Genomic DNA, 144179 nt, shown 5'->3' with positions numbered 1-144179 from the left:
ACCAAATTAACCGAAGGGTTGGTGACTAAGGGAATAGATACTACCAGTCTGTAGTTAGTTAGTTCACTAGCACTCTTCTTTGGGTATGGGGGTAAGATGTTTCCTTTTTCCTTCGGGAAGAATCCATTTGTAACATGTAATTCAGGTGTTTCGTTATGTCGTTTATGAATTGTTGAGGGGCAGATGTCATCAGGTTGTTTGGGCATAGGTCTAGTTTGCAGTGAGATTTGGCAAATCTTTTGAGCGTTTGGGAGATGATGTTCTCCGATAGTATTTCGAAGTTGGTCCATGTCCTGTCCGTGGGTGAATGCCAGGGCTGGGTCTAGGCAATTGAGGAGTTCAGCATAGTCGGTGGTGCTGACGGGTATTTTAAGTTGTAGTTGTACTATTTTTTCGTTGAAGTATCTTGCGAGATTGTCTGCTCCCGGCGTGTCTTTGCTGTTGGTTGTGACTGGTGTGGTGTCTATTAGTTTGTTCACGAGTTAGAAAGTTTGTGTGTGTACTTGTAGTTTGGTCCAATTATGGTTTTGTAGTGTAATCTTTTGGTTTGTCTTATGGTGTATTTGTATTTTCTTTGAAGTTGTTTCCAGGCGTTTAGTGTGGTGTCGTCTTTCTTTTAGTCCAAGCTCGTTCTAACCTTCTGACTTGTGTTTTAAGTTTTTTTCAACTCTTCATTGAACCATGGTGTTGAATTCTTTCTGTGTGAAGATCTCGTTTGGGTTGGAGCAATGTTGCCTAGTATAGATCTACATCTGTTGTCCCATTCTGAGAGGAATTGGATTGTGTCTGTTTTGTCCATTCGTTATGGTAAATCTGTTGCCAAAATTCTATCGGGGCATATTTTTCCTCTCGTGGTTGTAAGTTTTCCGTTCTTGTTTAATCGGTGGTCCTTTTGTTCGCCATTGGAGGGAGATGTTTGCTTTGTAGTGGTCCGACCATGGTGCAGGTGTCCACTTTGTGTCTGTTAATGTAAGGTTTGCATCGTGGTCAAAATTGTGTGTGATGATGTCTACAGTGTGTCCTTGTCTGTGGGTAGGTTGTGTGTGTGTCCCATGAAGGTCCTATAATTGTAGGAACTCTACGCATTCTTGGGTACTGGTGAGTTGAGATCTTCAAGATGTAGGTTGATATCTCCTATTAAGATGAGATTTGAGCTGGAGACAAGTGTTCAAGATAAAGTCCATGAGGTAGGTTTGGGATTCATATGCCAGTTGCCTGGTGGTCTGTAGAGCAAGACTGCGGTAAGGTGTTCTTGCAGGTTTGCATGGTTTATTCTTACCGAAGCAATTTCAAGTTTTGGTAGGATGGATTTGGTTATTGTTTGTGATGATAAACTCGGATTTGTATATATTTGCTATTCCTCCTCCTCTTTTCCATTTTCTTGTCCAGTGGGTGATTTTGTATCCCGGTGGACATAGTTCTAAAATTATAGGGTCTTAAGGTCATGAATCCAGGTTTCAGTGATGAATAGGAGGTCTAGATTGTCTATGTGATCCAGTCCATTATGTTCACTGTTTATTTACCACTGATCTGGCGTTGTGTATCCCATTTGGATTTGTCTGTATGGTTCCGTTTGGGATTCGGTTGTGTTGATTCTTATTATTTTCTGGTTTCTTGGCATTTGGTTTTGTTGTGTCCCTTTCTTCTCTGTTGGCTGTTTCCGTGTGTATTTGTTTTTAATTTTAATTAGTTGTTATTCTTTTGGTTTGTTGGTGCTGTAATTGGGTTGTCTATGGTTTTTGTAAGTTGTGGGAAGATTGTTGGTTTATGTTGGAGTGGTCCATATGTGGTGAATAAAGGGGAGGAAGTAAATTAGCATGAGTAGTTTGTTTGTGTTCATGTTGGCTGTATTTAGTAATGGTTGGTATGTCTGGTGAATATTATTTGGTGAGGTTTTGTGTGAGCATCAATCAGCATTCGTCATATGTGAGCATATATGAGCAATTCTTGAACCTTTTGATATAGCGTCAGCAGTTTCAACATTAAGCATAGATAAGCATAAGCATAGTGTACATTAGCGTATATGAACATCGAGCATGATAAGCATTAAACATGAAGCCTTAAGCATTGGTGTGGACATCACCGGTGTCAACATTTAGCATAGTTAGGCATTAAGCATGGTATATATTTGCGTATATAAGCTTTAAGCATGCTTAACATTGAGCATAACTGAGACTTAAGTATAATGATGATTGATATTAATTATCAATAAGCGTGAACACACATTAAAGCAGTGTCAATAATAAGCAAATTTGAGCATTCAGCTTGGATGAACATTAGCATGAATGAGCAGTAATCATAGTGAGTAGTAAGCAAAAGTGTGTTTTCCTTCTTTGCACTGAGTGTCTGTGTATGGGATGATAGTTTTTTTTTTATCAGCACAGTGTTGTCTGGTTAAGAATACCTCTGGATCAGAGTTGCCTTGCTGATTTTCTTCAGTTGCTGCTCCTCTCTCTCAGCTTGGCCTCTCCAATCCTCGTTTGGCTTCAGTCCGGGATCTTCGATTGGGTCTCCCAGCGCTCCCGAGCCGTCTAGGGAGCCCCGTGGCTCGGCTCTCACGTTCTGGGTCTCCGTGCTCTGTGCCTCTCGCTTTCTGGACGCCGGCCTCGGCGGTGGACGCTCCTCCACCCTCCTGGGCATCTCGATGTCCTAGGCAGTCTGAGCAGGTCCAGCAGCGCACCGGACCCGATCCGAGGAAGTGCTAGTTCCCTCGGAGTTTCTCCGCGAAGGCTATCGGTCACAGGACCGGTCGATTTCGCCGTCGTCCAATCAGCTTAATTTGGGGCGCGTTAGGCGGATGGTCCCGGTCAGCCTCGGAATCTCCTGCCTACTCGCCTTGGTGCTCCGCAACTCTGCCTCGAATCGGCTCCGTTCCAGCTCACCTTGCTTCGGTTGGTCTGTCTGGGCTGATCTAGGCATATTTAACTATTAGTGAGGATTTAGCTAGGCTCGTGTGAGCTCGTCCGGCTAGGGATGCGTCGCGGCCACGCGGTTTGGGACACATTAGGCAGGTAATCCCGATCAGCTTCAGGTTCTCCCGCCCGCTCACCCTTGTGCACCGCGACTCCGCAGCGATTCAGCTCCGGTCTGGTCTCAGCTTGCCCCGGTTATTCTGGCTGGTCTAGTTGATCTAGGCAGGGTCGACTAGGCCCGGGTAAGCCCATCCGGCCAGAGATGTCAGCAGCAAGCAGATCACCTCGGCCAGTCTCGAGATTGCCCACCTGTTCTGGAACCCAATGAGGCCGCCGTAGTCCCACGGCTTCCCGATCGGCTTTGGTTCAGTTCCGGTTGGGGACGACGACAGATGGTTCAGGTAAGTCCGTTTTTTCTGGACTTCAGGAGCTCTTCACCTGAGCTCCTTACCTGTCGGCCATCTTGCTCAGCGGAGGGGATTATGCCCATAGGACACTCTTGCAGTATAATACTGCTAACATCCCTTGTAACATCATCGCACTTCCTCCCTACCTTCCACAGTGTATTTTATGCGCCCTATTATTACATACAAAAAGGTAATGTTGAAGATGTTACTTAGCTTGATTCAAGATGTTCATAGTCCTTCGATTATTCTGTGGGGATCCCCATCCGCACTGTGACTTTAAAAAGTATGTACCAGTAGTTTACACTATTCCCTAAAATCGGGATTAAAATCCAGCTATTGAGATGGCCGTAGCCAGAAGAATGCTAGGTTGCATCAAGAGAGGAGAAACCAGCAGAAGAAAGGAGGTGTTTATGCCCCTGTCGTTGGTGAAGCCCCACCTGGAATACTGCGTTGAGTTTTGGAGGACATATCTTACTAAAGATGTGGGAAAAAAAACCAAAACCCACTAGAAGTGGTCCAGAGGAAGGCGACAAAAATGATTTGGAGCCTGTGCAATAAGACATAATGAGAAGAGACTGGAAGACCTGAATATATATAGCCTAGAGAAAGAAGGGCCAAGGGAGATATGATACACACATTTAAATACTTGAAAGGTATTAATATGGTCCAAAACAAACTTTATTGAGGACCCAACACGGTCCGTGTTTCGGTTTTTAAAAACCGAAACACGGACCGTGTTGGGTCCTCAATAAAGTTTGTTTTGGAGCATCTCACCTCTTGTCCTGGATTGATCTTTGAAGTTGTGTTTCCACCTGTTTCTTTTGTGTTGGACTTTTGTGGAAATTTTTGGACCTTTTTTTACAGGTATTAATATGGAACATCTCTTCCAGAGGAGGGAAAAAGGTAAAACTAGAGGACATGAGCTGAGGTTGTGGGGTGGTAGACTTAGGAGTAATGTCTGGAAATTCTTTTTCATGGGCAGGGTGGTCAATGCCTGGAATGCCCTCCCAAGAGAAGTGGTAGAGACTGAATTCAAAAAGGCATGGAATGAACACAGAGGAACCCTTAAAATGGCAGCAGGGGGTGGATGTTTGAGCGACACTTGGACCGCTACTCTGGCTGTGAAGAACTTAGGCTGGTGCCAGGCAGACTGTATATAGCCATCCAGTTTAGGATGGGATGGAAAGGGCTTCAATGGCAGCTTCAGTAGCTGGAACAGAGGACAGTGCTGGGCAGACTTTTACGCTCTGGGTTCCACAAATGACAAGACAGATCTGGATAGGGTAGAGTTGGACAGCAACTCCAGTAGGTGTGACAGAGCTGGACAGATTTCTACGGTCTATATCCCAGAAACGCCAAAGAAAGACTCATGATAAAGTATATAATATCACATTCGTTGTTGATTTAATCATGAATTGATAATGAGTGACTGTTGAGCACACTGGATAGACCGTTCAGGTCGTCATCTGACGTCCTTCACTATATATGTTACGACGTTTTGCCTTTAAAAGAGGATGTGTGTTGATGGGCGGGGGGGGGGGGGGATTCACTTCTACTTATTTTACACCGCTCAAGATTTTATAGACCTCAATCATATCCCCCCTCAGCAATCTCTTTTCCAAGCTGAAGAGACCTAACCTATTTAGCCTTTCCTTATATGACGCGAGTTCCATCCCCTTGGTCGCTCTCCTTTGACCTTACCATTGCTTTCCTATTAATTCCTAGGATCCTGTTTGCTTCTTTGGCCACCACCACACATTGGGCAGAAGATTTCAGCATATTGTCTACAAAGGCACCTAGATCTTTTTCTTGGGTGCTGACTCCCAAGATGAGCCCCAGCATCAGAAAACTATGATTCAGATTATTCTTCCCAATATTCATCACTTTATATTTGTCCACATTAAATTTCACTTGCCGTTCGGATGCTCAGTCTTCCAATTTCCTAAGGTCTTCCTGCATTGTTTTCATAGTCAGCATATTTTTTTGTTTTTTTTTTAACTTTGAAGTTTGGTGTCACCTGCAAATTTAATCACCTCACTAGCCATTCTGATTTCCAGATCATTTACAAAAATGTTAAATAGTATCAGTCACAATCCCTGCAGCACTCCACTATTCACCCTCCTCCATTGAGAAAAATGGCCATTTAACTATATGTTTTCTGTCCAATAATCAATTCCTAATCCACAACAGAACATTGCCTCCTATCCCATGACTTTTTAATTTTCTCAGGAGTCTCTCATGAAGTACTTTGTCAATAGCTTTCTAAAAATCTACATCAAATGGCTCACCTTTATCCATGTGTATTCACACCTTTAAACAAATGAAGCACATTGGTGAGATAAGACTTCGCTTGACTGAATCCATGCCGATTGTCCCATTAAACTATAATTTACCTATATGCGTCGTAATTTTATTCCTCATAATATTTTCCACTATTTTGACTGGCACTGAAAGCAGTCTAATTTCCAGGATCACCCCTGGAACCCTTAAAAATCAGTATTAAATTGGCCACCCTTCAATATTCAGGTACTACAGGTGATTTTAACAGGTTACAGATCACTAAGAAAGGATCAGCAATTTCATGCATGCCAGCCGGTCCAGATGATTCACTACTCTTTAATTTGTCAATTTGACTCAGTACATCTTCCAGGTTCACAGAGATTTTTCAGTTCCTCCGCATCGTCACCCTTGAAAACCATTTGCGGAACAAGTAGATCTCTTACATCTTCTTCTGTAAAGACAGAAGCAAAGAATTCATTCAGTCTCTCCGCTATAGCCTTGTCCTCCCTGAATGCTCCTTCATGAGCAAACAGTCCCACAGATTCCCTCACACGATTTCTGCTTCTGATGTACCTGAAAAAGGTTGTTACTATCAGTTTGTCTCCACGGCAAGTTTTTCTTCATATTCTCTTTAGCTGTCTTAATCAGTCCTTTGCATCTAGCTTGACACTGCATATGTTGCTTCTTATTTTCTTCATTCGGATCCTTTTTCCATTCTTTGGAGGAAGCTCTTTTGGCTGTATTAGCCTCTCTCACTTCACCTTTTAACCATGCTTGCTGTCCTTTGCTCTTCTTTCCACCTTCATTAATACGTGGAATATATCTGGTCTGGGCTTCCATTATGGTATTTTTAAACAATGTCCACAACTTAGTCCTAACCTTTGCAGCCAACCATTCAGTTTGTTACCATTTTCCTCATTTTGTCAGTCACCCTTTCAAAAACTGAATGTTACTACAGTAATTTCTTTAGTGACTTCACTCCAGGTATCAGCTCAGATCTGATTATGTTTTGATCACTGTTTCCTAGCAGATCCAACATTGTTACCTCTCATACTATGCCATGCTTTCCACTCAGGACTGGATCTCAAATTGCTCCCTTCTTGTCAGTTCTTGGAACAGCTGCTCCAAGAAGCAGACATTTATTACATCTAAGAATTTTACCTAATAATTTTACATCTAAGAATTTTACCTTCCTCAAGTAGCATTTAGCCAGGTAAATGAAATCACCCATTATTAAACTGTTGCCCAATTTGCCAACTTCCCTAATTTCTATAAACATTTCTTCATATGTCTCTTCATTCTGTCCTGGTGGACAGTCCTAACTGTATACTCCATAAGGATTGCACGCTGCTATCTGTTTCATGTAGAATATTTACCTTTACTCAATTATCTAATTTGATCAACTTTATCAATGCAATATAATTTGTATCCTGTGAACAGTGTCCCATTGCCTTCCTTCCACTAGGTCTGTGAGATGCCCATTATATCTACCTCTTCATGGAGTGGAGGAGTAGCAGCCTAAAGGTTAGTGTCATGGGCTGAGAACCTGAGTTTGATTCCCACTGCAGCTCCTTGTGACCCTAGGCAAGTCACTTAACCTCCATTGCCCCAGGTACAAAAAAAAAAAAAGTTTAAAAAGCAAAAAAAAAAAAAAAAAAATCTTAGATTGTGAGCCCACTAGGGACAGAGAAAATACCTGCAAATAGTACACATAAACCGTTTGGTTGTACCCACCAAAAGGTGGTATATCAAATCCATGACTTTACTCTAACTCCCCCATCTTATTTTTTAGGCTTCTATCATTTGTACAGAGACACTTCAAATTGTGCTTTTTCCCTCCATCTACAGGCTGCTTAAAAGTTGACAAGGATAATTTGCATTGTTTACTTTACTCACCCCTTAAATACTGCTGACTTTTTTTCACCTTTGATGAAACCTCTCTGTTGAGATTCCCTAAATGTCCAGTTTCAATAGCATCCTTCAAGGATAGTCCACACCAAACCATTGGCTCCTGGGCAACCGTCGACTACCCCCCCCCCCCCCCCCCATTTTAGTTTAAAAGCTGCTCTCTTTTTAAACGTTAGTGGCAGCAGCCTGATTCCAAACCGGTTAAGGTGGAGTCCATCCCATCAGATTAGGCTTCCCCTTTCCCAGAATGCTGCCCAGTTCCTAACAAATCTAAATCCCTCATCCCTGCACCATCATCTCAAACACACATTGAGAATTTGGAGCTCTACCTGTCTCTTGGGTCCTGCAAGTGCAACAGGGAGCATTTCCAAAAATGCTACCCTGGAGGATCTGGATTTCAGCTTTCTACCCAAGAGTCTACATTTGACTTCCATAACCTCTCTCCCACATTTTTCTCTGTCACTTGTACCTATATGTACCAACTATATGTACCAAGACTGCAGGCTCCTACCCTGCACTATTGAAAATCCTATCTAGGTACTGTGTGAGGTCTGAAGTCTGCCACTTTCGTATCAGGTAAGCAAGTGACCCTCACATACAACAGCCACATAGCTATCTAAATTCTTAATGATAGGACCACCAACTACAACAGCTGTCCTAACCCTTCCCTCCTGGGCAGAAGCTCCTGGAGACACATCCTCTGTGAAAAGATATTGCATCTCCTGGTGGACAAGTCCTGGCTACATGATTAATTCCTACTTCACCAGAGTAATACTCTTTTTTGAGACCTCCCTTCTACAAGGCAGCTCAGGGGCTGCCAGATGGAAGGTGGCACTTCTCTACTATGTCCCTGTAGGTCTCTTCTATGTACCTTTGTATCTCTCGGCTCCTCCAAGGCTGCTACTCTAGCCTCAAGAGAACAGACTATCAAAGCTAGGAGCTCTTTGCATCAAGCACACACATATAATCTCTCCCCAACTGGGAGATGTAAATGCAAAAGACTGGACAGCACCCTTTCACTGCTGGACTGATGTCTGCATCTTACTATCACTGAGTTGTTTAATAAAAACTTGCAAAGGTATTCGGGATATTAGACTAATAAAGAGCCTTAAGATTATATGGTATATTTTTTTGATATATTTAGTGTTCACTTCTCAGAAAATAATAAAATGTAATTAAAATGCCATAATGAGAACTCCCCTCTTGTTATCCTAATTAGAATAACTATAAATTAAGAGTACAAATAAAGAGATATTCTATGGGTGGGCAGGTATGAAGACTGAACCTAGGCCCTGCTGTGCCTTCTAGAGTCTGTTAATACTGTAGGCTGTGAAAGTTATTTCTACCTGTCAGAAAGTTCCAAGTTTAAAACTATAGGGGAAAGGGTTTTACACTATGCAAACTAGCTAATAAAGTTTGCTTTTTTAAATTCAAACTGTCTCTCTCAATAAAGGTGAAACTAGGTCCTACCTGCTAGTTTGTTTTCCTTTAGTCCCTCCGGACCAGCCCATCTGAACCGATGGGCAATGCATGCCTTCCAGCAGGTGGAGACTGAGAAAAAAAGATTGAGAGAGCCAATAAGAGCCCAACTCAGCCCTATCAAGTCTCAGTATATCAGTAACAAAGCAGAAGAAAAGAGGAAACCACCATCTATGCCCCACTGGTGCCACAGCCACTCACACAAAGAGCAATAAGCATGCTGGCAATGGACCAACACCAAATAAGATTTAACTAACTTTGTAAATGAACAAATTTATTGCTCTGCTTTTTTTTTTTTTTAATTTTGATTCAAAACCTGACTACTGTGTTCCTCAAAGAACCATATCCCGAACCAAATCGAAGTAATTACAACTGACCAGGGAGGGCGATGGACTGGTCTGGAGGGACTAAAAGGAAAGCAAATTAGCAGGTAGGACCTAATTCCACCTTTCTTAGCGTCTATTACAGGAGGGACCCTAACAGCCCCGTCAGCACCCGCTGACCAAAAAAATCACATCTCGACACGCCTGCACACCTACTCTGTAATGGTTGACAAGAGAATGCAAAGAGGTCGCCTTGCAAATATCCACCAGAGACACCAAGGAAAAAACTCCACCCAAAACGCTACCTGTCCCCTCATAGAATGAGCTTTAATTACATCCAGAATGGGCCCATTCTTCAGAATATACGCCGAGAATCTCCTTGATTCATATGGCTAATGTAGCTTTAGATGCCGTCAAACCTCTACGATGGCCTCCAAGCAGCACAAAGAGGACTTCCAATGTTCCAACCACCTCTGTTCGCCTTGTATATGCTTTTAACACTCTGTGGACAGTTTGCTTACACAAAGATCTCTGCTGCTCCAATCCTCTGGAAGCCCATAGGGATGGCAGAACCAGAGATTGATTGACATAAAAATCCATCAAAACCTTTGGTAGAAACGACTACACGATCTGCCAAGAACTGCAAAAAAGATGCCCTACAGGACTAAGCCTGTAACTCCGACACACGCCTTGCAGAAAAAAAAAGCTACCAGAAACACCTCCTTCAAAGTAAGATCCTTGAGAGATATGGAGACTAACTGCTCAAATGGAGCACAGACAAGTGCTGAGAGCACAAGATTAAGATCCCATGAAGGAAAGGAAGGACACTGGGGTGGAACCAGAACTCCCCTGAGAAAACGAACGACATCCTGATGACTAGGGTTTACCCTTCACTTGTCCTCGAAAGGAAGCCAAAGCTGCTAGATGAATTTTAAGAGAAGCCAAGGCTAATTTTAAGAGAAGCCAAGGCTAAACCTTTATCCAGACACCATGTAGGAAATCTTGCACTTCCTGGACCAAAGACTGTAAAAGGAGAAACCCCCTGAACATCACACCAAGTCTCAAAAATCCACCAAACTCGGATGTAAGTTAGCAAGTAGACCGATGAAGAGAACATACAGTCCCTATGACGTCCTCTGAGTAGCCACGCTTCCTTAACCTAGCCTGCTCATGAACCAAGCCGTAAGACAAAATCGTTATGGATATGGCATGACTACCAGCCCTATCTCCTCTGGAAACCGAAGGCCAGGCTGTACAAGCAGACACCTTACATCTGCATACAAAGGACGTCTTGGCCAAACTGGAGCTACTAGGATCACCAGGCCTGTATGCCTCTCTATTAGCTGAATGATTCCACAGAGCAATTCGACCAAGCAATGGCAAGGCAGGAAACACATATAGAAGACCTGGCAGCCACAAACGGAGTAAGCCCTCGGAGGTCTGCTCTTTCCTGCAACTGAAGCAGTGCGGAACCTTGGCGTTCTGGCGAGTCACCATCAAATCCATCACCGGGCATTCCCATGTCTGAAATATAATGTTCAGAATGCCTTTGCGCCGAGACCCCATTCATCCTAATCTAGGGCTTGCCGACTGAGGAAATCCGCCTGAACATTGAGGACCTCCATTAAATGAGAGGTCGACAAATCAAGGAGGTGCTTCTCCACCCAGTGCATGATTTCCCGGGTCTCCTGCGATAGTATGGGACTCCTCGTACCTCCTTGTCTGTTGAGGTATGCCACTGCCGTAGCATTATCCAACAGTACTCGCACTGCCTTGGCCTCCAGGAGCTCCTGAAAGTGGATCAGTTCACATCGAAATCGCCCTGGTCTCCAACAGATTGATGGAACAAGTGGATTCCTCCACAGACCAGAGTCCTTGCGCTGGACGGCTTAAGCAGAGCTCCCCAACCTTTAAGACTTGGTCACTTCCATCCACTGAGGACAGTCTAGCAGTTGACCCACTGCCAAATTGCTTGACAACTGCCACCAGCGGAGATCTTGTCGAACCATCCATGGTAAAGGCAACCCATCTTCCAACGAATCTTTCTGGGGAGGCCATCTGGACAGTAGCAAATTTTGAAGGCTCCTCATGCGAGACCTGGCCCGCTGTACCACTTCGATAGTCGCTACCATCGACCCCAGAACCTGAAGATAAAGCTGCGCCAAAGGCTTCAGCTGCTTGCAGACAGACTGTACCTGCTGCTGGATCTTGAGAATGTATGCTCCGGAAGAAACACCCGACCCTGAAAGGTGTTGAACATCACTCCCAGGTAATCCAGTATTAGCGACAGCACTGAACGACTTGAGTGGATTGATCACCTAACTTAGAGATTCTAAGAATTGGACAACCTATGCTGTAATCTGACAACTTTTCTGATACAACTTTGCTTGGATCAAACAATCATCCATGCAGGGATGCACCAAGATGCCTTCTTGCGAAGAGCAGCCGCTACTACCACCATGACTTTGGTCTCGCCACTGCTCCATGGTCATTCACCAAAAGGCACTGCTGAAAACTGATAATGCCAGCCTAACACAGAGAAGAATAGGAAGCAATGATGCACCTGGCGAATAAGAATGTGGAGATTGAAGATTGAGCGCAGTGAGAAGCTCTCCTGAGCGGCCAGCCACTACGACTGACCTTAGCGTCTCCATTCAAAACACAGCCACGTGAAGAGCCCAGTTTACCTTTCTGAGATTCAAAAATTGGACAAAAAGAACCTTCCTTCTTCGGAACCACAAAATAGATGGAATATCTGCCCTTGTACTGCTCCTGAACTAGTACTGGGCAGACTGCTCACAAGGCTTCCATAAGATCGAGCACGGTGAGAAACTCTCCCGAGCGGACAGCCACTATGACTGACCTTAGGGTCTCCATTCAAAACACAGCCACATGAAGAGCCCCATTTACCTTTCAAAATTGTACGAAAAGAACCTTCCTTCTTCAAGACCACAAAATAGATGGAATATCTGGCCTTCCCCTGCTCCTGAACTGGTAATGGGCAGACTGCTTGCAACACAATTAATCTGGCCACAGTGTCTCTTACTGCTTGAGCCTTTACCCGAGACCAACTCTATAAAAACATCTGGCAGCACATAAGCAAACTCAAGGGCGTAACCATCACAAAAGATTTGAGAACCAATTGATCTGAAGTAATCTGGGCCCAACTCCAGTAAACTCCTTCAAGCTACCTCCAACTGGTACTGGAGGCTGGACCCGCAAATCTTCATTGTGCTGCACAACTGGGAAGAGTAGGGACCACCCCTACCTCTCCAGTTTCCCCCGCAAAAGGGCAGATTTTGTTGAAAATAAAAGAGACCTTTGAAAGGGAATCCCTCTACCTGTGCGGAAACACTGAGCATCACGCCCCCAGCCTTGTACCAAAGCAAACCCCAGCCAGCCGTCCTCGGACAATCCTCTGGAAGTCTAGTCACTTTGGAGATGATTTAGACAAGCTGGTCAAAAGTTTACAGGATACCAAACAAGAGACACCCCCTGAAAGGGAAACTTACTCAGTTTGGACTTTGAAGCTGTATCTGCAGACCAACCTCTAAGCCCGGGCCACCCGAACTGCCAAGGCCGAAACATCAAAGGCATGTTTCAAAAGTGTCTCTATCCACTGGTCCTGCAGGTCCTTAAGGGCCATATTCTTCTTGGTCACTGCTCATACTGAATCCACTAATGAAGGCTTGAGCCAATCCTTGTCCTGGTCAGGGACAGAATATAGGCGCACCATAGAACGAGCCAGCCGGAAAGGAGCATCAGCACTGTGCCTGCACTAAGTCCCTGATATCTTGATGCATAGGGAACGACCAACTGGATTTATGCACCCCTTTGATGAAAGGATCCACTATGCGGCGCACAGCCAGCTCCTGCTCCTTTTCAAAGTTTAAACAGTCTGCCATCAAAGCAGTTAATTCTTGTAAGTCTTATTTATAAAAGACCCTGGACGCCAAAGGATCCTCCCCTGGTGGCAGATCCCCTGCTGCAGCAAAGGAATCTTCTCCCCGCTCACTCCTCTGAATCCAGCACCAAATTATCTCCCTCACCAAGGGATTTTAAATCCATGTCTGCCTCTACTTCCTAATCCTCCCAGGAAACCAGAGGTCTCTTAGAGCAAGAAACAGAGACCTGTACCAGTTCAACAGGCAAGGAGGGCGCAACAAATGGGAAAATTAGGTTCTTACCTTGGTAATTTTCTTTCCTTTAGTCACAGCAGATGAATCCATTAACTGATAAGTTGTGTCCTCCTACCAGCAGGTAGAGATAGAGAACACTGAAAAACCATAGTTCTCTATGGACGGCTAGCTCCATCTGCCTTCAGTATTTGAAACTTCCAAAGCAGAGTGTATCCTCAAAGTAGAACAACATGAACTTTCCTCACAGCGAACGAATGCCCCAGAACAGGAGCAATAATCACACAAAGGAGGGACGATCTCAACCTCCTGTAACAGAACAGAAATCCTGAAGACTGTTTTCCAACTTCTCCCAATGAGGGAACATGTCTGCAGGAAACAACTGAACAAATAGACAGAGAGGGATCATGGATTCATCTGCTGTGACTGAAGGAAAGAAAATTACCAAGATAAGAAGCTAATTTTCCTATTTTTGTACATCCATTAACTGATGGGATGTACAAAAGCACTCCCTAGTTAGGGCAGAAACATGACACTCCCTGAGCAAGCACTTGCGCTCCAAACTGCGCGTCCCGTTTCACTGCAACATCCAGCCTGTAATGCCGGACAAAGGAGGGCTTAGAAGCCCAAGTAGCCACACTACAGATCTCCTGAAGAGAGTGCTCCTGTTTCAGCCCACGAAGAGGAAATCGCTCTCGTGGAATGCACTTTAAATGCGTCAGGCGGAGACCGCCCTGACCGCAGATAGGCAGAAAAAATGACTTCCTTGAGCCAACGGGCTATAGTGGCCTTAGACGCCGGAGACCCTCTTCGAGGACCTGACAAGACAAAAAAGGTGATCAGAGGTCCTGAAGTCATTTGGCATTTGCAGATACAGCAAGAGAGCCCTGTGGACATCCAGAAGATGTAACTGCCCAAAAGATTCCGGAAACTCCTCTCTAGTAAAGGAGGGCAGATAAATGGGCTGATTTAAGTGAAACGCTGAAACCACCTTAGGCAGGAAGGAAGGCACAGTACGCACCGTAACTCCGGACTCTGAGAACTGCAGAAAGGGGTCTCGACAGGACAGAGCCTGAAACTCAGACACACGTCTCACCGAGGTAATGGCCACCAAAAAGACTGTCTTTAGAGTCACATCCTTCTCTGAAGCTCGCCTCAGTGGCTCGAAGGGCGAACACTGGAGAGCCTTCAGCACCAGCCCCAGGTTCCAAGCCGGACACGGCAGCCGCACTGGCAGGCGGAGCCATAGCGCCCCTCTTAGAAATCGGGCAACGTCCGGATGAGCAGCCAGGGAAAGGCCAGAGACCTTCCCTCGAAAGCATGCCAATGCTGCCGCTTGCACTCGCAGGGAATTGTAGGCCAAGCCTTTTTGTAAACCATCCTGCAAAAACTCCAGTATCGGCGAGACTGTAGCCCTCGTGGGTGTGATCGCCTTTGAAACACACCACACCTCAAACTGGCGCCATATCCGAGAATAAGTAACGGAAGTGGACTGCCTGCAGGCCTGCAAGAGAGTGGAGATAACTATTAGAATAGTCTTTGTTTCTCAATTGCGCCCTCTCAAGAGCCATGCCGTAAGACCAAAGCGGCAGGGATCCTCCATGGTCACCGGACCCTGCATCAAAAGGTTCGGTACCAGAGGCAAAGGAAGAGGGGCCTCCACCAGCATCCACCGGAGATCCGCGTACCACAGCTGCCTGGGCCAATCTGGGGCAATGAGAATCACCACTCCTTGATGTAGCTGAATTCACAGGAGGACTTGCCCTATCAAGGGCCAAGGAGGGAACACATACAGGAGGCCCGGAGGCCAGGGTTGAGCCAAGGCATCCAACCCCGCCGAGCGAGGATCTCTCCATCTACTGAATAAGCACGGGGCTTTGCCATTTGCGCTTGACGCCATTCGATCCGCTACGGGCGTTCCCCATTTGGCACAGATCTGAAGAAACACCTCGTCTGCCAGTTCCCACTCTGCTGGGTCGATTGCACCGCCTTTGGTCGGGTAGGAAAGACAAACCCCGAGGCTGTGTCGAACCGGACCCCCAAATATTTGAGAGACTGAGAGGGGGGTCATTATTAGGAAAGGTATGGAAAACAGGTGTGAGGATGTTATAATGCCGTTGTATCGCTCCATGGTGCGACCACACCTTGATTATTGTGTTCAATTCTGCTCGCCGCATCTCAAGAAAGATATAGTAGAATTGGAAAAGGTGCAGCGAAGGGCGACTAAATGATAGCGGGGATGGGACGACTTCCCTATGAAGAAAGACTAAGGAGGCTAGGGCTATTCAGCTTGGAGAAGAGACGGCTGAGGGGAGACATGATAGAGGTATATAAAATAATGAGTGGAATGGAACAGGTGGATGTGAAGCATCTGTTCACGCTTTCCAAAAATACTAGGACTAGGGGGCATGCGATTAAACTACAGTGTAGTAAATTTAAAACAAATCGGAGAAAAATTTTCTTCACCCAACGTGTAATTAAACTCTGGAATTCATTGCCGGAAAATGTGGTGAAGGCGGTTAGCTTAGCAGAGTTTAAAAAGGGGTTGGATAGTTTCCTAAAGGACAAGTCCATAAACCGCTACTAAACGGACTTGGAAAAATCCAAAATCCCAGGAATAACACGTATAGAATGTTTGTACGTTTGGGAAGCTTGCCAGGTGCCCTTGGCCTGGATTGGCCGCTGTCGTGGACAAGATGCTGGGCTCGATAGACCCTTGGTCTTTTCCCAGTATGGCATTATGTACTTATGGGTATATAGACGACCCAGCCCAGAGATTGCAGTACCGAGACCATTCTGGCTGTGGCCAGACGACTTTCGTCTGCCGAATCCGCTCTGATGAGCCAGTCGTCAAGGTACGGGACTTTCGTCTGCCGAATCCGCTCTGATGAGCCAGTCGTCGAGGTACGGGTGAACCCGGATACCCTGTCGCCTGAGAAAGGCAGCTACTACCACCATAACCTTGGAAAAGGTGCGGGGAGCTGTGGTGAGGCCAAAAGGCAAGGCCCAAAACTGGAAATGTTTTCCCAACACCGTAAACCGGAGAAATCATTGATGCGGGGGCCAAATAGGAATGTGCAAGTAAGCTTCTTTTAGGTCCAGAGACGTGAGATATTCTCCTGGCTGTACAGCCACAATGACGGAGCGCAGGGTTTCCATGCGAAAATGTCGCACTCTTAGTGCCTCATTGACTGACATTAAGTCGAGGATCGGTCGGAAAGACCCGCCTTTCCAAGGCACCACAAAGTAAATGGAGTAGCGACCGCAGCCGCGTTCGGCGGGAGGCACAGGGATCACCGCCCCAAGGTGCAACAAGACTTGTAAGGTCTCTTCTACCGCTGCCCGTTTTGACGGCAGTACCGCATCAGGACTCCACAAACACGTCTCTCACCGGGGTGCTAAATTCCAATCAGTAACCTTCTCTGATCAGGTCCAGGACCCACTGATCTGAGGTAATCTTGGTCCATTCCTTGAGAAAGAGGGAAAGACGTCCTCCTACTGCAGGAATTGAGGAATGGACCGGCGCCCCGTCATTGAGGGGGCCGCCCCTGAACTCCAGGCCTTGAACCGGCCGCTGCAGAACGCTTGTCCGAGCGAAAGGAGTTCCTCTGCTGAAAACGGGCACGTTGAGAAACCACAGCAGAGCGCCCCGGGCGATACCTGCGAGCTTCACGGAAGCGAGGTCAGGAAGAGGAGAGCCACATAGAACCCTTGGAAGAAGGCCTCGGCCTATCCTCAGGTAAGCGCTGGGGCTTAGGGTCCCCCAGGTCTTTCACAATCTTCTCCAGCTCCTCTCCAAATAACAGGTGGCATCAAAAAGGGAAGCTTCATCAGCCTGTGCTTAGAGGCCATGTCAGCCGCCCAATGCCGTAGCCATAGAAGGCAGCGGGCCGCAACCGCCACAGACATCTGTTTAGCCGAAGCTCTGACCAGATCATAGAGGGTGTCAGCCAAAAGTGACGGGGCCAACGCCATCCGCGGAGCAACCTCGGCGAGGGACTCCGCGCCATCCGCAGAGCAACCTCGGCGAGGGACTCCGCGCCATCCGCAGAGCAACCTCGGCGAGGGACTCCGCGCCATCCGCAGAGCAACCTCGGCGAGGGACTCCGCGCCATCCGCAGAGCAACCTCGGCGAGGGACTCCGCGCCATCCGCAGAGCAACCTCGGCGAGGGACTCCGCGCCATCCGCAGAGCAACCTCGGCGAGGGACTCCGCGCCATCCGCAGAGCAACCTCGGCGAGGGACTCCGCGCCATCCGCAGAGCAACCTCGGCGAGGGACTCCGCGCCATCCGCAGAGCAACCTCGGCGAGGGACTCCGCGCCATCCGCAGAGCAACCTCGGCGAGGGACTCCGCGCCATCCGCAGAGCAACCTCGGCGAGGGACTCCGCGCCATCCGCAGAGCAACCTCGGCGAGGGACTCCGCGCCATCCGCGGGCTGTTCCACTGCATGTTGTAACTAAGAAAGGCAGGCCCGGGCAGCATAAGAACTGCAAATAGACGACCTTCAGGCAAGGCCCAAGATTTCAAAAGACCGTTTCAATGCGGATTCAAGCCACCAGTCCTGTATGTCTTTCAGGGCAACCTCTTCCTCTACGGAGAGGGTGGTCCTCTTAGTCACCGCCGTGACCAAGGCGTCCACTTTAGGCATCCCCAAAGGGGCCAAGTGCTCCTCACTTACAGGGTAAAGCTGACCCGTAGCCCTGGCCACTTTCAAAAGGCCCTTCGGGTTCAGATCATTGAGCTAAAATAACCTCTTGGATGGAGTCATGCACAGGAAAGGCTCGAGCAGGCTTCTTAGTACTCGCCATCCACGGATTACCAGAGGAGGCCTCACCCTTGACAGGATCATCAATCGAGAGGGCCTGCAAGGCATCAGAAATGAGCGCTGGCAGCTCATCACGGTGGAAAATGCTCACCGCACTGGGATCATCCAGATCCAGTGGCAAACCGGCACTTTCTTCTGGCTCTTCAGACCATGAGGCCCTGCCAGAACCCTCAGAATCCACACCGCCCGACCGCAGAGGGGAGGGGGGGGAGGGAAGTGTGCCACTCTCCGAAGGGGAATTTACCCGTCTATGTTTTGCGTCCTTCCAACGCTCGGAGGAATCAGCCAGCCCCGGGCCATCAACACCCGGGGGGGAAACCAGGTAGCAACACAGTATCAGACACGTGCGGCAGAGCTCTTTTCATCATGAAAGCTTTATGCATTAAAAGCACAAATTCCGGGGAGAAAAACTCACCCTGACCCTCCGTCTCCGAATCAGGAGAAACGGGAACAGGAGCTCCTCTGGTAACCTCTAACCGAGGCATCCCCCTGCACTCAGACTCCTCCGCAACAGCGAGGGTCGAGGCGTGCGGCGCTTCCAAAATGGCGCCTGCTGCCAGCTCCATTGAGAGGGAAGAATCATCGCTCGTCATTGTCGTACCAGCTCTAGCGCCTAAACAGCACGTCTTACAGAGCCCCGCTGCTGATCTACGTTTTCCACAACGGGAGCAGCGTTTAACTGCTTCAGAGCCATCGTCCGACCGGACGGAGTGGAGGAGTGGCCTAGTGGTTAGGGTGGTGGACTTTGGTCCTGGGGAACTGAGGAACTGAGTTCGATTCCCGGCACAGACAGCTCCTTGTGACTCTGGGCAAGTCACCTAACCCTCCATTGCCCCATGTAAGCCGCATTGAGCCTGCCATGAGTGGGAAAGCGCGGGGTACAAATGTAACAATCAATTATATAAGTAAAATGGCGGCTTCGCACCAAAAATTACCCCGATCGGAATGGCGTCCGCGGGACCTCCCCAGAGGAGCTGGGCACCTCAAAAGACTGAGTCAAACGAGCTCCAGTCAAGCTGCACATAGAAAATAGTCTCAGAATAGCTACGCAGAACCAATGCGTACTCCTTTTATTTATTTATTAACGCTGTGATGAAAGTTGGAGGCAGGCAGCAACAGAGGTACTCCGGTACGCAGGGGGACGGGTAAGGCAGGGAAAGGGCGAACCTATATGCCTTCAAAGTGGGCACCACAAGCCACAATACCCCAGCTTCAACTGGCAAAAGCCCAGGAGCCACCCCAGGCAGAATGTTTTCCAGGAGCTGATCAAGATACGTCCACACCTGCTGGGAGATAGAGAAATACTGAAGGCAGATGGAGCTAGCCGCCCATAGAGCACTATGGTTTTTTCAGTGTTCTCTATCTCCACCTGCTGGTAGGCCGACATAACCCATCAGTTAATGGATTCATCTGCTGCTGATGACAAGGAAAAGCATTATACATTGCTAAAACAAATCCGGAGGGAAACCCCCCTCTGGGGCCTTTCTCTGTGTTCCCAATGACAGCACCTGCAGCTAAGCCTGCTTTTCAGTTCGCAACGGAGACCATCTGATCCTGACTGGGAAACTATTATGGCGGATATTCCCGCTAAAACCGGAACCGGATACAAATCTAGCAGCCGACCCTGCAGCAGCAGACACCACCGGAATCTCCTTTTCCGACGCAGTACAAACTTTGAAGACTCCATCTGTGACATGGCCGCCAAGCTAACCGAACTCCAACCAAGGAAACCAACCAGCTAGAGAAGCAGGGATTGCAAGATAGATAAAAAGCAGTGGTAGTTTTGCGCTGTTAGCAATTTTTTGTTGTTTTTTTTTAAACTGCTGCAGTGCCCTTTAAAGAGAACTCTCCTATTTACTTTTTTTAAACTTAAAGTGGCTGTCCCGCGTGGTCCTAAAACACCCTTCCCTTGAAAGGGTGTAGACCAGCCTTTAAAATAAATTACAAATTGTGCCAGAGCAAGACACAGAAAGGTTTGGGGTGAGTACAAGGAGGAGGGACCTGGCCACCCGAGTGTGCACTCCTGAGGCAAAAGAAGACCCCCACGGGTCTCAACCTCGCCAGCAATTATTCTCCAGCAGAGCAGAGAGAAATACACTGAAAGGAAGATTTAAAAGTATATAAGGAATAACGTAAAGGCAAAGAGACTGAAGGGCTTCCCGTCTTTCACCTGTGGGGACTGAGAATGCCGAGGACTGAGCTGGGTTCTTATTGACTCTCTCAACAACCTGTTCTCAGTCTCCACAACCCATCAGCAGCTGGGCCGGTACAGAAGGACACTAAAGAAATCTAATCATCAATAGAAATAAAACAAAATAAAATGATACCTTTTTTTATTGGACATAACTTAATACATTTCTTGATTAGCTTTTGAAGGTTGCCCTTCTTCGTCAGATCGGAAATAAGCAAATGTTGGTAGATGACAGTATATATGAGCGAAACATCAAAGCATTTCTAACAGGATGGGGGTGGATAGGTGAGAGTCAGGGAGACAGGAAAGCAATACAATTTATAAAGCAATACAATTTTATGCTTTGTAATGGGCTAGAAAACCCAGATCTTTGTTAAGTCCTGTCTGGTGGGTGTCAAAATATTTAATCATTTTGACTTCAAAGGTCTTAAGTTCCTGTACTGTTTTAAAGTTCCCTTTAAGGATCCTTACCATGAAATCACTGGTACAGTGTTCTGGTTTTGTAAAGTGCTGTCCCACAGGCATGACATCTTTGTTTGTACTGGCATTTTTTATATGATGTCTATGTAAATAAATCTCTTCTTTAGCATCTGACTTGTTTCTCCAATGTAGCAGCCTTCATCACACTTTTACCACTGAATGATATATACCACATGTGGAAGATTCCTTAATGTAGAATATTTTCCTTTGTGAATGATCGTGGGGTCCTCTGAGATATTTTGGCATAGTTTGCAGCTGGATATATTGCAAGGATGTGTGCCATTCTTTTCTTTTTGAGGCTGTGTTGGGAGCTTACTTCTAATTAGCTTGTTTTAAGTTGGGTGGCTGTCGGAAAGCAAGCACTGGTAGGGAAGGGAATAAATTCATCCTCCCAGAGTACAGGCTGCAGATCTCTCATGATTTTTCTTAATTTTTCCAGCTCTGGGTTGTATGTCACTATAAGGGGGATTCTGTCTGTGGCTTTTTTTTTCTTTGTACTGTAGCAGATTTTCCCTGGGTGTTTTGAGGGAGGAGGCAATATTCTTGGAGATTATTTGGGGTTGTAGCCTTTCTGTTCGAATGATGCAGTCAGGGTTTCGAGGTGTCTGTCTCTCCCCTGGGTCAGAGCAGATACGGTGGTATCTTGTGGCTTGGCTGTAAATAATGGATCTTTTTGTATGTGAAGGGTGGAAGCTGGAGTTGTGGAGATAGCTGCATTTGTCTGTGGGTTTCTTGTATACGGATGTTTGTATATAGCCATTGCTGATTGAGACCGTGGTGTCCAAAAAATTAACTTTTTCTGGGGAGTAGTCAATTTTGAATCTGATTGTAGGATGGTATGTATTGAAGGAATTGTAAAATTGTTTCAGAGTTTCTTCCCCCCCCCCCCCAGTCCAAATCATAAAAATGTCATTGATGTACCGGTAGTATTTTAGGGGTTTGGTCTGGTATGTATCCAGAAATGTCTCTTCCAGCTCAGCCATAAAGAGGTTGGCCTATTGGGGTGCTGTCCTGGTGCCCATTATAGATAGATAAGATAGATAAGATAGATAAGATAGATAGATAGATAGATAGATAGATAGATAGATAGATAGATAGATAGATAGATAGATAGATAGATAGATAGATAGATAGATAGATAGATAGATATTGTTAAAGCGGAAATAGTTGTGAGTTAAAATAAATTTGATTCGTTTTGTAATGGTTTCTGGTGAGTATTGATGGTCCAGTGTGGATGTTTTTAGGAATTTCTCACATGCAGCTATGCCATCTGCATGGGGAATGTTGCTGTATAGTGATTCTACATCCATCGTGACCAGAAGGGTGCTTATTTCCGATCTGACAAAGGGCAACCTTTGAAAGCTAATCAAGAAATGTATTATGTCCAATAAAAAAGGTATCTTATTTTCTTTTCCATGTTTTATTTCTATTGATTACCTTTAAAAGTAGACTAACACGGCTACCATACCTGTCTACTAACGAAATCTACAATTTCTCTTATCCCTCATCTTTAAATCGGAGCAGCATGAGACAGTATAATAGCGCTGACAAGTTATCAAACTTCAACCACTTTGCTGCATAAAGAGAAACTCAAAACGAAGACTGAAAAAGGAAAGCACTGAGCTTACTTTTTGTTGAATTTGCCTATTCTGAACAGCTACATTGGCTACTTGTAATTCAATTAATTCAGTTTAAAGTGTTGGCTTTGGATTCATCAGACTCTTTTCTGATGCTCCTTTTTACCTTCAGCAAGAGTTCGAAGTCCAAGGAGGACTCAAATCAGAAAATGCTATGAAACTTCCTTTGGATTTGATAGTGTAGGCATGATATGCAGAAACAAGGGTGTCTACCTTTACAGCAGCAGGAACTTTATTATAGAATGCACTTGCAAAACATTTACATCTTTGTGCTGGGCCAATTTAAGAAACTTTTTAAAAAGTTATTTGTGGCAACATTTTTTTTGAAAGTTTTACTGTTTGACCTCCTAAGTGCCCATGCTTTTGTAATGAGGGTCTCTGATTGAAGAACTTCACTTTTATGTACAATTAGTTTTGTACTATGTATTAGGTATCTTTTCCTTGGCATTAGATGATATATTTTTTAAATAAATAAGGAAGACACATAAAAGCAACTTAACATGTTGTATACCGGATTTTTAAAGAGTGAGATGAAGTCAGGCTTGTATTTCTTCAGCACCATATCTAGAATGTGGACAGCTTCAGGTTGTCTTTTCCACACTGCATTCACTACTGTTTGCCAAACATCTTTGCATGGTCCCCAAAGGCTAGCAGCTAAAAAAAAAAACAGAAATGAGAAAAAGTCACATGGAAATATTCTCCTCCTCTATATTCAAATAGGATGGGTTGAATTTAAACCACTGGTCAGAAGCAGCATTCCCATTAAGGTGAGTGATCGGAAGAGTGGCTCACTTAAGATCACAATGTGGGCTCACTTCGGAGGGACGCGGGATCAAAACTTTTCACAGCCATGCGGGAACAGTAAAAAGTTGTTCCCAGAGTAAAGAAATCCTTTCCTACCTTCCTGTCTTCTTCCCCATAGGTCTCACTTACAGGATCCTGCAGCTGGCAGCGATTCACAGTGAGAGACTGTCTCTGAGGCTGTCCTCCTGCCACATCCCGCCCTCTACTGCAACTTCCTGTTTTTAGCATCAAAACAGTAAAATTAGGCCTTACCTGATAATTTTATTTCCTTTAGCCGCAGCAGATGAATCCAGGAACTGGTGGGTTATGTGCTTCTACCAGCAGGTGGAGATACAGAACTGAAGGCAGTGATACTAGACAATCAGCCCCTGCATCAGTTAGTGTGTGTGTTTGTGTGTATATATATATAAAGGTTAAGATGGCCACTACCTAGAGACCACGAGCAATTAGCTCCAGTAACCTAGGTTCCAGGACAGCCAAGAATGGGAATCGATCGTCCTGCACACAGCGAACCTACACTGCGAGGATGAAGTGGGTCACACGAGTGGGCCAGAACCTCCTGCGGGCGCTCTGCCGAGGAATATTCACCATCAGGAGCCGACCGAGGTTTCTACCTTGCCTGGGGTCGCGGCCGCCGCCGATCGAGTGGCTGCCGCTGCCCAGAGAGCCGACCAAAGCTCCACCTTACCCAGAGTTGCGACGCCCCCAGTGGCATCACCCAACCAACCGGAGTCACCACCAGACCGAGGCGGTGGGCCAAGGAGAACAGCAGGGAGCATCAACGTAGACGCGTTGCAGAAGAAAACGTGCACCAGATAACCCACAGGTTAGCTTGCTTTGATTCAAGTGTGTGGGAATGACGGCTGCGTGGGGGAGTGGAAATAGAGATCAACCAGAGACTAGCTGGAACAAACAGGAATTTTCTTTTTATTTTTTCTTACATTTGTACCCTGCGCTTTCCCACTCATAGCAGGTTCAATGCGGCTTACATATTATATACAGGTACTTATTTGTACCTGGGGCAATGGAGGGTTAAGTGACTTGCCCAGAGTCACAAGGAGCTGCCGGTGCCTGTAGTGGGAATCGAACCCAGTTCCCCAGGACCAAAGTCCACCACTCTAACCACTAGGCCACTCCTCCACTCACGATCTTAATAGACTAGACAGGCTCACCTCCACTCTAGTCCACGGAACCTCCTCGATACCTATGTGAGTGAATGGAAATGACGACCGCGCGGGGCATGGAAACAGAAACTGACTAATAAATCGCCAGACAGGCTCACTCCCACTCCAATCTATTAATTCTCCTTGCTAAGGAATTGATTGTATGACAATGACGATTGCGTGGGGCAGTGGAAACAGAGATTAACCAAAAGTCTTGCAACGGATTGGACAGCTGGACTCCCCCCCGCTCCCCCTCCCACTCAATGCAACAGGAGGCGACCGAGAACACACCTGAGACCATAGGCCGTGCAATCCCGACCAAGTGCCCGTAACTGCCAATTTCAACTCGTCAACCATTTCAAAAGGGCAGCGGGAGCAATGCCTCGGTTCCAGCAAGGCCGCATTGAGAAACAGATATAGGGAGGATGGCAAGGCGCTCCTGGGAGGCAGACGGAACCACCAAGAGCCACCGAACGCGGACTAATATGAGCCCAAACTGATCGGTCACCAAAATGAATACCTTCAAATTGCTCCTATTAATTTACTACCTATCATTGCTTCACCTAACACTAATTACCCCACTCATAGAAAACAACATCAGCCCCATAATACTCAATCCACAAAGACTGACCAGGCACCAAACCGATAAACAAAATAAAGAAAGAACATCAACAAGTGGGCAACCATATAAAAAGGGAAAGAACCCCCACAATAAACCCACAACAAAGAATCGACAACTAACAAAATCCACACAACCTCGAACCTAACCAACCCCTACCAAATAATTCAAGTGGGATATATAAACGCCTGATCAGTAATCAACAAAACAACAACAACAGACTGGATCACGGCAGATAACCTCGACCTGCTATTCATCAGTGAAACCTGGATCCATGATCATAAGGACCCCATAATCTTAGATTTATGCCCCCCAGGATACAAAATCACTCACTGGACAAGAAAAGGCAAAAGAGGAGGAGGCATAGCACTAATCCATAGATCTCAATTCACCGTAACAACAGCAGCCTAGTCCATAACATCCCAACTCGAAATTGCCTCAATTAGAATCCACCATACAACCTTCCTTGACCACATAAACATTGTCCTGTTTTATAGACCACCAGGTAACTGGCATGAATGCCAACCACAGTTCATGGATTTCATATCAAATACCTGTGTTTCCAACTCCAACCTATTTATAATAGGGGACATTAACTTACACCTAGAAGACCCTAACTCAACCAATGCACGTGAATACAAGGATTTCCTCCAACTATGGGACCTCAACTGGCCAAATATGCAAGCAACCTGTCACATCTGTGGCCGTGACCACCCTCAGACTTACCTTATTTCTGGGGGTCAGCTTCTAAGCTGGCTTCTGCCTATCCTTTCTGGAGTAGTTTTCCTTCTGTGTGCTGGCTGCTTCCAGCATGGCTCTAACTACTCCACTCTACTGCACCTGGGGGTGCTGCCTGAGTTAGCTCTACCTCTGTCTCCAGCCTGGCTCTGTTTGCTCCTCTGTGCTGCACCTAGGTATTCTAAGTCTCTCTACGTTCTGTGTGCGCTCTGCCTGCTCCTTGGTTTGTGCTCCTCTCAACGGCTGGTGGCCAGAGCCAGTAGCTGCCATAGTTTGTCTTGCTGTTCCTACACATTCCAGACTTTAGCCCAGTCCGGTCCGGTTCTTCCAGGCTGCCGGACTTGTCTCTCTTGTTTGTGCCTGGACAGCCTCCGTAGTTGCTGATGGCTGCAGCTGCTCCTCAGGTGTTGAAGGGCTTTATTAATCACTTAGAGACTGCAGCCTTGGCCTTTGCATCGTCTAAGGTCCCTGGTATGTTAGAGTGCTCTGTGCACTGCTACCTTGTAGTTCAGTGTGAGTTTCTAGCTTGTTATTAGTAGCTTGCGCATAGCTTTTCTTGTTGGCTTGTGTACAGCTTTACTAGTTCTCCTGTGTGTTGTGTGAGTTCCTAGCGTGTGACTAGTTAGCTTGGGCATAGCTTTGCTTGTTAGCTTATGTACAGCTTTACTAGTTCTCCTGTGTGTTGTGTGAGTTCCTAGCGTGTGACTAGTTAGCTTGGGCATAGCTTTGCTTGTTAGCTTATGTACAGCTTTACTAGTTCTCCTGTGTTTTGCTTACTGTGAGTTCCTAGCTTGTGACTAGTTAGCTTGGGCATAGCTTTCCTGTTAGCTTGTGTACAGCTTTACTAGTTTTCTTGTGTTTAGCTTTCTGGTTTTCCCATGTGTGTTTTCCTTTGCGTCTGGCGCTTCAGCCCTAGTCCTGTCCGCTGCCAGTACTCCTTGCTACTGGAGCTCCAGCCATAGCCTTGCTGCCTGACCCAACTACTGCCTGAACCCCGATACTTGCTGCCTGCTGCCTGACCCAACTACTGCCTGAACCTGGATATTCTCTGCCTGTGGCCAGACTTGACTATTGCCGGAACCCGGACATTCCCTGCCTGTCTGCCTTGCTTTCGCCTAGGTGCCTGGGGGCACTTCTGTATCCTGATTCCTGTTGTTCCTGCTTGCTTGCTAGTTCCAGTTCTCCTGTAAGCCCTGCCGGCTGCCCGAACCCAAGGGCTCAACCCTCGGAGAACGGTGGCTAAGCGTAGGTGAAGCCTAGGTCCCGTGTGTTCCAGTCCAGTGGGCTCCACTTCAGTGTGTACCAGTCCAGTGGATTCCAGTCCAGTGCGTTCCAGTCCTGTGTATTCCAGTGCAGAACTCCAGTCCGGGGTTCCAGTCCAGCCTTGCCTCGTCTCTGCTTTGAAGGTGACCTTGCCTGCCACTGCCGCTCCACGGTAGTGGTCCAAGGGCTCACAAACCCGGTGCTTCCAGGGAAGAAGCCTGACACAACCCTTGTCAAAGGACACACACTCGATCTTACACCTAGAAGACCCTAAGTCAACTGATGCACGTGAATGTAAGGATTTCCTCCAACTATGGGACCTCAACTGGCCAAATATGCAAGCAACCCTTGTCAAAGGACGCACACTTGATCTCATCACACACAAACTATTCTCAGACCTAAACATAAAACTAAGACACAAAATGGACAGGCACACCATGGTCAGACCACCACAAATTAAACCTATCCCTTAAATGGCGAAAAAAAGGTTAATACCACAAACAAGAACGCACAACTTACACCACGAGAGGCCAAATTAACCATGGAACATTGTGGCAACAGATCTACAAAAAAGAATGGATAGCACAAACGGACTCAAAACACCATCTCCTAGACTGGGACAATAGATGAAGTAGCATACTTGACAAAATAGCATCACTACAAAAAAGAACCTCACAAAGACACAACTCGACACCATGGTTTAACGAGGAACTGAAAAAACTAAAAACACAAGTTAGGAGGCTCGAACGAGCATGGAACAAAATTAAAGATGAGTACACACTTAACGCATGGAAACAACGCAAAGAAAATACAAATATGCAATAAGACAAACCAAAAGGTCATACTACAAAACCAAAATAGGGCCACACTACAAAGACACGCATAAACTCTTCCAACTCGTGAACAAACTACTAGATACCACACCGGTTACCACAACCAACATAGACACCCCATCAGCAGACAACCTTGCTAAATACTTCAACGAAAAAATTATAAAGCTACGAAGCACGCTACCACTTAATATTACTGACCATAAAAAATTGACTGTCTGGACCCAAACCACGATGAATACCCCCAGCAGACCGAATCTGGACTAACTTCGCTCTACTTACCGATGAAACCATTACCCAAGCGATCAAAAGGTTCACCAAATCCCACTGCAAATTGGACACATGTCCCAACAACCTAATAAAATCCACCCCTCAACGCTTCATAGCGGACCTCACATCATACCTAACTACATGCTACAACATGGACTCTTCCCTAAGGATAAAGGAAACATACTACTCACCCCAATACCTAAAGACTCAAAGAAAAAAGTAAACGACAACCAATTACCGCCCAGTAGCATCCATTCCTCTGGTAGTTAAACTAATGGAAAGTATAGTAACCAAGCAGCTTACCGACTACTAAAACAATTTCTCAATACTACATGAATCACAATCAGGATTTTGATCCAACCACAGCACCGAAACAGTACTAATCACTCTCCTAACCAAATTCAAACAAGCAATTGCAACTGGCAATAGCATACTTCTACTACAATTTGACATGGTTAACCATAAAATACTACTGAACATCTTAGAATACTTCGGGATTGGTAGACACGTACTTAATTGGATAAAGGGCTTCCTAACCGCAAGAACATACCGAGTAATATCAAATTCACATCATCACCATGGAAACCAGAATGTGGAGTACCCCAAGGCTCACAGCTTTCACCGACCGTTTTCAACCTAATGACTCCTCTAGCCAAATCGCTATCCAACCAAGGCCTTAATCCCTACATCTACGCGGACGATGTCACGATCTATATCCCGTTCAAACATGAACAGAAATCAAAAATGAAATCGAACACAGCCTCCAAATCATGAATTTATGGGTGGATGCATTCCAATTAAAATTCAACGCAGAAAAAACACATCTCATCCTCTCATCACAATATAACACGTATAAACCCACCACTATAAACACCCCAGACTACACCCTTCCTGTCTCAGATAGCCTGAAAATTTTGGGGGTCACATTCGACCGAAATCTCACACTAGAAAGCCATGCAAAAAATACTACAAAGAAAATGTTCCATTCAATGTGGAAACTCAAAATAGTAAAACCTTTCTTCTCAAGGGAAATATTCCGCAGCCTGATACAATCAATGACACTAAGACACATAGATTACTGCAATGCAATCTATGCCAGATGCAAAGAACAAATCATCAAGGAACTCCAAACCACTCAAAACACAGTGGCCAAACTAATATATGGAAAAACAAAATACGAAAGTGCCAAACCCTTAAGGGAAAAACTACACTAGCTCCCACTTAAACAATGTATTATGTTCAAAATTTGCACCTTGGTTCATAAAATTATTCACAATGAGGCCCCGGCCTACATGTCAGATTTCATAGACCTATCAACCAGGAACACAAAAAGATCAGCATGCACATTCTTGAATCTCCACTACCCCAGCTGCAAAGGTTTAAAATATAAATCAACATATGCATCCAGCTTTTCATACCTAAGCACCCAACTATGGAATACACTACCAAACGCAATAAAAATACATGACCTACCAAACTTCCGAAAATCACTAAAAACCAACCTGTACAAAAAGGCATACCACAATGACCCTACCTAAATACCAGACAACGAAACTACACCGGAACTGGACTAAACCGAACTCTCTACACTTGACTGCTACCCTTACTCTGACACCAAAGAACTTTAATGCAATTCTACTTTATTTCTCATTCCGGAATTGAACTCTTTATACTTGAATGCTTAGTCTACTCTGCCACTTATGAACTCTAAAGCAATATCACGTATTTCTCATCCCGGATATGAGGATCGCCATTACGGCATAATGTAAGCCACATTGAGCCTGCAAATAGGTGGGAAAATGTAGGATACAAATGTAACAAATAATATATACGTATATACGCATACAAATACATACACTCACACACACACATACACAGTGCACTCCATTTAAGTGCATGGTTTAAGAGCGCTCCTCTGCAGGAAACACTCCGCAAAAGCGCGCGCACGGAATATGGAAGCCGATTGGCACCTGACAACCAACGAGATTTCAAATTTACCGCCCCTTTAACTGCCACAAGCAGAAAAAGCAAAAGAATGTTCTTAAAGTGTACACTGGAGTCGTCGTCGCGGCAGAACTGTAAGACTAACACTGGCTGAATGAATAGAAGTTCTTAAAAAATTAGAAAACAAAGTCAAGCATCTATTGCTAAAGAATATGGTGTCAATCCCAGTCAAATTTCACGTGTCTTGAAGCAGAAAGATCAGCTTCTGGAAGATTGGCAAAACAATACAAATCCACACAGGAAACGTAAACGGGCGGAAAAAGCTGAGGAGGTAGAAGATGCTCTTCTTCAGTGGTTTTCTCAAGTCAGGAGCAGACAGTTTCCTGTCAGTGGTCCACTGCTTATGGAGAAAGCTAACCAGCTAGCTGAAAGTCTTGGACTAACTGAATTCAAAGGCACTGTTGGATGGTTGGAAAGATGGAAGGAGAGGAACAGCATAAAATTCAAGAAATAGCATGGTGAGAAACAAGACGCTGACGACTTTGGTGCTGAAAATGGGAAAATTAGGTTCTTACCGTGATAATTTTCTTTCCTTTAGTCATAGCAGATGCAATCATTACAGATGGGTTGTGTCCATCAACCAGCAGAGGGAGATAGAGAGCACACTTTTTTCAGTGCCTCATACCAGCTTGCTCCACTGCCTCTCTTCAGTATTTGAAGCTTCCAAAGCAGTATGGCAAACCGCAATGGGAATAACATGAGCTTTCCTCACAGCAAACGATGGCCCTACAACAAAGGGCATTAACTCAGAATGGAGGGAATGAAACATCCTCCCGGAGGGCATAAACTCATCCTCCACTGAGACATAACTGGAGGGAATTAAGTCATCCTCCCTTAATTGAACAAGAATCCTGAAGACTGTTTTCTGACTTTCTCCCAAGGACGGAATCGCCAGGAAACAAGAACAGAACCTGAAATAGATTTACAGCAGATAGCATCAGACAGGGAGGGATCATGGCTGCATCTGCTATGACTAAAGGAAAGAAAATTATCACGGTAAGAACCTAATTTTCCCTTCCTTGTCATCAAGCAGATGCAGCCATTACAGACGGGATGTATCAAAGCAATGCCTAGAAAGGGTGGGAACAAGCCACACCACGCGCCAGCACTAGCGCTCCAAAATGTGCGTCCCTCCTAGCAGCCACATCCAGCCTGTAATGTCGGGCAAAAGACCTTAGAAGCCCATGTTGCTGCACTACAAATCTCTTGAAGAGAGAGTGCTTCAGTTTCAGCCCAAGGCATCCAACCCCGCCGAGCGAGGATCTCTCCGTCTGCTGAAAAAGCACGGGACTTTGGCATTGATGCTTGTCGCCATTAGATCCATCACGGGCTTGCCCCACTTGGCACATATCTGCAGGAGTACTTCGTCTGCAAGTTCCCACTCCGTTGGATCGATCTGATGCCTGCTTAGATAATCGGCTTGCACGTTGCTCTGACCTGCAATGTGAGGTGCCGACAGAAACTGAAGATGCAGCTCGGACCAGTGGCAAATTTGTTCGACCTGCGCGGCTAGAGCTCTGCACTGAGTGCCGCCTTGTCGATTTATGTAGGCCACTGCTGTCGTGTTGTCCGACATCACTCTGACAGCCAATCCTTCCATGGTCACTTGAAAAGCCAGAAACACCGCTTTCAACTCTAGGCAGTTGATGGACCACTCCGACTCCTCGGGTGTCCATAGACCCTGCGTATGCTTCCCCTTGCAATGTGCGCCCCAGCCTTTCAGGCTGGCATCTGTCACCACAAGGCACCAATCGGGGAGCGCCAGCGGCATTCCTCGCCGCAGCATGCTGTCTGAGAGCCACCACTCCATACTGAGTCAGGCCGCAGGGAGCCAAGAGAGTCTGCATTGATAATCCTGAGATACTGGAGACCATCTTTGGAGTACAGCATACTGTAGAGATCTCAGGTGCGCTCTCGCCCAGGGCACCAGTTCCATGGTGGCTGTCATCGATCCAAGCAGCTGGACAATGTCCCAAGCTCGCGGGCGGGGCATCCTCAGGAGCAGACGGACCTGATTCTGAAGCTTGCACTGCCTTTGCTCGAGTAGGTACACATACCCCGAGGCTGTGTCGAACCTGGCCCCCAAATATTCTAGAGACTGCGAGGGGGTCAGGTGACTTTTGGCCAAATTGACGATCCAGCCCAGAGATTGAAGTACTGAGACCTACATGCTGACTCTCTGCAGCAGAGTTTGCTCGAATGAGCCAGTCGTCCAGGTACGGGTGAACCCGAATACCCTCTCGCCTTAGAAAGGCAGCTACGACCACCATAACCTTTGAAAAGGTGCGGGGAGCTTTGGCGAGGCCAAAAGGCAAGGCCCGGAACTGGAAATGCTTTCCCATCACCGCAAACCTCAGAAACTTCTGGTGCGGGGGCCAAATTGGTATGTGCAAGTAAGCTTCTTTCAGGTCCAGAGACGTGAGAAACTCTCCTGGCTGTACCGCCGCAATGACGGAGCGCAGGGTTTCCATGTGAAAATGCCGCACTCTCAGGGACTTGTTTAATTCTTTTAAGCCCAGAATAGGGCGAAAAGACCCTCCTTTTTGCGGCACCACAAAGTAGATGGAATAGCGGCCGCAGCCGTGTTCGGCAGGAGGTACCAGGGACACGGCCCCTAACTGAATCAGACCTTGCAAAGTCTCCTCTACCGCCGTCCGTTTGGCGGCAGAACCGCATCGGGACTCCACAAACACGTCTCTTACTGGGGCATCAAATTCTATTCTGAAACCGTCTCTGATCAGGTCCAAGACCCACTGATCTGAGGAAATGTTGACCCACTCCTCGGCAAAGAGGGAAAGACGTCCTCCAATGACAGGACTCGAGGAGAGGGCCAGCGCACCATCATTGAGAGGGTCACCCCTGAACTCCAGGCCTTGAGCCAGTGGCTGTGGAACGTTTGTCCGAGCGAAAGGAGTTCCTCTGCTGAAAACGGGCACGAGAAGTGAACCTAGCAGAACGCCCCGGGTGGTACCTTCAAGCTTCACGGAAGGGAGGTCTGTAAGAGGACCGCCGCACCCTTAGAGGAAGGCCGAGGCCTATCTTCGGGCAAGCGCTGGGGTTTAGCCTCACCCAGGCCCTTCACAATTTTCTCCAACTCCTCACCTAACAGGAGAAGGCCTTGAAAGGGCAACTTCACCAACCTTTGCTTAGAGGCCATGTCCGCCGCCCAATGCCGTAGCCAAAGAAGACGGCAAGCTGCCACTGCTACTGCCATGTGTTTAGCCGAAGCTCTGACAATATCATAAAGGGCATCAGCCAAAAAGGACAAGGCCGACTCCAGCCGCAGAGCCACATCCGAGAAGGGCTCCGCTCCATCTACGGGTTGTTCCACTGCCTGTTGCAACCAAGCCAGGCAGGCTCTAGCAGCATAACAACTGCATGCAGACGCCCGAACAGTAAGACCTGCAATTTCAAAGGACCGTTTAAGTGCTGCTTCCAGCCTACGGTCTTGTATATCCTTCAGGGCAACTCCTTCCACAGGGAGTGTAGTTCTCTGTCACCGCAGTGACCAGGGCATCTACTTTAGGCATTGCAAAGCGAGCCAAATGCTCCTCACGCAGAGGGTATAATTGCTTCATAGCCCTGGAAACTTTCAAAGGTCCCTCGGGGTCAGCCCACTGAGCAGAAATAAGCTCTTGGGTGGAGTCATGCAAAGGAAAGGCTCGAGCAGGCTTTTTTGGTACTAGCCATCCTAGGATTCACAGAGGAGGCCGTGCCACTGTCAGGCTCTTGAATAGAAAGGACCTGTAAGGCATCTGAAATAAGCGCTGGCAGCTCATCACGGTGGAAAATCCTCATCGCGGAGCGATCATCCAGATCCTGTGGTAATTCTGCACCTGACTCTGGCTCCTCAGACCACAAAGGCCTGCCAGAACTCTCCGAATCCTCACAGCCCGACCACGGGGGGGAAAAAGGAGGTGCACCACAATCTGAAGGGGAATTAGCCCTTCTACGCTTTTCTTTATGACAATTATCAGGGAAAATAGCCTCAGCGGGCAGTCCCAGGCCAGAATCCACCGGGGAAGGGGCCTCAGACGACCCTGGAGGGAGAGCTCTTTTCAGCATGTATGCTTTATGCAATAATATCACAAAATCAGGGGAGAAAAACTCGCCCTGGGCACCCAGATCCCGTCCGGGGCTAGCCGCTCCTTGAATAGCCTCAATTCGAAGTCCCCCCCCCCCCCGGCCTCAGGGCTCTCCGTCTCTACGGAGGCCGCGCCATGCGGAGAATTCAAAATTGCGTCCGCTGCCAGCTCTGAGCAGGAATAATCATCGCTCGCCATGCTCGTGCCGGCTCTTACACCTGTACAGCACGATTTACAGAGCCCCGCTGCTGATTTGCGCTTGCCACACCGGGAACAGCACTTTACATTCTCTGCAGCCATCGCCGAAAACAGCGGGAAAATTCAAAATGGCGGTTTCGCGCTAAAAACGCCCCGATCGCAGGCCCACCCCGGAGGAGTTAGAAAACACTCTTACCTCACCGGACCGAGTATCACAGCTCCGGTCCCATAGAAGAATCAAAGGAAAACCTCTGTTCCAACTTTTTTTTTTTTTTTTTAACGCTATGAAGAAAGCAGAGGTAATAAGAACTCCGGAGGCTCAGATGAGTGGGAAAGGCAGGGAAAGGCGAACCAATGTGCCTGCATCCACTGAGTGGGAAAGGACAGGGAAAAGCAAGCTGATATCTCCACATCCACGGGGGCATGGTTAAGGCAGGGAAAGGGCTAACCTATGTGCCTTCAAAGTGAAGCTACTGTAGCCTCTAACACCCCGGCTAACAACTGGCAAGCCAGGAGCCACCCCCAGGCAGATTTTTGATGGAGCTCGAAGAAGCTGCAGCCACCCTGCTTGGGGAGATAGAGAATACTGAAGAGGCAGTGGAGCTGGCTGGCCATGAGGCACTGTGAAAAGTTGAGTGCTCTCTATCTCCCCCTGCTGGTTGATGGACACAACCCATACGTAATGGCTTCATCTGCTTGATGACAAGGAAGTCCTCCTTACGAAAAGAAGGCAGAAAAACTGGCTGATTGATATGAAAAGTCGAAACAACCTTGGGCAGGAAAGAAGGCACAGTATGGACTGTAACGCCAGATTCCGAGAACTGCAGCAATGGATCCCGGCAGGAAAGAGCCTGAAGTTCCGACATTCTCCGTGCGGAAGCCATAGCTACCAAAAAAAAAAATATTTTAAGAGTCAAATCTTTCTCAGAAGCGTGCTTGAGAAGCTCGAAAGGAGGTTTCTGAAGCGCTTTCCACACAACCCCCAGGTTCCAAGACGGACACGGCGACCGCAAAGGAGGGCACAGATGTAAAGCCCCCCTCAGAAACCGGACAATATCCGGATGAGCAGCCAGGGACAAATCGGCCACTCTCCCACGGAAACAAGCCAATGCCGCCACTTGAACCCACAGGGAATTGTAAGCAAGACCCTTCTGTAAACCTTCCTGAAGAAATTCCAACAACTGGGAGATCGAAGCCACGATCAGCGAAGAAGATCTCGTACCACACCACACCTCAAAGGTGAGCCAAACACGCGCATAGGCCGAGGAAGTGGACCTCTTGAGAACCTGCCAGAGAGTAGCAATAACATTGTTAGAATATCCCTTTTCTCTCAACCTAGCCCTCTCAATAGCCAGGTCGTAAGACCAAAGCGGGAGAGATCTAGCATAACCACCGGACCCTGATGTAACAGGCTCGACAGGAGAGGTAAGCGAAATGGAGCTGTCACCAACATTCGCCTGAGATTCACGCACCACGGGCAACGCAGCCAATCTGGAGCCACCAGAATCACCAGCCCGCAGTGCCTGTGAATGCGCAGAAGAACCCACCCTATTAAGGGCCAAGGAGGAAACAAGTAAAGGAGACCCGAAGGCCACAGTTGAGAGAGGGCATCCATCCCTGCAGAACGAGAATCTCTCCTTCTGCTGAAAAAGTGGTTTACCTTGGCGTTTTGACCCTGACGCCATGAGATCTACTCACAGAGTGCCCCATTTGGCACAAACCTGAAGAAAAACCTGCCCTGCCAGTTCCTATTCTGCCGGGTCTACCTGATGCCTGCTGAGGAAAACGGCCTGCACGTTGTTTTGACCGGCAATATGAGCCGCAGACAACAGCACCAGGTCGAGATTGACAGCCGCCTCCTTTGCAAGTGCACTGCTCTGAGTGCCTCCCTGACGGTTGATGTAGGCCACCGCCATCGTGTTGTCTGAAAGAACCCGGACTGACTGACGCTCCAGAATCCTGCTGAAGGCCAGAAGGGCTTGGTAAATCGCTTTCAGTTCCAAGTGATTTATGGGCCACTTCGCTTCCGTGGTCGTCCACAGACCATCAGCATAGTGGTTGAGGCAGTGAGCCCCCCAACCTGCTAAGCTGGCATCTGTAATCACTAGCCGCCAAAGAGGGAGTGCCAGCAGCATCCCCCGACGAAACTTGTCGTTGGAAAGCCACCAAGCCATGCTGCGCTTGGCCGCAGGGAGCCACGCAACTCTGCAATGGTACTCCAGCGAGATCAGGGACCACCGAGTTAGCAGGGAAAGCTGTAGGGGTCGCATATGCGCTCTTGCCCAAGGAACCACTTCCAGGGTGGCAGTCATCAACCCAAGAAGCTGGACATAACCCCAAGCCCGAGGTTGAAACACCTGAAAAAAGCAGCCAAATCTGACTCTAGATCTTGAGTCGCCTGCTGTCGGGAAGAAAGACCAAACCCAACGCCGTGTCGAAACGAACCCCCAAATACTCGAGAGACTGTGAGGGGGTCAGATGACTTTTGGAGAAATTTACCACCCTGCCCAGAGCCTGAAGAAGAACAATAACTCTGGCCGTCGCAAGCCAGCTATCTACCTCCGAATCTGCCCGGATGAGTCAATCGTCGAGATAGGAATGAACTCTACACCTTCTCTCCGGAGGAAAGCGGCCACCACTACCATCACCATGGAAAAAGTGCGGGGAGCTGTGGCCAGACCAAACGGCAAAGCACGAAACTGAAAATGCTGGCCTAAAACTGCAAATCGCAGAAACCGCTGATGCGGAGGCCAAATCGGGATATGCAAATACGCCTCCTTGAGGTCGAGCAAGGTGAGGAACTCTCCTGGCTGCACCGCTGCAATGACCGAATGCAAGGTTTCCATGCGAAAATGTCACACCCTGAGAGCCTCGTTGACCCTGCGCAAGTTGAGGATCGGTCTGAATGTCCCGCCTTTCCGAGGCACCACCAAATAAATTGAGTAGCAACCGCAGAAGTGCTCGTTGAGAGGCACGGGAACCACCGCTCCGACATCCAGCAGAGACCGTAATGTGTGTTTGACTGCTGCCCGTTTGACGGCAGTGCCGCAGCGGGACTCCAAAAAGGCGTCTCCAACCGGAGTAGCAAACTGTAGCCGGTACCCGTCTCTGATCAAATCTAGAACCCATTGGTCTGACGTAACTTTGGCCCACTCTTCGAGAAAAAGGGGCAAACGACCCCCTACAGATGGAACCGGAGAGTGGACCGGTGCCCCATCATTGCGCCATATGTCCCTGCACCCCTTGCCACTAACCGGATGCTGTAGAACGTCTGTCAGAACGAAAGGAATTTTTCTGCTGAAAATGGGAACATTGCGAAAAACTTGAAGACCGCCCAGGGCGGTATCTCCGGGCCTCTGGAAAGCGAGGTCTAGAAGAGGCGGAGGAAGGGAAAAAGGCGCTTTTGGCAGAAGGCCTCGGCCTATCCTACGGAAGATGCTGGGATTTAGAATTCCCAAGATCTTTAACAACTAGTAAAAAAGCCCCGTTTCTGATGCAAATAAAACGGGGGCTAGCAATGTTTTCTTCTGTATGTATGTGGGAGTGTGTGTGTCCCTGCCCTCTGGCCTCTCTCCCCTCCCCCCTCCGAGTCCTTCACTGTTACAGAGCCAGCGATTTGATTTCGTGCTCTGCTGTTTTCCTTCACTGATTGTGTTACAGAGAAGGCGGGGCAGACACTCATAGGGAAACCGGATATCTCGCCCCCTTCACACTTCCGGCTGGAGGCTTCATAGAACGTTGGTGTTGCCTTTTATATAGAGAGATCTTCTCCAAATCCTCCCCAAATAAAAGATTGCCCCGAAAGGGCAACCTCACCAGACGCTGCTTCGAGGCCATATCAGCCGCCCAATGACGAAGCCAAAGGAGCCGTCAAGCTGCCACCGCCGAAGAGATCTGCTTAACAGATCCTCTAAATCATAAAGAGCATCAGCCAAGAAGGCCAAAGCCAACTTCATTCGAGGCACGACCTCAGAGAAAGGAACTGAACCCTCCGAGGGCTGCTCGACCGCCTGCTGAAGCCATGACAGAGAAGCCCGTGCTGCGTAAGAACTGCAAATAGCAGCTCGCAGAGCTAGGGCCGAGACCCCAAAAGAACATTTCAAGGACTCCAGATGCCGGTCTTGCATATCCCTAAAGGCGACCCCTCCCTCCACAGGGAGAGTAGTCTTCTTAGTAACCGCAGTGACCAGCGAATCCACCTTAGGCAGCCCAAAAAGAGACAAATGAGCCTCTCCAACTGGGTAAAGGTGAGACATTGTTCTGGCTACTTTTAAAATGCCATCCGGCTCAGACCACTGAGCCGAAATAAGCTCTTGTATGGAGTCATGCACCGGGAAAGCCCGAGACGGCTTTCTAGTACTGGCCATCTTAGGATAGAAAGAATAGCCACCTCAGGATCTTCAATACTGAGAGCCTGCAAAGCATCAGAAATGAGAGATGGGAGTTCATCGCAGTGGAAAATATGGACCACCTTAGAGTCATCTAATTCCTGTGGCAAAATACTAGCATCCTCCAGATCTTCAATCCACGAGGGCCTGCCAGACCCCTCAGACTCCCCAAAAAAGGAATGGGGAGGAGAATTAGGTGGCAGGGAGGCTACCTCAGACAGAGAAGGAGCGCGCCTATGCTTAGCATCAGCAGCGAGCCCCGGAGCAGAGGACATCAGGAGGTCAGCAGAAACTGGGGCCTCAGAACCCTAAGAACCCCCAGCCTGCAAAGAAATGTCAGAGGACTCAGGCAAGGCTCTCTTTAAAAGAAACGCCCTATGCAATAATAAAACAAACTCAGGGGAGAAGAACTCACCCTGACCATCAGTCCCTGAACCCGAGGCAGGAAAAGCACGAGCGTCCCTTGAAAGATCGGGAGCCACCCCAGGCGTCCCCCTGCACTCACTATTATCTGCCACGGTCAGGAGCGAATCACACGGTGCTTCCAAAATGGCGCCTGCGCCGAAATCCGCAGGACGGGAAGAGTCTCTACCAGGCGCGGCCGCCATGCTACCTGGACCTGAAGCGTCCAGGCAGTTCGCACTGCACAGTCCCGCCGTGGTCCTGCGTTTGCTGCAATGGGAGCAACATTTAACTGCTTCAGCCGCCATCTCCCCCGAAAACGAAATGGCAGCGCCACGCCAAAAAAAGGAAACCTACCCCGCTCTGCAGCAATAACAGCGGGAAGCCACCCAGGAGGAGCCGAGCACCACGCTCCACACAGTAACACATCCGGTCACACAGAGCTCGGGTCTGGCTGCAGCGTCTTAGAAAGAAAGCCTCAGAAAAGCTGCTTGCTCTTTTTTTTTTTTTAAACTGTGAGGAAAGTTGAAGGCAGACAGCAAACAGAACAGAAACTGGGAGGATGGGAGTAAGGAAGGGACCTGGAAACCAAGTATGCCCTCAAAGTGGGCACCACTAGCCTCACACCCCCTGCTCAACTGGCCAAAGCACAGGAGCCTTCCCAAGTCAGAAATCCAGGAGCTGGAAGGAATCCGTCCACAACCTGCTGGAGATAGAGATATACTGAAGATAGAAGGAGCTGGACATCCAGGGTCACTGCCTTTTTTCAGTATTCTCTATCTCCACCTGCTGGTAGGCGGACACAACCCATCAGCTTCTGGATTCATCTGCTGTTGATAAGTGCATGCTCCGGTTAACTGCATGTATTTCTTTGGTCCCAGACCCTTGCACTTAAGCGGATTGCACTGTTATATGTATATATATATATATATATACACACACATATACATATACAGTGCAATCCGCTTAAGTGCAAAGGTCTGGGACCAAAGAAATGCATACAGTTAACCGGAGCGTACACTTAACCGTTATGACCCAAAGAAGAAGAAGCCAATTTACATCCAAGAGCCTCCGGGACAAAAACTGTGCACCACAATCCTGCTACCGAAATGAGGGGAGGTCAACGACCTGGTTAATGTGAAATACCGAGACTACCTTAGGCAGAAAGGATATAACTACACACAACAAAACAACTGCCTCTGAAAACTGGAGAAAGGGATTCTGGCAAGATGGGCCTGAAGCTCCGTAACAAGATACCAAGGTAACAGCCACCATGAAAACCATCTTCAATGTTAGGTCCTTCAGGGGAGCTCTCTGCAGAAGGTTCCTTTTGCACCCTTGAAATGCTCAAAGAACTAAAGTTAAGGTTCCAGTCTGAGCAAACTGGATAGAAAGGAGGCCAAAGACAGCCTACCCCCTTCAAACACACAACGCCCGGGTGCAGTAGTAAAGAAGAACGGTACAACCTTGCCCCAGAAACAAGCCAAGGCCGCTACCTGCACCCTCAGTGACCCCAATGCCAAACCCTTCTCCAACCTCTCGAATGAAGAATGGTTAAGATATGACTCAACAAGGCAGAGAAGGAGGGAAATACCTCTGTCCACACACCAACTCAAAAAGTTCTCCAAACCGTAGCATAGGCCAAAGTAGAGCGCTTCCTAGCCTGCTGAAGCATTGTAATCAGAATCTACATAACCCTTGTGCCTCAAATGTGCCCTTTCAAGGGCCAATAAGACCAAATGGGAACGGATCCTCCATTAAAACCGGCCCCCGACACAGCAACTCTCAAACAGAAGGGGAAAAAAAAAATCACCAGTCCAGAAGCTGAATTAGATTCACATACCATGGGCACTTTGGCCAATCCGGAGCCACCAGAATAACCAGTCAAGAAGAGATGCAATCTTCCGGATAACACAGCCACCATCGGCCACAGCAAGAGAAGAGCATTGAGTCCCTGCAAATCTCTCTCCTACAGCTGAAGAAGTTGGCCACCTTGGCATAGCTCGCAGACCATGAGGTCGAGAGACAGGAGACCCAGCAACTCACAATAACCTGGAAGACTTCAGACAGCTCCCATTCTCCCAGATCCGAGGAGTTCCTGCAGAAAAAGTCCACCTGAACATTCAAAAACTGAGCAAATGTGCACAGGCAGATCAGGTGTTTTTCCGCCCAGCACATCAACAGCATAGCCTCCACCGCCAGCTACGAGTGCCTCCCTGCTTGTTGACATAAGCCACCGCCGTGATGTTGTCGGAAACACTCATATTGGGGATGATCTCACGGGGATGGGAAAGAGAGATGGAAGGATGGATGGAAGGGGAGGAACACTGGAATATAAACCCTCGGTTTATATTCAAGTTAACATGTTTACTCTAAAGGGGGGGGGGGGAGATTATCTGTTTATATGCGAATAGATTTACAAACAAGTATATACAGTACATGTTTTACTCCTGGAAAATTTTGTGCAAATTCTGTAATGCACAGTAGCACAGAATTCCCCTCCCTGTGCAGAATGTTGCACTGTGAACAGAAGAAAACACCATCTCACATGGGACTCTCTAGCCATCCCTCCCCCCCCCCCCCCCCCCCCCCCCAGCAAGTACTCATACATCCCCACCTCCACAGCATCCCCTTTCAACTTGCACTCTCGCTAGCCTCTTCCACCCCCCACCAAAACACTACCAACAAGCACGTACAAACCTTCAGCTGTGTGCATGCTTTTTGGTAGTGCGATACGCAAATTTGCTATCGTCATCCTCCTCCACTGCTACCCAATAAATGAAAGATTTGAAACACAGGGCTCTTCAATATCCTGGGCCATTCCAATTTTAGATTCAGCAATAACATGGCAGGGCACAACTGCTCACCACCTTCTCTGCTTATGGAGATCAGCACTTGGCCTGGGGTGCTGTGGGACGTGCACCGAGGTGGAAGTGATGGAAGTGACACCAGGGAAAGACCAGCAAGAGGCACACTAGATATCAGTATGCCTGGGATGGGTGGGGAGGAGCAGCCATCAACAGTGCATGTGCTACGGGCAGATACCATTGATAGGAAGAGCATTCACAAGCTATGGAAAGGCAGTTACTGAGAGTATGCACCCTATGGGAAGGGGAAGGCTGGCCAGAGTTTGGAAGAGAAAGTTGCACAGGGACAGAAATTTCACCCATCCTCAATGAAATCTAACCCATACCCACCAGTGCTTGCTAAAACCCATTCCATCCCCACAATTAATCTCCCCAATCCCCACCCGTACCTGCAGGAGTTGACACTATTACTTACTTGCTCCCAACCCCAACAGCCTCCCGTGGTTTTTCGTATGGTATTTTCTACTCATCAAGCCGCATTCTGGTGCCCCCTCTCAGTGCATTTCAAGCATCATTCTGGTGCACCAATTGCCCCCTCCCAGTGCATTCCAAGCCTCATGCTGGAGTCACCAGAGATTTCGACTACACTCCCACAGCAATCCGGTAGCAATTTCTTCCATACCTACAGGAATCCCACATGTTCTGTGGGACTCCCACAATCCCTATTCCAAGGTAGCTCTCTAGTTTGGAAAGGAAAAAGATGGAATCTAGAAAGCTCAATTTAGCTAGGGAATTAAACCTATACAAATCTAATGCTGAGGATGGGAGATCAGAAGGGAGTCTCATCTTTACAATAGAAGAATTCTACACACAAAAAAAAGGATTATAAATATAAAGTACAAAGTTTTTAAAATAAATCCCACTGATTTCAAAAAAATAATTTGCACATAATTTCTCTAGAAGTAACCTTTGATTCAACTTAAAAGAATTATCAGCAATAGTACCTATACCAGAAACATACTGCTGAACGAAACTTTTCAAGCCTCAAGAAACCCCTAATTAACTGGAAAATAACAACCTAATACAAGGTCTAGACGAGCCAAGTTACCCATTCCAGGAACGAGACTCTTTGGCCTGTCCTGGTTTTAAACTTACATCCCAAAACAATGTAGTATTTGTAGTCCATGATTCTACCCATTGAAATCAATGCTACAGGTCCCATAATGCACCGGGTAGAGGCTGGCACTGGCAGAAATCCAGGACCAGACAAAAAGTCTCCCTCCTGGAATGAGTAACTTGCCAGCTCTATAGATACAGTGGGGGAAATAAGTATTTGATCCCTTGCTGATTTTGTAAGTTTGCCCACTGACAAAGACATGAGCAGCCCATAATTGAAGGGTAGGTTATTGGTAACAGTGAGAGATAGCACATCACAAATTAAATCCGGAAAATCACATTGTGGAAAGTATATGAATTTATTTGCATTCTGCAGAGGGAAATAAGTATTTGATCCCCCACCAACCAGTAAGAGATCTGGCCCCTACAGACCAGGTAGATGCTCCAAATCAACTCGTTACCTGCATGACAGACAGCTGTCGGCAATGGTCACCTGTATGAAAGACACCTGTCCACAGACTCAGTGAATCAGTCAGACTCTAACCTCTACAAAATGGCCAAGAGCAAGGAGCTGTCTAAGGATGTCAGGGACAAGATCATACACCTGCACAAGGCTGGAATGGGCTACAAAACCATCAGTAAGACGCTGGGCGAGAAGGAGACAACTGTTGGTGCCATAGTAAGAAAATGGAAGAAGTACAAAATGACTGTCAATCGACAAAGATCTGGGGCTCCACGCAAAATCTCACCTCGTGGGGTATCCTTGATCATGAGGAAGGTTAGAAATCAGCCTACAACTACAAGGGGGGAACTTGTCAATGATCTCAAGGCAGCTGGGACCACTGTCACCACGAAAACCATTGGTAACACATTACGACATAACGGATTGCAATCCTGCAGTGCCCGCAAGGTCCCCCTGCTCCGGAAGGCACATGTGACGGCCCGTCTGAAGTTTGCCAGTGAACACCTGGATGATGCCGAGAGTGATTGGGAGAAGGTGCTGTGGTCAGATGAGACAAAAATTGAGCTCTTTGGCATGAACTCAACTCGCCGTGTTTGGAGGAAGAGAAATGCTGCCTATGACCCAAAGAACACCGTCCCCACTGTCAAGCATGGAGGTGGAAATGTTATGTTTTGGGGGTGTTTCTCTGCTAAGGGCACAGGACTACTTCACCGCATCAATGGGAGAATGGATGGGGCCATGTACCGTACAATTCTGAGTGACAACCTCCTTCCCTCCGCCAGGGCCTTAAAAATGGGTCGTGGCTGGGTCTTCCAGCACGACAATGACCCAAAACATACAGCCAAGGCAACAAAGGAGTGGCTCAGGAAGAAGCACATTAGGGTCATGGAGTGGCCTAGCCAGTCACCAGACCTTAATCCCATTGAAAACTTATGGAGTGAGCTGAAGCTGCGAGTTGCCAAGCGACAGCCCAGAACTCTTAATGATTTAGAGATGATCTGCAAAGAGGAGTGGACCAAAATTCCTCCTGACGTGTGCAAACCTCATCATCAACTACAGAAGACGTCTGACCGCTGTGCTTGCCAACAAGGGTTTTGCCACCAAGTATTAGGTCTTGTTTGCCAGAGGGATTAAATACTTATTTCTCTCTGCAGAATGCAAATAAATTCATATACTTTCCACAATGTGATTTTCCGGATTTAATTTGTGATGTGCTATCTCTCACTGTTACCAATAACCTACCCTTCAATTATGGGCTGCTCATGTCTTTGTCAGTGGGCAAACTTACAAAATCAGCAAGGGATCAAATACTTATTTCCCCCACTGTAAATACTTAAAATGTTTCTCTGAAAACATAGTAGATGACGGCAGAAAAAAAGACCTACATGGTCCATCCAGTCTGCCCAACAAGATAAACTCATATGTGTATACCTTACCTACCTTGATTTGTACCTGCCTTTTTCAGGGCACAGACCGTACAAGTCTGCCCAGCAGTATTTCCAGCCTCCCATCACCGGCTCTGGCACAGACCATATAAGTCTGCCCTCCACTATCCTCGCCTCCCAACCACCAACCTCTCTTCCCCCACCTGCTCCGCCACCCAATTTCGGCTAAGCTTCTGAGGATTTTTAAGCCGCGGCTGCCATGCGCTAATGCGACACAGCGGCTTTGTTAACGGGGGGGGGGGGGGTAACTTTTGCGCTCCTAGACGTACAGCGCAGTACACTTGAACATAAAGACAGTCCCTGCTCGTCAGAGCTTACAATCTAATTAAGACAAACAGGCCAAACAAGAGATAAGGGAATTAAAGTGAGAATGATAATATTTACCAGTTTGACCACAGAATCAAAAGGCCCAAGAAAGCCCTACCCACCCCACCCCCCTTAAGCTGAAAAGGCCAACCACCACGGGGTTGACTCAACTCAAACGTCTTTTATTACAGAATCCCACTTTCGCACTGCCATGTTCATAAGAAATTTCATAAAAACACACATTTAAAGATAGACAGTAAGATAAATCCAAACACCACACTGTTGCTGTTTTTCTGTTCGTTTTGTTTTCCATTCAGTAGTTAATATCATGTTTCTATATCGGACGCGACAACGATGCCCCACAGACCATAGCTTACACGCTGCGGCCGGTTTGCCCCTACTTAATAACCCTTTTTAAAACTCTACATGGGGTTGATGCTTCAGTACTCCACATATTCACGTTTCTCATTCCAACCTAAATATGATACCACACCCCGCTACTTTTAATAGCAAACATTTACTTTAGCATACCTGAATTTACCGCCAATAGAACTGCCATCTTGGTTTAAAACAGCACCGGAAATAGTAAACGTATTAATTTCCCGACCTAAACGATAACTGGCAGGAAATGGGTTTCTGCATTAGCAAGTAAGCTTTCGGTTATCAGTTTATCTATCCACTTATAAAAATATAACCCAGTTATAAATATTTTCAACATTAGATAGTTTTGGAACCAAGATAAAATAAACTGTGGAGTATCAGGGCTCGCTAGTCTCGATAACGAGGCTGCCTGTTGGGATTTGTAGTCTACGGTTTTACACACTATCATGAACAGTGGGGGCGTCTCAGTATTGTCTTAGTTGTCGCATATTTTGTGCGTCATTCATACAAAGCGTCATCCTCCTTGAAACTTGAGGGAGTCCATCTCGCCCTGATACTCATAGTTTAGTCCACACTTATTTGTTGACAGAAAGAAGATCCGAAAGATATGTCTAGTACTATTTCCTCAGATGTATTAGAAACACAGAAAAGCTACTGAAAAGTTTGATACCAAGTTTGCCGGGGAGCTGAAAATGTATTGTTGAACAAAGGTGCAAGGACTATTCTCTATAACGGAAGAACAAGCGTAGCGGTCGAAGCAGACGGGTAGGTGTCGTGAAAACTATCAAGGTTATGTTTAATAAAAATCAGGCCTATCCTGATTTCTCTTACAAACCGTCTGTACTCCTTCCACTGGTAGGTAAGTAATCCCAATCTATAGATTTAATTACTGTTCTTGTGCTAGAGATGTTCATACAATGGTGGTAATGACTCATTTTAGAAGCGTTATTGGTATTTTAAACGCCAAATCCTGGCACATAGAGGTTCAAGCCCCCCCCCCCCCCCAAATGTGTAAAGTAACCGAAATGCAGTGTGTTTAGTTTAAGTATGCTAAATAGCAGTCCTAAACTAAACTAATAGCGGAGTAGGTGTAGATTGCATTGGGGGGGGGGGTAATTCTATAAAGAGGACACTGAAATTTAGGCACCATATACATGCGTAGATGACCAAAATATTGTCATATGCACATGTGTGAAAGCCAGTATTACAGCTGTGTGCTATAGAATGGTACCAAAATGTGATAGTGCATACTTTGAAGGTGGATGCTCACATGGGCAGAGGGTAGGTGGGGCACACACTTAAATGTGTAGACTATATACTGTAATTCTAAAAACAGAAAAAATGATAGCAGATAAATGCCACTTCCTTGTCATCAAGCAGATGAATCCATTACAAATGGGTTGTGTCCACCTACCAGCAGGGGGAGATAGCACTGAAAAACCATAGTGCCTCTTGGCCAGCTAGCTCCATCTGCCTCCCAGTATTCTCTATCTCCCCAGGCCGTGCCTAAAGTGGATGCCCTAGTCACGGCTGTGACGAAAAAGACTACCCTCCCAGTAGAGGGAGGGGTCGCCCTGAAGGACATGCAGGACCGACGTCTGGAATCAGCAATCAAACGGTCCTTTGAGATTTCAGGCCTAGCCTTATGGGCGTCTATGTGCAGTTGTTATGCTGCTCAAGCCTGCCTTGCTTGCTTGCAACAGACAGTGGAACAGCCCGGGGATGGAGCGGAGCCCCTTGCGGAGGTGGCACCGCGGATGGAGTTGGCCTTGTCATTTTTGTCTGACACCCTCTATGAACTGATCAGAGCTTCGGCTAAACAGATGGCTGTGGCCGCTCGCCGCCTTCTATGGCTACAGTATTGGGTGGCTGACATGGCCTCTAAGCAAAGGTTGGTGGAGTTGCCCTTCCAGGGCCTTCTCCTATTTGGTGAGGAGTTGGAGAAAATTGTTAAAGGCCTGGGGGAAACTAAACCCCAGCGCTTACCCAAGGATAGGCCACGGCCTTCTTCCAAGGGTCAGGAGGTTCCTTCCTCTTCCAGACCTCGCTTCCGTGAAGCTAGAAGGTACCGCCCGGGGCATTCTACTGGGTTTACTTCACATACCCGCTTTCAGCAGAGGAACTCCTTTCGCTCGAACAAACATTCCGCAGCGGCCGGCTCAAGGCTTGGAGTTCATGGGCGACCCTCTCAATGATGGTGCGCCGGCCCACTCCTTGATTCCTGCATTTGGAGGACGTCTTTTCCTCTTTCTCGAGGAATGGGTCAAGATTACCTCAGATCAGTGGGTTTTGAACCTGATCAGAGATGGCTACAGATTAGAATTCAATGCCCCGGTGAGAGGCGTGTTTGTGGAGTCCCGATGCGGTTCTGCCGTCAAACGAGCGGCGGTAGAGGAGACCTTGCAAGGCTTGTTGCACCTCGGGGCGGTGGTCACTGTGCCTCCCGCCGAGCTCGGCTATGGTCGTTACTCCATTTATTTTGTGGTGCCGCAAAAAGGAGGGTCTTTTCGGCCTACCCTCAACTTAATGGAAGTCAACAAGTCACTAAGAGTGAGGCATTTTTGCATGGAAACCCTGCGCTCCGTCATGGCGGTACAACCAGGAGAGTTTCTCACGTCTCTGGACCTAAAAGAAGCATATTTGCACATTCCTATCTGGCCTCCACAGCAGTGGTTCCTCCGCTTTGAGGTGTTGGGAAAACATTTCCAGTTTCGGGCCTTGCCTTTTGGCCTAGCCACAGCTCCCCGTACCTTCTCCAAGGTAATGGTGGTCATAGCTGCCAGCCTCAGGCGAGAAGGTATCAGAGTTCACCCTTCTCTCGACGCCTGTCTCATCAGAGCGGATTCGGCAGATGAGTCGTCTTGCCACAGCCAGAGTGGTGGCGGTCCTGCAGGCGCTAGGCTGGGTGGTCAATATACCCAAAAGTCACCTGACCCCCTCTCAGTCTCTCGAGTATTTGGGGGTCCGGTTCTACAAGGCATTGGGGTTTGTCTTTCTCCCCGACCAAAGGCAGTGCAAGCTTCAGAATCAGGTCCGTCTGCTCCTGCGGATGCCTCGCCCGCGAGCTTGGGACTTTGTCCAGCTGCTGGGGTCGATGACGGGCACCTTGGAGGTGGTGCCTTGGGCGAGAGCACATATGAGGCCTCTGCAGATTGCCCTGCTTCAACAATGGTCTCCGATGTCCCAGGAATATCAACGCAGACTAACGTTGCTCCCTGTGGCCTGGCTCAGTATGGAGTGGTGGCTCTCCGACAGGATGCTGCACCAAGGAATGCCTCTTGCGCTTCCTTCTTCGTGCCTGTTGATAACAGATGCCAGCCTTCTAGGCTGGGGAGCGCATTACCAGGGAAGCTATGCTCAGGGTCTGTGGACACCCGTGGAAGTGGGATGGTCCATCAATCGCTTGGAACTGAGAGCGATATTCCAGGCTCATATGGCTTTTCAAAAGACTCTGAAGGGGCTTGCTGTCCGGGTTCTGTCAGACAACACGACAGCAGTGGCATACAAAAATCATCAGGGAGGCACTCAGTGCAGGGTCCTGGCCACAGAGGCCGCTCAGATTTGCCACTGGGCCGAGCTACACCTGCAGCTTCTGTCGGCAGCTCACATAGCAGGTCAGAGCAACGTGCAAGCCGATTTTCTCAGCAGGCATCAAATCGACCCGGCGGAATGGGAACTGGCAGAAGAAGTTTTTCTTCAGATTTGTGCCAAATGGGGGACTCCCAGAATGGATCTAATGGCGTCAAGTGCAAACACCAAAGTACCTCGCTTTTTCAGCAGAAGGGGAGATCCTCACTTGGTGGGGTTGGATGCTCTGGCTCAACCCTGGCCCTCGGAGCTCCTGTATGTGTTCCCTCCTTGGTCCTTGATAGGGCAAGTCCTACTGCGGATTCGACAGCACCGAGGTCTGGTGATTCTCATCGCTCCAGATTGGCCAAGGCGTCCATGGTATGCGGATCTCCGGCGGCTGTTGGTGGACGCTCTGGTGCATTTGCCCCTGGTGCCGAACCTGTTGGTTCAGGGTCCAGTGTCTATGGAGGATCACTGCCGATTTGGTCTTACGGCCTGGCTATTGAGAGGGCGCAATTGCGAGACAAAGGCTACTCTAACAAGGTCATCTCCACTCTCTTGCAGGCCTGCAAGCGGTCCACCTCCGCAGCTTATGTTCGGATCTGGCGCAAATTTGAGGCATGTGGTGTTTCAAAGGCGATCACACCCACGCAGGCTACAGTCTCGACAGTGCTGGACTTTTTGCAGGAGGGCTTACAAAAAGGCCTGGCTTACAATTCCCTGCGGGTGCAAGTGGCAGCATTATCATGCTATCGAGGGAAAGTCGCTGGCTTTTCCCTTGCTGCTCATCCGGACATTGCCCGATTTCTCAGAGGGTGCTTAGGCTCCGTCCTCCCGTCTGGTTGCCCTGTCCGGCCTGGAACCTGGGGCTGGTGTTGAAGGCTCTTCAGTGTTCGCCCTTCGAGCCGCTTAAGCGAGCTTCGGAGATGGATGTGACTCTCAAGACAGTCTTTTTGATGGCCATTACATCGGCTAGATGCGTGTCTGAGCTGCAGGTGCTGTCCTGTCGGGACCCTTTTCTGCAATTCTCGGAGTCCAGAGTAATGGTACGTGCAGTGCCTTCCTTCCTGCCTAAGGTGGTTTCAGCGTTTCACCTGAACCAGCCCATTTTTCTTCCTTCCTTTTCTAGGGAAGAGTTCCTAGGCTCCTTTGGGCAGTTGCATCTTCTGGATGTCCGCAGGGCGATGTTGCAGTATCTACAGATGTCAAATGACTTCAGGACTTCTGATCGCCTTTTTGTCTTGTTGTCAGGTCCTCGGCGTGGAGGCCCGGCGTCTAAGGCCACTATAGCCCGTTGGCACAAGGAAGTCATTTTTTCTGCGTATCTGCTTTCAGGTCGGTCTCCGCCTGAAGCGTTTAAGGCGCATTCCACGAGAGCGATTTCCTCCTCGTGGGCTGAAACGGGTGCACTCTCTCTTCAAGAGATCTGTAGTGCGACTACTTGGGCTTCTCAGCTCTCATTTGTCCGGCATTATAGGCTGGATGTTGCAGCGAAGCACGACGCTATTTTTCGAGCACAAGTGCTTGCTCGCGGTGTGGCCTGTTTCCACCCTAAGTAGGGATTGCTTTTGTACATCCCATTAGTTAATGGATTCATCTGCTGCTGATGACAAGGAGGAGAAAATTAGGTTCTTACCTTGGAAATTTTCTTTCCTTTAGTCACAGCAGATGAATCCATGATCCCTCCCTGTCTGACTTGTTTTTTGTTCACATCTTTCATGCAGATATAGATCTCATTGGGAGAAGTTGGATACCAGTTCTCAAAATTTCTACATGATGTCCTTTGTATGGTTATTGCTCTTGTTCTGGGGCGTTTGTTCGCTGTGAGGAAAGTTTCTGTTATTATACCTTTATGGTTTACTCTGCTTTGGAAATCTCAAATACTGAAGGCAGTTGGGGCTAGCCGTCCAAGAGGCACTATGGTTTTTCAGTGTTCTCTATCTCCACATGCTGGTAGGCAGATACAACCCATCAGTTAATGGATTCATCTGCTGTGACTAAAGGAAAGAAAATTACTAAGGTAAGAACCTAATTTTCCCATTTTTACCGATTTGGAAACGCAGACGGATCCTTAATGGGTCCTTTGTGCATCTGGAGGAGTGGCCTTGTGGTTAGGGTGGTGGACTTTGGTCCAGGGGAACTGAGGAACTGAGTTCGATTCCCACTTCAGGCATAGGCAGCTCCTTGCGACTCTGGGCAAGTCACTTAAACCTCCATTGCCCCATGTAAGCCACATTGAGCCTGCCATGAGTGGGAAAGCGCGGGGTACAAATGTAATAAAAATAAATAAAATAAATCTGACTGTGAGTCAGAAAGCCACGCTATCTCCACCCACCATACCTTCTGTCACAAATTCCATGCCCCCCATACTCGTGCTACTTCAGCAGTTTTTTTATATCACATATCCAAACTATATGTACCAGCTTACCTTGTATTTGAGCTAGCAGACTGTTCCCAACTTCCCCTTTGCACTATCTAGATATAATGTGGTTTCAAACTGTATGAAACAGGAAATCTTGACCCAAAGATTAATACAAATCTAAATATCCATTAAAGTTATCTAACTTACTTTGGACCATTCTATATGCATGTACTTATCTTCTAAAAGTTTGTAACAAAGTTCACAATCAATAAATTCTTAAGCTGTCTTGCCCTAGACATGACTTAACATTGGTCAGCAAAAATACAGAAAAAAGGGGGGTTTTCCATTCTTCTGACGGTGAGTCTGACGTCGGTGCCAGGAAAAATGATGGAGGCTATTATTAAGAATAAAATTATGGAGCACGTACAAAAGCATGGGCTGCTGAGACAAAGTCAGCACAATTTAGTGAAGGGAAGTCTTGCCTCACAAATCTACTGCATTTTTTCGAGGGGGTGAACAAGCATGTGGACAAAGGGGAGCTGGTGGATATTGTATATCTAGACTTTCAGAAGGCGTTTGACAAAGTGCCTCTTGAAAGACTCCAAAGGAAACTGGAGAGTCATGGGATCGGAGGCAGTGTATTATTATGGATTAAGAGCTGGTTAAAAGACAGGAAGCAGAGAGTAGGGTTGAATGGTCAGTATTCTCGATGGAGAAGGGTAGTTAGTGGGGTCCCTCAGGGGTCTGTGCTGGGACTGCTGCTTTTTAACATATTTATAAATGACCTTGAGATGGGAGTAACTAGTGAGGTAATTAAAGTCATAGATGACACAAAGTTATCCAGGGTCGTCTCTTTGCGGGAGGAGTGTGAAAGATTACAAGAGGACCTCGTGAGACTGGGGGATTGGGCGTCCAAATGGCAGATGAAGTTCAACGTTGACAAGTGCAAAGTGATGCACGTGGGAAGGAGGAACCCGAATTACGGCTATGTCATCCAAGGTTCCGCTTTAGGAGTTACGGACCGAGAAAGGGATCTGGGAGTCATCGTGGATAGAACATTGAAATCTTCCGCTCAATATGCTGCGGCGGCTAAAAAGTTGAACAGAATGTTGAGTATTATTAGAAAAGGGATGGAAAACAAGCATGAGGATGTTATAATGCCGTTATATCACTCCATAGTGTGACCGCACCTAGAGTATTGTGTTCTGGTCGCCTCATCTCAAAAAAGATACAAAGGAATTGGAGAAGGTGCCGAGAAGGGCGACGAAAATGATAAAAGGGATGGGACGACTACCTTATGAGGAGAGGTTAAGACGGCTAGGACTCTTTAGCCTGGAGAAAAGGCGGCTGAGGGGTGATATGATAGAGGTCTACAAAATAATGAGTGGGGTAGAGCGGACAGATGTGAAGCGTTTGTTTACGCTTTCTAACAATAATAGAACTAGGGGACACAAGATGAAATTAGAATGTGGTAGGTTTAAAACAAATTGGAGAAAGTTTTTCTTTACTCAGCGTGTGGTTAGACTCTGGAACTCATTGCCGGAGAAGGTAGTGACGGCAGCTGGCCTTGCTGAGTTTAAAGGGGGTCTGGACAGATTCCTGAAGGAAAAGTCCATTGATCGTTATTAAATTCTGGGTTTTTGCCAGGTTCTTGGGGCCTGGATTGGCCGCTGTCGGAGACCGAGTGCTGGGCTTGATGGACCTTTGGTCTTTTCCCAGCGTGACAGTGCTTATGTACTTATCTCCTTCCCCAAGATCTTGTATAACTGTCTCCCACCCACACACATCTGTCTCAGTAAAAAGATCTACTTCCCCTTCTCTCATCGCTTGCCCAACAAATCGCACTAAATGCGTAAACATGCTTTTGGGTCCAGTCTAGTTAGTAGGAGTGGGGGGGGGGGGGGGTGACATGGCTGTCCTTGCACAATTTCTGAAGGTCACCCTGCATCCTGATCTAGTTAGCAAGGATTGAAAACAGCACACAGAATAATTAAGGGGGGATGAAATAATCTAACAGGAAACCCGTTTCATTATTCAGAGGGATGCTGTGAATATAAGGGAGGTCCTGAGCCCCCCCCCCCCCCCCCCCAAAAAAAAAAAATAAAAAATAATAAAATATCCCTACGTGATACATAGTGCACATTCAATCACATTAGTTGGCCATTATTATTTGGGACGTTGGTACATGTGGGAGTCTCAAGGATGTATGTTAGGGCAGTGACGGCACTTTATACAGAGCCCCGGGCTGCACTTGTGAATGTTATTTGCACCCCACCCTTACCTCTTTAATATAGTAATATAGTAGCATAGTAGATGACAGCAGATACCTGTATGGTCCATCCAGTCTGCCCAACAAGATAAATTCGTATGTGCTACTTTTAATGTGCGATTTGGCCTTGCTATTATCAGGGCATGGACTGTAGAAATCTACCCAGTACTAGCTTTACTACTGCCCAATTACCAGTTTTGCCCCTGAATCTCCACTAATCTTCTGTGGATCTGTTACAGGAAATATAAAAATGTTACAGGAAATAATTTAAATGTTCTTAATATCCATTAAAAATGTTACAAAATTGTCACAGTCCTAATATGATATTTAAGAACAAGGAGCAGGGGAATATTTTAAGGGCACTTGCTAAAATTTCTCCACCACTTACCCACAAGGTAAGAACGATTCAAGAATAAAAGGAATTAAGTGTATTTATTGGATTGCATTAACCTGCATTACCAGGTTTAAAGGACAAGTACACTATATATTTAGATTCAAAAGGTTTATTAAGTTACAGATTAATGCAATTATATAAGGCTAGCACAAACGAGAGATAGTTCTTTTAAGAGATCTTTACAGATAATCTGTATTAAGTAAGGTAGCAAATCTAGATCAAAAGTTATAACTTACAGGAGAGTCTTTGTCACAGAGCTGAGTGATGAGCACATGGTCAGGACAGGAGCAGGGCTTCTGCAGTGAGTGGATCTGAGTTGCTTGCAGCTGAAGAGAGAATCTGAATCTTGGGGAAACAGCTTTTGCTTTTATATCTTGCAAGCTGCAGGAGGATATGATCACAGAGTCCCAGCACCTGCTTCCTGGTTTGCACTGGATAACTTGCAAGGCATTATGGTTGTTGTAGTCTGTTCACATGATCTGCAGATGTCCTGGCGTCCATTTGTCTGATAGTTGATGGGAGGGGCAGGTATACCTCTGATGACAGGCAAATGTTTTGTTTATGGTTTTCCTCTGAGTTCTTTGTTGTCAATGGGTTCTCCAGACTTTCTGTCTCTTGGGTCTTTGGTTTTCGGAGATGTCTGGGTGAGCTTTCAGGTATCCACCTAGTCATGCTTTGTTGCAGATGGGAGGAGAAGAAAGCTACCTTTTGTCTCTGTTAAGTGTTTGTAATTGCCTAGCCCTGCTATCAGAAGTTCCCAGAAAAAGGGATGGGGAAAAAGAGCTTTGGAATGAAAGCCAGTTGCATCTTCAAATATATATATTTTTAAAGCTGTATTTTTGTGCTGCTATATATATATATATATATACTAGTAAAAAAGCCCCGTTTCTGATGCAAATGAAACGGGGGCTAGCAAGGTTTTCTTCTGTGTGCATGTGGGAGTGTGTGTGTCCCTGCCCTCTGTCCCCTCCCCCCTCTGAGTCCTTCACTGTTACAGAGAGAGCGATTTGATTTCGTGCTTTGCTGTGTTTTCCTTCACTGTTTGTGTTACAGAGAGAGCGAGGGCGGGGCAGACACTCATGGGGAAACCAGATATCTCTCCCCCTTCACACTTCCGGCTGGAGGCTTCACAGAACGTTGGTGGTGCCTTTTATATAGAGGTATGTATATATTATATATATATATATATATATATATATCTCTGATTTAGCACAATCTGCTCAATAATTCTGACACCATGTTACAGATCCATTCTTTCTGAACAGGATTCCTTTGTGTTCATCCCATGCACTTTTTAATTCCATTACCGTTTTCATCTCCACCACCTCCCACGGGAGGGCATTCCAAGTATCCACCACTCTCTGTGAAAAAATACTTCTCTGAGGACAAGCAGGCTGCTTGTTCTCACTGATGGGTGACGTCCACGGCAGCCCTGAGGTCCAGAAATCTTCCTAGCAACAAAAGTTTGCTAGAGCCTTCGGTTGCGCGCATGCGCGGCCATCTTCCCGCCCATCGCACGGGGACATCAGTTTCTTTTTGTCCGTGATTGAGAGAGACTGTGTTTTGGTCCCTCTCAGCGCGTCCTGAGAAGCCTTCGGTTTTTTCATTGCGATTTTTGCGTTTTTTTTCTTCTTCTTTGGCTCCGTTGAGCTGTTGTTAAAAAAAAAAAAAAAAAAAAGGTATGTTTCCTTAGACTTTTAGTTTGGGCCAGCTAAGTTTCGTTTCACCGCCATTGAGGCCATCTTAGGCCGCCCATTCGGGTTTTTACCTTTTTTGTGCCTTTACTTTTGGCACCATCGACGACTTTGACTTCGCCGCCGCTATTTTTCCGTCCATGACATCGAGGATTCCCAGCAGCTTCAAGAAGTGTGGTCGCTGCAACTGGGCAATCTCGGGTTCTGATCCACACGCATGGTGTATTCAGTGCCTTGGGCCCGAACATCACCCAGCCGCCTGTAAATTGTGTCTCAGTCTCAAGAAGCGGACACAAGCGGCAAGACAAACTCAACTGGACCGTCTGTTTGGAGCTTTACCCGGTACTTCGATGTCGAAAGAGGTACCGAGTTTGGCGGTGTCTATGTCGGCACTGGAGCAAACATCGACCTCGGGAGTGCAGGTAATGGCTGTCCGCAGACCACTGCACTCTGGGAGTAGTAAGCCGTCGAGTGGGTCTCCACCCATCTCGAAGGCTCCTGCTTCGCAGGCCCATCGGGACTGACCATCTTCGGACCCAACCCGGAGGAGACGTTTGGATTTGATGTCCTCGTCGTTACCGAGGGGTACCGATGCCATGCCTCGGGCGAAGGTCAAGAAGCATCGGCACCGGTCTCCTTCTCGACACGGTACTGGGATCTCCGGGGCGTTGAGGGAATCGACACCCGAGAAGCATCGACGCTGGGAGGACCACTCCCCCTCTATTCAGGAGGTGTCGATATGTCGGTCGATGGACAGCCCGGTACTGCCTCCTCGTCCTTTGCAGGTTCTGTCTCCGACTCCTACACCAGCTTCCCTGCCTTTTCTGGTAGAGACTCTGGACGAGCGCCTCCGAGCCGTTCTTCCGGGTCTTCTGGAATGGCTGATGCGCCAGTCTGTACTGGTACAGACGGTGCTTGCACCCTCGGTACCGTTGGCAGAAGCGCCGGCTGGCTCCTTGCCTGTGGTGAGGTCCCCGACACCGGTACCGCTTCGGCTGCCATCCAGGTCGACTCCCTGTCAGTGTCGTTGGAGGGAGCTTCATCGCCACCGCCGAGGGAGTCGACTTCTCGAGGACACCATCGAGGACATCGTTCCTCGGAGTCGAGACGGGCCTGGTTTCGGACTGCTGTTCTGGAGCTTTTGTCCGACACCGAGGAGGAGGCCTCATGGGGGGAGGAAGAGGATACCAGGTATTTCTCATCCGAGGATTCTTGTGGTCTTCCTTGTGACCTCACTCCCTCTCCTGAAAGAAAGCTTTCTCCACCGGAGAGTCTTTCTTTCTCCTCTTTTGTCCGGGAAATGTCTGTGGGCATTCCCTTCTCTGTGGTTACTGAGGATGAGCCCAGGACTGAGATGCTCGAGGTCCTCGACTATCCTTCACCACCTAAGGAGTCGTCCATGGCTCCTTTGCATAAGGTTCTCAAGGAGACTTTGCTTAGGAACTGGACGAAACCTTTAACTAATCCCACCATCCCTAAGAAGATTGAGTCCCAGTATAGGGTCCATGGAGAACCTGAGTTGATGAGGACCCAGTTACCTCACGACTCTATGGTTGTGGACTCTGCCCTGAAGAGAGCTGGCACTTCTAGAAATTTTGCCTCGGCGCCCCCGGGGTGGGAATCTAGAACTCTCGACTCCTTTGGGAGGAAGACCTACCAGGCCTCCATGCTTGTGTCCAAGATCCAGTCGTACCAGCTCTACACGAACAATCATATGCGGAACAATGTGAAGCAACTGGCGGACCTGATAGATAAGCTCCCTGTGGAGCAAGCCAGGCCTTTTCAGGAGGTGGTCAGGCAGCTTGAAGGCATGTCGTAAATTCCTGTCCAGGGGTGCTTATGACACTTTTGATGTTGCATCTAGGTCCACTGCTCAAGGTATAGTGATGCGCAGACTCTCATGGCTGCATGACCTGGAAAGTAGGACCCAGCAGCGGCTTGCAGATGTTCCTTGCCGGGGGGATAACGTTTTTGGAGAGAAGGTCGAGCAGGTTGTAGAACAGCTCAACCAGCGGGTCACCACTCTCGACAATCTCTCCCACCGGGCACCTTCAGCATCTACCTCAACTGGTAGACGTTTTTTCAGGGGCAGGAGTGCTCCCTATTCTTATAATAAGCGTAGGTACACTCCACCTGCCCGACAGCCTGCTCAGGCTCAGCCCCAGCGCTTTCGTTCTCGTCGACAGCGTGTGCCTAAACGAGCCCTTGCAGCTCCCTAGCAAAAGCAAGGGACGGGCTTTTGACTGGCTCCAGCTGAGCACAGCCGCAGTAAACGTGTCCGTGCCGGACGACTTACCAGTCGGGGGGGGGGGGGGGTTAAAAGTTTTTCACCAGACTTCCGGTGACGTCACTGACCTCGATGGAAGCCTGATCTCGGTGCTCCCGATCAATCCAGCTAACAAAGCTAACATTAGCGTTAAATAAGACGCAATTTATACCTCTCTGTTTGATTAAGAGACGTTTGAAGAGTGGGAAGGTGAGATGTCGCAAAAAATGAAGAGCTTAGAGACAAAAAGTGGGGCGCGCAGCAGCCAACGCACATCAAAAGCGTCTTCGTGCCATGTTTCCCCGCAACCCAAAGAGGCCTCTGATTATGAATCGGGGAGATCGGATGACGAGAGTGGCGGGGTTAGAAAATCACACTCCGCGCGTCTGCTCTTGGATTTACGAAAGGATCTTGCTCATATGAAAGCAGACATCGTGGAGCAGATTGATAATTTACGGAGTGAGTTAAAGGAAGTGGGTACTCACATTGAAGACCTGGAAACATGGATGGATGACCACGTGGAAGTTGTACAACAATTGCGCCAACGTGATGAAGAATACGAAACACAAATAACTGAGCTACAATATAAGCTTGATGATATTGAAAATCGAAGTAGACGCAAGAATTTGCGTTTTCGTGGCATGCCAGAAGGGGAGACCCAGGAGGAGGTCTTGAAAATTGTGCAAGAGATCTGTGGATATATGCTAGAGGCACAGCCTGACACTCCTATACCAGAAATTGAAAGAGCGCATAGAGCACTGGGTAATCCCCATAATAATAAACCGCGGGATATAATTGTGCGATTCTGGAAATTTTCTAAAAAAGAGAACCTAATTGCTCTGGCACGCCAACGAAAAGAGCTGAAATACCATGATAATTTGATAACTGTATATCAAGATCTGTCTACCCGTACGCTGCAGTGGCGTAGAGAGATGAAACCAGTACTAGCAGCCTTGAATAAGCATAACATCAAATACAGATGGGCCTTTCCATTTGCATTGTGCTTTGCTATCTCGGGCAAATCACATCGGATGCGGACCAAAGCGGAGGCAAAGCAGCTGCTACAACTGGCGGGCCTGATGGAAACAGAAGCTGATGAGACTGCAGCGGCGAACAAAGTGCGGGATAAAGTCCACCAATGGAAGCAAGTCTTCAATAAGGCCAGAAGCTCACGTGCGGCAAAGACAAGAACAGTAACCTGAACTGGGACAATTTTTTGATTTAATCTTGGAAAGATTATCTTAACCAGAGACTTGAATGCAGAGAGGTATCTGTATGAATCTGGAGGGAAGTTATTTGGGGCTGGAAGGGAGAATGGGAAGATAGGCAATAGGAGAGGCGGTTGATCTTGTTGGGAGTTTAATGTGGGTGGGTGGAAGGGGAGTCCTCTTTCTCCTCCACATGGAAAATAGGGTTGGGTTTGGGGGGGGATGGGGGGGAATAACATCTCTCTTCTGTGTTTTAATTGGAGGAAATTTCTATTGAAAATAAGGTGGTATACCTTGATCTATGCCTTCTTTATACCTATAGATGATGGACAATGGCTGATCTAAAGATACTTACATGGAATGTGAAGGGCTTAAATGTTCCAAGAAAATGACAGTTTATATACCAAGAATTAGCTAGATTAAGACCGCAGGTGGTCATGTTGCAAGAGACACATTTAAAACGTGCACATGAACATCTGTTTCATCCGACCAGTTACTCAAAAATCTATTTTGCCTCTGACATTGCGAATAGTAAGAAGCGGGGAGTGGCGCTATTTTTTCACAATAGTGTACCAATACAAATCCAGCAAATCAAGAGAGACTCAGCTGGAAGACTCCTTTTGATTCGCGGAGTGTTGGAAACTAAGGAATATACATGGGGATCTATTTATGGGCCCAATACGGGCCAAGCCTCTTTTTTTTAAAACACTGAAGAAGAGCGTTAGAACCTTGATTGGGGGTCAGCTTATTTTAGGGGGAGATTTTAACGCCACCATGAACCCAGACTTGAACCATTCAGGACTGGCTGCTCGAGCAGATAGAGTGTTAGCCGAGCAACTGGCATCCTGTGTTGCGGAATTGGGACTTTTTGATGCCTGGCGAGACGGTCATCCCCTTGATCGTGATTACTCCTTTTATTCCCCAGTGCATGCTTCTTACTCTCGCATTGACTTTCTTTTTGTGGATAAACTGCTAGGTAGCCAGGTGAGAAGCACACAAATAGGAAGCATTACTGTGTCCGACCATGCTCCCTCTGTAGCACAGATATCGCTGATTAGTGATGATGTTCTACATAAAAGGTGGACCTTTAATAATACTTTACTTAGAGACGAAAACATTTGTACAAACTATGTGAAGGTACTCAAAGAATATTTAAGCTTTAATTTGCGCTCGGGCCCCTCTATTGCCGTGGTATGGGAAGCTCTAAAAGCTGTATCACGAGGCCACTTTATGACAGTAGCAGGTCGCCTTAAGCGAAAGAATGATGCCCTGAAACGGTACTGGAGGGGCCGGATTGCGGATTTAGAGATCCAACATAAACGGACGGGATCCTCTAGGATCTACAGATCTCTTCAAGAGGCACGGCTGCAATTAGATATGCTGCTGACCAAGGATCTTGATTTTATTAATGAGATACTCCAGCTGCAGGCCTATAGAGAGAAAAATAAAATTAATCGCCAATTGGCGCTTAAGTTGCGTAAACTTAGGAGGGATAGAAATGTATTTCGTATCAAAGACAAGGAGGGTAAAACTCTTTCTACATCTCAAGATATTGGGAATAGATTTAGGGAATTTTATGCTGATTTATACTCTAGAGACCCATCCATATCACTTACTAGTATACAGACTTATCTGGAGGGTCTGGATCTCTCACCTTTGAGAACAGACCATCGAAATAAGCTGGAAGCACCGATTAAAGTAGAGGAAGTACTCAAGGCTATTAAGACCTTGAAGACAGGAAAATCTCCAGGTTTAGATGGATACACAGGAGAATTTTACAAAGCATTTGCCCCTTACCTTGCACCTGTCCTGACTGAGGTACTTAATTCGGTAAGGGAGGGAGGAAATTTGCCCCCTACTATGAAAGATGCATGGTTGGCAGTTATTCCCAAGCCTAACAAAGAGGTGACTGAATGTACTTCTTACCGCCCAATCTCCATATTAAATGTTGATGTTCGTATTTTGGCTAAGGTAATGGCTACTAGGTTGGTAACAGTGTTACCAACCTTGATACACTCTGACCAAGTAGGTTTCATAATGGGCAGACAGGCCTCTGATAATATAAAGAGGACACTAGACGTCCTGCATCTGACCAATAAGCAACGAACCTCATGCTGCTTGCTCAGTATCGATGCTGAGAAAGCTTTTGATAGAGTGCATTGGTCATTTCTACATGAAGTTCTACAAAGGTTTGGATTTGGGCCTGTGTTCCAAGGCTTGATTCGAGAATTATATAACATGCCTAGGGCATGTGTCAAGATTAATGGCAGCTTTTCCTCCTTTTTTGAGCTATCTAGAGGTACTCGTCAGGGCTGTCCCCTTTCCCCCCTGTTATTTGCCCTGGTTATGGAGCCTTTAGCTCAAAATATTAGATCTAATCCGGGTATACAAGGGGTGAAAGCTGGTAAATGGGAATCAAAAATTGCCCTCTTTGCAGATGATGTTTTACTAACGTTAACCTCCCCCTTAACATCTATGCAGGCGGTATTTGCTGAGATAGAGAGCTATAGCCAAGTTTCGGGGTTTAAAATAAACCTCACAAAGACTGAGGCAATGGCGGTAGGGATGGAGGAGGTAGAATACCAGGCCTGTCAACAGCTTTATCCATTTAACTGGGTTACTCAGGGGATACGTTATCTAGGAGTGACAATTACTCGTAAATTAGAAGATATGAGTGCAGCTAATTATTTGCCACTAATAAAAGAACTTCGGGCAGATTTGGAAAGATGGGATCCAATGCATTTATCATGGTTTGGGAGAATAGCAACGGTTAAGATGAATATTCTCCCCCGATTACTGTACTTGTTTCAATCTATACCCCTGCCAATTGATGAGTGTATGTTACAGTCACTTCAAGTTAAACTCAAACAATTTATTTGGCAAGGTCGTAGGCCCCGTTTTCCCAGATCAGTATTATATATGGCTAGGAAGGGAAGGGGAGGTTTAGGGGTACCACATTTGGGCTTATATCATAGAGCTGCCCAAGCGAAAGCTGCAATTGAATGGTTTCATGAGTCAGATCATAAACTCTGGATTGGGATGGAGCAATTTATGATTCACAGCCCATTGAAGTTGGGACAGTTGCTGTGGTTAGCCCCTAGAAATAGATACCTCCCCAAGCCTCTTAACCCAATCATTCAATACACCTTTACATGTTGGGATAAATTAGAGAGAGTAAAGGGATTTCATAACTCGAGACTGACACCTATAGCATATAATGCTACGTTCCCTCCTGGCTGCTCCCTTTCCCCCTTTATCAAATGGCGGAAAAATAGACTGATATGGTGGGGGCAACTAATGAAGGAGGATCGTTTCATCACATTTGAAGAATTAGCAAATGAATATGAACTACCTCAACAAGACCGTTACGCATATAATCAGATTATTCATTTTCTCCAGACATCTGGTCGGAGAGATAAATTAAGGGGAGAAGTTACCTTTTTGGAGCAATTATGTGTAGAAACTGAAAAGACAAAGGGGTTGATTTCTGAACTGTATGGCTATTTGAGGGACTCACTAGTGCCAAGTAGTAAACATCGAAGTAGATGGAAAAAAGAATTAGAAGTGACTTATACCCCTGAAACATGGCAACAAATGGTAAGGGCCTCGGTCTCTTGCTCTTGGGCGGTCAATATTCAAAAGAATTGTACAAAGATTTTGTATCGCTGGTATTTGACCCCGGAGAGGCTGCACCATATGTTCCCGAATACCTCCAATTTATGCTGGAGGGGATGTGGGCAGAGGGGCACAATGGGACACATCTGGTGGTCTTACAGAAAAATAACAGCTTTTTGGAAGTCGGTGCGGGGGAGAGTACAGGTCTGGGTGGAAAGACAAATCCCCTGGGATCCAGCAATTTATTTGTTTAATAAACCTCTCACAGGACTAAGGGCCCCGGGTGCACAGTTGGCAAAACAATGCATTAATGCAGCCAGGTTGCTGATAGCAAGGATGTGGAAACAGACGAGGTGTCCCTCCATGCAACAATGGTATCATTTAGTATGGTATATAAGCAATATGGAAAAGTTAATGGCTATGGAACAAAAAACCCTAGCAAAGTGGGAGCAAATTTGGGCTCCAGTGATCAGATTCTTGGCATAGATATGGAGGTTAGATATTCCTCGGGGATGAAACACAGGAAGAAGAGGGGGGGTTGGTTTTGGGAAAGGGGATACACATAAAAAGTTTAAATATATTACAAGAAATAATATGTATGCATATGTTAGTGTTATTGCTAGACCTGAAGCACTTATGATGTTATATGGTAAGGGATTTATATGATTTCTGTTTGTACTGACTTGAGTTGTAACAAGCACAATACCTCAATAAAGAATTCTTGTTAAAAATTTAAAAAAAAAAAAAGTTTTTCACCAAAGGTGGCCTCTCATGACCTCCAACCAGTGGGTTCTTCAAATAGTCCAGTTAGGATTCACCCTCAATTTGGCTTCTACACCGTGAGCTCAGTCTTTCAGCTCCCAGCACAGGCAGGTACTTGCAGAGGAACTCTCTGCCCTTCTCAGCGCTAATGCGGTCGAGCCCGTTCCACCCGGGCAAGAAGGGCTGAGATTCTATTCCAGGTACTTCCTTGTGCAAATGAAAACGGGGGGGGGAGGTGTCCCATCCTAGATCTAAGGGCCCTGAACAAATTCCTGGTCCGAGAAAAGTTCAGGATGCTTTCCCTGGGCACCCTTCTTCCAGTGATTCAGAAGGACGATTGGCTATGCTCTCTGGACTTAAAGGATGCTTACACCCACATTTCGATAGTTCCAGCTCACGGGAAGTATCTTCAATTTCATCTCGGAACGCAACACTTCCAGTATTGTGTGCTGCCTTTTGGCCTGGCCTCGGCACCCCAGGTCTTTACAAAATGCCTGGCGGTGGTCGCAGCGTCGCTACACAGACTGGGAGTGCATGTGTTCTCTTACCTCGACGATTGGCTGGTGAAGAGCACCTCGGAGGCAGGAGCTGTACAGTCCATGCAGATGACTATTCGACTCCTGGAGCTACTCGGGTTTGTTTTAAATTACCCAAAGTCCCATCTCCTTCCAGTTCAAAAACTAGAATTCATAGGAGCTCTGCTGGACTCAACGACAGCTCAGGCTTATCTTCCCGAGACGAGGGCAGACAATCTTTTGTCTCTCGTTTCCATGGTCAGAGCGTCTCAACAGATCACAGCTTGGCAGATGTTGAGACTTCTCGGCCACATGGCCTCCACAGTCCATGTGACTCCCATGGCACGCCTTCATATGAGATCAGCTCAGTGGACCCTAGCTTCCCAGTGGTACCAAGCTATCGGGAATCTAGAGGATGTGATCCAATTGTCCATCAGGTTTCGCAACTCTCTTCGGTGGTTGACCATTCGATCCAATTTGACCTTGGGACGCCCATTCCAAATTCCTCAGCCACAAAAAGTGCTGACGACAGATGCATCTCTCCTGGGGTGGGGAGCGTATGTAGATGGGCTTCACACTCAAGGACTTTGGTCCCTCCAGGAATCAGGTCTCCAGATCAATCTCCTGGAGTTGCGAGCAATCTGGAACGCTCTAAAGGCTTTCAGAGATCAGCTGTTCAACCAAATTATCAAAATTCAGACAGACAACCAGGTTGCCATGTACTACAACAAGCAGGGGAGCACCGGATCTCGCCCCTTGTGTCAGGAAGCCATCCAGATGTGGCTTTGGGCTCGTCGTTGAGGCATGTTTCTCCAAGCCACGTATCTGGCAGGTGTAAACAACAGTCTGGCTGACAGATTGAGCAGGATAATGCAACCTCACGAGTGGTCGTTCAACTCACGTGTGATTTATTTATTTATTATTACATTTGTATCCCGCACAATTCCCACTCATCGCAAGCTCTATGCGGCTTACATAGTAACAAATCACAAAATCATGAAGTTAACAAAACCACAAAATTATGAAGTTAATAAAAACATTAAGTTAACAATGATTTAAAGTATAGTGAGAGATAGTGAGGCAGGGAAAAGGGAAGGAGGGAGGGGAGTAGGAAAGGGTACAGGAAAGAAGAAAGGGAAAAGAAAAGTAGGGAAATGGTATGGAAGAAATCAGATGGTAAAGGATAAAAGGAACATCATAGGTAAGTGAGTGATGCGCAAGATCTTCCAAATGTGGGGCACCCCCTTGGTGGATCTTTTTGCCACTCAGCTCAATCACAAGGTCCCTCAGTTCTGTTCCAGACTACAGGCCCACGACAGACTAGTGTCAGATGCTTTTCTCCTTCATTGTGGGAAGGGTCTTCTGTATGCATAACCTCCCATACCTCTTGTGGGGAAGACTGCTGAAACTCAAGCAAGATCGGGGAACCATGATTCTGATTGCTCCTTTCTGGCCACGTCAGATTTGGTTCCCTCTTATTCTGGAATTATCCTCTGAAGAACCGTGGAGATTGGAGTGTTCTGACCCTCAGAACGAGGGGGCGCTTCTGCATCCCAACCGCCAGTCTCTGGCTCTCACGGCCTGGATGTTGAGAGCGTAGAATTCGCCTCCTTAGGTCTCTCCGAGGGTGTCTCCTGAGTCTTGCTTCCAGGAAAGATTCCACGAAGTGGTGTTATTCTTTCAAATGGAGGAGGTTTGCCGTCTGGTGTGATAGCAAGGCCCTCGTTCTTGTCCTGCACAGACCCTGCTTGAATAGTCCTGCATGTTAGGAACCGATAAGAAATAGCATCATGCAAGCTGGACTTTAATCCCAACTTTAGGGAGTAGTACAAACTACCGTCATATTTTTAGTCACCACTACGGATGGGGATCCCCACAGGACTTTCGATCTAACGGTAGCCCCCTGCACTCCATGATCAGCTAAGTACAAATTCTTTCTTACCAATAAAACAACTAAATGATGTCAATATTGGGATATGGTAGAAAGGCAGGAGTCCAAACAAAAAAAACAGCACCACGGGCCTTTAAAAATGGAACACAGTTCTTTAATGAATGAGCCTTGACAAAAAGACCCGACACGGGCCGTGTTTCGGTGACTAGCACCTGCGTGAGGGGTCACAGTGATGACGTGGAAAACTTGGGGAATAACTCGAATATATTCCTCTACAATATATATTATTCCTTACCCCACGTCTCATATAGTAAAAGCTACAAAGCACCAAGGCACTTTCACTTTCTGTATCCAAATGGATACATTTGGATACAGAAAGTGCCTTGGTGCTTTGTAGCTTTTACTATATGAGACGTGGGGTAAGGAATAATATATTGTAGAGGAATATATTCGAGTTATTCCCCAAGTTTTCCACGTCATCACTGTGACCCCTCACGCAGGTGCTAGTCACCGAAACACGGCCCGTGTCGGGTCTTTTTGTCAAGGCTCATTCATTAAAGAACTGTGTTCCATTTTTAAAGGCCCGTGGTGCTGTTTTTTTTGTTTGGACTTTAGTTTGTACTTCGTTCCCTCTCTTTTGTTATATCCAAGGAAGGCAGGAGTGCAATGATTTGTTAAGGGGTACCAGCAGTAATATACTGCAAGAGAGTTCTGGGAACACTACCCCTCCTTCTGAGCACCATTAGCAAATAAAAAAAGAAGAAATATTTATTTCATACACAGTGCACTTTTTGAGTTTATTGTTTTAGTGAATTTGTTTGAATTTTAATTTCGAAACAGACCATTCTTCTAGCTTCTGCAGATCCTTTTTCATGTTTTCCACTCCCTCTGGGGTGTCCACTCTGTTACAAAGCTTATTTCCTCTTACGGTTGTTTATCTGGATTTAAGCTTAACATTGTCAAGTCTTAGGCCCTCCCTTCCTCTCCAGAGCTGCGAACGACATGGCAAGGGTCATTCATCTTAGTTGGGCAGAAGGGCATATTATCTGGGGGTTATTATACCATCTAACCTGTCGGAATTGTATGGATGCAGTGTCCAACCATTGTTATCTTTTACGTAACGGACACTTGGACGTTGGTGCGCTTATCCTGTTTCGCTATTGGGATGTATTCTTCATTTAGTATGATTTTAGCTCCTAAGTGGCTATATATTTTTCAGATGCTTCCCTCGTATTTCAGGTTCAGGATGTACGCACCCTTCATAGAAACCTGCAGGTGTATCTCTGGCAGGGTAAGCATCCCCGCATACCTATTTGTATCCTGCAGAAACCTAAATCTCTTTTGGGACAGGGTCTCTTGAACCTCAGGTATCTTACAGTGGCCTGCGCGATTTGCTACATAAATAACTGGTATAGAAGGGTGGAAGACTTTTCTGTGTCTTGTTTAGAAACTAACCTATTTACTAGGATTAATTTCAGCTGGCAACGTCGCACTATTCCGAAGCGATTCCCACTGATGTTACAGCACATACTGTTTTTAAAATCTGCACAGACTGCATGGGGTTGTTTATGTAGGCACCACCGTTTTTCTACTGCAGTGACTCCATTTTTAGCCATACGCCATAATCCGGACTTCCCTGCAGGCACGGACTTTGCAGTTTTTGCTCGCTGGGCCTCTATTGCGATTCACTATTTGTCACAATTGCTAACAGAGGATGGACATTTACAGTCGTCTGAGGATCTTTTTGCCCTATATCACCTATCACCCAGTAAATCTGCATTGGCTCATTATGTGCGTGGCTTGTCTTTCAAGGACTTGCTCAAGGATGTACACAAGACACTCAGTGAAGCATTTACCCTGAGCTCTCAGAACCTGGTGCTGCTGGCTTATCACCATAAATAATACTATACTGAAGACCTATATTATACCAGATTGGCAATTGGTCTATGGATCTATTGACACAATTGACTGCACACTGTATCCAGAGTTGCCTTCAGAAGGTGCAGAGTGTTACTTGTAATGTCTTTCTATGGGAACTACAATACAAATTTGTTCTTAGAGCGAACATCTCTCTGTATCGTTCATATTGTGCTACTTTTGCTGTCATGATGTCTTGCCTTAAGTGTCAACATACTCGTGCCTCACTGGGACATATGTTCTGGACTTGTCCCCAGAGCCAAACATTTTGGGACTGGGTTGTCCATGCTACAAAGTCTTGATGGTCTTTTAAAATCGGCTTGGTTCCTCAGCTTTTGTTTTAAGACTATGAATTGCTTCCGCCTATACCGCCAGGTCTTTTGGGGTTTTTACACCGCATGGCTCTCCTAACGAAAAAAGCTATTCTCCTTTATTGGCATGAGTCTTCTGCACCTTTGTTGTCTAGCTGGAGGTCCCATATGATATCATTGCTCGCCATGGAGCGTAGAAATATAGAAGACATTTCCTTGGTACAAGGTCAGAGATTCCAACATTGTTGGGAGCGATTCTGGTCTACCTTAGAGCCTTCAGCCTCTAGTCATATTCTAAATTAATAATGATTTTTCCTTTTCACACAGCATTGGGGGGAGGGGGTTGGGGGCGTTGGTTTAGGCTTTAGTGAAAAGTGTTCTGTACTACTTTTGTAGTTCTTGAAAGTTTTGATGATTTGTTTGCTGTTTTCTGATATTGTGTGCTTAATAAATATGATATTCAAAAAAAAAAAAAACAGTTACCGTGACTACCCCATAGATAGAAGGCCCCAAACCTATTTTTCCCACCTTGATGCAATTGCCAGTCCCCTGGGGCTCCCAGCAGAGGTGGGTAGAAAGATCGATGGAAACGATAGGGTCCTCCTACATATTCCACCCAGAAGTAGGCGACATAAATATGGGGATGCCCATGCACCCACATCCCTGTTCACTGGAAACAATGGCCCCATCCATCCAGCAGAGCAGTGCTATACTACCTCCCAACCAGTGCCTGCTCACCCAGGACCCTCCAGTAGGACCAAAACCCATCCTGTGTGCCTGTAGCCACACCACCCTCTCGGGGGACTAACACATCTGATCCCATTGCTTCCAGGGTTCCCTGCAATGTCTTCTTATTAATGCCATACCTCAGACATGTCCCCCAGGTATCAACGGCCCACAGCTGTTCCTCTCACTGACTCCTGACAGCCAGCGGCACCACTATTCAAGCCATGTAGGATGTCTGGATCTCAATTGCAACCTTTGTCCCAGGGCACCCTCCGGCTGAGCCCATAGCACCGAAGGAGCAGCCTGCTACTGAGGAGATCATAGTGGAGCCTGGCCACTGGACAGTGCTAGTCCCCCATCCCCAGGTGGAGAAGCAAGAGGAGGTCCTTTGGAGGGATATGCCCCTCCTGGAGGGGAAAGAAGAGGAGGAGGAGGAAATTTCCCAAACCCCTACCCACCGAAGCTGGAAGGGCCAACCTGGTGTGGCTGCCACAGTCACAGCAGAGATCCCTGCTCCAAGCCTGACTGAGCCTCACCTCCAGCTCCTGCAGCAAATCCAGGTTATGCACAGAAACTGGCTGCAGGAGCTGCAAGCACAGAGAGATAGTGGGGCTGCTGCAGAAGCTCACTGAGCAGCACAGCCACCCTCAAAGGACTTCCCTCCCTCCCTCCCTCCCCCCCACCATTTGTACAGAGTTCCTTGTTTTTATTATGATTTATTTGTTTTGTATACAAAGGTGTAGGTCTTTATTTTGTACACAGTGTGTTGATAGCCTGACATTCAAGGCTGACAAGTGCTGTGCTGGCAACAGTACAAGTCAAGCCATGGATAAAGGAGACTGCAAAACCGGAAGAGGGGGGTGAAATGTATATAGTAACATAGTAGATGACGGCAGAAAAAGACCTGCATGGTCCATCCAGTCTGCCCAACAAGATAAATTCATATGTGCTACTTTTTATTTGTACCTGTCCTCTTCAGGGCACAGACCGTATAAGTCTGGCCAGCACTATCCCCGCCTCCCACCATCAGCTCTGGACATGAAGGGGATTGTGCCAAGGGTCCCAGATCAGCTCCCCCCGACTGTCAAGTGCTGTAACAGAGGGCTGGCCTAAAGGAGAGGGATCCAATGTGCCCTGTGGGACTACCTTCCCACCCCCCATCCCAGGCCACACCCCAAACCATCATGGTGTTCCCTTAGTAGCCACCATTCAGGTGATGGCAAATGTCTCAGGACCTGCCCCAGACTCCAGTTTCAGTTGAACTAAGGTTGGCCACCACAGCACTTGACACAGGTGCCAGGACTAAGGAAGCTGCTACGTAGTTCCCTGAAGGGGGGAGGAGCAGGAAAACACAGGCCTGCAGTTTCCCTTACTACTCCCTTCTGGCAGTTGATGGCTGTAGGGCATTGGAGATTGGGGCCTTTCCCAAGCTGAGTCAAGATGCGAGGTCCTGTGGGCAGGCTGTCCCCTCTGTTGGTGAGAAGATGGGCGAGACAGCTGTCCTGAGAGACATGTGCAGGAAATGTGGCCACTGCATGCACATGTGTCTCCAGACAGATCTCTGGCCCAGCTCTTCACCAATTGGGGGGCTAGCAGGCCAATATCTGGCTTCTTAACTCTGTTCCAGAACGCCTCCACCTCCAGATACCCTACACCCATCGGCTCAGCCAGTGTCACTCTGGGGGTTAGGAGAAGTTCTTGAATGTAGAAACACTAAAGAAGCAGCAGGTCACAGTGTGGGCACACTGGCACCTACCTGAGCATTGAACTCTCTGTAGCCATCTGTCCCTGGGAAGTTGGGCGGGGGGATGAATATCTGCTCCTTCTACAATACCAGTGCTGCCATCAGAAATGTGGTGTGAGGGACCACTGTGATGTGGCTGCATGATCCATGACAGAAGCATTGGCGTACACTTGGCATGCTGGTCCCCAAGTCCAGCTCCATGCTGGAAGCTGGAACCTGGGTCGCATCACAGGTGTCCCTTGCCAAAGATCCTAGGTATATAGGTGCCCTGCTGGGCCCAGGTAGAAGGCCACATGTACCGATGTGGGCCTTAGCCTACTTGAAGCATTTCCCTATCTGTTCCTTGCAGCCCTACACCCTTTGACACACGGCATAGAGCTGCGCAAAGTAAAAGTATGTTGTCTCGTGCTAGCAACTTGCCTGGTACCAACCAACAGATATGCATAAGTAGTTCCAAGACTATAGTTTACTCTCTGTTCTGCATGCTTCCTTACCCACAAGCAACATTTCGGAAGGCCTGGAAAGACACACAAAACTGCTGCTTCTTATTTACATATTTACAGCAACAGTATACATTGGTGAGAGAGAAAGAGAAATCAACCATGTACAAGTACGGGGGATATACAGAAACATGATGGCAAATAAGGGTCATATGGCCCATCCAGTCTGCCCATCCTCGGTAACCATTAAACGCCTCCTTTCCTCTCTTCCATGAGTGAGACACATATTATTGATCATATTTGCAACCAGTCACGTACTACACAGCAGGGGAACTATCCCATAGCGTGACTAGACTTTAATCTGGGATCAGCAGGCCACAGGCCAGGGTAATAATGTAGGCCCCAGGCTGGAGCTGCCTGCAGGGGATGAGCAGCAGGAACTGTTACTGAATGCTCTCCCCCCCCCCCCCCCCCCCGCCAAGAATATGCTGATGATCCTGTAGAGGGTGGGGAGCCCCAACCTATGGCCCTACTGAATCTGGGGTGCATAACTGAGAGAAGGTGAAAAATGCAGGAATATTGAAGATTGTAGGGGTGAGTTCATTACTCTGGAAATGACAATCAATACATACAATGTTCCCCTCTGAACCCTTGGAATGGGTGGGCACATGAGGTAGGTTTATTAGGGTTCACCACACAAATAGAGATGAAGCCAACTGAAGAGAGATGTGAGGTGCAAATCTAGAGAAAGGCCACCAGATAGGGACCTGTGAAGCAACTGAAGAGAGATGTGAGGAGCAAAGCTGGATAAAAGCAATCACATGGGGGCCCTGTGACCCTGAGTCTAGTAGAGAACATGGTGCACAGATCCTTTCCCAGGGTCTCTTCTCTCCCCACACCACCCCCCTTTGCAGGTGGCCACAACTGGGTGTCTCCAATACATTCACAGCACAGATCCCCCACAGTTCCATCATGTCAGTTTAAACCAAGACATATGTAATTAGGCTGGAAACAGTTTGTATCACAGTCCACTGTTGTCCTTTGTATTCCTGCTGGCCAGACAGGTCCTGCAAAAAGCAAGGAGTCCTTGCTAGCTGCTACATAGGGCAGAACATTTCTCAGGTCTGCTTCCTAGCAGAGGGGGAAGGATTTGATGAGAATGTATCCTTGGGAGCTTAGCCGAGTTTAGGTGGCAGAGCCGGTGGTGGGAGGCGGGGATAGTGGTTGGGAGGCGGGGATAGTGCTGGGCAGACTTATACGGTCTGTGCCAGAGCCGGTGGTGAGAGGCGGGGCTGGTGGTTGGGAGGCGGAGATAGTGCTGGGCAGACTTATACGGTCTGTGCCAGAGCTGGTGGTGGGAGGCGGGACTGGTAGTTGGGAGGCGGGGATAGTGCTGGGCAGACTTATACGGTCTGTGCCAGAGCTGGTGGTGGGAAGCGGGACTGGAAGTTGGGAGGTGGGGATAGTGCTGGGCAGACTTATACGGTCTGTGCCAGAGCTGGTGGTGGGAGGCGGGACTGGTAGTTGGGAGGCGGGGATAGTGCTGGGCAGACTTATACGGTCTGAAGAGGACAGGTACAAATAAAAAGTAGCACATATGAATTTATCTTGTTGGGCAGACTGGATGGACCGTGCAGGTCTTTTTCTGCCGTCATCTACTATGTTACTATGTCGGTGCTTACCTGCAGACTATGGCAAAAGGGGAGTCCATCAAGGTTTTGGCTTCCTAAGTGCAGCTGGCTAATGCTGGGGGGACAGAAGGAGCTATAAATGACAGCAGTTCTACATCAATCTCCCAAAACATTTACACATGTAGGTCATAAATCTAAATGTTCATGTTGCTAACAATCTTCCTATGATTGTTTACAGGTGTAGATCATAATCGAAAAAAAAAATGTCCATCTCCCATACATCTAGTTGACCCCACCGAAAACATTTCTGGCGGCCTATATAAACATCCATCTCAGGATTTTCAAACTTCCACATGCCAATGGCACCAAAAAAGCAGGCCCCAAGCCATAAAGGAGATTAGCACCAGGCATGCTAATCTGTTTGTCCCCGGGGGGCCAGAGGCTCACGGCCTGCACCAAGGGAGGGAGTGGGGGGGGGCTATTTGTGACCATATCAGTGCAGTCTACCACACCAACCAAGAGGTAGAAGAATGCAACAGGAAATGGCGCCAACCTGCCAGGTGCAGACACCGCTAACCTCACTCCCCTGGAGCACATGGTCCCAACGCTCCTCCCCCCAGGAGGGTATCCATGGAATTGGGAGCCAGGACATCTCAGCACAACCTGAGGGGTCAGATACATTTTGGACAAGAAAGCTGTGCTGTCTGTCCTATTTCCCCCTCTCTTCCACAAGCAGGGACAGTGTGGGGGGCCTCATTCATACCACTCCCATGTGTAGGTGGGGGAGGGGGCATGGCGGCACACCAGACGACATGATGAAAGGATGGTTATAAGGGGTGGTGACTCACAAATTCAGTAGGGAGTAGTACTTAGTGGTGAGGTCGGGGGCCACTCAGCTAGGCTGCTGGAGAACTCTGTTTCAGTCCTGTTTATGTGCCTTCTTTTCTCCCCTCCATCAACCCATCACCAACCAGTGCCTATGTCTGCTTTCCACACCTCTGTGCTCCTGTCACTGTGCCATCACTGGAGGGCTACACCCCATTGTTGGGTACAGGTCCACACATTACATCACACCCCCGGCCAGCCAGGTGGCCAGATTTTCATAGGGCAGCAAGCACCTCAGCCAACAGTGCGAGCCCCACAGGAGAAGACATGGACAATGTGGCTGGTGCTGGAAGAGACAGCTCACCAGTAGCTGCTCATGTGTGTGGGGACCAAGGTGTATCCCAGAGGGAGAAGGGGAAGTAGAGCGGTGATGCAGATACCAGGCTTTCTGTGGTGCTGTACGTTGGGGAGAGGGGTGTATGCTGGGGGAGAGCTGTGGGACGGAGGGGTGTGCACGGTGAGGGTGGTGGTGGTGATGCTGGGTGTAGGGGCAGTGTTGTACACAAATGATACACACTTTCATTAAAAATTGGTCTGTATGAGTCTTTCCTTGGCTTGGACCTCCAGCTGGTGTGCACCTACCTCAGCTTGGGTGGTGGGGGGGCTCCTCATCATCTTGGTCTTGGGCCTGCTGCAGTGGTTACTCTGCATCATTTGGAAGGATCTATCCTCTATGCTGTGCCAGGTTGTGAAGCATGAAGCAGGCCATGAAGATCTTTGCTCCTTTTTCTGGGCTATAGAGGAGATCCCCTCCAGACCAGTTGAGACATTGGAATCGATTCTTTAGCTGGCCAGAGATTCACACAATGATGCCACATGTGGTCCGAACCTATTATTGTATTCCTCCGCCGCAGTTCGGGGTGCGCTGTTGGGGTCATGAACAAGGTTTGCTTTGGGAGGCCTTTGTCACCTGTGGGGGGGAAGCAAAATGAGAGACTGGGGTGTATTGGCTTGTCTCGGTATCTTGTGGAGGTGGGGTGTGGGTTGTGGAGACACCTGGAGGCAAGGGAGTGTTGAAGGTTTGTGGGAGGAGAGGATATGCAGTTTGATGATCCCTGTGGCGCTTACCTAGGAGCCAGCTACTGGTGATCTTCCCACGGTCGAACCTGCGGTAGATCTTCAGGGCCTTGTGGGGTAGTGGGGAAGGTTATAGTCAGAGGTGTGGGTGAGAAAGGTATCAAGGAGCATGTGCAGAATAGTCTCTCGGTAAGTGCCCCTGTTCTGCGCATGGGCAAGGGCTGATGTACTCTTTCTTTTCTCCTGTAGTACTTGCTGGCTCCACTGTCATCCTGTCTCCTTTCCCTTGCAGTGCTCTGGGGCTGGCTGCACCTTCCTCATGCAGCTTACTTGCCTTCCCTCTGCCCCTGATGATTTTGCTTGAGAATCTCCTCCTTGCTGAAAGCCTCCCCAACTGACATAATTGGGACTTTCCCCAGCTGATTAGCTGTCTGCTTGTTTCTCCCCCCCCCCCCCCCCCCAGCTGACATCACAGGGGCTTTTCCCAGCTAATTGTCTGCTTGTTTCCCCACCCCAAAGCTGTTCTCTGCTGTCCGTTGAAAACACCCCCTCTCCCAGCTGTTTCTCTGCCACTGTAAAGCTGTTCTCTTCAACAATTTTTCTGTTGAAAAATGCAAGCAGAGTGCTCCTCTCAGAAGTCTCCTTACACAACAGCTCCAGACCTGACATAAAATTTTGCACTTTAAAGAAGGCGCTCCTTTCTGTGCATCTCTTTGAATGCTCATTTTAATACTAATGAGCTCTTTGTAATATATTTGCGTAGGATTATCATTAGCTGCTACCCCAAATGGTAAAAACTCCTTTCTGCATTTAGACACTGAATAATGTGATCACTAGACTGGCTGGAAGCAGCTTAAATCAGACGTTGCTAGCACGGTAAGCTTTGAGCATTGGCCCCTGAGAAACAGAAAACAAGCTGATAAGGGGGTATAATGGGTGTTTAGGAACAGTTATTGTTTGATGGGGGAAGGGGGTGAGATAAAGAGGAAGGGATGGGTGTGGCTCGGGGAGCTAGCAGGGTGTTTGCAAAGACCTGGGGAGGTGAGACAGAGGGGAGACAAGTCAGGGAATGTGAAGGAACAAGGATCAGACTAGGGCAAACAGACAAAAGTAATACAGCACTCAGCAACTCTCCACTATTTCTCACAAACGACCACTTCCAGCAGTCCACTCTCCCAACTCCACAAAATCGCAAATGGGTCTAAAGACAGCTTTGCTCTTACCCTAGACACTTTTAAAGCAGGTCTAATTCTAAATATTTTTCTTCCCACCACTAGGAAGTTCTTTTGCTATCCATTACGGGCTGGAGACATTCATTGTGTAAGACACAATGGCAGGCAGGCATACATGTCTGTTAACAAAAACATAGGTTGGCTCTCTTTCAGATTTTGAGTGTCGGATTTCCCAGCTGTTGGTGACACGCCCTTGTTAACAAATAGTGCTATAAATAAAAATGGGCAAACTATTCTCGTATGGAGAGTGATTTGTTTTCTTACACTGCCTTCAGTGTAGATTGATAGATTTGGGATATTTTTTTGTCTACCATTTATTAGGTTGAGTACAAGGGACGTGATCTATATAAATCTGCTGTGAGATGACCTCGCTTTCCAGCTATGCGTTGTGCATGGCCCGCCTGAGCGCCAGGATCTTTGGAGACGTTGCAAGGCCTACAGACCAGAAATCCATGAAAGTGGTAAATCTATTTAGTGAGCAGCCATTGGCCAAGAGGAAAGAAGTATATAAGTGGTACCCCCAGCACAAAATTTACCATGCATTGATGAGAAATTTGCGCTTTCTGGGACTCTATAGGTAAGTGTAATATTTGCAACTTATGTCTAAGTATAGTAGCGCCCCAGAAGTAAGGTTGATGCTCACATAGCTATTTATTTTTATTCATTACCACATTGCCCAAGAAAATTGTCTAGGTGATTCAGGCTAGTGCTTCCCAAATAGTGGGTCGCAATCCCAAAGGAGTCACAAAATCCATATTTGGGGGTCATAGCCAGACTGGGGGGGGGGAGGGAAATGTCATTGGCCCTCTTCTCCTGTCATGCCCACTATAACTTGGCCTGTGCATGCTTCACAGGAGATGAAAGAATATGGCAGTATCACAGCCAACACTATAGAGCAGGCCGAAACAGTGGCACAAGCAGCAAGGCTGGGGATTGTGTGTTTTTTATGTGGCTAATAAAATAAAGGGCCTGGCTTAGAAAGTTTGGTAAGCACCGACTTAGACCCCACTTTAGACATAGGCTAGAAAGGAAACCTCTGCAACTGAAGCCATCTGTCCTATTCATAGCAGCAACTGCAAACTTTCCTGCCTGGCAAAAATTTCTCCATAATGTTTTTGCAGCCAGAGTTTCCTTCATTGTAACAGAGTGTCTCCTGCATTATAAAAGAGTGGTACCTCTAGGCACCGAGGCTTACCAATTTACTTCCCTTATTTTATTTTACTGTAAGCTGCAGCCAGCGAAATAAAAATCTACAAGTTTAGCACTACAAACTATCGAGCTAATGTAGTCAGGGGGAGGGTGGAAACTGAAGAGCCATAAGCAGCTTTACATTGCTTCTAAATGTTTTCCCTTTATTCATCTTCAATAATCAAACAAGAAATTACGGTGAAGTGCTAACACTAGACACTGAAAATGCCCTCTCTCATACAGACAGGGCCTTCTTCCTTCTGTGATTTTAGGTTCATAGAAAGTCCATAATGACTGGTAGAACCTGGGGGACTCCTTGCCCTTACCTCGGCTCTTAGATTTCAGATCCCAAGGTGTATACAGGAAATACAACAGAGTTTACAAGTGAATAATTAGCTTGAGCTGATTGTGGAGGTTTTTCACAGTCGCAAATTACAGTAGCAATTTCTGAACAAATCTCTCCTCTCCTTCCCACAAAACTGTCTTTTATTAGCAGTTTTCTGGATACAGGTTCTTTCTTAGGCATGGTGACATAATTGGCAAGCAGCACAACTTTCTTGCTCAGGGTCTCTCTGTTACATCATATCCTTTTTGGTTCACATACTTCCTTCTCAACAGTGCTACATATTTTACTTCTTTTATGTCTAGTGTTCAAGGTCTAGTGCTAGGACATTTGGTTCAACACCTAATTAGCCAAGGATTCACAGTTCATAGCCTTCAAGCAGCCTCAGGAAAACTTTTTTCATTATATAACTGGCTTAGGTGGGAGACCATATGATGCGTTGAGGTGAGCAGGCGTGTCTCTCTCCGGGGTTCCTGTTCCTCGCCAGCACCTTGATCACTTGATGTGAGCCTTTTTAGCAGATTGGTCCCCTCCCCCCCCTCATGAAAATCTCCCTTATTTAATGGACAAATTCCTTACCAAGTCTGAGAGCCGATGTCTGGTTAAGGATCGAAGAAGGAGAAGCTGCGTAGTGGAAAGGACAAGATGGCAAGGTGGTCAGTGTGGCACCAGTGTTTTCAGAGCAGCAGCTGACGCAGCTAACCGAGGCAGTCGGGAAGGCCTGAGAACCACGCCTGGGACAACTCTTGGGGCAGTTAGTATATATTTTTTTTCTCCTATACCCAGAGTGGTGCACACACTCAGTGCAGGAAAGGAGACAGTAATCAGAAGGAAACTGCGAGTATGAGAAATCAGCTCTCAAAGTTTATTAATACTCACCACGGCAATGATTAGAAGATTATTTGTAAGCGCAATCAAAGGACATGAATATCATTTCTCATAGGGAGGTCAGTCAGTGAATCAAACAGGTGTCTTAAGTGCTAATTTCTCCAAGAACACTGATCTGGCTGTCAGTGTTTTATACCCTTAAGTTCTATCTTATACATTACTGCCAATTACATAGTAAATCTATTTTGCAACTATTAGTTTCGGCCACCATGACAATTCTGTCCCTCAAGTTTCAGTCAGCCCCTTACAAAGTTCTGTTTTTCTTGCACCTGGCTAACTGTAAGATATTTTTTGCAAAATACATCTGACCTCAGGTTCTCGTCATGGCCCTGTCTACATCAGTTCTGCTATCTTTTGCACCCTTGCCAAGTTTCACTTTGTCCTATAAGCTGTCACAATTCTTGTGTTGCTGCAACTCAGTGAAATTCTGGGTCAGACTTAGTTCTTGCTTTTAGAGGCCTAGTTGGCAGCTGCAAGCCTTTTGACCTGCATTTCACTAAAGGCTATGTAGGACTTCCAGCATGTGGCCATCCATTCCATATGGCTCCTAGAGTCCAGTGAGGGGACGTGATACCAAAGGGTGGTGTAGGTGATCTGGCACGGTGAGTGAAAAGGCCATGATGAGATTCAACATGTGAGTACATGGATACATGCAAACCTGAAGGAGAGTTGGGAAATCCCTTTATATTAACCAACCCAAGGAACCTAAATATTCTACATCAACCCCTCTTGATCAGAGCGAAACTTGAAAGCACCAGAATTCAATTAGGTCTATTAAACATATACAACAAACATAAGTACATAAGTAATGCCACACTGGGAAAAGACCAAGGGTCCATCGAGCCCAGCATCCTGTCCACGACAGCGGCCAATCCAGGCCAAGGGCACCTGGCAAGCTTCCCAAACGTACAAACATTCTATACATGTTATTCCTGGAATTGTGGATTTTTCCCAAGTCCATTTAGTAGCTGTTTATGGACTTGTCCTTTAGGAAACCGTCTAACCCCTTTTTAAACTCTGCCAAGCTAACCACCTTCACCACATTCTCCGGCAACGAATTCCAGAGTTTAATTACGCGTTGGGTGAAGAAACATTTTCTCCGATTTGTTTTAAATTTACTACAGTGTAGTTTAATCGCATGCCCCCTAGTCCTAGTATTTTTGGAAAGCGTGAACAGACGCTTCACATCCACCTGTTCCACTCCACTCATTATTTTATATACCTCTATCATGTCTTCCCTCAGCCGTCTCTTCTCCAAACTGAAAAGCCCTAGCCTCCTTAGTCTTTCTTCATAGGGAAATCGTCCCATCCCCGCTATCATTTTAGTCGCCCTTCGCTGCACCTTTTCCAGTTCTACAATATCTTTCTTGAGATGCGGCGACCAGAATTGAACACAATACTCAAGGTGCGGTCGCACCATGGAGCGATATAACGGCATTATAACATCCTCACACCTGTTTTCCATACCTTTCCTAATAATACCCAACATTCTATTAGCTTTCCGAGCCGCAGCAGCACACTGAGCAGAAGGTTTCAGTGTATTATCGACGACGACACCCAGATCCCTTTCTTGGTCCGTAACTCCTAATGTGGAACCTTGTATGACGTAGCTATAATTTGGGTTCTTTTTTCCCACATGCATCACCTTGCACTTGCTCACATTAAACGTCATCTGCCATTTAGCCGCCCAGTCTAGTAAGGTCCTTCTGTAATTTTTCACAATCCTGTCGCGAGTTAACGATTTTGAATAACTTTGTGTCATCAGCAAATTTAATTACCTCGCTAGTTACTCCCATCTCTAAATCTTCAAACATATAAACGGCGAGTGACCGTACTCACTCGCAAATGCGCAGTAGAGACTTCCCTGTCTGTCCCGCCCCGCATCAATACGTGATGACGGAGGGGCGGGACAGAGAGGGAAACTGTGCAAAGGGGAGGGAACCACCGAGGTCGCCACCCCCCACCCACCCCCGAGGTCGCTGCCACTGGTACTCCCCCCCCCCCCCCCCCCCCCCCCGGAGTTGCCGCTGCCGCCACCCGGCCATTTCTTCGCTATTCAACTTACATCTCTGCAGAAGGAGATCAGCTGAGCTGCTGTTGGCCTTCCTTCCCTGCCTGTGTCCCGCCCTCACTGAGGTTACGTCACACGAGGGCGGGACACAGGCAGAGAAGGAAGGCTGACGGGAGCTCAGCTGATATCTGCTTGCTGCGGAGATGTAAATTGAATAGCGAAGAGACGGGAGGGGTGGTGGGGGCGGCGAACTCGGGGGGAGAGGGGCGGCGACCCACCAGCCCGTTTTAACGGGCTCAACTTCTAGTTTATAAATATATTAAAAAGCAGCGGTCCTAGCACAGACCCCTGAGGAACCCCACTAACTACCCTTCTCCATTGTGAATACTGCCCATTTAACCCCACTCTCTGTTTCCTATCCTTCAACCAGTTTTTAATCCACAATAGGACATTTCCTCCTATCCCATGACCCTCCAATTTCCTCTGTAGCCTTTCATGAGGTACCTTGTCAAACGCCTTTTGAAAATCCAGATACACAATATCAACCGGCTCCCCTTTGTCCACATGTTTGTTTACTCCTTTAAAGAATTGAAGTAAATTGATCAGGCAAGATTTCCCCACACAAAAGCCGTGCTGACTCGGTCTCAGTAATCCATGTCCTTGGATGTGCGCTGTAATTTTGTTTTTGATAATAGCCTCTACCATTTTCCCTGGCACCGACGTCAGACTCTCCGGTCTATAATTTCCCGGATCTCCCCTGGAACCTTTTTTAAAAATCGGCATTACATTGGCCACCCTCCAATCTTCCGGTACCATACTCGATTTTAAGGATAAATTGCATATCACTAGCAGTAGCTCCGCAAGCTCATTTTTCAGTTCTATCAGTACTCTAGGATGAATACCATCCGGTCCAGGAGATTTGCTACTCTTCAGTTGGCTGAACTGCCCCATTACGTCCTCCAGGTTTACCGTGAAGTCAGTAAGTTTCTCCGACTCGTCCGCTTGAAATATCATTTCCGACACCGGTATCCCACCCAAATCTTCCTTGGTGAAGACCGAAGCAAAGAATTCATTCAATCTCTCCGCTACGTCTTTATCTTCCTTGATCGCCCCTTTTACCCCTCTGTCATCCAGTGGCCCAACCGATTCTTTTCACGGCTTCCTGCTTTTAATATACCGAAAAAATGTTTTGCTATGTTTTTTTGCCTCTAATGCTATCTTTTTTTTTTGTAATCCCTCTTGGCCTTCTTTATCTGCGCCTTGCATTTGCTTTGACACTCCTTTTGCTGCTTCTTGTTATATTCAGACGGTTCCTTCTTCCATTTTCAGAAGGCGTTTCTTTTAGCCCTAAAAGCTTCCTTCACCTCACTTTTCAACCATGCCGGCTGTCTTTTGGACTTCCGTCTTACTTTTCTAATTCACGGAATATGTTTGGCCTGGGCCTCCAGGATGGCATTTTTGAACAGCATCCATGCCTGTTGTACAGTTTTTACCCTCTCAGTTGCCCCCCTAAGTTTTCTTTTTAACTGTTCTTCTCATTTTATCATACTCTCCTTTTTTTAAAGTTAAACGCTAATGTATTTGACTTCCTATGTATAGTTACTTCATGGTTGATATCAAAACTGATCATATTATGATTACTGTTATCAAGAGGTCCCAGTACCATAACATCCCTTACCAGATCATGCACTCCACTAAGGACCAAGTCTAGAATTTTTCCTTCTCTCGTTGGCTCCTGCACCAGCTGCTCCATAAAGCTGTCCTTGATTTCATCAAGGAATTGTACCTCTCTAGCATGTCCCGATGTTAGATTTACCTCACTCATTATTATCACATTGCCCATTTTGTTTGCGTCTCTGATTTCTTTTATCATTTCTGCGTCTACCTGCTCATCCTGGCGAGGCGGATGGTAGTACACTCCTATCACCGTCCTTTTCCCTTTTATACATGGAATTTCAACCCACAATTATTCAAAGGTGTGATTTGTGTCCTGCTGAATTTGTAATCTATCTGAGTCAAGGCTCTCGTTAATATACAATGCTACCCCTCCACCAGTCTGGTCCACCCTATCACTACAATGTACTTTGTACCCCGGTATGACAGTGTCCCACTGGTTATCCTCCTTCCACCAGGTCTCAGTAATGCCTATTATATCCAATTTTTCATTTAGTGCAATATATTCCAACTCTCCCATCTTATTTCTTAGACTCCTAGCATTTGCATATAGACATTTCAGAGTATGTTTGTTGTTCCTATTTGCATGATGCTTAGTACTTGACACTATTGATTTGCCATCTTTTGTCTGATCTATAGTTGTATTTAAGGGCACCTGGCCTACCACGGTCTGTTGTGCAACCTCACTATCCAGAAACCCTATCTTCCCTGTTTGTGACGTATCCTTGCAAGATACCTTATCCCGAACCATGCGCTTTTGAGCGACTGTCGGCCCCCCCCCCCCCCCCCCCCCATTTCTATTTTAAAAGCGGCTCTATCTCCTTTTTAAATGCAGATGCCAGCAGCCTGGTCCGTTTACTAAAAACTTTATCCATCCATCCGGTCCAGGAAGTGTCAACACCAGAGTTGGCTGCAAGTTCTTCAGAAAATGAAATGAAGCCTTGCAGGGCTCTGGTAATGGATCCATCTTGAGCGGTATTATTGGGGATAAAGGTACAACATCGAGTACCCAATTTCTTACAGACCCCTCCTGATGCTAACATCATATCAAGAACCATCAGGTTCTCCATAGTCATCCTGCTAGTGGCATCTAATTGGGCTGCTATTCCCTGAACAGCATCTCTGGTGTAATTGACAAACCTCTGCTGATCGTAATATATGTAATTGATCCAGTCCACATTTTTGTTAATAGTGGACCACCAAAAGAAAACAGACTCAAATCCAGCAGCGATTTGATTGCGGGCCTTGAATTCGTCAGGGACTCCCCTAGGAACTCCAATTGCGTCTATGTAGACACGGTCATCAAAGGAGCCAGGCACCGAGACCTCTCTTTTTCCACGTTGCAAAGATGAGGTGGAAGGAGAGCGCAGGGAAGCAATGACGAGGGGCATTACCAGTTTAACAAGGGCACACCTTCCTTGCCAATTTTTATATAGTGTATGGTAGAGAATATTGGTTCTACAATACCACCATACATCAGCTCGGGCACGAGTAAAATCAGTGAAATTTACCTGGTCCGTCTTGGAGTGGGTAGTATTACAGGATGTCAGATTACCTACAAATCGAGGATTTTTAACTGGGTATCTGGCCAGGCAAGTTTGAAATATTGTTTTGGAATCTTGTACTCTAAATGAGGGGGGTATCCTCTGGCGCAGGGGTAATTCAAGGTAATGCTTGGCAAGAGATTGACAAGACTGATTAATGGTCTTTGAAGCTTGGAGTAGCTGTAACATACACTTGAAACCATCTGGATGGTTGTAAAGGTGTAAGGGGAAGGGGACAGCTAAAGGTTCTGCACGGGCTTCTGCACAAAAATAACAGTTGGAAACATTCAAATTGGCAGTGGTGTAGTAGGCCCACTCAAGCCACGGGTTGTGCTCACCAAATCCTGTTTCTAGTGCCACTAAATCCTTCACTCCAGTAACTAGGCGAACCTGATAAGGAAGTTTGATTTCAAGAGGTTGGGTCGGCATCAGTGGATTTTAAGTAGTTTGAGGAGGGGGAACAATAAGGAATGTGGCAGTAGGGTCTCTATTGGGAACATCTGTTCCAAGGGAATAGGCTCGGTAGGTAGCTGACGTCACACCTCTAAAGGTGATGGCAATAGGGTTGCATTTACTCATTTGGCAGCGATGGACATCTACCCATGGTTCTAAAATTTTAATACTCTTTCTGAAGAGATTATCATTACCTTGGTATTGGTTGTGACCTGCATACCACCATACCTGTGACCAGCTTCCACAGGAGGAAAAAGGGCACATGTAAATGTCATATGCCGAGTAATATTTTTGCCAATTCAAATGTCCACACATTGTGAAGGCACAGACATCAAGAGTAATTGTAACCATTTGATTGGTAAGAGCCAACACAATCCTATAGGGAATAAGACTGTCAGATCCTAAAATCTGGGGCACTGAAGGTACAGGGATGGTGGAGAGGTAACAGAACAAAAAGAAAATAACAGTCATGGTTTTGGTATAGAACCCCAAAGTAAATGAGCAAAGTATGGGGTCACACAAGACGACCCTGAGATAGAAGATGAAAATTAAGAATCCTAAGAAAAATGAATAGGTAAAGAGTTTCAACCAGAACAGAAGTCAGGAAAACTAGAAGTCCAATAAAAAACAAATATAAGTAAAGCATCAAGCAAGGGCATACTCAGGGTGAACTCTGGTAGTGGCGATGGACTTTTCACCAACCAATGAGATGGAAAAAATTTCAAGATGTCTTTTTCCAATTTTCCTAAAAAATAACCAGGGCTGCCACCCACTATGGACAATGTTATATATGACGAGCCAAAAAAGAATCACCTCCTCAGTTTCTGGTCTTATCAATGGTATATCCACCTGTTCGACTCTCCCTATCTCACACCCGTGGAATATATCAAAGATATCAACTACGTGCCTATCTGGACCAGTGGTCCAGGTGTCAAGCAATGTATCGCACAGTATTTGATATTTTGTTATAGGGTCCCAGGTGGGGTCATCGTCTGGAGCGGGATCCCAAGATAAAAGGTGAGTGGGGTAGGTGTGGCTCATGCAGTGGGAGGAAACTTGTCAAGTAGGAAGAGTGTCAACAAAACTAAGGTCAGGATAGTAACTACAGCGAATGCCACATAAAAAATCCAGTCAGTTCGAGAATCCTCGACATCTGTGCTTCCCTCAACTGCGTCAGTCTGTGTTGCGGTATTGGGTAGGTAGTTTGTATCAAGATGTCTTGGGGCAGAGGCTCCTATCAGGAAGGGGTAAACATAATCAGAAGAAGACTTCCTAGGTTAGATAAGATAAAAGAGAATATTCTGATGAAAATATAGAAACCAAATAATAACAAAAAGAAAAGAGTAAACAAGATTAAAGTAGTGAGAAACTCAATTACTGGAATCTCCCAATGATCCAAATAAGGGTGATTCACAGGGATGGGCCATTCTCTATTAATCATCAAAACCCAAAAGGAAACTTACTCAAAAGATGTGATATTTTTCCCCTCCAAAGGGACTCCACCTTGTAGAGGTGGAGGAGCTTGTGTGTTTCAATGACTTAGAGGGCTATGCTGAAGGGTTACCCATATCAGACAGGCCTCTGAGGAGAAACCAGACAAAGAGTGTCCCAAACTGGGAGAGTGGTAAGATGGTGACATGAAGTTCGTATGCCCAACGGCCCAGCTGCCCTCTGAAGTTTCCTCTTCTTTATGTAAATTTCCTCTCTGCAATTGCAGTTACCTTAACTGAGAGGAAGGGGACAACCGGTGGTCAGCCTCCGATGGCCAGTGTTTTATCCCCTGAACAGCAAGTGCAGGACCGCTGCGCAACGAACTGCCCACAAATGAAAGGGTTATCGAGTCCTTTGATTAGCGCCGGCAAAGGAGCGTCGACGCTCTTGGACCTGGAAAAAAACAACTCCATCGCTCCCGAATTATTCAGCCACCATGTGGACAAAGGGGAGCCGGTTGATATTGTGTATCTGGATTTTCAAAAGGCGTTTGACAAGGTACCTCATGAAAGGCTACAGAGGAAATTGGAGGGTCATGGGATAGGAGGAAATGTCCTATTGTGGATTAAAAACTGGTTAAAGGATAGGAAACAGAGAGTGGGGTTAAATGGGCAGTATTCACAATGGAGAAAGGGTAGTTAATGGGGTTCCTCAGGGGTCTGTGCTAGGACCGCTGCTTTTTAATATATTTATAAATGATTTAGAGATGGGAGTAACTAGCGAGGTAATTAAATTTGCTGATGACACAAAGTTATTCAAAATCGTTAACTCGCAACAGGATTGTGAAAAATTACAGAAGGACCTTACTAGACTGGGCGGCTAAATGGCAGATGACGTTTAATGTGAGCAAGTGCAAGGTGATGCATGTGGGAAAAAAGAACCCAAATTATAGCTACGTCATACAAGGTTCCACATTAGGAGTTACGGACCAAGAAAGGGATCTGGGTGTCGTCGCTCGGAAAGCGAATAGAATGTTGGGTATTATTAGGAAAGGTATGGAAAACAGGTGTGAGGATGTTATAATGCCGTTATATCGCTCCATGGTGCGACCGCACCTTGAGTATTGTGTTCAATTCTAGTCGCCGCATCTCAAGAAAGATATTGTAGAACTGGAAAAGGTGCAGCGAAGGGCGACTAAAATGATAGCGGGGGTGGGACGATTTCCCTATGAAGAAAGACTAAGGAGGCTAGGGCTTTTCAGCTTGGAGAAGAGACGGCTGAGGGAAGACATGATAGAGGTATATAAAATAATGAGTGGAGTGGAACAGGTGGATGTGAAGCGTCTGTTCACGCTTTCCAAAAATACTAGGACTAGGGGGCATGCGATTAAACTACACTGTAGTAAATTTAAAACAAATCGGAGAAAATGTTTCTTCACCCAATGCATAATTAAACTCTGGAATTCGTTGCCGGAGAACGTGGTGAAGGTGGTTAGCTTGGCAGAGTTTAAAAAGGGGTTAGACTGTTTCCTAAAGGACAAGTCCATAAACCGCTACTAAATGGACTTGGGAAAAATCCACAATTCCAGGAATAACATGTATAGAATGTTTGTACGTTTGGGAAGCTTGCCAGGTGCCCTTGGCCTGGATTGGCCGCTGTCGTGGATAGGATGCTGGGCTGGATGGACCCTTGGTCTTTTCCCAGTGTGGCATTACTTATGTACAGAGAGAGAAATTTTACAATCAAAGTTGGCAGAGCTGGAAGATAAAATTGATGATACTGCGAATAGGTCTCGCAGAGGGAACTTACGACTGGTGGGCTTACCAGAGTCGATATCGGACATTGAACTGCGGACTTTCTTGGAAGACTGGCTTACTAATTCACTCCAGCTACAATCCACAGCAGGTCCGCTAAGAATTGAAAGAGCGCACAGACTGGGGCCCAAACGGCAAGGAGAAGCTTAGTCATTTTTAAATTATTAAGCTAAGTGCACAAATTGGAGATTCTGAGAGCGATCAGGACAAGAGGGCCTTTGAAATATGAAAATAAATCAGTACTCTGCTTTCAAGACTTCTCGGCGAAAGTCTCGCTGCTTAGGAAGGCATACTCACCAGTCTGTTCCGCTCTACATCAGAGACACATGCAGTTTGCACTGTTGTATCCAGCCCGGCTCAAGATATTCTCCGATGGGAAAGGTACCTTTTTTGATACGCCCAAGGCAGCTAGAGGGTTCCTGAATCAACAAGAGTCAACCCCACGGGCTACAACGCAGTGAAGAAAAAGAGCGGAGGAGCGGATTGCAACATGCCAGGAATCTGATTCCCCATTAGCGATGGAGGATACCCGGTTTGAAATTGGAGGAATATGCCGTTGTAAAGACGAATGGGCAAGATATTGTTAGAAGGAAAGGAGCAGTGGTTCGAGCGTCAGTGGTGCGAATTGGGAACGGAGATGGAGGACATGGCGAGCTAACGGGACTGATTGAGGCCTTTCGAGAAATGGAACTGGTAGGAATATAAGACCGTATGGCAAGTTGAAGCTCAGACATGTTATGTAATTATACAGTAGACCCCATAGACTGATGATATTTATGAACTGTTTGACTTGAATAAGGTCTACCCCATAGGTTAAAGGGCGTAGACAATAACCAGGCTCACATAGGTTGAAGGGGGGGCATACCTGCAAGGAAGGGGGAAAAACTGACCTTTTTTAAAAACAGATGGGATAATATGGATATTGAAATACTAAAAACTCATTGGTGAGGTCTGTTCCGAACTAGACAAAGACTCCAACCCCCTCGTCCTCCTTTTTTTTTTTTTAATTTGCTCTTTATCCAAGCTGTATATAAAGCAACAACAACAGAACACGCTTATAAATCTCTTGTATTATAAGAGGTCAAATTACTATGTGCACAGATTTCTTCGAAGCGGAGAAATGGAGAAAACTTGCTTTAAGGGGGGTCAGTTGCTCTTAGGGGGTAGTGGGGGGCTCACTTTCGCAGTGACCGATAGGACTTTTGTTCGGCGCAGCTATGCTGTGGTTGAGCAAACCTCGGGAGAGGTGGAATAGGGACATAAGGCGGGGACAGGGAATGACAAAATAAAGAAACCTATATGGCATGGGGAAGTTTCGGAGGGTTAGGGGGAGGGCAGGATAGGTATTGGAGGGGGGATTGGCTCTGTTTGTTTCAAAGGACAGGGGCTGTGAGGAGGTTCCAGGTGGAGAGACCGGGCCATCTGACGAATTGTAGACAACAGAGGGTGTTGGAGGCTAGGCTGACCCCCTCTTTGATAAGAAAATGGATTTCTTGCCCTGGAGAAAACTACAGAAATCAGGATGAGATCTCTTAGATTCGTGTCAAGGAATGTGAACGGAGTAACATCTCCGATTTAAGCAGCAAAAAATTTTACAAATCTTAAATCGGCAGAAGGCAGATATAGTGTTTCTACAGGAGACACACCTATTTTCTGTGGAACATAGTAAATTTAAGCAGTGGTGGGTGGGACACCTATTAGAAGCCCCTGCACAAAATCGTAAAGCTGGGGTGATGATATTGTTCAGGAAGACACTGGATGTACAGACACAGGGCTGTTGGCGGGGAAAGGATGGCAGGTATGTGATAGCTAAAGTATTGATTAACAGACTAGCATTTTTGTTAGCAAATGTATATGCACCTAATGTTTATAATCATAATTTATTTAATTCCCTGATCTGCTCCATAGCCAAGAAGGAAGATGTGCCGGTGGTTATGGGAGGGGAACATGAATACAGTTCATGACCCCACTCTGGACACCTCGAAGGGTCAAAGGGCGGAGAAAGGGGCAAACACACTTTTTGTGTATATCTTATCTTGATTTGTAACTGTCATTTTAAGGGCACAGACCGTACAAGTCTGCCCAGCACTATCCCCGCCTCCCAACCACCAGCCCCGCCTCCCACCACCAGCTCTGGCACAGACCGTATAAGTCTGCCCAGCACTATCCCCACCTCTCAACCACCAGCCCCGCCTCCCACCACCGGCTCTGCCACCCAATCTCGGCTAAGCTCCTGAGGATCCATTTCTTCTGAACAGGATTCATTTATGTTTATCCCACGCATGTTTGAATTCCAACTTAATTTCAGTTTCTGTGCCAAAACCAGCCCAAAATCCTTTTTCTGTCTGGTTTCCATTTCAGCCGAAAGGTTATTTAAATTTTTGGCCATGTTTTCATGTGTTTTTGGTGGAAGCCAAACATTTGTCCCATTTGTCTCCCTCCCAGGAGCTGCCCCTCCACCTGGATCCACCTTTACAAGTAACTCCCCACCTACTCGTACGTCCCCCCCCCAAACCCACCTCCCCGCTCCCCCCGTTTTCTATTTCTGTTGATGGCTCTCTCATTCTCCCTGTCTCCTCAGCTCGAAACCTTGGGGTCATCTTTGACTCTTCTCTCTCCTTCTCTGCTCATATCCAGCAGATTGCCAAGACCTGTCGTTTCTTTCTTTACAACATCCGTAAAATCCGCCCCTTTCTTTCCGAGCACTCTACCAAAACCCTCATCCACACCCTTGTCACCTCTCGTTTAGACTACTGCAATCTGCTTCTTGCTGGCCTCCCACTTAGTCACCTCTCCCCTCTCCAGTCGGTTCAAAACTCTGCTGCCCGTCTCATCTTCCGCCAGGGTCGCTTTACTCATACTACCCCTCTCCTCAAGACCCTTCACTGGCTCCCTATCCGTTTTCGCATCCTGTTCAAACTTCTTCTACTAACCTATAAATGTACTCACTCTGCTGCTCCCCAGTATCTTTCCACACTCGTCCATCCCTACACCCCTTCCCGTGCACTCCGCTCCATGGATAAATCCTTCTTATCTGTTCCCTTCTCCACTACTGCCAACTCCAGACTTCGCGCCTTTTGTCTCGCTGCACCCTATGCCTAGAATAAACTTCCTGAGCCCCTACATCTTGCCTCATCCTTGGCCACCTTTAAATCTAGACTGAAAGCCCACCTCTTTAACATTGCTTTTGACTCGTAACCACTTGTAACCACCTGCCTCCACCTACCCTCCTCTCTTCCCGTTCACATTAATTGATTTGATTTGCTTACTTTATTTATTTTTTGTCTATTAGATTGTAAGCTCTTTGAGCAGGGACTGTCTTTCTTCTATGTTTGTGCAGCGCTGCGTATGCTTTGTAGCGCTATAGAAATGCTAAATAGTAGTAGTAGTAGTAGTAGTCCCCTTAACCCTATCTTACAATCCCTGGTAGTCTAGGGGTGTAGTCAGGGCAGGAGGGATCCTCAGTTACTCTTGCCCATTCTAGTTGCTGTGACTGGGGCACTGTTCCTACCCTTACACTACAAGACCATGGGATTTATAAGGCAGTCCTGGGGGAAAGGGGGGGGGGGCTAGCCTTTGGGGGGTTTTTTGTACTGCGATTGCAAGTAATGCAGTTACATCTTGCACAATAGTTACATGGTAAACAGAGTGCTCCAAATAAATGCTTCTGATACAAAATTTTAGCAGAAATATAAGTCTGTACATTTGGGGTGATAAGCTCCTTAGGAATTAGCCTCTCTGTGGAGTTATCCACCCTGGTTTTTTAGTTTCAGTTTTCATTAGCTGCAATCCATGTGTATGACGGCTACTTTGTTTGGAGGTAAAATAGAATCTTTCATTATTTAAATTATTATATTCTGGATTGGACACTGTGGGTTTAACAAAGGGATACAGACTGCAAACTCTGACAATCCCCAAGCGGCACCTCACTGGTTCACATTCACCAAACCAAAACTCAGTTTTCTGTTTTGGCCGAAACCAGGTGATAAGTTTCAGCTACAGTTTTAGCCGAGGTGTTCCTTGGCTCTGTGCGTCTCTTGATTTGGTAGATGTTTGGCGACTCTTACATCCAACTGATAGAGATTATACACATTTATCGAGAGCCCACTCAATGCATTCATGGATTGAATACTGGCTGTTGTCTAAAACCCTTTTTTCCATGGTACAAGAGGCAGGAATTGGGCCTAACGGGGTTTCAGATCATGCATATGTTTGGTGGACTCTTAGGATACCAGCAGGAGCAGGCCAAAGATTTCAATGGCAATTGCCCACATATTTAGGGAAGGATAAAGAGTTTCAAGAATATATAGCGAAAAAGTGGACGGAGTATCAATTAAATAATGAAGCTCACCGAATAGACCCGATGATATTCTGGGAGACAGCTAGCTCTTTTCCGGGGAGTTACCGTAGCCTATGCAAGTTATAAAAGAAAAGCAAGAGACAAAGACATAATCAGATTAGGTCAGCAGGTAGGTGAGGCTTGAAGGAAATACGGACGAGTGCCCATGCCACAGCAAAAAGAGAATCTCCTGGTGCTGCAGGCCTCCCTAAATAGCTTACTGCACACTAGAGTGGTTAAATCTCTGTAATATAATAAATATCAATTATATCAGCATGGGAATAAGCAGGGGAAAATGCTGGCAGGATTGATACGGCACAAAACAGGATGTCAAAAAATATTACAAGCCTTTAATACTAAGGGTGAGATGATGAGATCAGATGAGGAAATAGCGGAAACGTTTCGACAGTACTACCAAAAGCTGTATACTTGTCCAAGAGATGTAGATCTGGAGAGCAAAACATATTTAGAGGGGAGAGAATTGCCAAGTCTACGGGAACCGCAGAGAACAAGGTTAAACCAACCGATAAATGAGGAGGAGGTACACAGAGCGATACAACAGGGTACCTTGTTTAAATCACCTGGCCCGGATGGGTTTAGGTATGGGTCATCAGATAGTGCCTCCTTTGACGGCTATGTATAACAAGTTTATTGAACAAGGGAGTTTGTCAGATTCCTTGAGTGAAGTTCGTGGTGGTGTTGCTGAAACCGGGCCGTAATCCGGAGCAATCAACTTCCTGAGCCCTTACACCAAGCCCCCTCCCTACCCATTTTCAAATCCTTGCTCAAAGCCCACCTCTTCAGTGTTGCTTTTGGCACCTAACCTTTATACCTTTCAGGAAATCTAGACTGCCCCTATTTGACTGACTGTACATTTGTCCTTTAGATTGTAAGCTCCTTTGAGCAGGGACTGTCCTTCTATGTTAAACTGTACAGTGCTGTGTAACCCTAGTAGCGCTTTAGAAATGTCAAGTAGTAGTAGCAACCATCATCTTATAGACCAATATCCCTGCTAAACGTAGAGGCTAAGATGTTTGCAAAAATATTGGCCAATCGGTTAGCGGTGATACTCCCTTCCCTGGTAGAAGATAGCCAGGTGGGATTTGTGAGCGGACGGAATATAGCCAAAAATATGCGGAAAGTTTTGGCCTCGATGGAGTGGGTGGAGAGGAAAGGGACGCCTTCTCTGCTGATCAGTTTTGACGCGGAGAAGGTGTTCGATAGAGTGAGTTGGAGCTTTCTATTTACGACCTTGGAGGCTTGTGGGTTTGAAGGATTGTGGGTTAGGGCAGTACAAGCATTATATAAAGCACCACAGGCGGCAATATGGGTGAATGGTATTACTCTCTCCAAAAACTCCAGTACTTAATCTGTTTTACCAAATACACCTTTTGTTGGTTCTGCATGAGTTCATACAGTGCCAATATCAATCTGTTATAAAATCATAGCTTCACCTCACTCATACACCATTCACCCATATATCCTAATACTTTGAATCTGATATCATACTAACATAATAACCTACATTAACAAATCTTATGCTGCAACTTAATATGCACATATATTATTTCATACAGTGTTGTGTTACTGAAAACAAGCCCAAATGGCTTATCACTTCTTTATACACTGTATCGTTCTCCAAACCAGCTAGTTCATAGATCACAGATCACAAACCGTGATAATTATTCCAAGTTCCTCTTTTTTTCAGCCACTATTTGCTGGATTATCATCCACACTCGAACCAGGAACAGCTACCGATATCAGTAACACGTCACCGGATATCCTCCGTTATACTGAAGTGTAGGCCATTGTAGGGGTATTTCCCTGTGATCTAGCCTAAGCTGGTCTGACATCTTGGTATAATAAGATGGCTGCTGCAACATCTCTGTGTCAGCAAGATCCAGCTTCAGCTTGTGGAAAATCACTGACAGGCTTGCTAAAGCCAAGGACAGTCTGTGTTCTAAACACCCCCTTCTATCACCCTGAGAACGGAGTAGGGAGGCAGACATGGCTCCAGAAGTTACCATTCTCCAAGGTCACAAAACAAAGAACTCTTCTTGCCCATGTACTGAACTGGACAAGATCATGATTGGTTCCTACCGTCACCTGACCGAGAGGTACGGGGAAAGCGGGAACAGAAGTAAGTTAGTGAGTCGGAGACCCTTGGAAGAGGGGCAACTGGTAAGAGGGCCTGAGAAATCCAGCAAGGCTCGGGGGAGCCAGAGACTTTGTATGATACCAACCTCGTGACCTGCATCCTGGTGCAAATACCTGTGGCAGAGATATTGGCTCTGATAACCAAAGGAGTGACGGGAACCTACGTGGGCTGATAAAGACCTGCACTACATAAGACACAGACAGCTAAGAGAGTGTCTGGGGAGATTCTGCTCCGGTCTTATCTGAAGCCGTCATCACGACAGCGTGGTAAGATCACAGTGATATATTTCCTGGTCTGGGGTTAGGCAGTAGTTTTATCTAAGTACGACTGGTTTATGTCAGCTCTTGGTCAGGGACAGCAGCTAATGTGTATTTTGCATAAGATGTGATAAGTGTCCCGTTCCGGGCCCTTACCTGGCGCCCCGCGGGCCGGAGCGGGAGGTTGGGGCGCCCGGGGAATGCGGTCCGACGGGGGAGGGCTGCCACGGGGATCGCCGCGACTGCGAGTTGCTCCGAGGCCGGCGATCCAGAAGAACTAACGCCGGCCTCGGAGAAGGAGATCCGCCGGCCAAGATGGCGGCGTCGGCGTTCCCCTCGCTGCAGCAGGACCAGCGAGGAGGCTCCGCCCACTCGCGCCGGATTGGCGCATCCTCATAGGAACTCCGCCCATCGGACGGAGGGACCAATCCGGGCCCCGCTGCCGGCCGGGACGGAGAGGATTGGTCCCAGCTGTTCTCCAGCCAGGACGAGCGGGGGATTTAAACGGAAGCACGGAGGGGACCCAGTGCTTCCGTTTTCTTGTTTGAAGCCATCCTGCTAAGCGATTTCCAAGTCGGTGTTTGTTCCTCGTGACTGCTAGTCGTCCGGCTAGTTATTTCCAAGTCTGTGTTGGTGCCTCGTGACTGCTAGCCGTCCTGCTAGCTATTTCCAAGACTGTGTTTGTTCCTCATGCCAGCTAGCCGTCCTGCTAGCTATTTCCAAGACTGTGTTTGTTCCTCATGCCAGCTAGCCGTCCTGCTAGCTATTTCCAAGACTGTGTTTGTTCCTCATGCCAGCTAGCCGTCCTGCTAGCTATTTCCAAGACTGTGTTTGTTCCTCATGCCAGCTAGCCGTCCTGCTAGCTATTTCCAAGACGGTGTTTGTTCCTCATGCCAGCTAGCCGTCCTGCTAGCTATTTCCAAGCCTGTGTTTGTTCCTCATGCCAGCTAGCCGTTCTGCTAGCTATTTCCAAGACTGTGTTTGCTCCTCATGCCAGCTAGCCGTCCTGCTAGCTATTTCCAAGACTGTGTTTGCTCCTCATGCCAGCTAGCCGTCCTGCTAGCTACTTCCAAGACTGTGTTTGTTCCTCATGCCAGCTAGTCGTTTCGCTAGCTATTTCCAAGACTGTGTTTGCTCCTCAAGCCAGCTAGCCGTCCTGCTAGCCATTTCCTAGACTGAGCCGGTTCCTCAGAACAACTAGCCGTCCTGCTAGTAATTGCCAAGTCAGCGTACGTCCCTGTTGTCAGCTAGTCGCCCGGCTAAGCCACGTTACCAAGGACTCTGTACTCCCATCCAGCCAGGCCAGCCGTCACCCCGTGGTTCCAGCAGTCCTGCTGGCCGCCCGCAGCTGAGGGCTCAACCCTCGGTGAACGGCGGTCGCCGCGGGTGAAGATTCGGGGTGCTCGGTTATTTCCTGGGCCTAGTGGAGCTCGGGAAAACTCGAGAGCTCACCTACACCAGAGTGACATCAGAGCCGCGACAGAAAACGGAAGCCATGAGCTCGCCGACGCAACCTGATCTACGGGACCTGGCCAAGGTTCTCCAGCAGCAACAGGAACAGCTTAATGCCCTGTCTGGGGCTCTCCAGAACGTATGTTCTCAACTTTCCACGCTTCAGGTACAGAACCAGGCCGCTGCGGTCCAAGGGGCCGCAGCAGCTCCCCGTATGGGAGGGTTCCGCGTGGGACCTCGGTTCCCTGAGCCGGCACGATACGATGGGAACCCGGCAGGTTGTCGAGGGTTCCTCCACCAGTGTAATCTGGCCTTCCGGATGCAACCGGAGGCCTTTGCTTCGGATCAAAGTAAGGTAGGCTACATTATGGGCCTTTGTGAAGGAAAGGCCCGGGACTGGGTGGTCCCTCTGGACGAACAACATGATCCCATTTTGGAGGATTATAGCGAATTTCAGCGCCGGTTCCGGATGGTGTTTGACATTCCAGGAAGACCCTCCTCCGTGGCATCGGAGCTGCTCCGGATTCACCAGGGAGAGGGTACAGTGGCCGACTATGCCATCCGGTTTCGTACCTTAGCCGCGGAGCTGCGTTGGAATCCGGAGTCCTTGATGGCCATTTTTATGGAGGGATTACAAGAACGAATCAAGGATGAATTAGCGGGACGGGAGATTCCCGGACCATTGGATGCCCTCATCTCACTCTGTATCCGGGTGGACACCCGATTCCAGGAGCGAGCCAGAGCCCGGATGGAGCGGCAGAAGTGGGTACGAGGGTCCTCCAAGACGAGTAAAGGGCCGTCTTCTCGCCAGGCGAGCCGGGACACTACGGAGCCCGGGGAGGAGCCCATGGTAATGGGCCGGCAACGGTTGACTCCCGCCGAAAGACAGCAACGACAGTCGAATGGACTGTGCTTCTATTGTGGGCAAGCTGGGCATTTCCTCCGGACTTGTTCCGTCCGGCCGGGAAACGCGCTCCCAAAGGCACCCTGAGGGGAGGGTTCTTGGGGCACTCCGCTCCCCTACGGGACACCTTGCTCATCCTACCAGTGACCTTGCGGTGGCAGGAGGCCACGGTTCAGACCCGAGCCCTGGTGGACTCGGGGTCTGGGGGTAATTTTATTGGGCTCGAACTGCTGCAGCAAATGGGCTGGCCCACGCTCCCCCGGAGACCAATGCTGCGGATAACCTCCATCCAGGGAACTACCCTTCCCCAGCCGGTCACTGAGATTACTCCTATGTTGGGACTGCAAGTGGGGGAGGACCATCGGGAGGAAGCCGAATTCTTAGTATTATCCCGGACCATCCACCCGGTGGTTCTGGGATTGCCATGGCTACGATACCACAACCCGGTTATCGACTGGACCGGGGGAAGGATTCAAGCTTGGGGCCATTCCTGTCAAGAGTCCTGTTGTAAAGGTCGGGCTGGCAGCTGTCCGGCTTTAAATACGTTGCCCGGGGAAGGACCTAGTGAACTGGGCTCCCTGCCTATGGATTATAGAGACTTTGCTGATGTGTTTAGTCCCAAGGAGGCGGAGGTATTACCGCCGCATAGGTCCTTTGACTGTGCTATTAATCTGAAGACAGATACGGTACCCCCACGGGGCCGACTGTACAAACTGTCCCGAGGAGAGGTCAAGGCTATGCGAGAGTATATCCATGAGAATCTACGGAAAGGGTTCATTCAGCCGTCTACATCCCCAGCCGGGGCGGGGTTTTTTTTTGTTGCCAAGAAGGATGGAACCCTGAGACCTTGTATTGACTATCGGGGATTAAATGCCATCACCTTGAAGGATCGGTTCCCGCTGCCACTCATTCCCGAGCTCTTGGACAGACTGCAAGGAGCTCAGATCTTCACGAAGCTAGATTTGCGGGGAGCCTACAATCTAGTACGAATCCGGTCAGGGGATGAATGGAAAACGGCCTTCAATACCCATGAGGGACATTTTGAATATCGGGTAATGCCCCTGCGGTGTTTCAACGTCTTATCAATTGTGTACTAGAAGAATTCCTCAATTCCACGGTGATTGTATATCTGGATGACATCCTAGTTTACTCTAAGGACCCCAGGGAGCATCCGGGCCATGTACGCGCGGTGCTGTACCGCCTACGGCAAGCCCATCTATTTGCTAAGCTGAGTAAGTGCGCCTTCCATCAGCGATCCTTACCATTTTTGGGGCATATCCTGCTTCCAGGGGGGTTACAGATGGAACCAGACAAGCTCCAAGCCATTCGAGAGTGGCCCCAACCGAAGGGCCTGAAGGCCTTACAACGATTCTTGGGCTTCGCCAATTATTATCGCCAATTTATTCCCCAGTATTCCAGGTTGACAACCCCGCTGACGGCGCTCACCCATAAGAACGCCAGGGTCAGGGATTGGCCGCCAGAGGCGCAAGCGGCTTTCCATCAAGTCAAAGAGGCTTTTGAGTCCGCGTCTATTCTGCTGACACCCGACCCTGAGAAGTCCTTCACGGTAGAGGTGGACGCATCCGCTCTAGGGGCCGGGGCGGTCATTTCTCAAATCAACCCCGAAGGCCGGCGTCAACCGTGCTCCTTCTTTTCACGTAAATTCTCTCCAGCCGAGCGGAATTATACGGTTGGGGATAGAGAACTCTTGGCCCTGAAACTAGCCCTGCAAGAGTGGAGACACTTACTGGAAGGAGCGGAACACCGGTTCACGGTCATCACTGATCATAAGAACCTCCTATACCTCCAAGAGGCCCAGCGGCTGAATCCCCGACAGGCCCGGTGGTCATTATTCTTTGCTAGGTTTCATTTTCAACTAGTGTTCCGGGCGGCCTCCCAGAATACCCCGGCAGATGCGCTCTCCCGGGCCTTTGAGGTACCAGAAGAGACTAAGGAGACTCACCCTATGTTAGACCCCGCTTGTCTCAGTGCGGCCACAGGGGAGGTTGCCCAAGTCCAGAAATTCGTGGCGGCCGCGGATCGGAAGAGGGTTCTGCAATGGGGACACTCGTCTAGATGGGCCGGGCACTTCGGGTACCACAAGACACTCCGATTCATCACGAGACAGTATCGATGGCCACAGATGAGACGAGATATCCTCCAGTTTGTTACCTCGTGCCCGGTATGTGCCCGAACCAAGTCAGTAGGAGGACCCCCCGTGGGAGACCTACAACCTTTGCCCATACCGACCAACCCCTGGTCGGAGATATCCATGGACTTTATCACGGACTTACCGCGTTCCCAGGGTCACACGGTGATCTGGGTGGTGATAGACCGGTTCTCTAAAATGGCTCACTTTGTTTCCTTCACAAACATTCCGACGGCCGCCGCTCTAGCTCAAGCGTTCATTCACCACATCTTTCGACTACATGGACTGCCCATTCGGATCATCAGTGACCGAGGGCCCCAATTCACCTCCCGCTTCTGGAGAACGTTGTGCAAGGCCTTGGGAGTGGAGAACCATTTTTCATCTGCTTACCATCCTCAAACCAATGGCATGGTTGAGAGGATAAACCAAACCCTGAAAGGATTCTTAAGAGCCTTTGTCAACCAACGACAAGATAACTGGGCTTCTCTACTTTCATGGGCCGAGTTCGCCTATAACCAAAGTGCCCACTCATCCTCAGGACAGTCCCCGTTCTTCCTGGTATATGGACGACATCCGCGGCTTCCAGGACCGTTCCCGGCTACCGCCATGACCCCGGCTGGGGACCAAGCTGTAGCCGACCTACAAAAGATCTGGAGGATGGCTAGGGAACAATTACAGAAAACCACGACCAAGGACAAGCTCTTTGCTGACCGCCATCGGCGGCCCGCCCCCGTGCTCCAACCAGGACAGAAAGTATGGTTAAGCACGAAACACCTGAGACTCCGAGGATCTTCCCGAAGGCTGGGACAGCGGTACGCGGGACCATATGCAATCCAAGAACGAATTGGGCCAGTAACATATCGATTGCGGTTACCCGCCACCCTACGAGTACATAACGCCTTCCATATCTCGCTATTGAAGAGGTTTCGGGAATCCAGGTGGCACCCGCCTCCAGCCCAGGAAAAGGATCTCCAGGTGGCTCCGGACCCGGAGTACGAGGTAGGAGAGATTCTCGACTCAAAGTGGCGGCGGGGAAGACTGTATTATTTGTTATCCTGGAAATCTTTTGGCCCCGAAGATAATTCCTGGGAACCCGTGGCTAATGTTCATGCTCCAGAACTGGTCAAAGCCTTCCACGCCCAATATCCGTCCAAACCCGGGCCCCGGAGGAAGGGGTCTTCCGGGGAGGATACTGTCCCGTTCCGGGCCCTTACCTGGCGCCCCGCGGGCCGGAGCGGGAGGTTGGGGCGCCTGGGGAATGCGGTCCGACGGGGGAGGGCTGCCACGGGGATCGCCGCGACTGCGAGTTGCTCCGAGGCCGGCGATCCAGAAGAACTAACGCCGGCCTCGGAGAAGGAGATCCGCCGGCCAAGATGGCGGCGGCGGCGGCGGCGTTCCCCTCGCTGCAGCAGGACCAGCGAGGAGGCTCCGCCCACTCGCGCCGGATTGGCGCATCCTCATAGGAACTCCGCCCATCGGACGGAGGGACCAATCCGGGCCCCGCTGCCGGCCGGGACGGAGAGGATTGGTCCCAGCTGTTCTCCAGCCAGGACGAGCGGGGGATTTAAACGGAAGCACGGAGGGGACCCAGTGCTTCCGTTTTCTTGTTTGAAGCCATCCTGCTAAGCGATTTCCAAGTCGGTGTTTGTTCCTCGTGACTGCTAGTCGTCCGGCTAGTTATTTCCAAGTCTGTGTTGGTGCCTCGTGACTGCTAGCCGTCCTGCTAGCTATTTCCAAGACTGTGTTTGTTCCTCATGCCAGCTAGCCGTCCTGCTAGCTATTTCCAAGACTGTGTTTGTTCCTCATGCCAGCTAGCCGTCCTGCTAGCTATTTCCAAGACTGTGTTTGTTCCTCATGCCAGCTAGCCGTCCTGCTAGCTATTTCCAAGACTGTGTTTGTTCCTCATGCCAGCTAGCCGTCCTGCTAGCTATTTCCAAGACGGTGTTTGTTCCTCATGCCAGCTAGCCGTCCTGCTAGCTATTTCCAAGCCTGTGTTTGTTCCTCATGCCAGCTAGCCGTTCTGCTAGCTATTTCCAAGACTGTGTTTGCTCCTCATGCCAGCTAGCCGTCCTGCTAGCTACTTCCAAGACTGTGTTTGTTCCTCATGCCAGCTAGTCGTTTCGCTAGCTATTTCCAAGACTGTGTTTGCTCCTCAAGCCAGCTAGCCGTCCTGCTAGCCATTTCCTAGACTGAGCCGGTTCCTCAGAACAACTAGCCGTCCTGCTAGTAATTGCCAAGTCAGCGTACGTCCCTGTTGTCAGCTAGTCGCCCGGCTAAGCCACGTTACCAAGGACTCTGTACTCCCATCCAGCCAGGCCAGCCGTCACCCCGTGGTTCCAGCAGTCCTGCTGGCCGCCCGCAGCTGAGGGCTCAACCCTCGGTGAACGGCGGTCGCCGCGGGTGAAGATTCGGGGTGCTCGGTTATTTCCTGGGCCTAGTGGAGCTCGGGAAAACTCGAGAGCTCACCTACACCAGAGTGACATCAGAGCCGCGACAATAAGTTTCATAAGGATTATTAGGTTATCATTTGTACTGTTCTAATCGTTACCGTACTTAGTCTCAGGATAATCAGAGTGTAGTTTAGACAATATATTTTCGGTAGTGCTCATATCAGTAAGGGATATTTTTATTGCATAAGCTAGCGCAGAGTATTTCTATTTTCTTATCCATAATAAAGCTAATATATATATATCTATCAGCTGTGTCTTTCTTTTTCACTCTACACACCAACACCTGGAGAGGTGCCAGAAGCAAGATTCCTGTATCTCACCCTAGACAGAGCTAGTGAGTCTGTTAGGCAGACTTATGCATCAGGGAATCTTGGTATAAGTAATCTGTGGGTACCTGTTGCCCTAGGTATTATTTATCTCACCCTACACCATGGGTGAACAAATATCAAAACCACCTTCAGGACAGATATACTGCTCCTGCTCAGAACAGTTCCCCAATGCTGGACCGCATTTCGATTCTCTTCCTCAGGAGGAACCACTTTTTGTTATCATTCCAATGGACGACTGCCTGCCTGACTGGTATTCCCAAAAAGCGGGTGTCGAGGACCCCACCACCAATCACAGCGTATTTAGCTCAGAGACTTCCAGGTCTCTCAGCTGAGTGAAGCATGACCAATCACAGCATGTTTAGCTCAGCTAAACACGCTGTGATTGACTCAGAGACTTCCAAGTCTCTCAGCTGAGTGAAGCACGGCCAAAAAGGACGTTTTTATTATTGCGGGGTTGAATGTCCCAAAAGAGCCTGCAGCATCGGAGCCTGTTTGATTTTTTTTAATAAAGCTTTGCTTTTAAAAAAAAAAAGTCAATTTTGTGCGCCCCCCCCCCCCCCTCCCCCAATAATAAAAACGTCCTTTTTGGCCATGCTTCACTCAGCTCAGAGACCTGGAAGTAAGGGAGGGATATCCAAGTAAGTACAGTTGTGGCCGAGTGGTTAGAGCTGCGGTCTTGTAATCCAGAGGTGGCGGGTTCAAATCCCACTAATAGTTTTGTTAAAATAAAATAAAAAAACGAGCACTTGGATTTTTTTTGGCATGCACAGAGCAGCCAACATAACGCTTTGCTGCTCTGCGCATGCTTGACTGGAAGATTGGCCGACAGTTTTACGATGGAACAGAGAATGCAAGTGAGCTACAACGAATAGCTCATTTGCATTCCCTTTCCTTGATGCATAGCCGTTCCCTACCAATTAGCTATGGAATTCGGTACGGAACGGCTCTAACGACGACTTTAGTGCATCCCCCCCTAAAGACAAAGTAGAGAAATATTTTTAGACACAGAACGGAGAACACGGAAATGCACAATGGTTAAATTAAGGTAGGGCGAACAATTTGTTAGACAGATATGAAGAAGTCAGGCAAAATAATAGGGAAACTAAAAGTAAAGGGGAATTAAAATATACTAAAGAGCTTTTAGTGGCTTTAGAACGGCAGCAAGAAAGTCCCCTAAGCCTTTAAAGTTAAAAGTCCCACAGTAGAGATGAAAAAGAAAATGAATATCTAGATTTAAAATAAAACTTTAGGAACAGAAAAGCTACAGCGAAGTTTGGTAGAAAAGTACAAGGAAAAGTATTAGAACAGTAGTTGAGTAATAATGTAAAGGGCCATGCTGTGGACAAGAATCCAGCAGTAAAGCAAAAGCAGAAAAGTAAAACTAACAAACTTGTGCTCAGTCAGACATCATGCTGTCAAGAGCTGACAGTTTAAGCAGAGGAAAGGTAGATTGTGAAAGTTGCAACCGACATGATGCACAGTGCTATCGAAAAGCGGAAGTATGTAGATGCAGAAAGAAATTTCACATCAGAAATAAAACAAAACACCTAAAAACTCTAAAGTCTAATCAAAGGACTTGAGATTATTAAGACAGTGTACAAAAAGAAGGGAAAAAATAAACGAATATGAAATAGAGATTATAAGTAACAAGAAAGACAGAACAAATTGACTCGAGCCGTCACCGGGCTGTCAGAGAGCGGCTGGCAGTGTCAATGTTGACAGAGTAGAAGGAAATAAGGTTAAACAGTGAAGACCGGTCAGAAAGCCACGGTCTCTACAGGTCTATAAAAACAAATGAGGAAGAAGAATTATAGCGTACAGAATTTAAGAAGGGCAGAAAGGGTTTGATTCAGACAAATGAAGATTAGTACTGGAAACCGTCAAGGGGAAATCCCCTGTGAACGACGGCGATCAGTTTGATAAAAATAGATAGTTAACAGGAAGGTTAAAAAGAGCAGGTGTGTCATACGCAGGAAAAGCAAAGTTATAAGGCAGAAAATACGCAGAAGAATGAAAGTGGAAATAACAAAGTCTTAAAAGTTCAAAAAAGGTTTTAGGAACAACAAATGATTATATTTGGAAAGCAAAAGTGACACAGAGTCTATACAGTCAGGGAGAGTCAAAATAAAGAGGTAAAGTCAGAAAAATAAATTAGGAAAAGGAAATTTGAATAATAATAAATTTTGATATTGAGATCGGCAAAAATTCAGGGGATTTTTAGATGTTAAAATTAAACAAATATCCCACAAGTCAACGACGGGCATCACCAATTTTGTTCAGTTCTTCGGGTATTCCCAGTTCTGAGACCACAGAAGACCAGCTTCTATGACTGAGAAGGGGGAATCCCAGGCTGCAATTAATCTTTTACTGACTCCCAAATTCAGTAAAGCAGTGCACTTGCTTTTACCAAAGTGGTAGACAGACCAGAAATAATATACAAAGAAAGAGATAAGATTAATCAAGATTTTATTAACTCACCAAATCAAGGATTACAGATTTTATATTTATTTATTTGTGTATTTATTTATTTATTTATTGCATATGTATCCCACGTTTTCCCACCTCTATGCAGGCTCAATGTGGCTTACAATACATCATGGATACTGGAAATGAGAAGAGGATATCAGTGGCGTAGGAAGGGGGGGGCGGGAGGGGCAGTCCGCGCCCGGGTGCACGCGCTTGGGGGGGGTGCCGGCCCCGCTGGTTCCCTGCTCTCTCTGCCCCAGAACAGGTTACTTCCTGTTCCGGGGCAGAGAGAGCAGGGAACCAGCGGGGCTGACGCAGCTCCGAGTGACGTGCACTCGGGGCGGATCGGCCCTCCCGCAGGTAACAATGCGCTCCGGGGGGGTGCGCCGTGCTGCACCTGGGGGGGGGTGCGCAGCAGCGACCCGCCCCGGGTGCCGTTAGCCGTCACTACGGCACTGGAGGATATACATTTGGTTTTACAGAAGGATTTTGGGTTACATGGTCATGAAGTACAAGATAGTGGTATTACAGAAGACATTATTAGACCTTAAAAATACAAGATAGTGGTATTAAAGAAGACATTATCAGACAATAGAAATACAAGATAGTGGTGTAACAGAGACATTGTAAGACATTAGACGCGTTACAACGTTTCTGGGTGTATTTGGAGATTTTACATGTTTTGATCTTTGTGGTATATTTTTTCAAAGAGATGAGTCTTTAGTAGTTTGCGAAAGTTGGCCAGTTCATAGGTCGCTTTCAAATAGCGTGGTAGCGCGTTCCAGAGTTGCGTGCTCATGTAGGAGAAGGTAGAGGCGTGTATTAAGTTGTATTTCAGACCTTTGCAGTTGGGAAAATGAAGATTAAGGAATGTTCGAGAAGATTTTTTTGCATTCCTGGGTGGCAGGTCTATTAGGTCCGACATGTAGGCTGGGGCAGCTCCATGGATAATTTTATGAACGAGGGTGCATACTTTGAACGTGATTCGTTCTTTGAGAGGGAGCCAGTGTAGTTTCTCTCGTAGGGGCTTCGCACTTTCATATTTTAGTTTTCCGAATATTAGTCTAGCCGCCGTGTTTTGGGCTGTCTGGAGTTTTTTGAGTATTTGTTCTTTGCAACCAGCGTAGAGTGAGTTGCAATAGTCCAGATGACTAAGTACCAGTGATTGTACCAAATTGCGGAAGACGGTCCTTGGAAAAAATGGTCTTACTCTTTTTAATTTCCACATTGAGTGAAACATCTTTTTGGTAATGTTTTTCGCATGATTCTCAAGTGTTAGGTGCCAATCAATGGTGACTCCAAGAATTTTTAGGGTATTCGAGATTGGTAGATTTAGTTTTGGTGTGTTGGTGGTGGTAAATTTGTCCTTGTTGTGTTGCGAGGTGAGCACTAGGCATTGGGTTTTTTCTGCGTTTATATGGATTATAAGAATATAAGCATATTCTTAGGGGAGTTCCGACAGAGCGACCAGCCTGGTCTTCCGTGTCAAACATACTCTCCTAGCAATTGAGCTGTCAGTTACTTAAATACTCCAAGGGCTAACATTATTTTAGCTCCTATTTCTGGAAAACATGTTTACCTAATTTTCCAACCGTTTCACCGCAGATTTCACAAATACCCCATAAAAGCCCCTGTTCCACTTTCTACACCTGGCCTCTCACGTACATTAACCGCCACTTCTCATTTTGGCTTGCACCTGGTATTTTGCTTATTGTTTGTCCATTCTTTCGCCAGCCCTTGGTTTCAGTAACTATAACTGTCACAAACATGTTGTTGCAATCAGCCACAATTTCTTCAGATATATGTGCTTTTTTTATTTTTTATTGAGGGCCTGCTGATTAAGATCAAGCCTTTCTTGGCCTGTCTTTTTCAGAGGCAAAGCAGCACCTATTTTCTACACTATGCTCACCTCCCGCATACATTCTTACCAGCTCTTAATGAGTATGCACTTGTGAAACTTAGTGAGCAGTGTTGCAGAGTTTGCAGATACGTTATCCCCAGAGAAGACTGCAGAACTCCACCAACTGGCAGCCAAAGAAGCAGGAGTGTAGAAAGCACATGACCTAGGCAACCTGTGATGCTTTTGCTGTAGCATGCAGGGCCTCTTCAAGGGGTATTGGGATGTGGTGACATGCCTGTCTCTGTGCCTCAGACCTAGAGCCAGCTGTTCAAGAGACATGAGCAAACGTTCCATGCTGGGGAGACAGTCTTTTTGGTGACAGGTGGATGTGGTCGCTAACCTAATCAAGAAACATACCAACACCATCACATCACTGTCCCGGCCTACTACTCACAAAGGTGTAGGTTCCCTTCAGCTTCTCACCTACCCCAGAATACCTAGAGCTTCTACTCCAGCCCACATCAGCAGAGGGCTCAAAAGTCCCAGTCGGCTCCCCAGTCAAAGCAGGGGATGAGCTTTTGACTGGCTCCAACAGAACAAGCCTGCCATAAAAGTAGGTGTCCTGGACAACTTACCAGTAGGAGGAAGAATTAATTTTTTCCAAGTTCCTTCTAACCTCAAACCAGTGGGTTCTCAAAATAGTCCAGACAGGCTACGCCCAACAATTGGAAACAAATTGCCCACCGCCGAATTACCCACAAAGAGCATCAAAGTTAAGCTCTCTGTACCAGGAATTACTTATAAAGGAACTCTCCTGCCTTTTACAGGCTTATAGCAGTCTAACGTATTCCACCAGGGGTAAAAGGGAAGGTATTTTATTCCAAGGACTTCCTGGTCACAAAGAAAATAGGGGGATTTTGTTCCGTTCTAGACCTAAGAGCCCTGAACAAGTATCTGGCAAAACAAAAGTTCAGGATGATTTTCCTGGGCACCCTACTTTCCATGATTCAGAAATAAGATTGGCTATTTCTGGATTTAAAAGATGCCTACATTAGAGAATAACATAGGGGCAAGGACAGAGGCGACGGGGACAAACTTTGACCCCTTATCATTCTTTACTTTGAAGGCTGTTAGTGAATTGGACAGTTATTTATGTTCGAGTGATGCAGACAACGTTTTTATTTTTTGGAAAAACAAGCTGGTCACAACTGGCAAAATTTGCACAGGGGGGATCCTGTGCATTCCTGCTACCAGCACATCATCTGAGAAGACATTTTCTATTGCAGGAGACTAGACTGAATCCTGAGATTGTTGATGACATTATTTATTCACAGATTTAAAAAATCATAGCTCTGCTTCACAGGGCATAATTCTCCACTGCTAGGGCATACAGAGCAAGTTGTATTTTGTACCCCTGGACATTTGAACAGGGTCAATTAGGGTTCCTTGGGGTAGGGGGGTTTATTATAGTTACTCATTGGAATTATTGTTTTCTATTTGTGATTTATAAACAATAGCTACACAGAATATTGTTCCTTTTTACACTTCAATAAAAAAGATTTAATATAAAATCTTAAGTGTTTGTGGCTTCTGCAGATGTGGACAAAGCCTATGGGGATGGGGTGTGGACGAAGACATACTTTGTCCCTGTGTTATTCTCTAGCCTACACCCACATACAGATACATCCCAGTCAAAGGAAGTATCTGTGATTTTGCGTAGGGAAACACCACTATCGGTACTGTTTGGTCATACAGTGTGTTCACAAAATGTTTGGCAGTAGTCGCAGCATTGCTATGCAGACTGGGAGTGCATGTGTTTCCCTACCTAGACGATTGGCTAGTCAAGAGCACATCAAAGGAAGAGGCGCAGTAATCCATGCGCAAAACTATTAAGGCACTGGAGCTACTAGGATTCATCATCAACTTCTCCAAAACGTAAAAACATAGAAAATGATGGCAGTCTGCCCATCCATATCATGCAAATTAGACATCTGTCCTAACAGCCTAATAAGATCCGCACCCAAGCAATTCAAAACAGACCTTACGAACCATATAAATTACAGGCTTCAAAATGGACTCTTTCCCATGGATACAGGAAGCATCCTACTCACTCCGTTACCGAAAGATGCTAAAAAAAGCACAATGGACCTAACCAACTATCGACCAGTAGCATCCATTCCACTCATGACCAAACTCATGGAAGGCATAGTGACGAAACAATTGACTGAATACCTAAATAATCAATTCTGCATGAGGCCCAATCAGGATTTCGGACGAATCACAGCACTGAAATTGTACTAGTGTCCGCAATGAACGCATTCAAACAAGCAATTGCGACTGCTAACGACATCCTCCTCCTGCAATTCGACATGTCCAGTGCCTTTGACATGGTTAACCATGACATACTAATACATATACTAGAATACTTCAGAGTAGGAGGCACTGTTCTCAAATGGTTCAAAGGATTCCTGACCACAAGATCATACCAAGTAACAACAAACGAGGACAGATCACTACCATGGATACCTGAGTGTGAAGACCCCCAGGGATCCCCTCTCTCACCAACATTATTCAACCTAATGATGATACCTCTATCCAAGCTACTAGCCAATCAAAACCTCAACTCCTACATGTATGCAGATGACGTCACAATTTACATTCCATTCAAACATGATCTAAATGAAATCTCCAACGAGATCAACCAAAGCCTCCAAATAATGCACACCTGGGCAGATGCATTCCAACTAAAACTTAACGCAGAAAAAACACAATGCCTTGTACTCACCTCACAACATAACACAAAAAACTTCAACATCATAACCACACCATACTGCTCCATTCCGGTCTCACAAAACTTGAAAATTCTTGGAGTCACCATTGATCGAAACCTCACTCTCGACACCCAAGTGAAAAGCATGACCAAAAGGACGTTCTACACCATGTGGAAACTTGAGTAAAACCTTTCTTCCTGAGATACATCTTCCGTACCCTGGTACAGTCAATGATAATAAGTCAACTAGACTACTGCAATGCACTGTATGCCGGGTCCAAAGAACAGACAATCAAAAAACTCCAAACTGCCCAGAACACAGCCGCCAGTCTCATATTTTGAAAAACTAAATATGAAAGTGCAAAACCACTAAGAGAGATACTTCACTGGCTCCCACTGAAGGAACACATTGTATTCAAGATCTGCACGATTGTACACAAAATCATTCATGCAGACACCCCAATCTACATGCTAAACCTCGTGGACCTACCTCCCAGAAACGCCACAAGAACATCTAGCAGATTTCTCAACCTGCACTACCCCAGCTGCAAAGGACTGAAGTACAAACTGATGCATGCCACTACCTTCTCGTACATGAGCACACAATTATCAAATGCATTACCCACAGACTTGAAAGCAATCAACGAAACAACTATCTTTCAAAAATCTCTGAAAACATTCTTCTTCAACAAAGCCTACAATGAGCACCTATAACCTCACTAAGTCACCTCATCAACCCACTTAATCATGACAGCTCACCTTATACAACTATCCTAATCAGACCCTTCCTTCCTTCCTTCCTTCTTCCCTTCCTTGATCGCTACACATTACTAACTGTATCTGATATCCTGATATGACAATGTCAATAAATCTATGTAAGCCACATTGAGCCTGCAAATAGGTGGGGGAATGTGGAATACAAATGCAATAAATAATAATCCGCTACTTCTTCCTCCCTTTGAGAGATCCCACATGCCTATCTCATGCTTTCTTAAATTCAGATACAGTCCTTGTCCCAACCACCTCCACCGGGAGGAGGTTCCACGCATCCACCTCACTTTAAGAACATAAGAACTCCCTTTAAGAATATAAGAACAGCCATACTGGGTCAGACCAGTGGTCCATCTAGCCCAGTATCCTGCTTCCAACAGTTGTCAATCCAGGTCAAAACTACCTGGCAGAAACCTAATTAGTAGCAACATTCTGTGCTACCAATCCCAGAGCAAGCAGTGGCTTCCCCCATGTCCATCTCAATAACAGACAATAGATTTTTAGTACAGGAACTTGTCCAAACCTTGTTTAAACCCAAATATGCTAACCACCATTACCACATTCTCTGGCAACAAGTTCCAGAGCTTAACTATTTTTGGAGTGAAAAAATATTTCCTCCTATTTGTTTTAAAGTATTTCCATGGAATTTCATTGTGTGTCCTCTGGTCTTTGTACTTTTTGAAAGAGTAAAAACTTGATTTAGTTCTGCTCATTCTATACCACTCAGGATTTTGTAGACCTCAATCATATCTCTACTCAACTGTCTCTTTTCCAAGCTGAAAAGCCCTAACCTCTTTAGCCTGCCTTCATATGAGAGGAGTTGCTTCCCTTCTATCATTTTGGTCGCTCTTCTTTGAACCTTTTCCAATTCCACTATATCTTTTTTTGAGATACGGTGATCAGAATTGATAGCAGTACTGAAGGTGATATCACACCATGGAGCAATACAGAAGCATTATCTTGTCCAGCACATTTCATCTCCCTCCAGCCCCTCCTCCCCCCATGAGTCCAGCACATCTCCCTCTTCCTCCCCACTCCCCATGGGTCCAACATATCTTCTCTCTCTTGAATGCACCATATCTCCCACACACACCCCTACCAGGTTCTCTAAGCTCGCCTCTATCACTGACAATGGCAACGATTAAATCAAGCTGCTCTGGCCAGCATCAAGGCTTTCCCTTTGCCAGGTCCTGCCTGTGCAGAAGCAGGAAGTTACCTCAGAAGGCAGGACCTGAGGGAAGGCTCCCGTGCTGGTCAGAGTAGCGTGCCTTAATCGCTGCCACTTCTGGCGATTTAGATGAGTTTAGAGGACCTGGGGGCATGTTAGGAAGATATGCTATACTCAGGAACGTGGAGGTGGGGAGAGGGAGAGAGATGCGGGCAGGGCAGAGGAACAAAGAAAAGTATCTTCAGGTTACAAAACTTAGGTGCCAGGTCTGATTTTTATAGGCTCCATGTCGACCTGGTGCTGGGGTTTGTCAATCCCTGGGTTAAATAGCCGGTTAGTGGACTAAAAATCGCCATAAGAGTGGAAGAATTGATGTCATCCAATAAAATGGCTGCTTAAGCCTTTTGCTGTGCTTCACCTCTGTGAACTTTAGCAACCTCTCCATTATCTATGCAGCGATCCCCATGAGGGTTAGCAGCAACAGAGTTGTGAGCACTGTTCTTCTGCTTTAGGATGGGCTTCATATTTCGGGTGATTGACCTGAAAGAGTTTTTGTGAGCACCGGTTACAGCCTAGGATTGTCATGAGAGTAGCAGCATGTTGGCGGCTACCATGTGTAAGGGGCATGCGTATGCGGCACTTTCTGTAGCAATTAATGCCAATTCAGGGTTTGTGCAGAGACTGTTGTGGAGCTCCAGCAGTGGATAGTTGACATCAAGGGGGACTTAAAAGCAGCACAGAGGAAATACCTGGTGTTTGAGTGGACTTAAGGGTGGAACTGGCTGATTTGGGGCACCACATAGATGATACTGAACACAGAGTGGAGGAGCAGGGGCAGCGGAGAAGCAGCTGGATACCCTACAGAGTGATTGGATTTTAGCAAAGCCTTTGACACGGTTCTGCACAGGCGACTGATAAAGTGAGGGCCCTCAGTATGGAACCAAAAGTGACTGACTGGGTTCAAAAGTGGTTAAATGGAAGGAGACAGAGCAATGGTAAATGGAGCCTGCTCCAAGGAGAAAGATGAGCCACACTCCCAGTGGTCCCACAGTTCCCAGAAAGCACTCACAGACACAATACACAAATCACCACGATTTTTTATCAGTTCAGACAAACAGGACAAATAAACAATTATATTTATTCTCTTAAAAAATGATATTGAACAGTGGAACAAAATAGTACAATTGGCAAGCAATAACAGATAACTGAAATATGGATTAATTATGACACAAACTAAACACTTGCATACTTCCTATAAAGTACCTGGGGCAAAGATTTCTCTTTCCTCCCGGGCTGAAACTGAAGCAACAGTCTGCATCTGCTGGGTAATTTCATACTCCAGGCCAATCAGAGCCCAGAACAGTCAAGTTTCAAATAAAAACTGGTTACATCATTACAGGTTACAGCACTACAGACACTTCCTATCATCTGTGCGCCAACTAAAAGAGAGAAAATTCTATCCCCTGTAACAGCTTTAAGCATAAACATGCACCATCTGCTGGCCAAACAGGAGAAATACACTTCAAACACATTTAAAACAGGAAAAGATCAAATACAATTTACAGGCTTAAAACACACTGTTTCTTCACACCTCCCCCTTAAGAGAGAGACCCCAGACTGCGGCCTCCACAGATCGCTGATCAGGTCTCAATAGTCCAATGTTAGGGTGGTTCTGGCACTTCCTTTCCGGAGAGGCCATCAGGTTTGCCATGTTCCTTGCCCTTCCAGTGCTGATAACAGAATTTTATACCACATTCAGTACATGCTAACAATCCTGTATGCTTCAATTTCTGAATAGTGAGGAGTATCTTCTGACAGAGCCTTTACCACACTCAACACATATGAATGGTTTTACTCCTGTGTGTATTCTCTGGTTCTTTGTTAGCTGTGATTTATGAATAAACCTTTTTCTATATTCTGTGCATGTAAACAGTTTCTTCCCTGAATGGATTCCATGCTGCTTTGACAATAATTTCCGGCAACTGAAACTTTTCTTACACTCCGTACTTGAAACTGGTCTCTCTTCTGGGTGAAATTTTGCATTTCTTCTGGAGCTTTCTTCCTGGTTGAAGCTATTGTCGTAACCAGGACATGAAGATATTCTATTATCAGTGTTTTTCTGGTATTCTGTAATGTTTGCTTTATTGATACAGCTTTTCCTGTATTTTATACTTTTTACATAATCCAGTTTACATAAGAACATAAGAGTAGCCGTACTGGGTCAGACCAATGGTCCATCTAGCCCAGTATCCTGTTTTTCAACAGTGGCCAAGCCAGGTCACAAGTACCTGGCAGAAACCCAAATCGTGGCAACACACCATACTACAAATCCCAGGGCAAGCAGTTGCTTCCCATGTCTGTCTCAATAGCTGACTATGGACTTTTCGTCCAGGCATTTGTTCAAACCTTTTTTAAACCCAGTTACCACATCCTCCGACAAAGAGTTCCAGAGCTTAACTATTCATTGAATGAAAAAATATTTGCTCTTATTTGTTTTAAAAGTATTTCATGTAACTTCCTCGAATGTCCCCTAATCTTCGTACTTTTGGAACGAGCAAAAAAATCAATTCCCTTCTACTACACCACTCAGGATTTTGTAGACCTCAATCATATCTCCCCTCATCCGTCTCTTTTCCAAACTGAAGAGCCCTAACCTCTTTAGCCTTTCCTCATACGAGAGGAGTTCCATCCCCTTTATCATTGTGGTCTTTCTTCTTTGAACCTTTTCTAATTCCGCTATATCTTTTTGTGAGATACGGCGACAAGAACTGAACGCAATATTCAAGGTGTGGACGCACTATGGAGCAATACAAACGCATTATAGTATTTTCTGTCTTATTCACCATCCCTTTCCTAATAATTCCTAGCATCATGTTTGATGTTTTTGCTGCTGCCACACACTGAGCAGAAGATTTCAGCATATTATCTACAACAACACCGGGATCTTTTTCTTGAGTGCTGACCTCCAAGGTGGACCCTAGCATCAGGTAACTATGATTCAGATTATTCTTTCCAATGTGCATGACTTTGCATTTGTCCACATTAAATTTCATCTGCCATTTGGATGCCCAGTCTTCCAATTTCCTAAGGTCTTCCTACAGTATTTCAAAGTCTGCACATGTTTTAACAGCCTTGAAAAGGTTTGTATCATCTGCAAATTTGATCACCTCACTCATTCTGATTTCCATATCATTTATAAATATGTTAAATAGTACCAGTCCCAGTACAGATACTTGCGGCACTCCCCAGTTCACCCTCCTCCATTGAGAGAAATTACCATTTAACCCTACCCTCTGTTTTTTGTCCAATAACCAATTCCTAATCCACTCCAGAACCTTGCCTCCTATCCCATGATTCTTTAATTTTCTCAGGAGTCTCTCATCAGGAACTTTACCAAAAGCTTTCTGAAAATCTAGATACACTACATCAACTGGCTTACCTTTTATCCACATGTTTATTCACACCTTCAAAGAAATGAAGCAAATTGGCGAGGCGAGACTTCCCTCAGCTAAACCCCTGCTGACTCTGTCCCATTAAACCATGTTTATAATAGTTTCCACTATTTTGCTAGCACCAACGTCAGACTTACCGGTTTATAATTTTCCGGATCACCTCTACAACCCTTTTTAAAAATCGGCGTCACATTGGCCAGCTTCCAATCTTCAGGTACTATGGACGATTTTAATGACAGGTTACATATTACAAAAAGCAGATCAGCAATTTCATGCTTGAGCTCTTTGAGTACCCTTGGTTGTATACCATACGGTCCAGGTGATTTTATTACTCTTTAATTTGTCAATTTGGCTCAGTACCTCTTCCAGGTTCACCAAGATTTCTTTCAGTTCCTCTGCATCATCACACTTGAAAACCATTTCCAATACAGGCAGATCTCTTACATCTTCTTTCGTAAAGATAGAAGCAAAGAATTCATTCAGTTTCTCCGCTATGGCCTTATCTTTCCAGAGAGCCCCTTTTACTCCTTCATGATCTAGTGGTCTCACAGATTCCCTCGCAGGCTTTCTGCTTCTGTTGTACCTGAAAAGTTGTTACTGTGAGTTTTAGCCTCTGTGGCAAGTTTCTCTTCATATTCTCTTGCCAGTGCTTATGTTGCTTCTTGTTTTCTTCATTTGGGTTCTTTTTCCATTCTTTGAATGACAATCTTTAGGCTGTAATGGTCTCTTTTACTTCACCTTTTAACCATACTGGCTGACGTTGTCTCTTCTTTCCGCCTTCCCAAATACATGGAATGCACCTGGACTGGGCTTCCAATATGGTATTTTTGAATAACGTCCACACATGATTTAGTGTCCTAACCTTTGAGCCAATCTTTTGAGTTTCTTTTTAACCATTTCCCTCATTTTATTTTTGTCGCCCTTTTGAAAATTAAATGCAGCTACAGTAGATTTCCTTTGCGGGTTCATCCCAGATAGTGACTCAAACGTGATCATGTTATGATCACTGTTTCCTAAGGGACCCAACACCGCCACTTTTTGCACTATGCCCTGCACGCCACCATGGACCAGATCCAAAATGGCTCCCCCTCTTGTCGGTTCTAGAAATTTTAACTTCCTGGCACTCCCTGATATAACATTTATCTAGTCAATATCAGGGTAATTAAAATCACCCATTATTATAGCATTGCCCAATTTGCCAGCTTTCCTAATCTCTGTAAACATTCCTTCATCCGTCTGTTCCTTTAGTCCTGGTGAATGGTAGTACAGCCCTACAAGAATACTCTTTCCCTTCACAAATGGAATTTCTATCCATAATGATTCCATGCTGCTATCTGTGTCATGTGGAATGTTTTTTATTTTATTTGACTCAATTCACTCTTTAACATATAGCACAACCCCCCTCCAATTTGATCCTCTGTATCATTGTGATACAATTTATACCCTGATAACACAGTGTCCCATTGATTGTCCTCTTTCCACCAAGTCTCTGAGATGCCTATTATATCTACCTCATCATTTAGTGCTATATATTCTAACACTCCCATCTTATTTACTATTTTTCAGGTGCAGCATTATCTCCTTTTTCATACTGTAATCTTTCTCATACTTGGAGCATGTAAAATGTGTCTCTTTTATACATGTTTACTGTTGTTCTAGATCCCCATTTTGACTGAAAGTGTTTTCACAGTCTGTATATTTAGATGGTCTCTCTCAGATCCCTCTGATGATGTGTCTGTTATGAGGTCAGGTATGTGTTCACTATCCTGACACTCTTCTGTTAGACTGCACACAGCTAGCACCATAGCTATACGATTTGCATAGGCCTTTAACATGAAAAGTACACTGTTTTCTGTCTTGAGAGTCCATAGATATAACATAATTTGTATCATTCATGCGCCTTATGACCTTGTATGGTCCCGCCCAATTAGCTTGAAGTTTATTCTGATGAACTGGGACTAAAACAATTACCTGCTGACCCTCATAAAACTCTATTTCAGGCCTTTTGATCATACCAGGTGTTTTGCTTATTCTCCGAGGACAAGCAGGCTGCTTGTTCTCACGACTGGGTGACGTCCGCGGCAGCCCCCACCAACCGGAAAAAAGCTTCGCGGGACGGTCGGCACGCAGGGCACGCCCACCGCGCATGCGCGGCCGTCTTCCCGCCCGTGCGCGACCGCTCCCGCCAGTTCCTTTTTTTCCGCGCCTGGAGAGAGTCGTGCCTTGCCGCTCTCTCTACTTCAGCCGCCGGATTCTTGCGATCGCGTATACGCGGATCGCGCTTCGTTAATTTAATTTAATTTCCTTTTATTATCTTTTCTTTTACAAAAAAAAAAAAAAAGACTGCGCGTGTGGAGCACGCGCTCCCCTTTTCCCTCACTTCCAGCGGGGACGCCACGTTGCGGCCTAGTGGTCGCTCGGTCGTTTATTTTTTCGTGGTGTGATTTTAGCCACCATTGACGACTTTGACTTCGCCGACGCGATTTTTCCGTCGATGTCCTCGAAGGTCCCGAGTGGATTTAAAAAGTGTGGTCGCTGCGGCCGGCCGATCTCGCAGACCGACACCCACGCTTGGTGCCTCCAGTGCCTCGGGCCGGAGCACAATATCAAGTCGTGTTCCCTGTGTCTCGGTCTCCGGAAACGGACTCAGGTTGCGAGGCAAGTTCTGCGGGACCGTCTTTTTGGAACTTGCGCCGGCCCCTCGACGTCGACCTCGACGGCATCGGTATCGAAGGCCGGTTCTTCGGTACCGGTATCGATGCCCGAGACATCGGCACCGATGGCAGCGACCCCAGGAGAACAGGTCCCGTCGGCCCGCCGGTCCGCCGGTGAGAGTGGGGTTGAGAGGCCGCGTGGGCAGTCGGCCCCGGTCACTCCCTCAGCTCGTGAGCCACGGGACCGAACCCTGTCTGACCCGGTGCCTCGAGACCGAGGGGGATCGACCTCCTCCTCCTCCATGCCCTCCGGCGCCGGTGACGTGCATCGAAAGAAGGACAAAAAGCGTCGTCACCGGACGCCCTCGGTGCATCCCGAAGAGGAGTCGACGCCGAAGCGTCATCGTCGAGAGGAGAGGTCCCCGTCGGTTGTGGCGGTACCGACGCGTCGGGGTTCCGGCACCTCGGTGCCGTCTCCTGGCTCCCAGCAGCTTCCGGCACCGACACCCTTACCGGCCCCACCGCCTTTCCCGGCAGCGGGCCTGGACGAGTGCCTCAGAGCCATCCTTCCGGGGATCCTGGAAGGGCTGATGCGCCAGGCTGTGCCGGCGCCGGGGGTGCTTGCGCCCTCGGCGCCGATGACTGTGGCGCCGGCGAGCTCTAGCCCGGCGCCGGAGCTGTCGACACCGCCGCCGCTTGCGGTGCCGGTCTCGACTGCTACGCAGGTGGAGTCGACGTCGATGGAGGGAGCTCCGTCCCCGCCGGCGCGGGAGTCCACCGCTCGACGACACCGAGACCTCGGTGCCTCGACGTCGAGCCGGGCCCGGTACAGGACTCAGCTACATGAGCTAATGTCCGATACCGAGGATGAGGACTCGTGGGGGGAAGAGGAGGACCCTAGATATTTCTCCTCAGAGGAGTCTACGGGCCTTCCCTCGGACCCCACGCCTTCACCGGAGAGGAAGCTCTCACCTCCTGAGAGTCTCTCCTTTGCCTCCTTTGTGCGGGATATGTCGATCAGCATTCCCTTCCCCGTGGTCTCTGTGGAAGTGCCGAGGGCCGAGATGCTCGAGGTCCTCGACTATCCATCACCACCTAGAGAGTCCTCCACGGTGCCGCTGCACAATGTCCTGAAGGAGACGCTGCTCCGGAACTGGGTGAGACCGTTAACTAACCCCACCATTCCCAAGAAAGCAGAGTCCCAGTACAGGATCCACTCCGACCCAGAGCTCATGCGGCCCCAATTGCCCCATGACTCAGCGGTCGTGGATTCTGCTCTCAAGAGGGCACGGAGTTCGAGGGATACCGCCTCGGCGCCCCCGGGGCGGGAGTCTCGCACTCTGGACTCGTTTGGGAGGAAGGCCTACCAATCCTCCATGCTCGTGACCCGCATCCAGTCATACCTGCTCTATATGAGCATCCACATGCGGACCAATGTGCAACAGCTGGCGGACCTGGTCGAGAAGCTCCCGCCGGAGCAGTCCAGGCCTTATCAGGAGGTGGTCAGGCAGCTGAAGGCATGCAGAAAGTTCCTGTCCAGGGGTATTTTTGACACCTGTGACGTGGCATCTCGTGCTGCGGCCCAAGGTATAGTGATGCGCAGGCTCTCATGGCTGCGCGCCTCTGACCTGGACAACCGCACCCAGCAGAGACTGGCCGACGTCCCTTGCCGGGGGGATAACATTTTCGGTGAGAAGGTCGAGCAGATGGTGGACCAACTGCATCAGCGGGAAACCGCTCTCGACAAGCTCTCCCACCGGGCGCCTTCAGCATCCGCCCCCACTGGTGGGCGTTTTTCCCGGGCACGGCAGGCTGCACCCTATTCTTTTGCAAAGCGTAGGTACAACCAGCCGGCCCGAAGGCCTCGTCAGGCACAGGGACAGCCCCAGCGCGCTCGTTCTCGTCAACAGCGTGCGCCTAAGCAGCCCCCTGCGCCTCCACAGCAAAAGCCGGGGACGGGCTTTTGACTGGATCCACGGGAACATAGCCGCCCTACAAGTGTCCATACCGGACGATCTGCCGGTCGGAGGGAGGTTAAAATTTTTTCACCAAAGGTGGCCTCTCATAACCTCCGACCAGTGGGTTCTCCAAATAGTGCGGTGCGGATACGCCCTGAATTTGGCCTCCCTGCCTCCAAATTGTCCTCCGGGAGCTCAGTCTTTCAGCTCCCATCACAAGCAGGTACTTGCAGAGGAACTCTCCGCCCTTCTCAGCGCCAATGCGGTCGAGCCCGTACCACCCGGGCAGGAAGGGCAGGGATTCTATTCCAGGTACTTCCTTGTGGAAAAGAAAACAGGGGGGATGCGTCCCATCCTAGACCTGAGAGGCCTGAACAAATTCCTGGTCAAAGAAAAGTTCAGGATGCTTTCCTTGGGCACCCTTCTGCCAATGATTCAGAAAAACGATTGGCTATGTTCCCTGGATTTAAAGGACGCATATACTCACATACCGATACTGCCAGCTCACAGACAGTATCTCAGATTCCGCCTGGGCGCACGCCACTTTCAGTATTGTGTGCTGCCATTTGGGCTCGCCTCTGCCCCACGAGTGTTTACCAAGTGCCTCGTGGTGGTAGCGGCCTACCTACGCAAGCTGGGAGTGCACGTGTTCCCATATCTCGACGATTGGCTGGTCAAGAACACCTCGGAGGCAGGAGCCCTCCGGTCCATGCAGTGCACTATTCAACTTCTGGAGCTGCTAGGGTTTGTGATAAATTACCCAAAGTCCCATCTCCAACCGTCCCAGTCTCTGGAATTCATAGGAGCGCTGCTGAATACCCAGACGGCTCAGGCCTATCTTCCCGAAGCGAGGGCCACCAATCTCCTGGCCCTGGCTTCGCAGACCAGAGCGTCCCAGCAGATCACAGCTCGGCAGACGTTGAGACTTCTGGGTCATATGGCCTCCACAGTTCATGTGACTCCCATGGCTCGTCTTCACATGAGATCTGCTCAATGGACCCTAGCTTCCCAGTGGTTCCAAGCCACCGGGAATCTAGAAGATGTCATCCGCCTCTCCACCAGCTGCCGCACTTCACTGCTCTGGTGGACCATTCGGACCAATTTGACACTGGGACGTCCATTTCAAATTCCACAGCCCACAAAAGTGCTGACGACGGATGCCTCTCGCCTGGGGTGGGGAGCTCATGTTGATGGGCTGCACACCCAGGGTCTGTGGTCCCTCCAGGAAAAGGATCTGCAGATCAACCTCCTGGAGCTCCGAGCGATCTGGAACGCACTGAAGGCTTTCAGAGATCGGCTGTCCTACCAAATTATCCAAATTCGGACAGACAATCAGGTTGCAATGTTTTACGTCAACAAGCAGGGGGGCACCGGATCTCGCCCCCTGTGTCAGGAAGCCGTCGGGATGTGGCGCTGGGCATGCCAGCACAGCATGCTTCTCCAAGCCACATACCTGGCAGGCATAAACAACAGTCTGGCCGACAGACTGAGCAGAGTCATGCAACCGCACGAGTGGTCGCTCCATTCCAGAGTGGTACGCAAGATCTTCCGAGAGTGGGGCACCCCCTCGGTGGATCTTTTCGCCTCTCAGACCAACCACAAGCTGCCTCTGTTCTGTTCCAGACTTCAGACACACGGCAGGCTAGCGTCAGATGCCTTTCTCCTTCATTGGGGGACCGGCCTCCTGTATGCTTATCCTCCCATACCTTTGGTGGGGAAGACCTTACTGAAGCTCAAGCAAGACCGCAGCACCATGATTCTGATAGCGCCCTTTTGGCCCCGTCAGATCTGGTTCCCTCTTCTTCTGGAGTTGTCCTCCGAAGAACCGTGGAGATTGGAGTGTTTTCCAACTCTCATTTCGCAGAACGACGGAGCGTTGCTGCACCCCAACCTTCAATCCCTGGCTCTCACGGCCTGGATGTTGAGAGCGTAGACTTCGCTGCGTTGGGTCTGTCTGAGGGTGTCTCCCGGGTCTTGCTTGCCTCTAGGAAGGATTCCACTAAGAAGAGTTACTTTTTCAAGTGGAGAAGGTTTGTCGTTTGGTGTGAGAGCAAGGCCCTAGAACCTCGTTCTTGTCCTGCACAAAACCTGCTTGAATACCTTCTGCACTTATCGGAGTCTGGCCTCAAGACCAACTCAGTAAGGAATCACCTTAGTGCGATTAGTGCTTACCATTATCGTGTGGAAGGTAAAGCCATCTCTGGAGAGCCTTTAGTCGTTCGATTCATGAGAGGTTTGCTTTTGTCAAAGCCCCCTATCAAGCCTCCTACTGTGTCGTGGGATCTCAACGTCGTCCTCACCCAGCTGATGAAACCTCCTTTTGAGCCACTGAATACCTGCCATCTGAAGTACTTGACCTGGAAGGTCATTTTCTTGGTGGCAGTTACTTCAGCTCGTAGGGTCAGTGAGCTTCAAGCCCTAGTAGCTCATGCTCCATATACCAAATTTCATCACAACAGAGTAGTGCTCCGCACTCACCCACAGTTCCTGCCGAAGGTGGTGTCGGAGTTCCATCTTAACCAGTCAATTGTCTTGCCAACATTCTTCCCCAGGCCGCATACCCGCCCTGCTGAACGTCAGTTGCACACATTGGACTGCAAGAGAGCATTGGCCTTCTACTTGGAGCGGACACAGCCCCACAGACAGTCCGCCCAATTGTTTATTTCTTTCGACCCTAACAGGCTAGGGGTCGCTGTCGGGAAACGCACCATCTCCAATTGGCTAGCAGATTGCATTTCCTTCACTTACGCCCAGGCTGGGCTGACTCTTGAGGGTCATGTCACGGCTCATAGTGTCAGAGCCATGGCAGCGTCGGTGGCCCACTTGAAGTCAGCCACTATTGAAGAGATCTGCAAGGCTGCGACGTGGTCATCTGTCCACACATTCACATCTCATTACTGCCTCCAGCAGGATACCCGACGCGACAGTCGGTTCGGGCAGTCGGTGCTGCAGAATCTGTTTGGGGTGTAAATCCAACTCCACCCTCCAGGACCCGAATTTATTCTGGTCAGGCTGCACTCTCAATTAGTTGTTCTTCGTAGGTCAATTTCTGTTGTTTCCTCGCCGTTGCGAGGTTCCATTGACCTGGGTTCTTGTTTTGAGTGAGCCTGAGAGCTAGGGATACCCCAGTCGTGAGAACAAGCAGCCTGCTTGTCCTCGGAGAAAGGGTATGATACATACCTGTAGCAGTTGTTCTCCGAGGACAGCAGGCTGATTGTTCTCACCTACCCTCCCTCCTCCCCTTTGGAGTTGTGTGTTTCATCTTTTTGCTATTCATTCAACTGGCGGGAGCGGTCGCGCACGGGCGGGAAGACGGCCGCGCATGCGCGGTGGGCGTGCCCTGCGTGCCGACCGTCCCGCGAAGCTTTTTTCCGGTTGGTGGGGGCTGCCGCGGACGTCACCCAGTCGTGAGAACAATCAGCCTGCTGTCCTCGGAGAACAACTGCTACAGGTATGTATCATACCCTGTCTGGGCTGTCTGCAGGTTATCTCTGACAAAGCCCACAAATTTTTCTAATTTCTGCTGCATATTAACTACATATTCAAGGGGCCATCTCATGCTCTAGCCATAAAGCAACTCAAATGGAGAGAACCCTGTAGACTCCTGAGGCAGCACTCTGTATGCAAACAGTAGGTAGGGGCAAGTATTTCTCCCAGTCAATGTCTCCTGTTTCAACGAAAGTCTTTAACAGGTGCTTTAATGTACCATTAAATCTCTCCACCAACCCATTAGTTTTAGGGTGATATGGTGTGGTTCATAAAGATATCACTCCACAGTATGCCCACAGATTCTGGATCAACGCAGACATAAACTGTGTCCCTTGGTCTGAGAATATTTCATGTGGATATCCTACCCAGGAAAATATTTCTAGCAGGATAGTATAATTTTTCTCTGATTCAGTGAAGGATAAGACTACCTCTTCAGGATATCTGGTAGCAAAGCCCGCCACTGTCAATATATATTTTATTTATTTGTTGCATTTGTATCCCACATTTTCCCACCTATTTGCAGGCTCAATGTGGCTTACATTATTCCGTAATGGCGGTCGCCATTTCCGGAATGAGAAATACAAAGAGGTATTGCATTAAAGTTCATAAGTGACAGAGTAGATTAAGCAGTCAAGTGTAGAGAATTCATATTCGGAATGAGAAATAGAGTGGTATTACGTTAAAGTTCATTCGTGACAAAGTAACTGAAGCAGTCAAGTATAGAGAGTTCTGTTTTGTCCAATTTTAGTATAAGTTTGGTTGTCTGGTGTTTAGATCATTGTGGTATGCCTTATTGAACAGGTTGGTTTTTAGTGATTTTCGGAAGTTAGGTCGTGCATTGTTTTTATGGCGTTTGGTAGTGCATTCCATAGTTGCTTGCTTATGTAGGAGAAGCTGGATGCATATGTTAATTTATATTTTAGTCCTTTGCAGCTGGGGTAGTAGAGATTCAAGAATGTGCTTGCTGACCTTTTTGTGTTCCTGGTTGGTAAGTCTTTGGGGTCTAACATGTAGACTGGGATCTCGCCGTGAATGATTTTAAGAACTAGAGTGCAAATTTTGACCACAATACGTTCTTTAAGTGGGAGCCAGTGTAGTTTTTCTGTTAGGGGTTTGGCGCTTTCTGTATTTCGTTTTTCCAAATATGAGTCTGGCTGCTGTGTTTTGGGCAATCCTACTAGGGACAGCTAGAGGCCCCACTATATCCACAGCTATTCTCTCAAAGGGCTCGCTGATAAAGGGTAAAGGTTTCAGGGGAGCTCAGGGGTGATCTTGGGTCTTACACACTCTTTGGCATGTATCACAGGTTCGACAATAGTCGGCTCAGCTCGAGATACTCTCGGCTGATAGAAGTTCTGGCTCAATCTAGTGCGTGTTCGTGTCACCCCCTGATGTCCTGCTAGTGGAATATCATGTGCAATTTGTAGGAGTTGTTCTCTGTATGCCCTGGTCATTATAAGCTGCTTGCCTGCTGTCCAGGGCCCATTAGGATCATCTCTCTGTACAACAAGCCCCCTTTCCATAATATCTGCTTGTATACTATTACTTTGTTTTATTATCATCATGCTGACCAAGATCCTTCTGTAATACTAAATGTTTATTTTCTAGCATTCTTCGACTACTCATGATGTATTGTAAGCCACTTTGAGCCTGCAAAGAAGTGGGAAAATGTGGGATACAAATGCAACAAATAAGTAAATAAATACGATCTTTACCAGTCTTATTGGTTGACTGACCAGCCCTCTGCCTCAGGGTTTCTAGGTCAGGGTCAGAGCACTGTGCTTCCTGAAAAGCATGTCTCTATCCTATATCAGTATCCTTATCTGGAATGGTCTGTGCTGGTAAATCAGACCTCTGGAACTGGTGCTGCTGGAAGCACTGGAGCGTCTCCTTCTGTTGCATGGTCAGCTGGTTCTACCTGGACTGGCACAGGATCTGGAACTAGAGAGATGATCTCTGCTGCTTCTGCTTGTTAGGCCGCCCTGGCCTGACTACGGGTCACCATAGTGGAAATGCTGACTCTGCTGTCAAGGGTAATGTTCAGTGGACCCATGTTGGTCCCACATAGCATTCACAGAAGAAAATCCTGGAGAAGGACCGCAATGGACTGCAAAAAGTACAATTGAGATTGAAGTGGATAGAGCACCGTTCACAGAAGAGAGTGTGTATGAACAACTTGAAAAGCTAAAAGTGGACAAAGCCATGGGACCGGATGGGATCCACCCTATGGTATTGAGGGAGCTCAGAGAGGTTCTGGCGGCTCCTCTTAAAGATTTGTTTAATAAATCCTTAGAGACAGGAGAGGTTCCGAGGGATTGGAGAAGAGCGGATGTGGTCCCTCTTCACAAAAGTGGTGATAGGGAAGAAGCTGGAAACTACAGGCCGGTAAGCCTCACTTCGGTTATTGGAAAAGTAATGGAAGCGATGCTGAAGGAAAGGATAGTGAATTTCCTGGAAGACAATAAATTGCAAGATCCGAGACAACATGGATTTACCAAAGGGAAATCGTGCCAAATGACAGGAGAATTGAATCAGGGACGAGCTATGGACGTAATCTACTTAGATTTCAGCAAAGCTTTTGACACGGTTCCCCACAGGAGGCTCTTAAATAAACTGGATGGGCTGAAGATAGGACCCGAAGTGGTGAACTGGATTAGGAACTGGTTGACGGACAGATGCCAGAGGGTGGTGGTGAATGGAATTCGCTCGGAGGAGCAAAAGGTGAGTAGTGGAGTGCCTCAAGGATCGGTGCTGGGGCCGATTCTGTTCAATATATTTGTGAGTGACATTGCCGAAGGGTTAGAAGGTAAAGTTTGCCTATTTGCGGATGATACTAAGATCTGTAACAGAGTGGACACCCGGGAGGGAGTGGAAAACATGAAAAAGGATCTGAGGAAGCTAGAAGAATGGTCTAAGGTTTGGCAATTAAAATTCAATGCGAAGAAATGCAAAGTGATGCACTTAGGGAGTAGAAATCCACGGGAGATGTATGTGTTAGGCGGGGAGAGTCTGATAGGTACGGATGGGGAGAGGGATCTTGGGGTGATAGTATCTGAGGATTTGAAGGCGACGAAACAGTGTGACAAGGCGGTGGCCCTAGCTAGAAGGTTGTTAGGCTGTATAGAGAGAGGTGTGACCAGCAGAAAATAGGGGGTGTTGATGCCCCTGTATAAGTCGTTGGTGAGGCCCCACCTGGAGTATTGTGTTCAGTTCTGGAGGCCGTATCTTGTTAAGGATGTAAAAAGAATTGAAGCTGTGCAAAGAAAAGCTACGAGGATGGTATGGGATTTGCGTTACAAGACGTATGAGGAGAGACTTGCGGACCTGAACATGTACACTCTGGAGGAAAGGAGAAACAGGGGTGATATGATACAGACGTTCAAATATTTGAAAGGTATTAATCTGCAAACGAACCTTTTCCGGAGATGCGAAGGCAGTAGAACGAGAGGACATGAAATGAGATTGAAGGGGGGCAGACTCAAGAAAAATGTCAGGAAGTATTTTTTCACGGAGAGAGTGGTGGATGCTTGGAATGCCCTCCCGCGGGAGGTGGTGGAAACGAAAACGGTAACGGAATTCAAACATGCGTGGGATAAACATAAAGGAATTCTGCTCAGAAGGAATGGATCCTAAGGAGCTTAGACGAGATTGGGTGGCAAAGCCGGTGGCGGGAGACGGAGATGGTGCTGGGCAGACTTATACGGTCTGTGCCAGAGCCGATGGTGGGAGGCAGGACTGGTGGTTTGGAGGCGGGGATAGTGCTGGGCAGACTTATACGGTCTGTGCCAGAACCGGTGGTGGGAGGCGGGGATAGTGCTGGGCAGACTTATACGGTCTGTGCCCGGAAAAGGACAGGTACAAATTAAGGTAAGGTATACACAAAAAGTAGCACATGTGAGTTTATCTTGTTGGGCAGACTGGATGGACCGCGCAGGTCTTTTTCTGCCGTCATCATCTACTATTGGTACCGGCATGTTTTTCATTGTGCCTACTTCTCTATATCCAGGCTCGGTACATCAATCCAGAAATACTCGAGCAATGGGTACAGTCTCTCTGGAAAGGGACCCTGTTACTGCTGCACTTGTTTACTGTGCTCTGTGTCTGGAGGTTACAAATAAGACTCTGAACCGGGGGTCACGTGATGCCTGCTTCCTGATCGGCAGCGAGAGCAGAGAGCTCCTCAGATTCCCTGCAAAAATCAGCTTTATTAACAGTTTAGACATCACCCCGGAACACCTTACAGTCTCTCGCAGGGTTGGTGAGCTGTGAGAAAGCAGCAAAATTGAAAGCGGAGCCCGAGGGCAGAAGGGGTGGAGGAGTGGCCTAGTGGTTAGGGTGGTGGACTTTGGTCCTGAGGAACTGAGTTTGATTCCCGGCACAGGCAGCTCTTGTGACTCTGGGCAAGTCACTTAACCCTCTATTGCCCGCCGCATTGAGCCTGCCATGAGTGGGAAAGCGCGGGATACAAATGTAACAAAAATAAATAAATAAGGTATGCCCACAAGGAACCAGGGAGGCTTGAAGAACAAAAACGCTCCAGCGATGAAGGCAAACAAGATGGCGCCGGCCCCAGAATCCCCGAATGTAAGTGAAAAACTGGCGGGAGACTGGGCACGAGAGATATCGCTGACGGTAACCGCGGCGCTGGAAGATAGATTGAATAAAATTCAATCAGCGGTAGAAGAAATAAATGAGAAGTTCGACTCGCAGACGCGCACACTCGAAGAAGTAGAGCAGCAAGTGCTAGCGCAGGAAGAAACAACGCATGGAATGGCGGCACAAATCTCAGAGCTCCAAAAAGAAGCAGCAGCCTTAAAAGAGAGAGTAGGAGAGCAAGAAAACCGAAACCGGCGTAATAACCTGCGGGTTATAGGACTACCAGAAACTGTGCATGATAAAGAGCTTTACAAATTTTTTGATTCATGGCTGCCATCACAGCTGGGCCTTGAGGGAGATGCAAGCACATGGCAGTGTGACCGCGCACACCGCATCGGGGCCCGAAGAGAGAGGGATAGCAAGCCCCGCACAGCTATAGCGCATTACCTAAATTGGAGGGAAAAAGAGCTGTTGCTCAAATCCAGCTGCTCCAGGCGAGAGCCCTTAGAGTACGATGGTCATAAAATATTGCTATTTAATGACTACTCTGCCGCGGTGGCGCAGCTAAGGCGTGCCATGGCCCCCACCTGCACTTTACTGCATAGAAAAGGACTCAGATTCTCGCTATTGTATCCGGCCAAATTGAAAGTGTGGCATGGAGGAAAATCACTGCTGTTCTCGGAAGTAGCGGAGGCCAGGGCTTTCCTGGACAACTTTAACAGGGAAGACCTGAGGGAGAGCCCTAAAAGACTGCAGTAACCACAGCGTTCGGAGGATCATAAAAACAGATACAGTTTGCGAGTACAAGGCTATCAAAGTTACAACAATAAACTGAGTCCCAGAGAGCAAAGGAATGTCGGATGGAAGGACTGTGATGGGAGAGAGGCTGTGCAGGAGAGCGAGGAAAAGAAAGAGCAGAAGAAGTCAAGATACATGGGCATGCTGAGGCACCAGATGATTTCCCAGACTGTATGTTCTTTGGGACTGGATTGTTTAATTTGTTACAGTTTATTTACTTAAGAGGAAGGGGGAAAAGGGGGCAGGGAGGATGCGGGACGTTAAGCTCTGTTACCTTGCTGTATGGTTAGGGGAAGGAGAAGGTGGATGTGTTGGACAGTTAATTTGGGATGGGGTTTTGGGGAAGTGGGGGGAGGGTGGTGTAGGAGGGTAAGCTGGGACTGGGTGGGTGGGGGGAAGGTTATGTACATGGGAGGGGGAGGGGGGAAAAGTGATAGGGGGAGTATCTGTGGAGAGGGGCAAGGGGGCGAGGGGCTGTATGAGATAGGACAGCAGAGTTCCACACAAAGGGCAGTTGCACAGGTGGAAATCGAAACTGGCAGGCTTGGCTGGGAGGCTTGCTGGTTGGTAAGAGAGGAATCTATGCTCAATATTGATGGACAATACAGCAATGGTTAACTTAAAGCTTATATCTCTTAATGTGGGTGGAATACACTCCCCGGTCAAGCGAACCAAAATACTCTCGTGGCTGAGCAAAGAGGGGGCGGATATCGCCTATTTCTCCGAGGACAAGCAGGCTGCTTGTTCTCACGACTGGGTGACGTCCGCGGCAGCCCCCACCAACCGGAAAAAAGCTTCGCGGGACGGTCGGCACGCAGGGCACGCCCACCGCGCATGCGCGGCCGTCTTCCCGCCCGTGCGCGACCGCTCCCGCCAGTTCCTTTTTTTTCGCGTCTGGAGAGAGTCGTGCCTCGCCGCTCTCTCTGATTCAGCCGCCGGATTTCGATCGCGTTTACGCGGATCGTGCTTTTTCTTTGTTTAACTTTGTTTAGTTACCGTCCGGTTTCTTTTAAAAAAAAAAAAGAAACCCTGCGCGTGTGGAGCACGCGCTCCCTTTTTCCCTCGCTTCCAGCGGGGACGCCGCACAGTCGTTTTCCTTTTCGTGGTGTGATTTCAGCCACCATTGACGACTTTGACTTCGCCGACGCGATTTTTCCGTCGATGTCCTCAAGGGTCCCGAGTGGATTTAAAAAGTGTGGTCGCTGCGGCCGGCCGATCTTGCAGACCGACACCCACGCTTGGTGCCTCCAGTGCCTCGGGCCGGAGCACAATATCAAGTCGTGTTCCCTGTGTCTCGGTCTCCGGAAACGGACTCAGGTTGCGAGGCAAGTTCTGTGGGACCGTCTTTTTGGAACTTGCGCCGGCCCCTCGACGACGACCTCGACGGCATCGGTATCGACGCCCGGTCCTTCGGTACCGGTATCGATGCCCGAGACATCGGCACCGATGGCATCGACCCCAGGAGAACAGGTCCCGTCGGCCCGCCGGTCCGCTGGCGAGGGTAGAGGTGAGCGGCCGCGTGGGCAGTCGGCCCCGGTCACTCCCTCAGCCCGTGGCCCTCGGGACCGAACCCTGTCTGACCCGGCTCCCCGGGACCGAGGGGGATCGTCCTCCTCCTCCTCCATACCTCCCGGCACCGGTGACGCGCATCGGAAGAAAGACAAGAAGCGTCGTCACCGGTCGCCCTCGGTGCATCCGGACATCGGAGAGGAGGCGGCGCCGAAGCGTCATCGTCGAGAGGAGAGGTCCCCGTCGGTCGTGGAGGTACCGACGCGTCAGGGTTCCGGCACCTCGGTGCCGTCTCCTGGCCCCCATCAGCTTCTGGCACCGACACCCCTACCGGCCCCACCGCCTTTCCCGGCAGCGGGCCTGGACGAGTGCCTCAGAGCCATCCTTCCGGGGATCCTGGAAGGGCTGATGCGCCAGGCTGTGCCGCGCCGATGTCTGTGGCGCCGGTGAGCTCTAGCCCGGCGCCGGGGCCGTCGACACCGCCGCCGCTTGCGGCGCCGGTCTCGACCGCCACGCAGGTGGAGTCCCCGTCGATGGAGGGAGCTCCGTCCCCGCCGGCGCGGGAGTCCACCGCTCGACGACACCGAGACCTCGGTGCCTCGACGTCGAGCCGGGCCCGGTTCAGGACTCAGCTACATGAGCTTATGTCCGATACCGAGGATGAGGACTCGTGGGGGGAAGAGGAGGACCCTAGATATTTCTCCTCAGAGGAGTCTACGGGCCTTCCCTCGGACCCCACGCCTTCACCGGAGAGGAAGCTCTCACCCCCCGAGAGCCTCTCCTTTGCCTCCTTTGTGCGGGATATGTCTATCAGCATTCCCTTCCCCGTGGTCTCTGTGGAAGAGCCGAGGGCCGAGATGCTCGAGGTCCTCGACTATCCATCGCCACCTAGAGAGTCCTCCACGGTGCCGCTGCACAATGTCCTCAAGGAGACACTGCTTCGGAACTGGGTGCGACCGTTAACTAACCCCACCATTCCCAAGAAAGCAGAGTCCCAGTACAGGATCCACTCCGACCCAGAGTTAATGCGGCCCCAATTGCCCCATGACTCGGCGGTCGTGGATTCTGCTCTCAAGAGGGCACGGAGTTCGAGGGATACCGCCTCGGCGCCCCCTGGGCGGGAGTCTCGCACTCTGGACTCGTTTGGGAGGAAGGCCTACCAATCCTCCATGCTCGTGACCCGCATCCAGTCATGCCTGCTCTATATGAGCATTCACATGCGGACCTATGTGCAACAACTGGCGGACCTGGTCGAGAAGCTCCCGCCGGAGCAGTCCAGGCCTTATCAGGAGGTGGTCAGGCAGCTGAAGGCGTGCAGAAAGTTCCTGTCCAGGGGTATCTATGACACCTGTGACGTGGCATCTCGTGCTGCGGCCCAAGGTATAGTGATGCGCAGGCTTTCATGGCTGCGTGCCTCTGACCTGGACAACCGCACCCAGCAGAGACTGGCCGACGTCCCTTGCCGGGGGGATAACATTTTTGGTGAGAAGGTCGAGCAGATGGTGGACCAACTGCATCAGCGGGAAACCGCTCTCGACAAGCTCTCCCACCGGGCGCCTTCAGCATCCACCTCAGCAGGTGGACGTTTTTCCCGGGCCCGGCAGGCTGCACCCTATTCTTTTGCAAAGCGTAGGTACAACCAGCCGGCCCGAAGGCCTCGTCAGGCACAGGGACAGCCCCAGCGCGCTCGTTCCCGTCAACAGCGTGCGCCTAAGCAGCCCCCTGCGCCTCCACAGCAAAAGCCAGGGACGGGCTTTTGACTGGATCCACGGGAACATAGCCGCCCTCAAAGTGTCCGTACCGGACGATCTGCCGGTCGGGGGGAGGTTAAAATTTTTTCACCAAAGGTGGCCTCTCATAACCTCCGACCAGTGGGTTCTCCAAATAGTGCGGTGCGGATACGCCCTGAATTTGGCCTCCCTGCCTCCAAATTGCCCTCCGGGAGCTCAGTCCTTCAGCTCCCATCACAAGCAGGTACTTGCAGAGGAACTCTCCGCCCTTCTCAGCGCCAATGCGGTCGAGCCCGTACCACCCGGGCAGGAAGGGCAGGGATTCTATTCCAGGTACTTCCTTGTGGAAAAGAAAACAGGGGGGATGCGTCCCATCCTAGACCTGAGAGGCCTGAACAAATTCCTGGTCAAAGAAAAGTTCAGGATGCTTTCCTTGGGCACCCTTCTGCCAATGATTCAGAAAAACGATTGGCTATGTTCCCTGGATTTAAAGGATGCATATACTCACATCCCGATACTGCCAGCTCACAGACAGTATCTCAGATTCCGCCTGGGCGCACGGCACTTTCAGTATTGTGTGCTGCCCTTTGGGCTCGCCTCCGCCCCACGAGTGTTTACAAAGTGCCTCGTGGTGGTGGCGGCGTACCTACGCAGGCTGGGAGTGCACGTGTTCCCATATCTCGACAATTGGCTGGTCAAGAACACCTCGGAGGCAGGAGCCCTCCGGTCCATGCAGTGCACTATTCAACTCCTGGAGCTGCTGGGGTTTGTGATAAATTACCCAAAGTCCCATCTCCAGCCAACCCAGTCTCTGGAATTCATAGGAGCTCTGCTGAATACCCAGACGGCTCAGGCCTTCCTTCCCGAAGCGAGGGCCAACAACCTCCTGTCCCTCGCTTCGCAGACCAGAGCGTCTCAGCAGGTCACAGCTCGGCAGATGTTGAGACTTCTGGGTCATATGGCCTCCACAGTTCATGTGACTCCCATGGCTCGTCTTCACATGAGATCTGCTCAATGGACCCTAGCTTCCCAGTGGTTCCAAGCCACCGGGAATCTAGAAGATGTCATCCGCCTCTCCACCAGTTGCCGCACTTCACTGCTCTGGTGGACCATCCGGACCAATTTGACCCTGGGACGTCCATTCCAAATTCCGCAGCCCACGAAGGTGCTGACGACGGATGCATCTCGCCTGGGTTGGGGAGCTCATGTCGATGGGCTTCACACCCAGGGTCTGTGGTCCCTCCAGGAAAAGGATCTGCAGATCAACCTCCTGGAGCTCCGAGCGATCTGGAACGCGCTGAAGGCTTTCAGAGATCGGCTGTCCTGCCAAATTATCCAAATTCGGACAGACAATCAGGTTGCAATGTATTACGTCAACAAGCAGGGGGGCACCGGATCTCGCCCCCTGTGTCAGGAAGCCGTCGGGCTGTGGCGCTGGGCGTGCCAGTTTGGCATGCTCCTCCAAGCCACATACCTGGCAGGCGTAAACAACAGTCTGGCCGACAGACTGAGCAGAGTCATGCAACCGCACGAGTGGTCGCTCCATTCCAGAGTGGTACGCAAGATCTTCCGAGAGTGGGGCACCCCCTCGGTGGACCTTTTCGCCTCTCAGACCAACCACAAGCTGCCTCTGTTCTGTTCCAGACTTCAGGCACACGGCAGGCTAGCGTCGGACGCCTTTCTCCTCCATTGGGGGACCGGCCTCCTGTATGCTTATCCTCCCATACCTTTGGTGGGGAAGACCTTACTGAAGCTCAAGCACCGCGGCACCATGATTCTGATAGCGCCCTTTTGGCCCCGTCAGATCTGGTTCCCTCTTCTTCTGGAGTTGTCCTCAGAAGAACCGTGGAGATTGGAGTGTTTTCCGACTCTCATTTCGCAGAACGACGGAGCGTTACTGCACCCCAACCTTCAGTCTCTGGCTCTCACGGCCTGGATGTTGAGGGCGTAGACTTCGCTGCGTTGGGTCTGTCGGAGGGTGTCTCCCGGGTCCTGCTTGCCTCCAGGAAGGATTCCACTAAAAAGAGTTACTTTTTCAAGTGGAGGAGGTTTGTCGTTTGGTGTGAGAGCAAGGCCCTAGAACCTCGTTCTTGCCCTGCACAGAACCTGCTTGAATACCTTCTACACTTATCAGAGTCTGGCCTCAAGACCAACTCAGTAAGGAATCACCTTAGTGCGATTAGTGCTTACCATTATCGTGTGGAAGGTAAAGCCATCTCTGGAGAGCCTTTAGTCGTTCGATTCATGAGAGGCTTGCTTTTGTCAAAGCCCCCTATCAAGCCTCCTACAGTGTCATGGGATCTCAACGTCGTCCTCACCCAGCTGATGAAACCTCCTTTTGAGCCACTGAATACCTGCCATCTGAAGTACTTGACCTGGAAGGTCATTTTCCTGGTGGCAGTTACTTCAGCTCGTAGGGTCAGTGAGCTTCAAGCCCTAGTAGCTCATGCTCCATATACCAAATTTCATCACAACAGAGTAGTGCTCCGCACCCACCCAAAGTTCCTGCCGAAGGTGGTGTCGGAGTTCCATCTTAACCAGTCAATTGTCTTGCCAACATTCTTCCCCAGGCCGCATACCCGCCCTGCTGAACGTCAGTTGCACACATTGGACTGCAAGAGAGCATTGGCCTTCTACTTGGAGCGGACACAGCCCCACAGACAGTCCGCCCAATTGTTTGTTTCTTTCGACCCTAACAGGCTAGGGGTCGCTGTCGGGAAATGCACCATCTCCAATTGGCTAGCAGATTGCATTTCCTTCACTTACGCCCAGGCTGGGCTGACTCTTGAGGGTCATGTCACGGCTCATAGTGTTAGAGCCATGGCAGCGTCAGTGGCCCACTTGAAGTCAGCCACTATTGAAGAGATTTGCAAGGCTGCGACGTGGTCATCTGTCCACACATTCACATCACATTACTGCCTCCAGCAGGATACCCGACGCGACAGTCGGTTCGGGCAGTCGGTGCTGCAGAATCTGTTTGGGGTGTAAATCCAACTCCACCCTCCAGGACCCGAATTTATTCTGTTCAGGCTGCACTCTCAGTTAGTTGTTCTTCGTAGGTCAATTTCTGTTGTACCCTCGCCGTTGCGAGGTTCAATTGACCTGGGTTCTTGTTTTGAGTGAGCCTGAAAGCTAGGGATACCCCAGTCGTGAGAACAAGCAGCCTGCTTGTCCTCGGAGAAAATGAATGATACATACCTGTAGCAGGTGTTCTCCGAGGACAGCAGGCTGATTGTTCTCACCTACCCTCCCTCCTCCCCTTTGGAGTTGTGTGTTTCATCTTTTGCTAGTCATTCAACTGGCGGGAGCGGTCGCGCACGGGCGGGAAGACGGCCGCGCATGCGCGGTGGGCGTGCCCTGCGTGCCGACCGTCCCGCGAAGCTTTTTTCCGGTTGGTGGGGGCTGCCGCGGACGTCACCCAGTCGTGAGAACAATCAGCCTGCTGTCCTCGGAGAACACCTGCTACAGGTATGTATCATTCACTTTGCAGGAGACACATTTGTCCGATACTGAACATGTGAAGCTGAAGAGAGAATGGGTGGGAGAAGTAATTTACTCATCATTTAATAGCAGGAAAAGAGGGGTAGCCATACTCATACACAAACAGCTTCCCTTAAATATTCATAAAACGTTACTTGATAAGGAAAGAAGATTTGTTATAGTTCTGGGAGAATTGTGGGGTAGAAAGATAGGTCTCTGTAATATCTATGGTCCTAATGTTTATCACCACAAATTTTTTTCTGATATAGTGGCAAATATGGGCACATACCCTGAATATCAATTGGTTCTGGGAGGAGACCTAAATACATATGCAGATCCAACTATTGATTGTAAACCAGCCAAAAAGAAGTAAAGGGATGGAGAGCAAGGGAATTAATTTTCTGCTAAACCAGTTGGGGACAGTGGACATCTGGAGACTATTACATCCACACGATACAGATTATACATTTTTCTCTGCCCCCCATAACATGTACTCTAGAATAGATTACTTTCTCATTTCGCAGTCCCTGGTCACGGCAGCAAAAGCAGCGCATATAGTGGATAATACCCTGTCTGATCACTCGGCCATAACTCTAACTATATCATACACAGCAAGCGCATCAGAGAAGGTGTGGAGGTTCTCACCTTCGTTGTATTACGATAATGACTTCAGATCTTTTTAAAGAGAGAAATGGGCAGATTATCAGAGGCATAATAAGACGCCAGAGGTGAACCCAGTTACATATTGGGAGGCAGCCAAAGTAGTGTTAAGGGGCTATATTTTGGCGTATACAGCCAGCAAGAAGAAAAGAACGGAGGCTGAATTGTTACACTTATCCCTAGAGTACCAGAGGGTGCGGCAACAACATGTAGGCAGCTTAGATAAAATGGTAAAAACACGCATGATGGAGCTACGTACAGTGGGGGAAATAAGTATTTGATCCCTTGCTGATTTTGTAAGTTTGCCCACTGACAAAGACATGAGCAGCCCATAATTGAAGGGTAGGTTATTGGTAACAGTGAGAGATAGCACATCACAAATTAAATCCGGAAAATCACATTGTGGAAAGTATATGAATTTATTTGCATTCTGCAGAGGGAAATAAGTATTTGATCCCCCACCAACCAGTAAGAGATCTGGCCCCTACAGACCAGGTAGATGCTCCAAATCAACTCGTTACCTGCATGACAGACAGCTGTCGACAATGGTCACCTGTATGAAAGACACCTGTCCACAGACTCAGTGAATCAGTCAGACTCTAACCTCTACAAAATGGCCAAGAGCAAGGAGCTGTCTAAGGATGTCAGGGACAAGATCATACACCTGCACAAGGCTGGAATGGGCTACAAAACCATCAGTAAGACGCTGGGTGAGAAGGAGACAACTGTTGGTGCCATAGTAAGAAAATGGAAGAAGTACAAAATGACTGTCAATCGACAAAGATCTGGGGCTCCACGCAAAATCTCACCTCGTGGGGTATCCTTGATCATGAGGAAGGTTAGAAATCAGCCTACAACTACAAGGGGGGAACTTGTCAATGATCTCAAGGCAGCTGGGACCACTGTCACCACGAAAACCATTGGTAACACATTACGACATAACGGATTGCAATCCTGCAGTGCCCGCAAGGTCCCCCTGCTCCGGAAGGCACATGTGACGGCCCGTCTGAAGTTTGCCAGTGAACACCTGGATGATGCCGAGAGTGATTGGGAGAAGGTGCTGTGGTCAGATGAGACAAAAATTGAGCTCTTTGGCATGAACTCAACTCGCCGTGTTTGGAGGAAGAGAAATGCTGCCTATGACCCAAAGAACACCGTCCCCACTGTCAAGCATGGAGGTGGAAATGTTATGTTTTGGGGGTGTTTCTCTGCTAAGGGCACAGGACTACTTCACCGCATCAATGGGAGAATGGATGGGGCCATGTACCGTACAATTCTGAGTGACAACCTCCTTCCCTCCGCCAGGGCCTTAAAAATGGGTCGTGGCTGGGTCTTCCAGCACGACAATGACCCAAAACATACATCCAAGGCAACAAAGGAGTGGCTCAGGAAGAAGCACATTAGGGTCATGGAGTGGCCTAGCCAGTCACCAGACCTTAATCCCATTGAAAACTTATGGAGGGAGCTGAAGCTGCGAGTTGCCAAGCGACAGCCCAGAACTCTTAATGATTTAGAGATGATCTGCAAAGAGGAGTGGACCAAAATTCCTCCTGACATGTGTGCAAACCTCATCATCAACTACAGAAGACGTCTGACCGCTGTGCTTGCCAACAAGGGTTTTGCCACCAAGTATTAGGTCTTGTTTGCCAGAGGGATTAAATACTTATTTCCCTCTGCAGAATGCAAATAAATTCATATACTTTCCACAATGTGATTTTCCGGATTTAATTTGTGATGTGCTATCTCTCACTGTTACCAATAACCTACCCTTCAATTATGGGCTGCTCATGTCTTTGTCAGTGGGCAAACTTACAAAATCAGCAAGGGATCAAATACTTATTTCCCCCACTGTAGATAAATTGATCAATTGCTCAATTCCAGGGCTGAACGGGACATATACTTCCAAAGATTTAAATTGTTCAAATGGGGGAATAAAGCTGGAAGGCTTATGGCTAACTTGGTGCGACCTTATAAAAAGAGACAGGTGGTTACATCAATCAGAGATAGCTCTGGCCAAAGTTACCGGCAGGAGGCCCAAATACAACAACAATTTGTTAAATATTACCAATCATTGTATGAAGCGAGGGAGATGGACTATGCGCAGAGAAATGCCTTCTTTAAGGATCTGTCTATACCAAAATTCACCACAGACCAAATCCAAGGGCTGAGTACATCCATAACTTTACAGGAGGTCAGACAGGGCATCAAGGTATTAAAGCCCACTAAAGCACCGGGACCAGATGGATATGGACCAGAATTTTACAAACTATTATCAGATGACATAGCTAGCCCACTGGTTGACATGTATAATAGCTTCAAACGGGAGGGGGTTGGTGAGCATTCTAATTTAGCACACATCATACTGCTACCAAAACCAGGGAAAGATCCAGGGCAAGTAGGATCATACAGGCCGATCTCGCTACTGAACCAAGATGCTAAAATCCTAGCAGCTATCCTAGCCAGGAGAATGAACATATACCTCCCTCAAGTAATACATGAAGATCAGGCGGGCTTTGTCCCAGGGAGGTATGCCTCGATGAACCTAACCAGAGCTCTGGCAGCCATACATATCTATAGAGGGAAAGGGGGGAAGGAGGCTATCGCGGGATTAGACATGGAAAAAGCCTTTGACAGTATTTCCTGGCAGTACTTGTTTTGGGTGATGGAACAGTACGGCATACAGGGAAGATTTACTGATTGGGTTCGGGTTCTCTATACCAAGCCAAAGGCTAGACTGCTGATTAACAATACACTGACAGAAAGTTTTGATCTACAAAGAGGAACGAGACAGGGATGTCCGCTGTCCCCACTCTTGTTCCTCCTAGCAATTGAACCATTAGCCATTAAAATATGACAGAGTGACCAGCTTAAGGGTCTCCAGGTGGGGGGGGCGAGAGATCCGCATTAACCTATTTGCGGATGATATATTACTTTATTCGGCGGATGCCTTCACCCACCTGGAGAAGGCACTAGTACTGGTAAAGGAGTTTGGGGGAATCTCTGGCTTACGAGTCAACTGTGATAAATCTGAACTACTCCCCCTAGCAGGTAGCAAAGAAAATTCAAGGTTTGGGAAACTGCCTATTCCACCAGTGCAGCAGTCAATGCGTTATCTGGGCATACACCTGAGTACTAATCCAGTTGTGATGTATAAACGAAATATTCTAGACCAAATAGATAAAATAAGACAATCATGTCTTCGGTGGAAAGACTTACCATTGTCACTATTTGGTAGAGTAGCAATGGTTAAGATGGTATTGCTGCCAAAGCTCCTATACCCGTTACAGGCCATGCCAATTTGGATAAAACGGCAAGATGAAAGGGTATTCCGGTCTATTATTAGATCGTTTATATGGAGGCAAAAGGGTTCCCGAGTAGCACATCAAACGTTTATACTTAATAGGGAGAAGGGTGGCATTAAGTTGCCAGATCTCCGAATATACAATGTGGCTGCGCTAATGAGACTGATCTATGAGGGCATAATAGGGCAGTCGAAATTTACACCGACTCAATTGTGGGAGGGTTGGTGCTCTCCGTATACATTTATAAACCTACTACATAACCACCTCCGGGGTTGGGCACAAAGTTAAACAGGCAGTATAGTTTTCTTCAACCATTGAGAATTGCTTGGAAGTGGTGGAGGAGCAGACAGGCACGGAGTCCGTATGCATCACCCTTCCTGAGACTGGTAGGACTGGTAGATTTTCCCGCGGGGGTGAGCCCCTCATACTTCAAGACATGGGCAAGGAAAGGGTGTGTGACTTTAGGAAATTTGGTCCCTGCAGGGGGGAATAACTTTGTCATTTTCACAGGTGAAAGACAGGTGGCAGATCCCCAATACTCATATGATACAATACATGCAAGCCAGGCACTATTGGTTACAGATGAAAGCGAAATATGGGGAGTCTTGGACTTATGGTAGCCTGGATGAGTTGATGCTGCGGATGCCAGTAGCGGGCAACCGGTTATCCAATTGGTATAAGTTGGTGAAAATGGTCGTTCCAGAGGGTGGAGCGGTGGGGGCTACTACCCGATGGAATGAAGAATTAGGAACAGATTACTCACAGCCACAGTTTAACATGATGTATGTGACACTATTTGAAATGGTAAAATCGGCAGACTGGCAAGAAACCCAATTTAAACTGCTACACCAGGGCATATATTACTTGTGAGAAGGGGAAAAAAATGAACATGTGGGACTCAGATAGATGTACTAAGTGTAAGTCGGGAACTGGCACTTTCCTACATACTTTCTTGGAATGTCCTAAATTGATAATATGGAATGAAGTGTTTGCAATGCTCAATAGTGTGTTACAGTTAACGGTGGAGTGGTCATATAAAGCACTGATGCTGGGGGATCAATCAGAATTAATTGCACAAGGCTTGTCTCAGCCGCAGAGGAGATTCTTGTACATGTCTGTACTGGCGGTCAAGAGGACCATTCTGCGGGTTTGGACAAGTGAGGACCCGGCTTCGTATGCATGTTGGTTGGTAAAAGTACAAGAGATAGCACGCTATGAGATTTCAATGTATAGGAAATCTGCAACTATGGAAGGCAGACAATATGCAATGTTGTGGCAACGGCTCAAGGAGCTCGCAAGGAACTAAGGTTCTTTCAAACCTATATCTTAATCACAGGTACCATAAGGGGGAGGAGGGAAGGGGTGGGGATAGGTAAGGGATGTGTATAAGTTGGCTGTTTGAGAAGGGTGTGAATCTTTTTTCTTTCTGAATGAAGAGTTTCTTAAGGGGCAGAAGAGGGGTATTAATAGTATGGGGGGGGAAAAACGGAAAATGTTGATGCAATTGTGCTGTGCTAGTGCACTAGCGTTCCATTGAACGGACACTTGTAATAGACTCTCGATGTAATAGAGGAAAGTAAAATGTCTGGCATATTGAACGCATGTATTGATGTTAATAAAGACAAATTAAAAAAAAAAAAAAAGACTCTGAACCACTCAGTGGATGGTGTCCTTCAAGCCACACACTGAACCTGACAATCCCACCACGCTGCCACCTAAAAACAACAAAGGTCTGTCACGAAATGCCTAGCCACCCGCCTGTGGTTATCCCGCAGCCACTTAGAGGGCCTATCCCCAGCACAGCTCAGGTCTGCCTGCACCTGCCGCTTGTGCTCTACACTAGCACCCTCCTCCCACAGACTAGGTCACAGCCACCTCTGTGCAAGTCTCCTGTTCTCCAATTATCTCCAGTGATTTCTAGGTTACTGGAGCCATATTCCCAGTGGTCCCATGGTTCCCAGAAAGCACTCACAAACCCAACACACAAACCACCAGGATTCTTTATCAGTCCAGACAAACAGGGTGAACAAACAATTATGTTTTTTGACTTAAAAAATATTGAACTGTGGAACAAAATAGTGCAATTGGCAAACAATAACAGGTAACTGAAATATTAATCAATTATAACACTAATTAAACACTTGCATACTTCCTAGAAAGTATCTGGAGAGGTCAGGACATATATCTGTTCACCAAGCTTCAGCAAAGAGCTCTCTCTCTCTCTCTCCCCCTCCCGGGCTGAAATTGAAGCAACAGCCAGCATCTGCTGGGTAATTTCCAGCTCCAGGCCAATCAGAGCCCAGAGCAGTCTGGTTACATCATTACAGGTTACATCACTACAGGCTTATCTGTGTACCAATTAAAACAAAGAGAAGTCAGTCCTCTCTAAGAGCTTTAAGCATGCACCATCTTCTGGCCAAACAGGAGAAATACACTTCAGACATATTTAAGACAGGAAAATATCCAATACATTTTATAGACTTAAAACACACTGTTTTTTTCACAGATGGTATACCGCAGGGATTGGTCCTTGGGCTGACTCTTTTTAACATATTTGTGACTGATATTGCAAAAGGATTGTCTGGTAAGGTTTGTCTTTTTGCCGATGATACTAAACTCTGTAATAGGGTCGACACCCCAGAGGGTGTGGATAGCATGAGGAAGAATCTAGTAAAGCTTGAAGAATGATCCAATAATTGGCAAATAAGATTTAATGCTAAAAAATGCAGGGTCATGCAATTGTGTTACAAAACTCCATGGGAACAGTATATTATAGGGGGTGAAGTGCTTCTGTGTACAAAAGAAGAGCAGGATTTGGGGATGATTGTGTCTGATGCTCTTAACATGGCCAAACAGATAGAAAAGTTAACATTCAAAGCCACAAGGGGATGTTCGGGTGCATAAGGAGTGGAATGGCCAGCAGGAGAAAAGGGGTGATAGTACCCTTGTAGAATCTCTGGTGAGGTCCCATTTGGAATGTGTGCAATTCTGGAGACCGCACCTACAAAATGTTATAAACATTATGGAGTCGATCCAGAGGGCAGCTACAAAATTGGTCAGTGGTCTCTGTCGTAAAACACAGAGATAAGTTTATGAACCTCAACATGTATACACAGAGAGAGGGGATATGACAAGACATTTAATTATCTCATTGACATTAATGTACAGGAGAGTGAGCCTTTTTCAAATTAAGGAAAACTCTCTGGAATAAGAGGACATAGGATGAAGTTAAGAGGAAATAGATTTAAGAGTAATCTAAGAAAATACTCTTTCACAGAAAGGGTGATAGATGCATGGAATGGTCTTCCAGTGGAGACAAGGACTGTGACACAGTTTAAGAAAGTATGGGACAGGCACGTTGCATCTCTTAGGAAAGGAGGATGGGCAGACTGGATGGGCCATTTGGCCCTTATCTGCCACCATGTTTCTATGAGTGTGAATGAGGACCTGACCTTGAATGTGGAGGACCTTGAGACTAGGAGCCGCAGGTGTAGCCTCCACTTCAGTGAAGTTCCAGAAACCCCAGAGTTTTCAGACTCTATTAAAACAGTACAAAGGATTGCGGATGCCATCATACCAGATGAAAGAATTACCAGTGGACTTTGAATAATGTGAAAATTGAGCAGGTACATTGAGTGGGAGCTTGGAAGAGATCTAACTTCCCTAAGGACATTATTGTTTGTTCCATAGTTACTGTGATAAGGAACTGAAGTAGCAGTGGCCACCTTGCAGCGTCATTGGGACCTCAGAGATGTCACATTTTTTCTGTATTATTCTATTATAGTTATCAGTATGTTTAATATTCTAGGTTTTAATTTTTGTGATCCATTTAGCAGTGTGACCCAAACTCAGCCTATTTGGGTAAAATGTGGCCACATCATTCCTTTATCCCTGTAGTTTGCAGCAGTAAAATCTTTTAAAACTTCTATACGTTTGTCATCATGATTTGCTATTGCCAGTTTCCTGGAGTTCTGCAGATCCCAGCCTCTCCGTGCGGTGTAAGACCTACCCAATTCATGTCCAGAACACATTCCTTTCAAAACTTCTGTGGGTATACATGTATTAGCTTTTCTAACATTTCAACCTGTTCAGGTAGGGACTATTTATATGTGTAAACCCACTATTTATTACACATGCATATGCTGCAGAAGCTGTCTAAAATGGCCTCCATAATACACCAACCTTGTTAAAAGTTTACAAAACTTTAGCATGAATGGATTGATCTATTTAGTTTAGACTGAAAACAGAAGTTGAATTAACAACAAATGGATGCCACTAGGTATCCATTTACGAGGGTAGTGAGATTTGGTTGTTTAATGGAAGTCACACATTTAACCTTTCCTCTTGATTTTCTGTTTAGAGATGAGCATGAAGATTTTAAAGAAGAGATGAGGCGACTTAGGAAACTGCGTGGAAAAGGAGACCCAAAGAAAGGAGAGGGAAAAAGAGCTACTAAGAAGAAGTAATGCTATCTAGCAAAGTGAAACCCAGGAAACCTTATACTGTTTTATTGCTGACAGTTACTGCTCACTCTGTGTGTGACAGACATTGGCATTTACATGAACTCTGAGTTAAAATTTCACATGATTTTCTGTGTAACAACAGCAAAATAAAATCAGTGGTTCCTTTCTTTGTCCAATAGAATGTCCTTGGCTGTTGCATTTATTTCTTTAAGTGAGTTTTCAGTCACCATAGAAAGAAATAAAACAAAAATTCTTTATAATCTCTACCAAAACATGTTTTTTTTTTTTTTTTTTTAGTCAGGGACACAAATGTCTTGCAAAGTCTGCCTCTTAATGAAAAATTTCAGAGGCCCCGTGAACTGATGGTAAACCTAGAGCAGGGAGAAAAGAAAGAGAACCAGGGTTTCCTACCTCCATTTTACACACTCTCAGCCAACAATAGGAAGAGAATAAGGGGCTTGAGTCTTGGTATAAAGAAGAAGGTTTTAGATACATAGGAGCATGGGGTAATACATGGAAAAATAGGCTGTACTGTAATGATGGGCTACATCTTATCTGTGGCGGGGAAAAAGGATCCTTGGGGACAAATTCAAAGGGTATGTTTCTAGACATTTAAACTAGAGGTTGGGGGTGACAAAAGGAAACAAGGGAATTCAGAATAAACATGGCAGAGATCTAAATATAGAAAACCACCTAAACTCAGCACATGGAAAGCAATGAGCACAAATGCTCGTAGTGTCATGTCCCCTACCTCAACGCAAGCGGCGTCCTCAGGCTACGCAGGGTCCTAGCAACACACGCACTTGACTGGCTCAGCCTTGAGCCATGTCTGTGTACTTCTTCTCTGGCTGCAGGCTCCTTGATTGCCTTGCTCTCATGCATCTGGATCTGCTCTCTCTGCCTGGCTTCCAGGCTCTTTAATTGCCTTACCCTATGGAAGCTCTCTCCTTCAGCTGGTTCCTGTCTACGTCAGAAAGCCTGCACTGTTTCTGGGACGCTTTCCCTCTGCCTCATTGCTTCGGCTTCTACTTGGGTAAGCGTTTCTCTTCAGCGTACTCTTCTATTTGCTGCCTGCCTGTACCTGGATTACTCTTCTGTTTGCTGCCTGCTGTCAGGCTGGACGTGAGCCTAGGCTGAGGCCTAATATAGCTTTTAGGCCAAGGCCTAGCATGGACCGAACAGGTACTATATGCCACCCCAGCTACCAAGCCCTGCACACACACACACACTAGGGCATTCAGGCGGGCCTCATGGCCTGACGGGAACCCACTTACTCAGAATACAGTCATACGGGCCTCACGGCCTAACCGGAACCGACTCAAACCTAGGGAAGAGAGAGAGAAAAAATGAGGGGTCCCCACGGGGACTAGAGCACCAA

The 144179-nt window shown here is 47.5% G+C and overlaps 1 protein-coding gene across 2 annotated transcripts; it reads left to right on the top strand.

Moving 5' to 3' along the window:
* The first annotated feature begins 46353 nt into the window (after positions 1–46353).
* On the top strand, positions 46354–143058 carry MRPS33 (mitochondrial ribosomal protein S33). Of its 2 annotated transcripts, none has more exons than XM_030217056.1 (3): positions 46354–46627; positions 76633–76888; positions 142699–143058. In XM_030217056.1, the coding sequence occupies exons 2-3, from the start codon at positions 76674–76676 to the stop codon at positions 142802–142804; spliced, it is 321 nt and encodes a 106-aa protein (XP_030072916.1). In that variant the 5' UTR covers positions 46354–46627; positions 76633–76673; the 3' UTR covers positions 142805–143058. The 2 variants fall into 2 exon arrangements, with proteins under 2 accessions (XP_030072916.1, XP_030072917.1); XM_030217057.1 differs by lacking the exon at positions 46354–46627 and adding an exon at positions 46638–46721.
* The last annotated feature ends 1121 nt before the right edge of the window (positions 143059–144179 follow it).

The sequence above is a fragment of the Microcaecilia unicolor genome, chromosome 10 (genome assembly GCF_901765095.1).
Source record: "Microcaecilia unicolor chromosome 10, aMicUni1.1, whole genome shotgun sequence".
Taxonomy (NCBI): Eukaryota; Metazoa; Chordata; class Amphibia; order Gymnophiona; family Siphonopidae; genus Microcaecilia; species Microcaecilia unicolor.
The sequence above is the reverse complement of the archived record's forward strand: the minus strand, read 5'-3'. Positions and strand labels throughout refer to the sequence as shown.

Bases quoted from the DNA above. Each gene is read 5' to 3' on its own strand.
- MRPS33 (XM_030217056.1), top strand. From the start codon at position 76,674: ATGACCTCGCTTTCCAGCTATGCGTTGTGCATGGCCCGCCTGAGCGCC. The intron at 76,889-142,698 runs GTAAGTGTAATA...TTTTCTGTTTAG, and splicing joins CGCTTTCTGGGACTCTATAG to AGATGAGCATGAAGATTTTA.